Below are 144,179 nucleotides of genomic sequence, written 5' to 3'. Positions count from 1 at the left end.
TGCCCATCGAGAAAGTTAGCTGTAGTCTGGTTCTGTGCTCTTTTTGATATCCCATCTGGTGTCAATTGTTTGACCAAACCTTAAATTTCAAATGTATGTTTGATAACCTATAAACCAAATTGTTAACCCAACCATTTTTCAGTAATAACCCATTAGCATTTATGTACAACCCTTTATGTATTTAAGTGGGCTCTATTTATTTTATTCATTTATTTCCTTAGGGCTCATTCTTCCACACTATAACACAGTAGTTATTTACCCTACACTCAAAGGATACACTTAAACCCCCCTTAACAGCCCGCAGAGACTGCCTAAGGGAAACTCTCTCCCTGCCTGCCAGATGCAAGTTCACATTTCTCTCACTCACACACACTCTGCAGCTGCATACATACACACTCAAACACAAATTATTAAATAATTACACAATCGTTAATCCACTTCCCCGACATAACGACTTTTGAGTGTCCTTTTTTACATTAACCAATTAAACAATCATTACTGCACTTCCCCGACGTAATGATTTAAACTTTTAATTTCAAATTAAACCAAATTAAACCTCTACGTCATTCACTTCCTCGACAGACGTAGACATATGCACCCTTGCATACAAACTCTTATCCGTTCTCTTAACTTAAACCTTTACGTCATCCTTTTCCCCGATAGACGCAGCATATGCAACCTTGCATACAAAACTCTTACGCGTTCTCTTTTACTTAAACCTCTACGTCATCCTTTTCCCCGATAGACGCAGCATATGCAACCTTGCATACAAAACTCTTACGCGTTCTCTTTTACTTAAACCTCTACGTCATCCTTTTCCCCGATAGACGCAGCATATGCAACCTTGCATACAAAACTCTTACGCGTTCTCTTTTACTTAAACCTCTACGTCATCCTTTTCCCCGATAGACGCAGCATATGCAACCTTGCATACAAAACTCTTACGCGTTCTCTTTTACTTAAACCTCTACGTCATCCTTTTCCCCGATAGACGCAGCATATGCAACCTTGCATACAAAACTCTTACGCGTTCTCTTTTACTTAAACCTCTACGTCATCCTTTTCCCCGATAGACGCAGCATATGCAACCTTGCATACAAAACTCTTACGCGTTCTCTTTTACTTAAACCTCTACGTCATCCTTTTCCCCGATAGACGCAGCATATGCAACCTTGCATACAAAACTCTTACGCGTTCTCTTTTACTTAAAATCTGTTTCAATTCACCATGATCATCAAAGCCAAAGTAATTAACACAGATTCATGCATGCATGCCTTAATTAGATTGTACCCTTGAAATCAAAACCCAGTTCACCTATATGGTTCTTAAATTTAGAAGAGCTTAAATTTCTCACCACATTGAGCAAAGTCTGGCCAACAACACAAACCTAATAAATAAGCAAAAAGTGCTTACCTTGTATATGGCCATACACTGTTTGTGTTGCTCGTCAGGTTCGCCCATGTGGTGTGACTGTCCAGCTCCTGTCTATCCCGGGTTTCGGCACCAAATGTTGTGGTTTTCATTTTCCTCCAATGAAACAATCTTCAGTCTTAGGTTTTGATTTCAAGAGATAGACTTTTATTATCCGGACAAATAAAAAGCCGAGACTCCCCTGGTGAATCCCCCCCAGAACCAGCGTCCTGGGAGGATTCCCCAAATCAGTCTGCTCCTCTGAGCCAGGCTTGGTAAATATATATGGTCTTTGTCCCTCCCCTCCATATGGTTTAACAATATGTTTCTGTTCAGGCTTGTAACTTGAAGAATCACATGACAGTCCCCAGACCAGACCAGTGTCTCCTTTCCTTGACCTATTTGACCCTTGGCTATTTGCTAATACTAAAATCCTTTGTGCCCTGAAACATGACTACACACAGCTGTTCTTAAATCCACACAGATGGCTTATCTGACCCACACAACATAACACATGACCTGCATAACTTCATAGTAAACAAATTGCGTGTGATTATAATGGTAAACTCATATTCATCATATTCATGTAGATTGGGATTAAAATAAAACTTCTTCAAGGACTCTTGGCGTGCTTAGATTAACCTAAAAGTTGGCACACACATCAGAGTTGTCGGCTGTTAAGTGTGCACAAAAAGGTCAGACATAGGCGTGTCTATTAAGTGGCTCACTAGTGCCCCCGTTTGTCTAAAATGTGGGTTTTCTTTTAGCTACAGTCCCCAAATGGCTCAGTAACAACATTAAATAGCCCACTGATATTTACCCACTTGATGCCCTTGCCCACCGTGCATCGTTTTCTCGGACGCAACGTGTAGCGGTAAAAAAACGTGCGAGGGCCCGCCATTGCTGCTTGCAGCTATATTTTTTTTTTTTTTTTTTTTTTTACGTTTCGGGGCAATTTGGGGGCCTTAACATACTCAAAAACTCTTGAAAATTGGCAGAGATGTCAGAGTCGTCGGCCATTAGGACCCGTTAAAGGCTGGAACTCGGGCGTGGCAAGGGAGCTCTGTAGCGCCCCCTGTAATGCAAAAACAAACATAGTTGCACAGATCGGGCAAACATGTACGCACATGTACGAGAGTTGGTACGCATATAGATCTCATCAACCCGAACAACTTTCGCCCTCTAACATTTAAGCTCCGCCCAACAGGAAGTCGGCTATTTTGGATTGTTTAAAAAATGCATGCGGTGAACTTTTAAATACTCCTCCTAGGGGATTCATGCAAATGACACCAAACGTGGTGATCATGATGTCGAGACATTGGACTTGCTAAATTGCGAAGGGATTTTTGATATCTCGAACGGTTCTGCCATGGCGAGCCGACAAATTTATGGCGACATCAGAGAAACAGGAAGTGTCTAATATCTAAGGCAAAAAATATCTTATTGTGATGCCATGCGGGGTGTTTGTTCGTCTGAAGATTCCGATCGCATCGATGTGCCTATTGTGACTCCCGGGTATAGCGCCACCACCAGGCGCCAGGAAGTGTGTCAGTCACAAAGCTGGATTTTTTTGACAGTTCCATGCGATGTTCTTTTAAATACTCCTTCTAGGATTTCATGCGATTGACACAAGAAATGGTCAACATGATGCCGAGACATTGTAGATGATAAATTGCGAAGGGATTTTTGATATCTCGAACGCTGTTCCCATGGCAACCTGTCAAACTTTACTTTCATTTTAAAGGCATATTTAAGCCTTACAGTTCCATGCGATGCTCTTTTAAATACTCCTTCTAGGATTTTCATGCGATTGACTCAAGAAGTTGTCAACATGATGCTGAGACATTGTAGATGATAAATTGATTTTTGATATCTCAAACGTTGTTCCCATGGCAACGAGTCAAACTTTGCTTTCATTTTCCAGCATATTTAAGGCTGACAGTTACATGCTGTGAACTTTTGAATACTCCTCGTATGGGATTCATGCGATTGACACCAGAAGTGGTCAACATGATGCTGAGACATTGAAGACGTTAAATTGCAAAGGAATTTTTGACACATCGAAAGCTGTTCCCATGGCAACGCGTCAAACTTACTTTTATTTCAGGCATATTTCAGGCTCTTGGCAGCGTAGATTAAGTTTAAATTTGGCACACACATCTGATTTGTCGGCTGTTAAGTGTTGACAGCAACGTCAGATAAAGGCGTGTCTATTTAGTGACTGACTAGCGCCCCCGTTTGTCTAAAATATGGGGTTTCTTTTACCTACTGTACCTAAATGGGTCAGTAGCAACATGAAATAGTACACTGATATATACCCACTTGATGCACATGCCCACCGTGCATCGTTTTCTCGGAGGCACCGTGTAGCGGTAAACAAACGTGCGAGGGCCCGCCATCGCTGCTTGCAGCTATATTTTTTTTATTTTTTTTATTATTTTTAACACTTTTGGGCATTTTGGGTGCCTTAACATACTCGAAAACTCTTAAAATTTGGCACAGCCGTCAGAGTCGTCCGTCATTGCGAACGGGCAAAGGCTGGAACACGGGCGTGGCACGGGGGCTCGGTAGCGCCCCCTGTAATGCAAGAAAAAACATTGGTGCACAGATCGTGCAAACATGTACGCACATGTACGAGAGTTGGTATGCATATAGATCTCATCGACCCGAACAACTTTCGCCCTCTAACATTTAAGCTCCGCCCAACAGGAAGTCGGCTATTTTGGATTGTTTAAAAAATGCATGCGTTGAACTTTTAAATACTCCTCCTAGAGGATTCATGGGATTGACACCAAACGTGGTGAACATGATGTCGAGACATTGGACTTGCTAAATTGCGAAGGGATTTTTGATATCTCGAACGGTTCTGCCATGGCGAGGCGACAAAGTCATGGCGAATTCAGAGAAACAGGAAGTGTCTAATATCTAAGGCAAAAAAGTCTTATTGTGATGACACGCGGGGCGTTTGTTCGTCTGAAGATTCCGATCGCATCGATGTGCCTATTGTGACTCCCGGGTATAGCGCCACCACCAGGCGCCAGGAAGTGTGTAAGTCACAAAGGTGGTTTTTTTTGACAGTTCCATGCGATGTTCTTTTAAATACTCCTACTAGGATTTTCATGCGATTGACACGAGAAGTGGTCAACATAATGCTGAGACATTGTAGATGATAAATTGCGAAGGGATTTTTGATATCTCAAACGCTGTTCCCATGGCAACGCATCAGACTTTACTTTAATTTAAAAGGCATATTTAAGCCTTTCAATTGACGCCGATGTTCTTTTAAATACTCCTTCTAGAATATTCATGCGATTGACTCCAGAAGTGGTCAACATGATGTTGAGGCATAGTAGATGATAAATTGCGAAGGAATTTTTGACATCTCAAACACTGTTCCCATGGCAGCGTGTCAAACTTTACTTTAAGTTTAGGCATGTTTAAGGCTCTTGGCGTGCTTAGTTGAACTTTAAATGTGGCACACACATCAGAGTTGTCGGCTGTTAAGTGTGCACAAACAGGTCAGACATAGGCGTGTCTCTTAAGTGGCTCACTAGTGCCCCCGTTTGTCTAAAATGTGGAGTTTCTTTTACCTACAGTCCCCAAATTGCTCAGTAACAACATTAAATAGCCCACTGATATTTACCCACTTGATGCCCTTGCCCACCGTGCATCATTTTCTCGGACGCACCGTGTAGCGGTAAAAAAACGTGCGAGGGCCCGCCATTGCTGCTTGCAGCTATATTTATTTTTATTTTTTTTACGTTTCGGGCCAATTTGGGGGCCTTAACATACTCAAAAACTCTTGAAAACTGGCAGAGATGTCAGAGTCGTCGGCCATTAGGACCCGGCAAAGGCTGGAACTCGGGCGTGGCAAGGGAGCTCTGTAGCGCCCCCTGTAATGCAAAAATGATGTCGAGACATTGTACTTGCTAAATTGCGAAGGGATTTTTGATATCTCGAACGGTTCTGCCATGGCGAGGCGACAAAGTTGTGGCGAAATCAGAGAAACAGGAAGTGTTTAATATCTAAGATAAAAAATGTCTTATTGTGATGCCATGCGGGGTGTTTGTTCGTCTGAAGATTCCGATCGCATCGATGTTCCTATTGTGACTCCCGGGTATAGCGCCACCACCAGGTGCCAGGAAGTGTGTCAGTCACAAAGGTGGATTTTTTTGACAGTTCCAACTGATGTTCTTTTGAATACTCCTTCTAGGATATTCATGCGATTGACACCAGAAATGGTCAACATGATGCTGAGACATTGTAGATGATAAATTGCGAATGGATTTTTGAAATCTCGAACGTTGTTCCTATGGCAACGCGTCAAATTTTACTTTCATTTTAAAGGTTTATTTAAGCCTGACAGTTGCATGCGATGTTCTTTTAAATACTCCTTCTAGGGAAATAATTTGATTCACACCAGAAGTGGTCAACATGATGCCGAGACATTGTAGATGCTAAATTGCGAAGGAATTTTTGACATCTCGAACGCTGTTCCCATGGCAACGCCGCAAACTTTACTTTTATTTCAGGCATATTTAAGGCTCTTGACGTGCTTAGATTAACCTTAAAGTTGGCACACACATCAGAGTTGTCGGCTGTTAAATGTGCACAAAAAGGTCAGACATAGAAGTGTCTCTTAAGTGGCTCACTAGTGCCCCCGTTTGTCTAAAATGTGGGGTTTCTTCTAGCTACAGTCCCCAAATGGCTCAGTAACAACATTAAATAGCCCACTGATATTTACCCACTTGATGCCCTTGACATGTGGCATAGGCGCCAGAAGCGGGCGTGTAGAAATGGCTCGATAGCGCCACCTGCAAAATTTAAAAAAGCCCCGCCACTACGAAAAACCTACAGATACGAAATTTGGTAGGGTCATTGATCACCTCAAGATCTACAAAAAATTCTCTTGGAGCAAAGCTCTAAACCCCACAGGAAGTCGGCCATTTTAAATTTTTGCTGTGATTTCTGTGCAAATTTGGTCATTTCCAGGCTTCGTACTTTAACAAACTCCTCCTAGAGATTTTGTCAGATCGTCATCATATTTGGTCACTCTCATCTAAAGGCCTTTGCGATGTTAAAAGGTTTTGTTGCGGAGGTTTTGAATTTTCGTTGGAAGGTGTGTTCGTGGCGGCCTGACAAATGTCAGCGTTTTCGCCATGAAACAGGAAGTTGTTATAACTAAGGCATACAATGTCCAATCTTCCCCACACTTCACAAGTTTGATAAGTGTCCTTGCCTGAACACATCAACATGGCAATATTCAGTTAAAATTATAGCGCCATCTGCTGGAAGCAGGAAATGACATGTTTTACACTGTGATTTTCTGATCATAGAAATGTATTCAGATCATCATCATATTTGGCCAGTATGAACGTAAGGACTTTACAATGAAAAATTGTGAAGATCTTGACATTTCGTTAAAGGGGCGTGTCCGTGGTGGCCTGGCAAAGTTTGATGTTTTACCATGAGAAAGCTGTTGTAACTCAGGCATGCAATGTCCGACCTGTCACAGACATCATACGTTTGACAAGGGTCCTGGCCTCAACACATCAATGTTACAACAATCAATTACAATCATAGCGCCACCTGCTGCACAAAGGAAGTGTGGCACATCAAAGTTCCTTTGATTACCCACCTATATTTACCCACTGAAATTTCAATCCCCCTGGTTCATTGCTTTACTAAGGCCATAGAGTGGCGGTGCACATTCGTGCGAGGGCCCTTCCATCACTGCTTGCAGTTTTAATTTTAGTATAGTTATTTTATTTCAGTATAGTTTCAGTTCTTTTAAGTGGTGCATAAATAGTTTTGATTTCGTTTCTATTTTTCAAAAATCATTACTTTTTAGTTTTTATTTAGTTTTAGTATAGTTTTAGTCTTTAGCATAATATCATGGTTGTGTACATACACCTTGCCAAATCTGGTAATGTTGAAAATAAGATAAGATTTTTTTAAATAAGTTTTTTAATTTAGTCCTGTCAATCAAAGGGCAGGACAAATACCACACCAACCAACACTCTAAATTCTGTTAGGTTATTTAAGCTGGGTATATATATAATATAAATATATAAATATACATGTTTGGTTATAAATAATCATATGCTGGGTTGTTGTTAACCCAAACATGAGTTAAAACAACCCAGCGTTGCATTGAAACAACCCAGCATATGTTTATTTATAACCTAACGTGTGTTTTGTCCAATATTTTCCCAGCATTGGGTTATAAACATCCCAGATAATATAGATTGAATCAGCACATCTTACTTGTACAAACATATGTCTGTGCACAACAACTGAAAATCAATGCACTAACAATTATTTGTTGACTTAATATTTATATATAATATTATTTGTTGATTATCCGCAAAAGCATATAAAATTTCAGATAAGTTCATCGGACATTCTTTATCATAGCAACCAAAAAGCGTCAGCGTTTTTAGCCATGTTTAACATTTAAATGCTTCCGTGTACAGTACATTGATATAATTAAACCTTCTTCAGTTATTGTAATGGTTTGCCAGCAGAAAACAGGTTGTCTTAATAGACTAGCCGTCATACACATTATGTGACGCTGCTGTGCAGGTCAGGAGTTCTAATAGACATTAGTCTGCCACCTATTGGTCATTAATAATTCAGCAACATCTGCTGAACATTTGCTTATGATCCGGTAATATTGACTCCGTGTTCAACTGCTGATCCAATAACCCGGCTCTATTGTGGTAACTTTATTGAGCATCCGGTTTGTGACGTCACGCTGAACAGATCGTGCATCGTAGCTCCGTCGAGTTCATCATCTTAAAGCTTTTTTTTACCATCTTATTCCTATTTATATAACTTATTAGTTTTACATAGGAATACTTTACCGTGACGATTATTGAGCAGTACTACCACGTGAAACTATTTATCACTAATAAACACCCAGTGTTAGCATATGGTGGAGGCTGAAGCTAGCATTTTCCGATCTAATGGCGGATTCATCTGATATATGCTTTTCTGACCTATCCTCACCTGAGCGGGAAGCTGTGGAGGAGTTGTTTCCCGGTTTTAGCAGATCTAAGGCGAGGTACAGCGCCCACTTCACCCTGTCTTCCGACGTCCACAAGCGAGCAACAAACATGCATTCCACGCGATGCAGCTTCACGGACCGTGAACGACATGAAAGCGATCGGGAAGCTGTGGAGGAACCGCTGCCCGGCCTTCGCAGATTCAGCAAGCCAAACATCACCCTGGCCCCAGACGTTCGCAGGCGACCGAGGCGTGTCACAACCGAACACCCCACGCGATGCAGCTCCGGGGACCGCGTTCGGGTAAACGAAGACGCCATCGCCCAGCATGAAAGCGGTAAGACTCCGCTTGTTATTGTAACATGTACTACTTGCCACATGTATAGTTTAGCTTCTGCTGTTAGCATAGAGGGGTTTACATGCACTAAGTGTATTGAAGTATTAAGGTTAACTAAGAAGGTTGCTGAACTAGAATTGCGCATCCGAACGCTAGTTGAGGATAGCAAAACCGCTAATGTTACTGTCGCAAATAATCTATCGAGCGAAAAGACTAATGGCTCGGTTCCGACATCAGATGCTAATATAAATATTACAAATACTGTATCGAGCGCGCATAGTGTTTATCAAAATACACATGGCTCGGTTCCGTCATCAGAGTCAAGTCGGCGGTCAAACTGGGTGACTGTTAGGCGGCATAGTCATATGGCGTCCTTCTAAGACCCATAACGTAACGACAATTTCTAACAGATTCGATCCCCTAAGGAGTATACCAGCTGAAACACCTTTTAAAAGTGCCCTGGTCATTGGAGATTCTATACTCAGGAACACTAACATTGAGGCACCAAACACCATAGTCGACTGTATACCGGGAGCCAGAACGTCTGACATTAGATCCAAACTTAAAGTGCTGGGTAATGCTAAGCGGAAGTTTTCTAAGATTGTTATTCACACCGGCACGAATGACACTAGGCTCCGCCAGTCGGAAATCACCAAAGATAATATTAAGGAGATGTGTGAAATTGCAAAAACAATGTCAGACAATGTAATATGCTCTGGTCCCCTCCCCGCCTACCGGGGAGATGAAACACATAGTAGATTAGTGTCTCTCAATGGATGGATGTCAAAGTGGTGCCCTCAGCATAACGTAGGGTTTATAGACAATTGGAAGCATTTCTGGGGAAGACCATTTCTCCTAACCCGAGATGGCCTTCATCCGTCATCGGAAGGAAGTGCTATACTCACTAAAAATCTGATCAATAGTCTTAATTCTGATATAGTCTGACTATCCAGGGCCCAGGTCAGGAAACAGACGGATCGGCTTAACCGTCCATCTGTTAGCTGCCGTGATATGTCAAGACCACTTATATCCCAGCACTTCGAGTCAATCTTACCGAAATATCAGCACATTTCAACTGTATCTGTTCCCCGAACAAATAAATACAGGGCACCGCTTGTTACATCTGGTACAAATCTGATTAAAATAAAATTAGAAAACAATACATTAACAGATGAATCTCGAATGTTAAAATTCGGCCTTCTTAACATTAGATCGCTTACCAATAAAGAACCTATTGTCAATGAAATAATTACAGACCAAAACTTAGATGTACTCTGTTTAACAGAAACCTGGCTTAAAGCAGACGACTACATTAGTTTAAATGAATCCACCCCACAAGACTATTATTATAAACACGAACCTCGATTAAAGGGGAGAGGGGGTGGTGTAGCTACAATATACAACACAATGTTTAAAGTAAACCAAAAATCTGAGCTAAAATTTAAATCATTTGAAGTAATGTTGTTAAATATGGAAATAACTGATCGTAACCACAAACAGCTTTCTTTTGCTTTAGCGACAATCTATAGACCACCGGGCCACCATGCATATTTCCTTAATGAAATAGCAGATTTCCTATCTGAGCTTGTAGTCACTGTAGATAAAGCTCTTATTGTTGGTGATTTTAATGTCCATGTGGACAACCCAAAAGACTCATTAGGACGTGCGTTTATAGATGTTCTAAATTCTCTCAATATTAGACAAAACGTGACAGGGCCAACGCATACTCGTAATCACACATTAGACTTAATTCTGTCACTCGGACTCAATATTAATGACGTCGAAATATCACCTCAGAGTGATGCAGTTTCTGACCATTACCTTGTGTCATACACTGTACTTCTAGATAGGATCACTCAATCTACAATATGCTACCGACTAGCCAGAACAATAATTTCCACCACTAAAGATAGCTTTATTAGCACTCTTCCAGACCTGTCCCAAATGAAACATGTAGCAGATAACTGTGACGATCTAGATATTGAAATAGAAAACCTAAACAATGTCTGTTCTAACACATTGGATGCCGTTGCTCCCATTCGAAAAAAGAGATTCAAAGAAAAACCGCCAGCTCCATGGTATGACCATCACACAGCAGCCCTTAAAAAGGCAGCTAGAAAAATGGAAAGAAATTATAGAAGCACAAAGTTAGAAGTATGGCGCGCAGCATGGAAACAGAGTGTTAAACACTACAGACAGGCTATTAAAACCGCCAGATCTACATATCTTAGCAAGCTTATAAATGAGAATCATAATAACCCTCGTTTCCTCTTTAGCACAGTTGCGAAACTGACTAGAAACAAAGAACAAACAGAAACCAATAGTAAACTTCAACACAATAGTAACGACTTCATGAACTTCTTTTCTAACAAAATTTCGGCTATTAGGGAAAACATCGTAGCTACCCAGGCAGCCACCACTCTACCCATTAGTTCACTTAACACTAGACTACTATACAAAAATCTTGATTCATTTAAACCTACTACAATAGATGAGCTCTCTAAACTAGTCACATCATCCAAATCATCGTCCTGTATATTAGACCCCGTTCCCACAAAACTACTTAAAGAAGTATTCCCTGTAGTGTCAACCCCGGTTCTAAATATCTTTAACTCATCGCTAGAAATAGGATACGTTCCAACAGCTTTCAAACTAGCAGTTATTAAACCGCTGATTAAAAAAACCACAGCTTGACCAAGGAGAACTTAATAACTTTAGACCAATCTCAAATCTCCCTTTTCTTTCGAAAATATTAGAAAAGGTAGTGGCAGACCAGTTACGCACATTCTTGACAAATCATAGTACATATGAAAAGTTCCAATCAGGATTCAGGCCCCACCATAGCACAGAGACAGCGTTGCTTAGAGTTACAAATGACCTCCTATTAACATCCGATCGTGGTGAAATCTCAATTCTTATATTACTAGACCTTAGTGCAGCCTTCGACACAATAGATCACAGAATCCTACTCAATAGACTAGAAAACTATGTTGGTATCAGTGGTCAGGCGCTAGCCTGGTTTAGGTCATATCTAACCAATCGCTATCACTTTGTTTATGTAAATGAGGAAGAGTCATATCACTCCCTGGTTAAATACGGTGTACCGCAGGGATCAGTTTTAGGTCCTATCCTGTTCTCGTTATACATGTTACCCCTAGGAGACATTATCAGGAAACATAACATAAGTTTTCACTGCTATGCGGATGATACCCAGCTTTACATCTCCTCGCATCCCAGCGAAACACACACGTTTTCTAAGCTAACAGACTGCATTAGCGATGTTAGTGACTGGATGGCACATAACTTTCTTAAGCTCAACTCCAATAAGACAGAGGTACTTATTATTGAACCAAATCGCTACAAACATAATATGTCAGATTACAAATTGCACATAGATGGCTGTACTGTGGTGCCATCTTCCACGGTTAGGAACTTAGGTGTGATGTTCGACAGCAACTTATCCTTTGATAGTCATATCGCCAACGTCTGCCGCACAGCATTCTTCCATCTTAGAAATATCTCAAAAATACGCCATATACTGTCTACATCTGACGCAGAGAAGCTTATTCATGCTTTTATGACCTCTAGAATAGACTATTGTAACTCGCTACTCGGGGGATGCCATTCAAATCAGGTCAACAAGCTTCAGCTAGTTCAAAACGCTTCTGCAAGGGTACTTACTCGATCTAAGAAGTATGACCACATAAGCCCAATTCTGGCATCTTTACACTGGCTACCAGTTAAATATCGCATCCAATTTAAAATATCACTAATCACCTACAAAGCTTTAAATGGCTTAGCACCCTCATATCTTAGAGAATTACTATCAGAATACAATCCATCACGCACACTACGGTCGCAAAATTCTGGCCTATTGATTATCCCTAGACTATCAAAAGTGTCTAAAAGTGGAAGATCCTTTTCCTACTTAGCCCCTAAGCTCTGGAATGATTTACCAACCGATGTCCGAGAATCAGACACAGTCGATCATTTTAAATCTAGACTTAAAACTTTTCTCTTCAACAAAGCATTCGCATAATTTGTCTAGTAAAGGTTCTTAACTCGCAATAGTTATTTTCACGGAACAAAGCACTCACGTTCATAACACAGACCAACCAAATAAATAAATAAAAACCTTTTCTGCATGAACACTTAAAATGAATTGCATTAAATAGTTTGCCACCGTTTGCCACTGAACCTGCATTAACGACGACAGTGGGGCTTCCGGCCTTATTCTACTTCCTGCTTCGCTACTGTTCGGACGCTTTTACTTGCGCTCTGTGCTTTGCGCTTTTGCTTTTTCGCTTTTATCTTTTGATTCAACTACCAGCAGTTCAGCACAGTGCTCAAACTAAACAATTGGGCACTCACACTAAAACTACAAATTCCTGGAACTATATTGATATTTGGAACATTCAACAACTTGGGGAATTTGTCAAAGCGGTCTACCAATCTGCTATTGCCGGCAGCTGACAATCCTAAAACAGGACAACACAGCTGCCCACACTCAAACAGAAGAAAAGAAGAAAGAATGCCTTCTTCTGGATCTAAATCCACCTGCTGCTCAAATTGCCACAGACTTTTACAAAAGATTGCAGTTCTCGAAACAAAGTTACTTGTGGCGCTGCCGACCCTGCCAGAACATACAGCGGAGCTTCATCGTGGTCCTTCTCAACATAAAGCTGGTGAGTCCTGTGAACCTAATGCTTTTAAACAGGTCATAGTGAGCTCAGAGAAACCTAAAGAAATTGAGGACACAAACCGATGGCATAAACAGGGTGCGAGACCCAAAAGTGCTCAAGACATTAGACTGTCACGAGTGTCACAAATTGCTGCATTAGCATCATCTACCCCAGATATGGGTACAACTCGAGTAGCCAATATTGGTATTCTACCACCCCCTGTACCGCTTGAAAATAGATTTGAAGCACTAATGAGTTTGGGTGAAGAATCCCCAAATGTTAATGGACACAGATCACGTCAGCCAGTAGCTTACAGAGCTAACAGACGCTCAACATCATATAGGCAGCGGTGCTCCGCTCAGACAGCAGCCGAGCCAAACACGCTGATAGTGGGTGACAATATTATCAGAAACTTTGAAAGCAAGGCTACCCGTACATACTGTTTTCCTCGGGCAACGGTTTCTGATGTTAACAAGGAACTTTGCAACATTCTGATGAAACATAAGTCTGTCAGTCGGATTGTCATACATGTGGGAAAGAATGATATTCGGAAAGAGCAGTCTGAGCTCCTTAAGGGGGATTTCAATGAACTTTTTGAAACACTTGCAAAACTGAAAGTTCAATTTTTCATCAGTGGACCTCTTCCAGCCCGAGGAACAAATATGTTTTCTCGTCTACTAAGCTTAAATTCATGGCTGCAAAAAACCTGCACCATGAGAGGACTGAATTACATTGACAACTTCAATATCTTCTGGAGTCAAAGACAACTTTTTAACACAGATGGTATCCACCCAAACAAACTAGGTGCTAGGTTGCTTAAAGACAATATATTTTTCTCCATGCATCATCCATCAGCTGAGTGTGTCAGTCCACTACTGAACAGCGGAAATGACCACAGGATTTTACACCAGCACCTGGATGGACATTCAGATGACAAGGATAAAACTCTGCAGTCACAACTACTGTTCACAGACACAGCTCAGGCTGAGCCCTGCCCACAGACCTCGCTACAGCTGGATTGTGAATCAACACCCAAGGACGTTTCTGTTGATAATGACCAGAGGAATGATAACACTCCCTCCCAGCCTTCAGGAACACCAGAATCACAGCTGATGTCGTCACACTCTCTCTCCCTCTCTCCAACATCACCACTTCTGGGCTTTTCAGAGAAAATGGAGAAACTGGTATCTGTTGGAACAAAGCTCTCCCACTCTATTGCTGCGAGTCCCCAAATATCAACCAAGAAACAGCGGGCTCCTCAACCACCAAAGCCTTCGGGCCCAGCCCGCCCTCCCCCTCCATCTCAGAGAGCACTCCGACCTCTGCCTCAACGTCAGGGATCACACCAGCCCTCATCTGCAAACAGCACTGGTAACTGATGTGTGTTGGGTTCCCGCTACGTCAGCAGTAACAATCATAAATATTTTAAGAACAAGCGGGCGCCCGATGTCCCTTTAGCTTTCCCTATCTCTGTCCTGACATGTGATAGAAAGATGAAGGCCGTCTCCAGCCGCACAGCAATTCTATCTAATCTACTGCCTATTATACGTCATTCTAGTAGTAGTTTATTTTTTTTCTCCAGTCATTCAAACACAATAACAAACACAAACGGAATCCTACAGTACAACAATGACTGAAGGGGTTTAGGCTGAAGTGAAACACTTATTGATGCCTAACCCTATTTCCAACCACTTTTAAATACCCAACATGTGGCAACAAACAGAAAACAGCAAAGTAAACATAGAAATAAGAATATTACCAGCTCATACAGAAAAGATATTAGTAAAAATCATTGTAATGCGATATAAAAGGATATTAGTGAAAATCATTGTAATGCGATATAACTATCAATCACTTTTAATTTAAATTTCTTTTTAAACACCTTTATTGATATAGATTGTTTTATTTTGTCATCCAGACTATTCCATAGATTGACCCCTCTAACTGAGAAACACCTTGCTTTAGTATTGGTCCTAACTTTATTTTTTTGATAAACCCAGATTCCTCTCAAATTATATTGAGTCTCTCTTGGCTTAAACCTCTCCTGAATACAAACTGGAAGCTTAAAATTATGGACCTTATACATCATTACAGCTGTGCTTAGATCAACCAAATCCTGTAATTTCAGTGCATTTATTTTAATAAACAATGGGTTAGTTGGGGCATGATAATCAACTCTGTTAACAACTCTAATAGCCTTCTTCTGCAACATAAAGATAGGTTTAATACTAGTTTTATAATTATTCCCCCATATTTCCACACAATAGTTTAAGTACGGAAGAATGAGCGAATTGTATAATAAATATAATGAATTTTGATTTATCAATGATTTAATTTTACACATTATACCAATAATTTTAGATATTTTTGTTCTTAAATAATTTATGTGTAACTTCCAATTTAGTTTATCATCAACATAAATACCCAAAAATTTTGTATTACAGACTCTCTCAATTTCTATATCATTAATTTTAATTTTAATTGGTTCCTCAATTTTTCTATTTCCAAAAATAATATATTTGGTTTTATTCAAATTCATTGATAATTTATTATGATCAAACCAAGATTTTAATTTGGAGAGCTCTTTTTCCACAATCTTCAAAAGAAAATCTAAATTTTGTCCAGAGCAATAGAGACTAGTATCATCGGCGAACAAGATACAATTTAACTTTGTTAATACCTTCGGAATATCATTTATGTACATTATGAACAGCTTTGGCCCCAGTATAGAGCCCTGCGGCACTCCATGCGTAATGTTTGTTCTTTCTGAGTCAAAGCTGTTAATATGAACATATTGATCTCTGCCAGTAAGATAATCTCTCAACCAATCATGGGCAATGCCTCTTATACCATATCGTTCTACTTTAGCCAACAGGTGATTGTGATCAATGGTATCAAATGCCTTGCTCAAATCAATAAAGACACCGACAGTGTACTCGCCATTATCAAACGCTGTAGATATCTCCTCAACCAGTTCAATGACTGCCATTGAGGTAGCTCTATTTGCCCTGAACCCAAATTGATAATCTGAAATAAGGTTAAATTTATTGAGATAATCATTAAGTCTTGTAACATATAACTTTTCTAAAATTTTGGAAAATTGTGAAAGTAGTGAAATTGGCCTGTAGTTTGTAAATAGATGTTTATCTCCACTTTTATAAATGGGTACGACCTTGGCCGTTTTCATTTTAGACGGAAAAATGCCCGTAAGAAAAGATTGATTACAAATGTATGTAAGTGGAGCTACAATACTATGTATAATTTCTTTTACTACAATCATGTCAAATTCAAAACAGTCTGTTGACCTCTTATTCTTAAATTTATTCACAATTTGAAGAATTTCATTTTCATCCACACTCCTCAAAAACAAGGAGCTCACATTTCCTTTAATAATATTTTTATCTATTTCCTTTACCTCTGATGGTTGAGGGATTTCATTAGCTAGAGTGGATCCAACATTTACAAAAAAATTGTTAAACGCCATTGATATTTCCTTATTTCCATTTAAGATTTGGCCATCTTTCACAAAGTAATTTGGATAATCATTTTTATTACTTTGCTTCTTAATAATACTATTTAATAATTTCCAAGTACTATGGATGTTATTTTTATGCTGTTCCAAAATATTATCATAATAAACTTTTCTATTAGATCTTATTATGTTAATTAACTTATTTTTGTATGATTTATATTTCTCCTCTGCTTCTTTAGTTCTATGTTTTATAAATAATTTGTGGAGGTATTTTTTCTTTTTGCAAGCGTCAGATATGCCCTTTGTTATCCATGGTTTCTCTAGGTTGGTTCTGTCTTTAATAGAATATTCCTTTAGTGGGCAATGTTTATCATAAAGACTTGATAGTATAGACAAAAAAGTGTCATAGGCCTTATTTGGATCAGAGGTGGCATAGACCTTGTCCCATGTCTGGTTAAACAAATCAATTTTTAAAGCAAACATGGTTTCAGGGGTTCTATTACGTATAATTTTAATCTGATCTACTTTGAACACAGTAGCCTTATATAGAAGTTTGTGAAAAATACTAAAAACTGGAAGATGATCAGTAATATCATTTATAAGCAATCCAGCAGTTATTTGGGTTTCAAGTCTATTCGTAAATATATTATCTATTAAAGTTGCAGTATCGGCTGTGATTCTTGTGGGTTTAGTGATAAGTGGAAATAAACTATTACTATACATAGTTGTAATGAAGTCACTTGTTTTCATGTTATTTTGGGGATTTAAAAGATTTATATTAAAATCACCACACACAATATGCATCTTACTAACATTTCCAAACAAATGATCAACTGTTTTATTAAATAAATCTAAACATGATCCTGGTGTTCTATAAAGACAACTAACAATGATGTTTTTAGATTTAAGAACTGCAATTTCAACAGATATACACTCTAAGACTCCCTCAATGGTAGTTGTCAAGCTATCGACAATTTTACAACTTAGATCATTTTCCACATATAATGCTACTCCCCCACCTTTTTTATTAATCCTATTCTTAGTAAAGAGCTTATATCCCTCCAATTCCACTTCACAAGCCTTATCCCCATCCAGCCAAGTCTCAGACACTGCAATAACACTAAATTTGTTAATTTTACTGAGGCATTCTTTAATATCGTCAAAATGTTTAGACAGGCTTCTACTATTGAAATGAATCAAGCCAAAAGCTCCTTCCATATTAATACCGTTACTTTGCTCTTCAGTATAGTATTTACATTTATTTATTATATTATTATAAAAATTATTATCTGGATCTATATCTTCCCCAAACTCATTTGTTTTATGAAAATGCATGATTTTCTAAGCTATGTTCAATCAGTTCACTTCTATACCAATATTTCCTCTTTTTTTTTCCATCTTTATCTCTATTTACTACTGATAAATCATAATCACACTCAATCATTTTGTGTTAAAATTAATCACAAAAAAAAAAAAAAAAACCCTCCAATATCCATAATCCACCACTTTCTAAGCCTAATATTTAGTCCAATACATGAAAAGATTGTCCAACAATAATCAATGTAAAGTGGGTCCATGATAATCCACTCTCCAACACGCTGAAAATTTGTCCGCACATTTGCATAGCTCCAACAGAATGCAAAGAGATCCATTTGAACCCGATCTAATTGAAACGAACGTATTCTCACCCATAGCATAAAATAATAGTCATCAACATGCACCATGTCTCTTTTTTTTAATGTGTTTGATCATTTGTTGTGTTCAATCAACATTTCTAAACTGGTCAAGGTCTTTAAGTTGTCTTACCAGTATTACCCTGGCTTGTTCCGGAGTAGATGCCTTTAGCTGAATGAAGATCTTACAATTTCGAGTCCATGTCGCCTTTATCTTATCATTTCTTCTTAGAATACGGGCTTCTCGGGCGATCTCAGCATTTCTTTTTGTAAGATGCTCGTTTAAATAAACATTTGTTCCTTTCAACTTCCTTCCTTGTCGCAGTAAGTCAATTTTCTGAGATTGATACAGTTCCAAAACCAGTTACTGTTAAGTTAGCACTTCTGAATATCCGTTCACTAAAGAACAAATCCTTTTTAGTTAATGATCTTATCACCACTAACAACCTGGACTTTATGTTTCTAAATGAAACTTGGTTAGATGACAGCTGCAGTGCTACAGTCCTCAATGAATCAGCCCCACCCAACTTTACCTTTATAAGTGTATGTAGAGCTGTTAGAAGGGGTGGAGGAATAGCTGCTTTATTCAAAGATGCCTTTCAATGCAAGCAAGTGTTACTTGGTGATTACCAGTCTTTTGAATATTTGTGTATTGCTCTAAAAGGTACACCACGCATTCTGTTTACAATTATTTATAGACCTCCCAAATACACCTCAGCATTTGTTGATGAATTCACAGAACTTTTGTCAACAATTTCCTCTGAATTTGATTATTTTGTTATTGCTGGAGATTTCAATATTCATATAGACAATTCAGAAAACAATACTGCGATTGAACTGTTAAATGTTTTAAACACTTTTGATCTGACCCAGCACGTGCAAGGTCCTACACACAATCGGGGACACACTCTTGATCTGCTCATTAGCAAGGGTCTAAACATTTCATCCACTGTTATCAAGGATGAAGCGCTATCTGACCATTTCTGTGTTTACTTTGATTTATTGATCTGTCCTGCCACTGATGCTAGATCTGTCTATATCAAAAAAAGGTTCATAAATGAGAACACCAGTGAGGTATTTATGAATGCTATGTCAATGTTGCCAAACATATCCGCAGACTCTGTTGATGTTCTCCTTGAAAACTTTAACATAAAAGTTAAAGATGCTATTGATGATATAGCTCCAGTAAAGGTCAGGGTGATCACTGGCAGACGTAAAGCACCCTGGAGAAACACAACAGCAGTACAGCACATGAAAAGAACATGCAGAAAAGCTGAACGTATGTGGCGGAAAACAAAACTTGAAGTACATTATAGCATCTATAAGGACAGTCTTCGTGCTTTCAATGTAGAACTAGGCACAGCTAGACAGACCTTATTCTCCAATATTATAAATAACAACATAAACCACACTCGCACTCTTTTTGCTACTGTAGAGAAACTAACAAACCCCCCAAATCAAGTTCCTAGTGAAATGCTCTCTGACAACAAATGCAATGAGTTTGCTAAGTTTTTCTCTGAGAAGATCAGTAATATCAGAATGGCAATCAATACGACCTCAAATTGTACTGTGGTCAGTCAGATATCATTGCAACAACCTCAGGAATTAGCCATTCTCTCAGAATTTGACATAATTGATATAAAAACCTTGGAAGAAACAGTAAAACATCTTAAAGCATCAACTTGCAGCCTTGACACTATCCCCACATCTTTTCTCAAAAAGGTGCTTAACTGCTTAGAAACTGTCACGGTGCGAATACACCGAATAAGGAAAAACTAAAGAGAACCCAAACGCAGACACGAAATACAAAAATATAACTATGATTTATTTAATACAAAACAGAAACACCCACGTGGGGGTAAAACAGATGATGAAACTAAAGACTGTGGAAAAACACAAACCAAAACACAGGAACAACAGGAACAGACCTTAAACACGAAACACATGAACTCAGGTCTATACAACAATATCCACAATGCACGCGCACACGACAGAGAACACGAGGGCATTATAAAGACACCACATCAATGGGGAACAGGTGAACATAATTAATCACGTAAGACACGAGTACATAAGGGAGTAGGGTGAAAGTGACAAGACACTGGGAACACGTGTTAAACATACATGATGTAAAAACACACGTATTCCCACATAGAACACAATGCTGCCATAATCTTGCCCTCTGAGATAAAACCTGAATCTACACCAAGGTCTGGCAAGACCATGACAGCGACAAGACACTGGGAACATGTGGAAGCCACCCAAACAATGTGATTCCACATGTCCCCACACAGAACATAATACTGTCACGGTCCTGTCAGATGCACTCAGACCAACATCTAGCACGGATGTCTGACAAGACCGTGACAGTACCCCCCTCTTTAATGACGGATACTAGACGTCACAAAAACAACACATTAAACACGAGGAACGAGATACTGCACAACCAAAGACAACCATGACAAAATTACAATAACTAACAATGGTAAACACACATAAGTGACAAACGGGTTGGGGTGATTTAACAGAAACAGTACATGATGAAGGGGTGGTGGGGCAAAAACAGGGGGAACAAAAAGTCCAGGGTGCAGAAAATGAGTCCCACCACTCTGCTGAAAAGCAGAGGGTTGACGTGGTCCGGGTTGCGCAGTAGGCTGCGCAGGCGGCTGCGCCGGCGGGTGACGTGTCTCCGGTTGCGCCGGCGGGTGACGTGTCTCCGGCTGCGCCGGCGGGTGACGTGTCTCCGGCTGCGCCGGCGGGTGACGTGTCTCCGGCTGCGCCGGCGGGTGACGTGTCTCCGGCTGCGCCGGCGGGTGACGTGTCTCCGGCTGCGCCGGCGGGTGACGTGTCTCCGGCTGCGCCGGCGGGTGACGTGTCTCCGGCTGCGCCGGCGGGTGACGTGTCTCCGGCTGCGCCGGCGGGTGACGTGTCTCCGGCTGCGCCGGCGGGTGACGTGTCTCCGGCTGCGCCGGCGTGTGACGAGTCTCCGGCTGCGCCGGCCTGTGACGAGTCTCCGGTTGTGCCGGTTCCGAAGCCCTCTTCGTCCTATTCCTCCTCCGTCTGGAGACTGGGCGGACCTCTGGTGAAGGCGTGGTCTCCGGTGCCGGAGAGATGGGAGGCGACCTCCCCAGTCTGACAGCCCCGGTCAAGATGGCTCTCGGGTTAGATGCGGGTGCACTGGATACGACCGTCTCGGCCGATCTCTGTGGTTGCTGTCGGCGGTCGAGACGGTCAACCAAGTCCCAATACGACAATTGCAGAAGGTCCACTCGCTCCCGAATCGGTGGAGGGTCGTTCATCCCGGCCACCAGGTAAGCGCTGGCGAGAACCTCCGGGTAACACCCCTTATTACTCTCCACCGCCCGGGCATAGTCCCTGAATGGAAGTTCTCTCTGCGGTGGAAAAGGACTTCCGCCAGAAAGGGTCTGTCTAGAAATAGAAGTCCACCACTCCGGGTCCGACGCACACTGCATAGTGATAGTCCGCTGGGTTCAGTTAGGCGCGTGCGTTCTGTCACGGTGCGAATACACCGAATAAGGAAAAACTAAAGAGAACCCAAACGCAGACACGAAATACAAAAATATAACTATGATTTATTTAATACAAAACAGAAACACCCACGTGGGGGTAAAACAGATGATGAAACTAAAGACTGTGGAAAAACACAAACCAAAACACAGGAACAACAGGAACAGACCTTAACTCTTTCCCCGCCATTGACGAGATTTCTCGTCAATTAAGAGAAAACGCTTCCCCGCCAATGACGAGATATTCCGTCTTTCCGCAATACCGCTATTATCCACCAGGTGGCGCCCTTCCGCAACTTTTTAAAACCGGAAGTATTTCCCTATGCCAAGCTGCTGCATGTCCGTGTCTGTTTTAAAGATCGCTCTGAATCGGATCTCTATGAAAAGTCCGTCATAAAAATGGAATTATTTCTGCTTTTTGCTCAAAATATGGTGTTTTTGCAAAAACCTACCCATATTCAAAAGCTGATTGCAAAAGAACCACTAAAGGTAGGATGAAACGGTTTTTTTTGTTTGAAAGCAGAGGGTCTGTTCTTTCATTTGGTATATTGTATGTTTATATATTTAAAGAAGAACATTTTCTGGAAGGCATTAAACTTTGGTGAAAATCATGAAAAACGCTGGCGCTGGCTGGCAACTTTTTTTTAAAACGCTGGCGGTGAAAGAGTTAAACACGAAACACATGAACTCAGGTCTATACAACAATATCCACAACGCACGCGCACACGACAGAGAACACGAGGGCATTATAAAGACACCACATCAATGGGGAACAGGTGAACATAATTAATCACGTAAGACACGAGTACATAAGGGAGTAGGGTGAAAGTGACAAGACACTGGGAACACGTGTTAAACATACATGATGTAAAAACACACGTATTCCCACATAGAACACAATGCTGCCATAATCTTGCCCTCTGAGATAAGACCTGAATCTACACCAAGGTCTGGCAAGACCATGACAGCGACAAGACACTGGGAACATGTGGAAGCCACCCAAACAATGTGATTCCACATGTCCCCACACAGAACATAATACTGTCACGGTCCTGTCAGATGCACTCAGACCAACATCTAGCACGGATGTCTGACAAGACCGTGACAGAAACTGACCTCTTAAAAATAGTAAACACCTCTCTGATCACAGGCACTTTTCCAGAGTCATTAAAAACAGCAGTTGTTAAGCCTCTTCTAAAAAAGAGTAACCTAGACAAAACCATACTTAGCAACTACAGACCAATCTCAAATCTTCCGTTTATAAGCAAGATCGTTGAAAAGGTTGTTTTCAATCAGCTGAACAAATTCTTAAACTCAAATGGCTATCTGGACAACTTTCAATCTGGTTTCCGTCAGCATCACAGCACAGAGACAGTGCTCATAAAGATAATAAATGATATTCGCTTAAACTCTGATTCAGGTAAAATATCAGTGCTGGTGCTACTAGATCTTAGTGCTGCCTTTGACACAGTAGATCACACCATACTCTTACATAGACTGGAAAACTGGGTAGGGCTCTCTGGGATGGTTCTCAAATGGTTTAAAACATACCTACAAGGAAGAGGTTACTATGTGAACATAGGTAACCATAAATCTGAGTGGACATCCATGACATGTGGAGTCCCACAGGGTTCAATTCTTGCACCGCTTCTGTTTAATTTATATATGCTCCCACTTGGTCAAATAATGAAAAAGAACCAAATTGCTTACCACAGCTATGCAGATGACACCCAGATATACTTAGCCCTGTCACCCAATGACTACAGCCCCATTGACTCTCTATGTAAATGCATTGATGAAATTAACTGTTGGATGCGTCAAAACTTCCTCCAGTTAAACAAAGACAAAACCGAAGTCATTGTATTTGGAAATAAAGATGAAACTCTCAAAGTTAACACATACCTTGACTCTAGGGGTCTAAAGACACAAAATAAAGTCAGAAATCTTGGTGTAATTTTAGAGTCTGACCTTAATTTCAGTAGTCATGTGAAAGCGATAAGCAAATCAGCTTACTACCATCTCAGAAATATTGCCAGAATTAGATGTTTTGTCTCAAGACAGGACTTAGAGAAACTTGTTCATGCTTTCATCACCAGCAGGGTGGATTACTGCAATGGACTCCTTACTGGGATCCCCAAAAAGACCATTAGACAGCTGCAGCTCATACAGAACGCTGCTGCCAGAATTCTGACCAGAACCAAAAAATCTGAGCACATCACTCCAGTCCTCAGGTCCTTACACTGGCTTCCTGTTACATTTAGAATAGACTTTAAAGTATTGTTACTCGTTTATAAATCACTTCATGGCTTAGGACCCAAATACATGACAGATATGCTAACTGAATATAAACCTAACAGATTACTCAGATCATTAGGATCCGGTCAGTTAGAAATACCAAGGGTTCACTCAAAACAAGGTGCGTCAGCATTTAGCTTTTATGCCACCTCTAGCTGGAATCAACTTCCAGAAGAGATCAGATGTGCTTCAACAGTAAACACTTTTAAATCTAGATTAAAAACACATCTGTTTAACTCTGCATTTACTGAATGAGCACTGTGCTGCTTCACACTGACTGCACCTTTAACTCAAGTCACTTTTACTCCTGTTTTATTCTTTTTAACATTTTAAACTGTTTTATTAAAATCACATTTATTTTCTTTAATTGTTATTTTAAATTCTCATGTATCTTTGTCTTTATTGTGATCTTATCGTGTAAATCTTATTTTTACATTTTCTTTTTCTTTTTTATATATTGTTTTCTCATTTCTGTGTAAAGCACTTTGAATGACCTCTGTGTATGAAATGTGCTATACAAATAAACTTGCCTTGCCTTGCCTTGCCTAGTCAAACGGTTTGGCACGTATGGTCGGGTTGCGATTTTGGTGCTTTCGTGTGTCTTGTGAATAGTATGCCATACAGACCCGTTTGCCACTGAACCTGCATTAACGACGACAGTGGGGCCTCCAGCCTTAGTCAAACGGGTTGGTATGTATGGTCGGGTTGCGTTTTTCGCGCTTTCGTGTGTCTTGTGAATAGTATGCCATACATACCCGTTTGCCACTGAACCTGCATTAACGACGACAGTGGGGCCTCCAGCCTTAGTCAAACGGGTTGGCACGTATGGTCGGGTTGCGATTTTGGCGCTATCGTAAGTCTTATGAATAGTATGCCATACAGACCCGTTTGCCACTGAACCTGCATTATCGACGACAGTGGGGCCTCCAGCCTTAGTCAAACGGGTTGGTATGTATGGTCGGGTTGCGTTTTTCGCGCTTTCGTGTGTCTTGTGAATAGTATGCCATACAGACCCGTTTCCACTGAACCTGCATTAACGACGACAGTGGGGCCTCCAGCCTTAGTCAAACGGGTTGGCAAGTATGGTCGGGTTGCGATTTTGGCGCTATCGTAAGTCTTATGAATAGTATGCCATACAGACCCGTTTGCCACTGAACCTGCATTAACGACGACAGTGGGGCTTCCGGCCTTAGTCAAACGGGTTAACACGTATGGTCGGGTTGCGATGTTTTTGGCGTTTTCTCCTGGTCCTGTAAATGGTATACAATATAGACCCGTTTGCCACTGAACCTGCATTAACGACGACAGTGGGGCTTTAGGCCTTAGTCAAACGGGTCGTCAGGTTTCATTTTCTCTTAAAGATCGGAAGGTGACCCTTATTTACCATATATACCCTCGCATTGGGCCCCCAATTTGCTAAATCCTCAACTGTGGATAACATAATTATGCCGCAATATTTAGTCTGTCTGGAACTAAGCTGAGTTAAACCACATCACTGTGTGACACTTCAATACATATGAACGGCCGCTACGCTAATACGATTTTGTTTTTCTCTCCCTGTCTCGTCCTCGACCCGAGGACGAGACAAACAGACCCAGTCCCGGTAGATGTGAAAGTCGGCACACCTCTGATCTACTGGCTGTCCTTCAACGTTATGCCCAGCTGATACCTGACCAACGATCACCGGCAGAACCGCTTAATCTCCGCTAAATCTCCATTTCCGTTCTCCCAAGGGTTTTTCCCTCCTAGGACTTATTTTTCCTCGGATAAAAGCCCAGGGTTTTTTTTTCTCCTAGGGGGTTTTTCACCCCGGGGAGGCAGCCTTTTTGGGCTTTACCTAGCTTCCTCTTCTATACGTTGCTTTAGTAATACGTGCAATTATAATATTGAGTCATAGCCGCAGCAAATTTAACTGCTCATGCTATCATGTATTTTGTTGTGCTATCTGTCGTTTTCTGTGCTTTTCACTGCTTCTATTTATGTAAAGCTGCTTTGAAACAATTGACTTTTGTAAAAAGCGCTATATAAATAAAATTGAATTGAATTGAATTGAATTGAATGGCAGAACCGTTCGAGATATCAAAAATCCCTTCGCAATTTAGCAAGTCCAATGTCTCGACATCATGTTCACCACGTTTGGTGTCAATCCCATGAATCCTCTAGGAGGAGTATTTAAAAGTTCAATGCATGCATTTTTTAAACAATCCAAAATAGCCGACTTCCTGTTGGGCGGAGCTTAAATGTTAGAGGGCGAAAGTTGTTTGGGTCGATGAGATCTATATGCGTACCAACTCTCGTACATGTGCGTGAATTTTTGCCCGATCTGTGCCCCAATGTTTGTTTTTGCATTACAGGGGGCGCTACAGAGCCCCCTTACCACGCCCGAGTTCCAGCCTTTGCTGGGTCCTAATGGCCAACGACTCTGACATCTCTGCCAATTTTCAAGAGTTTTTGAGTATGTTAAGGCCCCCAAATTGGCCCGAAACGTAAAAAAAAAAAAAAATAAATAAAATAAAATAATAAATCCGAGCAAAAACAATAGGGCTTCGCACCTTTCGGTGCAGGCCATTCTGGCCTGCTCCTCGGTGCTCGGGCCCTAAATATAGCTGCAAGCAGCAATGGCGGGCCCTCGCACGTTTTTTTTACCGCTACACGGTGCATCCGAGAAAACGATGCACGGTGGGAAAGGGCATCAAGTGGGTAAATATCAGTGGGCTATTTAATGTTGTTACTGAGCCATTTGGGGACTGTAGCTAAAAGAAAACCCACATTTTAGACAAACGGGGGCACTAGTGAGCCACTTAATAGACACGACTTTATCTGACCTTTTTGTGCACACTTAACAGCCGACAACTCTGATGTGTGTGCCAACTTTAAGGTTAATCTAAGCACGTCAAGAGCCTTAAATATGCCTGAAATAAAAGTAAAGTTTGCAGCGTTGCCATGGGAACAGCGTTCGAGATATCAAAAATCCCTTGGCAATTTATCATCTACAATGTCTCGGCATCATGTTGACAACTTCTGGAGTCAACCGCATGAATATCCTAGAAGGAGTATTTAAAAGAACATCGCATGCAACTGTCAGGTTTAAATAAGCCTTTAAAATGAAAGTAAAATTTGAGGCGTTGACATGGGAACAGCGTTTGAGATATCAAAAATCCCTTCGCAATTTATCATCTACAATGTCTCGGCTTCATGTTCACCACTTTTGGTGTCAATTGCATGATTTTTCTAGAAGGAGTATTTAAAAGAACATAGCATGGATCTGTCAAAAAAAATCCAGCTTTGTGACTGACACACTTCCTGGCACCTGGTGGTGGCGCTTTAACCGGGAGTCACAATAGGCACATCGATGCGATCAGAATCTTCAGACGAACAAACACCCCGCATGGCATCACAATAAGATATTTTTTGCCTTAGAAATTAGACACTTCCTGTTTCTCTAAATTCGCCATAAATTCGTCGCCTCGCCATGGCAGAACCGTTCGAGATATCAAAAATCCCTTCGCAATTTAGCAAGTACAATGTCTCGACATCATGATCACCACGTTTGGTGTCAATCCCATGAATCCACTAGGAGGAGTATTTAAAAGTTCAACGAATGCATTTTTTAAACGATCCAAAATAGCCGACTTCCTGTTGGGCGGAGCTTAAATGTTAGAGGGCGAAAGTTGTTCGGGTCGATGAGATCTATAAACGTACCAAGTCTCGTACATGTGCGTACATTTTTGCCCGATCTGTGCATCAATGTTTTTTTTTGCATTACAGGGGGCGCTACAGAGCCCCTGTGCCACGCCCGTGTTCCAGCCTTTGGATTTTTGCGATGACGGACGACTCTGACGTCTGTGCCCATTTTCAAAAGTTTTCGAGTATGTTAAGGCCCCCAAAATGTCCAAAAGTGTTAAAAAAAAATAATATAAATAATAATAATAATAATAAATATAGCTGCAAGCAGCGATGGCGGGCCCTCGCACGTTTTTTTACCGCTACACGGTGCCTCCAAGAAAACGATGCACAGTGGGCACGTGCATCAAGTGGGTAAATATCAGTGGACTATTTCATGTTGCTACTGACCCATTTAGGTACTGTAGGTAAAAGAAACCCAACATTTTAGACAAACGGGGGCGCTAGTGAGCCACTAAATAGACACGCCTTTATCTGACCTTTTTGTCAACACTTAACAGCCGACAACTCTCATGTGTGTGCCAAATTTAAAGTTAATCTAAGCAGGCGAAGAGCCATAAATATGCCTGAAATTAAAGTAAAGTTTGAAGCGTTGCCATGGCAACAGCGTTCGAGATGTCAAAAATTCCTTCGCAATTTAGCATCTACAATGTCTCAGCATCATGTTGACCACTTTTGGTGTCAATCGCATAAACATTCTAGGAGGAGTATTTAAAAGAACATCACATGGAACTGTCAAAAAAATCAACCTTTGTGACTGCAACACTTCCTGGCGTCTGGTGGTGGCGCTATACACGAGACTCACAATAGGTACATCGATGCAATCAGAATCTTCAGACGAACCAACACCCAGTGTGTCATCACAATAAGACACTTTTTACCTTAGATATTAGACACTTCCTGTTTCTCTGATTTCGCCATGAATTTGTCGCCTCACCATGGCAGAACCGTTCGAGATATCAAAAATCCCTTCGCAATTTAGCAAGAACAATGTCTCGGCATCATGATCACCACGTTTGGTGTCAATCCCATGAATCCTCTGGAAGGAGTATTCAAAAGTTCACCGTATGCATTTTTGAAACAATCCAAAATGGCCGACTTCCTGTTGGGCGGAGCTAATAGGTTTGATTGTGAATGTTGTTCGGGTCGATAGGATCTATATACTTACCAACTCTCGTACATGTGCGTACATGTTTGCCCGATTTGTGCACCAATATTTTGTTTGCATTATAATCTCATGAACATCCTAGGAGGAGTATTTAAAAGAACACCGCATGGAACTGTCAAGAAATCCACCTTTTGTGACTGCAACACTTCCTGGCGTCTGGTGGTGGCGCTATACCCGAGACTCACAATAGGCACATCGATGCGATTGGAATCCTTGGCCGAACATACACAATGCGTTTCATCCCAATAAGACATTTTTTGCTTTAGATATTAGACACTTCCTGTTTCTCTGAATTCGCCATAAATTGTCGCCTCACCATGGCAGAACCGTTCGAGATATCAAAAATCCCTTCGCAATTTAGCAAGTCCAATGTCTCAGCATCATGTTCACCACGATTGGTGTCAATCGTATGAATTCCCTAGGAGAAGTATTTAAAAGTTCATGACTGACACACTTCCTGGCGCCTGGTGGTGGCGCTATACCCGGGAGTCACAATAGGCACATCGATGCGATCGGAATCTTCAGAAGAACAAACACACTGCATGGCATCACAATAAGACTTTTTTTGCCTTAGATATTAGACACTTCCTGTTTTTCTGAATTTGCCATGACTTTGTCGCCTCGCCATGGCAGAACTGTTCGAGATATCAAAAATCCCTTCGCAATTTAGCAAGTTCAATGTCTTGACATCATGATCACCCCGTTTGGTGTCAATCCCATGAATCCCCTAGAAGGAGTATTTAAAAGTTCACTGCATGCATTTTTAAAACAATCCAAAATGGCTGACTTCCTGTTGGGCGGAGCTAAAATGTTAGAGGGCGAAAGTTGTTCGGGTCGATGAGATCTATATGCATACCAACTCTCGTACATGTGCGTACATGTTTGCACGATTTGTGCACCAATGTTTTTTCTTGCATTATAGGGTCGCTACAGAGCCCCTGTGCCACGCCCGTGTTCCAGCCTTTGCCCTTTCGCAATGACGGACGACTCTGACGGCTGTGCCAAAATTCAAGAGTTTTCGAGTGAGTATGTTAAGGCACCCAAAATGCCCAAAAGTGTTAAAAAAAAAATAACAATAATAAAAAAAATAATAATAATAAATATAGCTGTAAGCAGCAATGGCGGGCCCTCGCACGTTATTTTACCGCTACACGGTGCGTCCGAGAAAACGATCCACGGTGGGCAAGGGCACCAAGTGGGTAAATATCAGTGGGCTATTTAATGTTGTGACTGAGCCATTTGGGGACTGTAGCTAAAGGAAACCCCACATTTTAGACAAACGGGGGCACTAGTGAGCCACTTAAGAGTCACGCCTTTATCTGACCTTTATATGCACACTTAACAGCCGACAACTCTGATGTGTGTGCCAACTTTAAGGTTAATCTAAGCACGTCAAGAGCCTTAAATATGCCTGAAAAAAAAGTAAAGTTTGCAGCATTGCCATGGGAACAGCGTTCGAGATATCAAAAATCCCTTGGCAATTTATCATGTACAATGTCTCGGCATCATGTTGACCACTTCTGGAGTCAACCGCATAAATATCCTAGAAGGAGTATTTAAAAGAACATCGGCGTCAACTGAAAGGCTTAAATATGCTTTTAAAATAAAAGTAAAGTTTGAGGCGTTGCCATGGGAACAGCGTTTGAGATATCAAGAATTCTTTCGCAATTTAGCATCTACAATGTTGCGGCATCATGTTGACCACTTCTGGTGTGAATCACATTATTTCCCTAGAAGTAGTATATAAAAGAACATTGCATGCAATTGTCAGGTTTAAATAAGATTTAAAATGAAAGTCAAATTTGACGCGTTGCCATAGAAACAACGTTCGAGATATCAAAAATCCCTTCGCAATTTATCATCTGCAATGTCTCAGCATCATGTTGACCACTTTTGGTGTCAATCCCATAAACATTCTAGGAGGAGTATTCAAAAGAACATCGTTGGAACTGTCAAAAAAATCCACCTTTGTGACTGACACACTTCCTGGCGCCTGGTGGTGGCGCTATACCCGAGACTCACAATAGGCACATCAATGCGATCGGAATTTTCAGATGAACAAACACCTTGCTTGGCATCACAATAAGAATTTTTTTGCCTTAGATATTAGACACTTCCTGTTTCTCTGAATTCGCCACAACTTTGTCGACTCGCCACGGCAGCACCGTTCGAGATATCAAAAATCCCTTCGCAATTTAGCAAGTACAATGTCTCGACATCACGTTCACCACGTTTGGTGTCAATCCCGTGAATCCTCTAGGAGGAGTATTTAAAAGTTCACCACATGCATTTTTGAAACAATACAAAATAGCCGACTTCCTGTTGGGCGGAGCTAAAATGTTTGAGTGCGAAAGTTGTTCGGGTCGATGAGATCTATATGCATACCAACTCTCGTACATGTGCGTACATGTTTGCTCGATCTGTGCCCCAATGTTTGTTTTTGCATTACAGGGGGCGCTACAGAGCTCCCTTGCCACACCCATATTCCAGCCTTTGCATGAGCCTAGTGGCACGTGACTTTGACATCTGTGCCAAATTTCCGTTGTTTTCGAGCATGTTAAGGCACCCAAAGTGCACGCCAAGTGCTTAAATATGCCTGAAAATGAAAGTAAAGTTTGACGCGTTGCCATGGAAACAGCGTTCGAGATATCAAAAATCCCTTCGCAATTTATCATCTACAATGTCTCGACATCATGTTGACCACTTTTGGTGTCAATCCCATAAACATTCTAGGAGGAGTATTTAAAAGAACATCGAATGGAACTGTCAAAAAAATCCACCTTTGTGACTGACACACTTCCTGGCGCCTGGTGGTGGCGCTACACCCGGGAGTCACAATAGGCACATCGATGCGATCGGAATCTTCAGACGAACAAACTACCCGCGTGTCATCACAATAAGACATTTTTTGCTTTAGATATTAGACACTTCCTGTTTCTCTGATTTCGCCATAAATTTGTCGCCTCGCCATGGCAGAACCGTTCGAGATATCAAAAATCCCTTCGCAATTTAGCAAGTCCAATGTTTCGAAATCATGTTCACCACGTTTGGTGTCAATCCCATGAATCCTCTAGGAGGAGTATTTAAAAGTTCAACGCATGCATTTTTTAAATAATCCAAAATAGCCGACTTCCTGTTGGGCGGAGCTTAAATGTTAGAGGGCGAAAGTTGTTTGGGTCGATGAGATCTATATGCGTACCAACTCTCGTACATGTGTGTAAATTTTTGCCCGATCTGTGCCCCAATGTTTGTTTTTGCATTACAGGGGGCGCTACAGAGCCCCCTTGCCACGCCCGAGTTCCAGCCTTTGCCGGGTCCTAATGGCGGACGACTCTGACATCTCTGCCAATTTTCAAGAGTTTTTGAGTATGTTAAGGCCCCCAAATTGGCCCGAAACGTAAAAAAAAATAAAAATAAAAAATAAATAAATAATAAATCCGAGCAAAAACAATAGGGCTTCGCACCTTTCGGTGCAGGCCATTCTGGCCTGCTCCTCGGTGCTCGGGCCCTAATAATTCTAGCAAAACCAATAAGGCTTCGCACCTTTCGGTGCAGGCCATTCTGGCCTGCTCCTCGGTGCTCGAGCCCTAATAAATCCGAGCAAAAACAATAGGCCTGCTCCTCGGTGCTCGGGCCCTAATTAAAACTGCAAGCAATGATGGAAGGGCCCTCGCACGCATGTGCACAGCCACTCTATGGCCTTAGTAAAGCAATGAACCAAGGGGATTGAAATTTCAGTGGGTAAATATAGGCGGATATTCAAAGGAACTTTGAAGTGCCACACCTCCTTTGTGCAGCAGATGGCGCTATGATTGTGATTGATTGTTGTAACATTGATGTGTTGAGGCCAGGACCCTTGTCAAACGTATGATGTCTGTGACAGGTCGGACATTGCATGCCTGAGTTACAACAGCTTTCTCATGGCGAAACATCACTCTTTGCGAGGCCGCCACGGACACGCCCTTCAACGAAAAGTCAAGATCTTCGCAATTTATCATCGCAAAGGGCTTAAGATCAGTCTCACCTGATATGATAATGATTTGATTAAATCTCTGAGAACAGTGAATCACAGCGTAAAACAAGGCATTTCCTGCTACCTCTAGGTGGCGCTAGGACTGAAGCTGAATATTGGCATTGAAATGTGTTCAGGCCAAGACTCTTATCAAACGTGTGAAGTGTGGGACAGATTGGACATTGTATGCCTTAGTTATAACAACTTCCTGTTTCATGGCGAAAACTCTGAACTTTGTCAGGCTGCCACGGACACACCTTCCAACGAAAAGTCAAAAGCTCCGCAATTTAACATCGCAAAGGCCTTTAGATGAGATTGACCAAATATGATGACGATCTAACAAAATCTCTAGGAGGAGTTCGTTAAAGTACGAAGCCTGGAAATGACAAAATTTGCACAGAAATCACAGCAAAAATTCAAAATGGCTGACTTCCTGTGAGGTTTAGAGCTTCACTCCAAGATACTTTTTTGTAGGTCTTGGGGTGACATATGACCCTACCAAATTTCGTATCTGTAGGATTTTCGTAGCGGCGGGGCTGTTTCGTAGAACCATTTCTGCACGCCCACTTCTGGCGCCTATGCCACATGTAAATTTTTGCCACTTCTGACGTGTGTGCAACGTTTTATGACTTTTTGAGCTTGTTTAGCCTGTCAAAATATGATTCATTTAGCGATACTTTGCCAGGCCGCCACGGACACGCCCTTTAATGAAAAGTCAAGGTCGTTGCTTTTTATCATCACACAAGGTCTTGAGATTACACTGGTGAAATATGATGTTGATATGGTTAAATACCTAAGAGCAGTAAGTCACAGCATCAAACATGGTATTTCCTGCTGCCTCTAGGTGGCGCTATGAGTGTTACTGAATTATGCCATGTTGATGTGTTCAGGCCTGGACCCTTATCAAACGTGTGAAGTCAGGGGCGGATCGGACAATGTATGCCTGAATTACATCAGCTTCCTGTTTCATGGCGAAACATTACACTTTGCCAGGCCGCCACGGACACGCCCTCCAATGAAAAGTCAAAAGCTCCGCAATTTAGCATCGCAAAGGCCTTCAGATGATTCTGACCAAATATGATGATCGGATTAAATCTCTAGGAGGAGTTCGTTAAAGTACGACGCTTGGAAATGTCAAAAAATGACAGAAAAAATTCAAAATGGCTGACTTCCTGAGGGGTTTAGAGCTTAGCTCCGGAGACTTTTTTGTAGGTCTTGGAGTAATAGATGACCCTACCAAATTTCGTGTCTGTACGTTTTTCGTAGTAGGGGGGCTGTTCTCTTGAAATTTTGCAGGTGGCGCTATTGAGCCATTTCTACACGCCCACTTCTGACGCCTCTACTACATGTAAATTTTCGCCACTTCTGACGCGTGTGCAAATTTTCATGAGTTTTCGGGTATGTTTAGGCCCTCAAAAATGCGATCCATTTCGGAGAAGAAGAAGAAGAAGAAGAAGAAGAAGAATAAACGGAGCAAAAACAATAGGGTCCTCACACCCTGGTGTGCTCGGGCCCTAATAAATATAGCTGCAAGCAGCAATGGCGGGCCCTCGCACGTTTTTTTACCGCTACACGGTGCGTCCGAGAAAACGATGCATGGTGGGCAAGTGAATCAAGTGGGTAAATATCAGTGGGCTATTTAATGTTGTTACTGAGCCATTTGGGGACTGTAGGTAAAAGAAACCCCACATTTTAGACAAACAGGGGCGCTAGTGAGCCACTTAAGAGACATGCCTATATCTGACCTTTTTGTGCACACTTAACAGCCGACAAATCTGATGTGTGTGCCAACTTTAAGGTTAATCTGATCACGCCAAGAGCCTTAAATATGCCTGAAATAAAAGTAAAGTTTGCGGCATTGCCATGGGAACAGCATTCGAGATATCAAAAATCCCTTCGCAATTTATCATCTACAATGTCTCGGCATCATGTTGACCACTTATGGAGTCAATCGCATGAATATGCTAGAAGGAGTATTTAAAAGAACATCGGCGTCAACTGAAAGGCTTAAATATTCCTTTAAAATGAAAGAAAAGTTTGACGCGTTGCCATGGGAACAGCGTTTGAGATATTAAAAATCCCTTCGCAATTTATCATCTACAATGTCTCGGCATCATGTTGACCACTTCTCGTCTCAATCGCATGAAAATGCTAGAAGGAGTATTTAAAAGAACATCGCATGGAACTGACAAAAAAATTCACCTTTGTGACCTACACACTTCCTGGCGCCTGGTGGTGGCGCAATTCCCGGGAGTCACAATAGGCACATCGCTGCGATCGGAATCTTCAGATGAACAAACACCCCGCGTGTCATCACAATAAGACATTTTGTGCCTTAGATATTAGACACTTCCTGTTTCTCTGAATTCGCCATAAATTTGTCGCCTCACCATGGCAGAACCGTTCGAGATATCAAAAATCCCTTCGCAATTTATCATCTACAAGGTCTCGGCATCATGTTCACCACGTTAGGTGTCATTTGCATGAATCCTCTAGGAGGAGTATTTAAAAGTTCACCGCATGCATTTTTGAAACAATCCAAAATAGCCGACTTCCTGTTGGGCGGAGCTAAAATGTTTGAGTGCGAAAGTTGTTTGGGTCGATGAGATCTATATGCATACCAACTCTCGTACATGTGCGTACATGTTTGCTCGATCTGTGCCCCAATGTTTGTTTTTGCATTACAGGGGGCGCTACAGAGCTCCCTTGCCACGCCCATATTCCAGCCTTTGCATGAGCCTAGTGGCACGTGACTTTTACATCTGTGCCAAATTTCTGTTGTTTTCGAGCATGTTAAGGCACCCAAAGTGCACGCCAAGAGCTTAAATATGCCTGAAAATGAAAGTAAAGTTTGACATGTAGCCATGGGAACAGCGTTAGAGATATCAAAAATCCCTTCGCAATTTATCATCTACAATGTCTCAGCATCAGGTTGACCACTTTTGGTGTCAATCGCATGAAAATCCTAGGAGGAGTATTTAAAAGTTCACCACATGCAACTGTCAGGAAATCCACCTTTTGTGACTGCCACACTTCCTGGTGCCTGTTGGTGGCGCTATACCCGAGACTCAAAATAGGCACATCGATGCGATCGGAATCCTTGGCCGAACATACACACTGCGTTTCATCCCAATAAGACATTTTTTGCTTTAGATATTAGACACTTCCTGTTTCATTGAATTCGCCATAAATTTGTCGCCTCGCCATGGCAACACCGTTTGAGATATCAAAAATCCCTTCGCAATTTAGCAAGTCCAATGTCTCAGCATCATGTTCACCACGTTTGGTGTCAACCGTATGAATTCCCTAGGAGAAGTATTTAAAAGTTCATGACTGACATACTTCCTGGCGCCTGGTGGTGGCGCTATACCCGGGAGTCACAATAGGCACATCGATGCGATCGGAATCTTCAGACGAACAAACTACCCACATGACATCACAATAAGATATTTCTTGCCTTAGATATTAGACACTTCCTGTTTCTCTGATTTCGCCATAAATTTGTTGCCTCGCCATGGCAGAACCGTTCGAGATATCAAAAATCCCTTCGCAATTTAGCAAGTCCAATGTCTCAGCATCAGGTTGACCACTTTTGGTGTCAATCGCATGAAAATCCTAGGAGGAGTATTTAAAAGTTCACCACATGCAACTGTCAGGAAATCCACCTTTTGTGACTGCCACACTTCCTGGTGCCTGTTGGTGGCGCTATACCCGAGACTCAAAATAGGCACATCGATGCGATCGGAATCCTTGGCCGAACATACACACTGCGTTTCATCCCAATAAGACATTTTTTGCTTTAGATATTAGACACTTCCTGTTTCATTGAATTCGCCATAAATTTGTCGCCTCGCCATGGCAACACCGTTTGAGATATCAAAAAAATCCCTTCGCAATTTAGCAAGTCCAATGTCTCAGCATCATGTTCACCACGTTTGGTGTCAACCGTATGAATTCCCTAGGAGAAGTATTTAAAAGTTCATGACTGACATACTTCCTGGCGCCTGGTGGTGGCGCTATACCCGGGAGTCACAATGGGCACACTGATGCGATCGGAATCTTCAGACAAACAAACACCCCGCATGGCATCCCAATAAGACATTTATTGCCTTAGATATTAGACACTTTCTGTTTCTCTGATTTTACCATAAATTTGTCGCCTCACCATGGCAGAACCGTTCGATATATCAAAAATCCCTTCGCAATTTAGCATCTCCATTGTCTCGGCATCATGATCACCACGTTTGGTGTCAATCGCATAAATCCCCTAGGAGGAGTATTTAAAAGTTCATCACATGCGTTTTTAAAAAATCAAAAATGGCTGACTTCCTGTTGGGCGGAGCTAATAGGTTGGGGGGGGGCGAAAGTTGTTCGGGTCGGTAAGATCTATAAGCATACCAACTTTCATACATGTGCGTACATGTTTGCCCGATTTGTGCACCAATGTTTTTTTTTGCATTACAGGGGGCGCTACAGAGCTCCCTTGCCACGCCCGTGTTCCAGCCTTTGCCCGGTCGCGGGGACGGATTACTTTGACGTCTGTGACAAATTTCAAGAGTTTTTGAATATGTTTAGGCACCCAAAATGCCCAAAAGTGTTAAAAAAAATAAAAATAAAAAAATAATAATAATAAATCCGAGCAAAAACAATAGGGCCTTGCACCATTCGGTGCAGGCCATTCTGGCCTGCTCCTCGGTGCTCGGGCCCTAAATATAGCTGCAAGCAGCAATGGTGGGCCCTCGCACGTTTTTTTTATCGCTACACGGTGCGTCCGAGAAAACGATGCACGGTGGGCAAGGGCAACAAGTGGGTAAATATCATTGGGCTATTTAATGTTGTTACTGACCCATTTGGGGACTTTAGGTAAAAGAAACCCCACATTTTAAACAAACGGGGGCACTAGTGAGCCACTTAAGAGACACGCCTATGTCTGACCTTTTTGTGCACACTTAACAGCCGACATCTCTGATGTGTGTGCCAACTTTTAGGTTAATCTAAGCACGTCAAGAACCTTAAATATGCCAGAAATTAAAGTAAAGTTTGCGGTATTGCCATGGGAACAGCGTTTGAGATATCAAAAATCCCTTCGCAATTTATCATCTACAATGTCTCGGCATCATGTTGAACACTTTTGGTGTCAATTGCATGATTATTCTAGGAGGAGTATTTAAAAGTTAACTGCATACAACTGTAAGGCTTAAATATGCCTTCAAAATGAAAGTAAAGTTTGGGGCGTTGCCATGGGAACAGCGTTTGAGATATCAAATAATCCCTTCGCAATTTATCATCTACAATGTCTCGGCATCATGTTGACCACTTCTGGTGTCAATCTCATGAATATTCTAGGAGTATTTGAAAGAACATCGGCGTCAACTGAAAGGCTTAAATATGCCTTAAAATTGAAAGTAAAGTTTGACGCGTTGCCATGGTAACAGCGTTCGAGATATCAAAAATCCCTTCGCAATTTATCATCTACAATGTCTCAGCATTATGTTGACCACTTCTGGAGTCAATCACATTATTTCCTCAGGAGGAGTATTTAAAAGTTTACCGCATGCAGCTGTAAGGTTTAAATATGCCTTAAAAATGAAAGTAAAGTTTGACAGGTTGCCATGGGAACAGCTTTCGAGATATCAAAAATCCCTTCGCAATTTATCATCTACAATGTCTTGGCATCATGTTGACCTCTTTTGGTGTCAATCGCATAAACATTCTAGGAGGAGTATTTAAAAGAACATCGCATGGAACTGTCAAAAAAAATCCACCTTTGTGACTGACACACTTCCTGGCGCCTGGTGGTGGCGCTATACACGGTAGTCACAATAGGCACATCGATGCGATCAGAATCTTCAGACGAACAAACACACCGCGTGTCATCACAATTAGACATTTTTTGCCTTTGATATTAGACACTTCCTGTTTCTCTGATGTCGCCATAAATTTGTCGCCTCGCCATGGCAGAACCGTTCGAGATATCAAAAATTCCTTCGCAATTTAGCAAGTCCAATGTCTCGACATCATGTTCACCACGTTTGGTGTCAATCGCATGCATCCTCTAGGAGGAGTATTTAAAAGTTCAACACATGCATTTTTTAAACAATCCAAAATAGCCGACTTCCTGTTGGGCGGAGCTTAAATGTTAGAGTGCGAAAGTTGTTCGGGTCGATGAGATCTATAAGTGTACCAATTCTCGTACATGTGCGTACATTTTTGCCCGATCTGTGCATCAAGGTTTTTTTTGCATTACAGGGGGCGCTACAGAGCCCCCTGCCACACCCGAGTTCCAGCCTTTGCCAGGTCCTAATGGCCGACGACTCTGACGTCTGTGCCAAATTCCAAGAGTTTTCGAGTATGTTAAGGCACCCAAAATGCCCCAAAATGTAAAAAAAATAAAAAATAAAAAATAATAATAATAATAAATCCGAGCAAAAACAATAGGGCTTCGCACCTTTCGGTGCAGGCCATTCTGGCCTGCTCCTCGGTGCTCGGGCCCTAATTAAAGCTGCAAGCAGCGATGGAAGGGCCCTCGCACGCATGTGCACCGCTACCCTATGGCATTGGTAAAGCAGTGAACCAGGGGGATAAGAATTAAAGTCGGTAAATATAGGTGGATATTCAAAGGAAAATTGATGTGCCACAACGCCTGTGTGCAGTAGGTGGCGCTATGACTGTACCTGATTATTGTTATATTGACATGTTCCGGCCGGGACCCCTAACAAACGTGTGAAGTCTGGGGCAGATCGAACAATGTATGACTGAATTACAACAGCTTCCTGTTTCATGGCGAAACATCACACTTTGCCAGGCTGCCACGGACACGCCCTTACACGAAAAGTCAAGATCTTCGCTAATTATCATCGCAAAGGGCTTAAGATCAGTGTGACCAGATATGATGATGATTTCATTAAATCTCTAAGAGCAGTAAATCACAGCGTAAAACAAGGCATTTCCTGCTACGTCTAGGTGGCGCTAGGACTGAAGCTGAATATTGGCATTGAAATGTGTTCAGGCCAAGACTCTTATCAAACATGTGAAGTGTGGGGCAGATTGGACATTGTATGCCTTAGTTATAACAACTTCCTGTTTCATGGCGAAAATGCTGAACTTTGTCAGGCTGCCACGGACACACCTTCCAACGAAAAGTCAAAAGCTCCGCAATTTAACATCGCAAAGGCCTTTAGATGAGATTGACCAAATATGATGACGATCTGACAATATCTATAGGAGGAGTTCGTTAAAGTACGAAGCCTGGAAATGACAAAATTTGCACAGAAATCACAGCGAAAAATCAAAATGGCCGACTTCCTGTGGGGTTTAGAGCTTCGCTCCAAGAGACTTTTTTGTAGGTCTTGGGGTGATAGATGACCCTATCAAATTTCGTATCTGTAGGTTTTTCTTAGTGGCAGGGCTGTTCTCTTGAAATTTTGCAGGTGGCGCTATTGAGCCATTTCTACACGCCCACTTATGGCGCCTATGCCACATTTAAATTTTTGCCACCTTTGACATGTGTGCAACGTTTCATGACTTTTTGAGCTCGTTTAGGCTGTCAAAAATGCGATTCATTTAACAATATTTTGCGAGGCCGCCACAGACACGCCCTTTAACGAAAAGTCAAGGTCTTCGCTATTTATCATCACACAAGGTCTTGAGATTAGACTGATGAAATATGATGTTGATATAATCAAATCTCCAAGACTTCAACTTCAACTTCAGCTTTATTTATATAGCATATTTCTTAACAGCCACATGGCTGACCAAAGTGCTTTACAGTGCATCTGACACACACACACATAGACACAGTAATAAGAATAATAGCAGCAAGGATAAAAAATAAAAGTAGATAGACTGTTAAAAAAACACGGACAGAAAAATATAATAAAATACACAATTTAAAAAAGAAATAATAGACCATAAAATGAACAAACATGAACCCCTGGGTAATCATAAAATAGCTAGAGAGAAAAGATGGGTCTTTAACCGGGACTTGAAACTAGAGACGGTGGGTGCCATCCTAATTTCTAAAGGCTTCGCAATTTAGCAAGTCCAATGTCTCGACATCACGTTCACCACGTTTGGCGTCAATCGCATGCATCCTCTAGGAGGAGTATTCAAAAGTTCACCACATGCATTTTTTAAACAATCCAAAATAGCCGACTTCCTGTTGGGCGGAGCTTAAATGTTAGAGGGCGAAAGTTGTTCGGGTTGATGTTCGGCGTAAATTTTTGCCCGATCTGTGCCCCAATGTTTGTTTTTGCATTACAGGGGGCGCTACAGAGCTCCATTTCCACGCCCGAATTCCAGCCTTTGCCGGGTCCTAATGGCCGACGACCCTGACATCTCTGCCAATTTTCAAGAGTTTTTGAGTATGTTAAGGCCCCCAAATTGCCCTGAAACGTAAAAAAAAATAAAAAAATTATAATAAAAATAAATCCGAGCAAAAACAATAGGGCTTCGCACCTTTCGGTGCAGGCCATTCTGGCCTGCTCCTCGGTGCTCGGGCCCTAATAATAAATCCGAGCAAAAACAATAGGGCTTCGCACCTTTCGGTGCAGGCCATTCTGGCCTGCTCCTCGGTGTTCGGGCCCTAAAAAAAATAATAATAAATTCGAGCAAAAACAATAGGGCTTCGCACCTTTCGGTGCAGGCCATTCTGGCCTGCTCCTCGGTGCTCGGGCCCTAATAAATCCGAGCAAAAACAATAGGGCTTCGCACCTTTCGGTGCAGGCCATTCTGGCCTGCTCCTCGGTGCTCGGGCCCTAATAATAATCCGAGCAAAAACAATAGGGCTTCGCACCTACGGTGCAGGCCATTCTGGCCTGCTCCTCAGTGCTCGAGCCCTAATAATAAATCCGAGCAAAAACAATAGGGCTTCGCACCATTCGGTGCAGGCCATTCTGGCCTGCTCCTCGGTGCTCGGGCCCTAATAAATAAATAAATCCGAGCAAAAACAATAGGGCTTCGCACCTTTCGGTGCAGGCCATTCTGGCCTGCTCCTTGGTGCTCGGGCCCTAATAATCTGAGCAAAAACAATAGGGCTTCGCACCTATGGTGGAGGCCATTCTGGCCTGCTCCTCGGTGCTCGGGCCCTAATAATAAACGGAGCAAAAACAATAGGGTCCTCACACTCTGGTGTGCTCGGGCCCTAATAAACGGAGCAAAAACAATAGGGTCCTCACACTGGTGTGCTCGGGCCCTAACTAAATAAGAATAAAAACTATATTTATATTTTTTTGAAAACTATAATTACCCTGCTAATAACAGCCCCCCTCCTTCACAGTTCATTTCTATGGAACGCCTTCCAAAACTCGTGCACGAGTATTTGAACACGAGTGTTTGTTTACCACCAGCATATGCTGTGTCGCGTCAGTGGATTCATTATGTGAAATGATATGATAAAAAACACATAAGACATAACGTTACATCAGTCGACGCTACTCCCATTTCAACTAGCAGACTGGTCACTGCCTTCAACTACAGTACAAGAACAACGTCAATATTCCTGAATAACAGTACAACAGCAATTATTCCACAAAGAAAGAATAATCACTGTTACCTGTCGAGGAGAATTTTTGCGAACTGCGCGTCTGTCTTGACAACTCTCTGTTCCTTCATTGCTCTCCAGCGTTGAAATGTTTCTTCAGTAACGACTCTGGTTAGATTACGTTCTTCTGACAATTTCCTCCTCTTCTCAGTGACTTAAAAAAAAGTCTTTCTTTGCGTCGTTGTTCGCGTTTCTTCTCTTCAATGATGCAAATTCGAGAAAGAAAGCAGGATCGACAGTGAAAACAAAGCAAAACTTACGACGGAGATTCATCGCATCAGCGATTGGCTGAGGTTTGTAAGGCCCTATCTTGTGCACAGATGACGTATATTAATACTATTACTTTCAGTGCACCTAATAAATAGTCTTTTATCAGTTAGTAAAGACAGTTTCAAGTATATTGCAAAAATGTATAAAACAAACATCCTCTTTAGTACCTATAAGGCATTGCAGCGCAAATTTAAGTTGTGTTTAAGTACATTTTGTGCATACACTAAAAGTATACTTTGAAAAAGTACATATTAAATACTCTTTAAATAAAGCACAACAAGTAGAAGCATACTTGTTTTATACTTTATGTACTTCAATCATATTTCTAATACAATACTACTCTTTTTCCTGAGCTTTGCCAACCACAAGTTCCTCCTCTGAAATTTTCTTGCAATCCTTTCCTTGGTTTTTAATAACTTTTGAAAGTCGATAATATTCAAAATGTTTTTCTCGATCTGTCCTATTGGTACATCCTCAAACACGGCAATGATTAACAATTTTCCTTGACGACGTTCAGGATATACATCAGTGCCTGTGCTCTGTTGTGATGCGGAGTGCCTCCAATATGGCATCTTCCGCTCTGATGACGCGTCGTGAAAACCCTCTATAAAACACATATCTATCGTGGACAATTGCATACTCATGCCGAAAGTGCTGAAAATTATTTGCATGCGTTTTAAAGTTTTGCGCGTTTAAGCAAACTTTATTCAACCAGGAGAAATCATATTGAGACTATAGTCTCTTTTTCAAATTTAAACTTTCTGCTCTTGACTAAGAAAACTGTTATACTCCATATGAATGCGTGTATATTTAATTTTATACGATAAAGACTGTGAAGTGTTTAATTTTCATTACTTTTAAGAGATCTTTTTAAAAGTGATATTAAATATCTCTTTGCAGAAGAAATATTTGTTGTGCTTATTTATTTGATTCTCTATTAAAACAATAATATACTTAAATACTGCAAGTAATATAACAAAGACAATATCTGTGGTATTAATTTATCTAGAAACATTTTTAAAAGTTACAGTCATCAAAGAGCTTGCATATTAGCTAAAAAAAAAAAGAAAACCGGAATTGGTATCAGCCGATCACAAAGATAACAAATCGGTATTGGCTGCAAAAATCCTGATCGGAGCATCCCTAGGGAAAACCTTACTTCAGCATGACACAATAAGAATCAGAATTCACATCCTATATTACACAAACACATTGGCCCTCATTTATCATTCTTGCGTAGAAACGGCCATTTATGTTGGCGTAAGATTATGCTTACACTCCTCTCACCGCCTGATTTATGAAACTATGCGTACCTTTGAAATTCAGGTGTACGCAATACCTGCCCTTCATAAATGCCGCGGCTGAAAACGATCGTCATTATAATAACACTCCCATAGGGGTGGGCGGAATGACCAAAAATCTATTTCACGGAATGAGTCATTTTTTTTCACGGACCGGAATATTTCACGGTATACATGTTTTTCAGTTTAAATTGTTTTTTGATGATAAAAATGTACAGAAATACACCACTCACTATAGCTTTTAACTAAATGCTCACCACAGTTTTTAAATATGAGCAATTTAAAGTTAATAATGTTAAAGTGAAAATGCCCAGAAGATAACAACAGATAAGTCTTGATTAGACAGAATCTTGTTTTTAATAGAGTTATTAATTTTGTATAGACTATTAAAGCTATGAGTATGGCTTCATTGTATTTTGTATTTATGCATACATTACATTAAACATATGCAATATGTAAAATGAACAGGTATAAATATATGCAAAAAGGATAAATACCTGTATATGAGAGAAGAAGCTCTAGATATTATAAATGTGACAGGTGCTATGATGTGATAATCATAAAGTTTGTTTTAAGGTCTTGACGCCCTTTACTTTCTATTAGACCTTAACATTTTCATCTCTTTCTCGTCTTTCCGATCAAATATGTTTGTATAAGCAAATGGCGCACCAAACTATATCGCTCCAGCAGCGCACGTGTCACTGATAACTGGGGTTACAAAAGTCTGAAAAAACCAAGAGACTTCCAAGAGAACTATCATGTACCTCTAGCATGACCACAAAGATCTTTTGGACACAGACATTGATGGCCTGTGGCATCCCAGCAATAGTAACAGCTCTCTCAGTGGAGTTCGGCAGCATATCAACATCCACCTGTACATGGGCTCCAGATGACTACACACACAGACAGAAGAGCGTAAAGAAACTTGAACTTTCACTTTTAACATGAAGTGTTGAGGCCAAGACTATATCCACGCTTACCTTCATGATCTCTCTGATCTTACAGCCGCCCTTGCCGATAATAAAGCCACACTGGCTGGATGGGACGACAATCCGCAGTGTGACCGGGGGCTTAGATTTCGCCGTACTTTCCAAAACGACCCTGTTGATGTACTGATGAAAAACAGATGTGCCATAAAACTGTGTATTTACTCTAGACAAATCATGTCAAATCTTGAACCGTATCTGAGCGTGACTCTCAAGCGCCCTGAATCCCCTGCACTGAACATTATGCTCCAGACCTGAACACAATTATCCAAAGTAAAAACTCGGGATGCTCCGATCGATCGACCGTCGATCGGTATCGGACGAAAAATGGCATTAAATGACTCGATCGGTACTCGCTAAATTTGCAAATCTCATAAACCGATCTTTTGGTTTACTTTTGTCATCATAGGGATCCTGAACGCACCTACAATTGGAGACAATATTTTACGTAGTGCGAGCATTTGTTCAACCCGTTGCTCATGTGCAACATGCAGATTTGGATTTCTCTCTCTGCCTTTACAGAGATATGTGTCTCTTTTCTATGAGGACGCGCTCCAGTCAACAGCGCAACACGTATTTACATCCCCATCAAACACCGTATAAAACACATATCTATCGTTGACAATTGCATCCTTATGCCGAAAGTGTATTATTTGCATGCGTTTTCAAGTTTTGAGCGTTTTAGCAAACTTTATTTAACCAGGAGAAATGATATTGAGACTATAGTCTCTCTTTCAAATTTAAACTTTCATTTTCCTCACAGCTGCTCTTGTCTGCGTACACTGTTGGACTTTAAGGCGTCCATTGCGTGTTCATAATTTAGAGGAAAGGCACAAGATACGAATATCTAAGTTCAATATTTATTGATCAGATATGAAAAAGTTTAACAGCGCTGGGTCCTCTCAAGTAGCGAACAACCAGCTCAGGAAGTAACATGCTTATTTATAAAATGTGACGTCGATCTTTCTTCAGAAAATCTCCACCCACAAAGGCCGTTCCCCTCGTCCATCTGACTCCGTCACCACACCCAATTTCAGCCTGTAGGCAAAGATGGACACACATAGACAAAGAAAAACAAACTGTTCTCCTCTCATCCCTGGGAGCCCTGCAGTTCCTCTCCAGTACTCCTCCACTTTGAATAGCATGTTATAATGCTTTCTTAAAAACAAATCATTAATAAAACATTCATTTATAAAAAACATAAGCTGTAAGATGAAAGTGATTATTATGTAAAACATATTTCAATATCATGACATCATTTCATTATTTGTAAAATTGGTTATATGAATAAGGCACACATTAACTTCTTTAGATAGATAAACACATATTAAATCTTTTACTGCAATACTACTTCTAAGCAAACACTTTAATCATTATTAAAAACCATCTGTTAGGAAAGAAAACACACACACACACACACACACACACACACACACAGGAGATTCTGTTTCTTCAAGGTTCAGCTGCCCTGCCCCCATTAAGTTATTCTGTATGCAACCTTCATTTCATTGGTTAATACAAATTTATCAAAGACAACATCTTATATTTATTACATCAATTATTCAATGATTAATACTGATTAAGTAAGAAATACATTGCACATTTTATCCTGTGAACATTAAAGCATTAGTTAATGACATATTTGCCTGTTTGCTTTCCCCCTCAGGCCTCTCTCTTATCTTGATCTATACCAGGCGTAAATTCCTCGCTAATCCTCCTTACAGCACACACACAAAAACTGGTACCTTTCCACTCTCAAACACAAACACCTCATTTCTGCATAATAGCTCAGTGCATATATGAAACACACAATGTTTATAGAATAAAATGATAAATTAAAGAAATATAAAAATGGAACAAAATCAATTTCCACAGTCCTTATTTGGACATCTTTGTAACTTTAACACTTTTAGCAATCAGCATGAAATGTAGGCAGTAAATATGTAAAACATAATTATTCAACAACACAACAGTACTCCATTGTTCATGAATTGGTTAAATGCATTCATTAGTTAAACATACTAATTTTCACTTTCTCTAAATATAACATAGTTATAAAGCAAACAACTTGTTTATTGAAACCATCTGTTCTGCGTGTTTTCTCTTCAGGGCTTTGTTCCTACCCCCAACTGGAACAGCCTTTCAACTTTACACACAGACATTTACTCACATATCTCAGCACAGAAAGCATAATGGCACATATCAATTATAACATGACATACTGATTAATAAAACAACATAAAAATCCCACAATTCCCTCTCTTGACCTCTGAAAGAGGTCACACATTTTCTTCCTCCTCCTCATCCAGGTTCTGTAGGCCTAATAGGGGCATGCTATATGGGGGTGGACTATTCTCTTTTTTCTCTATTGCAGACACTATCAGTCTGTTACACAGGGATCTCCATTGTTTATGCCAAATATTATGGTGACTATAATTGCAGTTATAACTCCTACGGCCCACAGAACCTTCCAATTTGCATATAGCTTCATCTCTGTGGAAAAAATACACTTATGCCTATTGGCTAATACTCAAATAACAATCGTAAATTCAAAAAGGAAAAGAAAAATTAAATATGAAATTAATACTGTAGAATTGTATAAGAAACTTAAGAAATTCAAAGATCAAAATTCAAAGGTCAATATGGTATGTAGTTACCCAGGTTATAATGAATATATGGTAATTGTGATATTCAGGTCTCTAAACACTTCTGTCAGGATTTCCAGCACTTTGTGGAAATCCAATTTATCTAAGCCACACCCCAGCCGGGGAGTGGATACACTTGTTATGTTTTCTTTCTCACACCACTCTCTCATACGTCTGAGGCTGTGGGTAAAATTCTCATATGTTGGTAAATCAGTACAATTTTGTTTTATTATTAAATGAAAAATCAATCTGCGGTCGTCCTCGTGGGTAACTGCACATTCACCTGTGTGTTTGTTCTGTCTTACAACCTTTTGTGTACCGTACTTCGCTTTGAATTGTACGGCTATACCTGCTCCGTAGGCACAATCTGTGCTCACACAGTGTGCTAGGGGTTCTGTTGCTGGGCTAGAAAAAATGTCACCTTTTTTATGCACAATTTTACAGAGTGTTTGTTGACTTTGTTGTTGGTGTTGTGTGAGTGTTACCACTGATGTGTTACCACTTCCTGTTTGTCCTCTCTGTATTCCAGCTGATTCACTTTCACTTTCAACACTTTCCCTCTCTTGGACCTGAGTCCTCAGGTCCACACCTGTGTCTGTTAGAAACCCAATCATCATTTTTAACAGCTGGGTCGTTCTCACAATTTCGTTGTGTGGTAGCCTGTCAGGAAAAATGTTCAATCATAGCAGTTAGTTTGTCAGATGAAACGTCATGTGTTAGAGGCAGGATGGGATCCTGCACCACGTCATGCCTTGGACCTGGAAACTGTCGACCTGTAAGCAATTCAAAGGGTGTGAAACCAGAAATCCTGTTAACAGAAGAGCGAATAGACATTAATGCAATTGGTAATGCGTCAAGCCATGTTATTTTTGTCTGTGCACATAGTTTGTCAAGTCAAGTTTTAATGTCAAAGTCAGGTTCATTATTTCATCTTTGCTCTAACATTGGGGTGATAAGCAGCCCCGAAACTATATGTCAATTCCAGTGCGTGTTTGTCAATTTTGTCAGATCTAACTTTGTCTTGGGAAACCATGGTTGGGGATATAAGTGGTTTATTAGGCAGTTGACAACAGCCACGTCATTAGGTACCTTCACAGCCTGTAGTATGTGTCAGGCTTTGCTAGCATTTACTATAGGCCGGCCTTTCCTGGTTTCAAACCCACCTATCTGCCATATGGCAGTTCCATATATACTGCACCAATCACATATGCAGATTCACTATAAACAATCACCCTCTCTTCACCAGTGTAGTGCAAGGCTTTGATAACAGCTGTCATTTCAGCTCTCTGTGCTGACCGTTTACCTTTCAATCTACCACTCAGTCGTGTTACAAAATCACCCACAACTTGCTCAACCACAGCAAAGCCTGCCTTCAATGTGTCATCTGCTGCTCTGAAACAACAACCATCTGTAAACAGTGTGATTAACGGTGGGGTAGTTGTCAGTGGTACCGCGAACAAACCATCTCTCAATTTATTTGCTTTTTCAGTCAATGGTATAACAATTATAATTAATTACAATAATAATAATTTGTATATCAGTCAATGGTATCCAATCATTTGGCTCACCCTCAGTGATTAGATCTGCCATGTGAACACCTTCATGCACATATATGATGTCTGGGCTGGCAATTTCCTTAAATACAAAGTTTGTTACAATAATCAGTTATTTTTCTATTGTCACAGCTTTTCTTGTTTACCTTTTATAGTGTTCTATGGTGTTCTTTTTTCTTTTTCAATTTATTTCTTTTATCTATTTTAATTTCCTTTCTGCCATAGCTGTTCTATGCCATATATATTTGCTTTTTAGCTCAGTACCATCAGTGGAATTCTGACTTCCTCTGTAGATACCAAATTCAACTATGCATTTCTTCCTGTCAGATTAATAGGAGTCTGATTTGATTTCAGAACAGGTAGTCACACCTAACAACAAAGTTCTTGATCAGCCTTTAAATGTGTCTAGCTGATTTTCTCATAAAGATTGTCTGTGTCCCTATAGTAACAAGGTCTTTACTAAACATTGAACGGCTGTTTACTCTTTCCCCTTTTTCACTCAAAGGCCCGTATGAAGATGAAAAAGTTCAGTGTCCAGTAAAATATTGTCCAGTTTCTCTTGCCTCCAAGAACATTATTATCTTTATGAGTCTTTCTGGATTCCACTCAGTCTTTTTGGTGTTTCATCCTTGTAATTGTCTCTGACCATATGCAGTGCCCCCTTCACCGCTTGAGTTCAAGTATAGTCCCATTCAAATAGAATGTGCTTTCAGTCCAGTTTATGAGTTACTCCTCTCTTTGCAACTCCAACACTTTGATGTCACACACAGTTTTTCATTGTCTGTTTCTTGCCAGCTTTTTAGTCACTTTCTTGAATGTCAAAGGATGAGAGCTTTCAGCCTTTCAAGGTTTAACTTAACCCATTGCAAAATATTGCCTTTCAATTTAAAATAAAATTTATCTTGTGACCACCTTCCACCATCAGATGAAGACTCCTCTTCATTTTGTTAAATCTTTTTGTCCTTTATACAATTTATCTGTGTCATTCACCTTTTAACAATTTTCTGTGCTTTTTCAATTGTTCATCTTCATTTCCACATTTAATAACTTGGTCTCTACTCTTTTCTGTAATTTGTTATTTTTCTTTCAAAGCTTCGCCTCTGTCTTTCTGCTAGATTTTGCTTAATCCCATTTATGGTTTTAACAGACTCAATATATCACAGACACACTACATTTTCACACAAATAAAATCTACATCTACATTCAATTCACCGCTATTGATTTGAAAAACAGGCTGTTTCATTGGGGCTTTGGCTTTCTCATAAGGAGGAGGTGTGTGCAAGGAGGGGTAGATCGATTTCACTGGGGGTGGAGCTGGAGGAGGAGCCGTAGGTGTCACACTTGAGTCTGGCTGACTGTTTCCTTGTTTAACTTCCTTTGGCTTTGCAGCTGCACCACTGTCAACTTCCCCTAACTAATGCAACCTCTTTCTGTCTTTTCTTAACATCTTTAGGATCAGTTTGGGCCATCATTAATTGAATTATTTTTAGCCATGGCACATACACCGGTGAACACACATAGTCATCACACTCTTTCTGAAATTCAGCCATAATATATATCAACGTTCAATACACGGTACAAATACTATTACAATACAATTTCTCAGACAAAACCACAACAATAACAGTAAGACGTCAATTTTCTTTTCCAGTATTCGTAGGCCTTACACTTCACGGGCTGCTGTACACCCCCTACGGCTACAACCGAGTCGGTATTTTATAACACCTAATGTATTAAAGGAATCCTCAACCTTATATTTAATTCTGTTAACTTACACCGCCATTAACAGTATTCGTAGGAATTTCACCTAACGGGCCTTTCACCCAAATTGGTACTTTATAGCGCCTAATGCACTAATGGCCTCCAACCATAAATTACAATATGTAACCCTTAAATTTAATGCTGTACTGAATTAGATGGTTCCTGGGCCCTCCACCCATTGGTTTCTCAACCCCCTACGGGCTTCAACCCGAGTTGGTATTTTATAACGCCTAATGCGTTAAAGGAATCCTCAACCTTTTATTTAACAAAAAAATTCAAAGATTTCAAAAAGTTTTTCACTCTGATCAATTCTTATTGTTTAAATAATTAATTTCAGTTCGGAGCTCCTTATCAACACAATTAATTTGGTATATCCAAATAGCAGAATTCGATACAACAGGTTTCTGCTTACCTTTATTTTAGAAGACCGGTCTTTTGTGTTGAAATGGAGCCCTCCCTTACTCTGGTTTCTTCAATGTGAAACCCTCCTTCCTCTCACTCTCTCCTTTCCCTCCACAAAACGTCGGTGGTCACCAATTGTTGGACTTTAAGGCGTCCATTGCGTGTTCATTATTTAGAGGAAAGGCACAAGATACGAATATCTAAGTTCAAATATTTATTGATCAGATATGAAACAGTTTAACAGCGCTGGGTCCTCTCAAGTAGCGAACAACCAGCTCAGGAAGTAACATGCTTATTTATAAAATATGTGACGTCGATCTTTCTTCAGAAAATCTTCACCCACAAAGGCCGTTCCCCTCGTCCATCTGACTCCATCACCACACCCAATTTTAGCCTGTAGGCAAAGATGGACACACATAGAGAAAGAAAAACAAACTGTTCTCCTCTCATCCCTGGGAGCCCTGCAGTTCCTCTCCAGTACTCCTCCACTCCACATAGCATGTTATAATGCTTTCTTAAAAACAAATCATTAATAAAACATTCATTTATAAAAAACATAAGCTGTAAGATGAAAGTGATTATTATGTAAAACATATTTCAATATCATGACATCATTTCATTATTTGTAAAATTGGTTATATGAATAAGGCACACATTAACTTCTTTAGATAGATAAACACATATTAAATCTTTTACTGCAATACTACTTCTAAGCAAACACTTTAATCATTATTAAAAACCATCTTTTAGGAAAGAAACACACACACACACACACACACACACACACACACACACACACACACACACACACACACACACACACACACACACACACACACACACACACACACACACACAGGAGACTCTGTTTCTTCAAGGTTGAGCTGCCCTGCCCCCATTAGGTTATTCTATATGCAACCTTCATTTCATTGGTTAATACAAATTTATCAAAGACAACATCTTATATTTATTACATCAATTATTCAATGATTAATACTGATTAAGTAAGAAATACATTGCACATTTTATCCTGTGAACATTAAAGCATTAGTTAATGAAATAGTTGCCTGTTTGCTTTCCCCCTCAGGCCTCTCTCTTATCTTGATCTATACCAGGCGTAAATTCCTCGCTAATCCTCCTTACAGCACACACACAAAAACTGGTAACTCTCCACTCTCAAACATAAACACCTCATTTCTACATAATAGCTCAGTGCATATATGAAACACACAATGTTTATAGAATAAAATGATCAATTAACTCTTTCCCCGCCATTGACGAGATATCTCGTCAATTAAGAGAAAACGCTTCCCCGCCAATGACGAGATTTTCCGTCTTTCCGCAATACCGCTATTATCCACCAGGTGGCGCCCTTCCGCAACTTTTTAAAACCGGAAGTATTGCCCTATGGCAAGCTGCTGCATGTCCGTGTCTGTTTTAAAGATCGCTCTGAATCGGATCTATATGAAAAATCCGTCATAAAAATGGAATTATCTCTGCTTTTTGCTCAAAATATGGTGTTTTTGCAAAAACCTACCCATATTCAAAAGCTGATTGCAAAAGAACCACTAAAGGTAGGATGAAACGGTTTTTTTTGTTTGAAAGCAGAGGGTCTGTTCTTTCATTTGGTATATTGTATGTTTATATATTTAAAGAAGAACATTTTCTGGAAGGCATTAAACTTTGGTGAAAATCATGAAAAACGCTGGCGCTGGCTGGCAACTTTTTTTAAAAAATGCTGGCGGTGAAAGAGTTAAAGAAATATAAAAATGGAACAAAATCAATTTCCACAGTCCTTATTTGGACATCTTTGTAACTTTAACACTTTTAGCAATCAGCATGAAATGTAGGCAGTAAATATGTAAAACATAATTATTCAACAACACAACAGTACTCCGTTGTTCATGAATTGGTTAAATGCATTCATTAGTTAAACATACTAATTTTCACTTTCTCTAAATATAACATAGTTATAAAGCAAACAACTTGTTTATTGAAACCATCTGTTCTGCGTGTTTTCTCTTCAGGGCTTTGTTCCTACCCCCAACTGGAACAGCCTTTCAACTTTACACACAGACATTTACTCACATATCTCAGCACAGAAAGCATAATGGCACATATCAATTATAACATGACATACTGATTAATAAAACAACATAAAAATCCCACAGGTACACATAACCAAACACAATAGAGCTAGAGCCCACTATAATGCTACCTATAGACTAATAACATCATGGCAAGACACGCAACCTCTTTTCATTTCTATTCTTTAATTCACTTTTAAATCAGATTCACAGCAGAAACCTGGCATGCACTGGGTTGAATGAATGAATGTATATAGGTTCCCATACAAAGGTTGGTAAAAACTTTTAACATTGATGTTTAAAAGTCTACACTAATTTTACGTTGTAGTTTTGGTTGCTGTTTGTAATAAAACTGTAGATAGCATAGCAATGGCCTAGCAATCTATTATGTATCTGGACTGTAACCATAGCAACGTTAGCTTACCTTGTCATTGCTGGTGTGATATGGATTTTACTGGCAAGCTTTTTAAAAGTCTCTATATTCTGGGGTTCAAGCAGCATGGGAGACCGATAGAAAGAACTTTCTGTTGCTTTTACTTAATGCTCTCATTCGCAGAATTATGCGTGTGCGACGCTACCGGACCTGATTGCGACCACTTTAGTCAATGTTATACAGCCACGGACTTCCCAGAAGAAACGCTCTTATAAGAAACGCGTCTATATTTGACTTCACCGATTCCAAATCGCAGTTCCAATACAAAATTAAAGTAAAAATTAACATGCTGCATACAGCACCCCGAAACAGACATACAAAACTTTACCCGCAGCTTTTTCCTGTGTGGATGCTGGTCGCGCGCATTGGTGAAAAATAAAAATAACACGGTCCATTTTTGAAATGCATTGTCGTGACGCGCACGTTACTAATGCATCACTTCTTCTGTACGGAAAACGAGCAATTTTAATTACCCAATCCGAAGACTGCAGCCTCCGGAGGTCGCATTTTTACGCTGCCTACGTCATCAACACTGTCTTATTTCAAAATATCAACAATTATAAAGTTTATTCTTATTATAAGTTAATCGCTTGCGAATGTAATGCTCAGTTAACTTAAATAAACCAGGCTTGATGACGTTTGCAGCCTGCATATGCAACCTCCACAGGTTGCAACCCCTCTGTGTATTGTAGCAACGAGCGAGCACAAGACTGTGCTGTTATGAAACCAATCGGAAAATGGATCTCGTGTATTGTTTATATATTTTGTGTGTGTGTATGTCTTTATGTGATAGAATTATTATTTGATTGCAAATAATTCTAGCCGGCTCAGCCAAACTTTATCAGCTGGCGGCTCAATTTGGCTTAGGAAATTATTGGCTGATGGCGGCTGAACTTCTAAATGGCGCAAATGGCGGCGCCTGGCGGCGGCTTCGGGGTCTAACCTGTCTCAGTCATTTCTAATGGAATTAGATACCTACCTAGCTCCCTGTCCAATATACTTCTGGTCTAATTAAAGGGGTTAGTTCCTGTCTAGTTATTTTGGTTGGACACTGCAATCAGTGTCGGCGCCAGAGAATACAGAATGAGGGGGCCTCCTGTTTCACTGGGGGGGCACCAGGTTCATCTTATTATTATTTTATTATTATTATTATTACTACATGGCACTGTAAAATGCTTGGTACTGAGTGGCCAGTCGCAACATTTAAAGGTATTTTATTCCTTGAACAACCGCCTGAAACACAGCCTCACCTGGGTACTGCGAGCGAGTCACGTTAACAGGGACAGTTTAATATCTACAAATTAATACAGAATAAATATGCATAATTAATAACGTATATGAGATTGTATTTAGAATGATTAAACCGAATGTTCGTATTTTGACTTTTAACTTGTTTTAACGCGTCTGGCTTTTAGCCATTGGTTTGTATTTCTTAAAAATAAGCTAATAAAAGACATCAAATCAAAATGTTATGTCTATATATTTACTCATATAGCAACCGTGAAATTAGCGGGATTGCTACAGCCAGCCAAGTTGTTGTCACAAATAAATCCCTCACTACAGTAAAAACATAACTTATAATGACGGTAAAGTGCAAGACTGGATAACTCACCCAAATCATAAAGACCAGTACATAACCAAATAACAGCAAAAGAAAACAATGTTACTGACATTATCTAACACCAGAATGAACTATGCATTTTACCTTAAGAAGAGCTGCAGGCGACGAGAGGACTTTTTAAATCTTTTTAAGAAGGTCCTTTTATTTGTCGCGAAATTTCTTCGTCTTGCTCAAATGCCAAGAATTACAAGTGTACATTATTTAGACAGATTGAGTTCTCACGCATGGCGATTGAGACCCCGACATGACAGTAACTTTCAGTGCAGACAAAACACTGGGGATAGCTTTAAGAATTTGTGTTGTTCAAATGTAGTGGCTGCCTGTATGTAACTGGCTGACTATATGTTAGCATTGCATTGTGGGTTAGTATTTTAATTATTATGTTTTTATTAATTATACTCCGAATTTTAATCAGTATTCATTGTATAACCAAATGTATTTGCAGCACATTTTTTTAAAATATTAAGTTCATTATTATTTTGAGAAGTAAGGGGGCACAGTGACTCAAGTGGCCGGGCCATGCCCCCTAGGGCCCGCTCGTGGCGCCGACACTGACTGCAATGTTAATCCCTATGGTGTGGTTTTGATAGTAGCATCTCATTTACACAAAATGTCCCTTCCAATTAATTTGATTGGAACCTGAGGTGCCATCAGAAATGGATTTTCCTTTTTCTTTCTATCTGAACCATAATTGGTCTGATACACATTTCCATAGGTTTTCCAGAAAATCCCATTGTTCTAACAGATGATTGTGATGCAACAACCCCAGGTACCAATTTTGGATCAATTGAGCTACATTTAGCCCCAGTGTCAATTAAACATTCAATTTTCACTACATTAATTGTGCATGTTAATTTAGGTTCTTCCCAATCATTTTCGGATAATGCTACCTGTTGGTTAATGGGACCCTCCGAACACCCCTATTGCTTCCATGGGTTTGTTGGACAGTCACGCCTAGCATGAGTATTCTCCCCACATCCCCAGCAAACATTGTTTTGCCCAAAATATGGACCCAGATCAGCGGATGCCCTGTTCTGAAAATATCCCCTTCCTCTACCTCTTCACCATTTTCGAACACTAAATCCTCTACTCTGTCCATTAGGTGCCATCACATTCACAACTACTGGCTGAGACGGTGCTGCGCCATGGGGATGCTGCCATGGGTTCCGATTTTGGGTTTGATCCGCAGCTTGTTTTGGCAGATCAGCTACCTGTTCAGACTTGTTAGGAGGGTATGTTGCAACCTTTTCGTCCTGAGAGTGGCTCGCTCACTCATATCACCCTGCCCATCCCACTACATAGGTTCCCCTGGGGGCCTTACTGATATCTTTTCTTTTCCTCCAGACTAACTTGAGCCAGCTTTCGTTCAGTCTCTTTAGCTTGTTGCTCTAAGTCTCTTTCGTGTTTCTGGTGTTTGGAAGCATGGTGTTTCAGGGTCTCCACCCACTGGCTGTGTGGCATTGCATCTAGCCCTGGGGTGTCACTCAGTTTGTTTTGCACAGACACTGGCAGTGCGTCCAGCAGTTCCTTTCTGAAAAGTCTGGTTTCAAAGTCTCTTGGGTCAGTGGGATTCTTTCTCAGCCCCTGCCCTCTCCAAGTTTGCATGTTTTTAGCAATCCACAGTGCACAGTCCTCCAGACCCAATGCAGCGGGGGTCAGTTTGGTGCTGTCAAACTTGACAGGAAACTCAGTTCTCAAGGCACCCCAAAGTCTGCCTCTGTAACAGTCAATAGCCTGGCCGTCAAAATCAGATGAAACCACACTCTGTCCCAGGGGCGTCACTAGGCTCATTTTAGGGGGGCTTCACCCTAAAAAAATATTTGATTCATTAATTTGTGATCGCTTCAGTCCCCTATAAAAACTCTTTAGAAAAGGCGGAATGCTGCGTCAAGTTTCGGCTCCTCCCCTGATCTGAGTCAGAATGGATTTAGCGCGTTTTTCAATCCGCAGGGGACCGAGCAGAGCGAACATCAGTAGTACAGGGCGGACTGGCCATCTTGACCTGGCGGCTGTTCTAACCTGCCGTGCAGTCAGCTCAGGTTGACATGTGAAATAATATGATATGAATGAATGACGGACCTCTTAAAATCTACGAGTCAGTCAATCGCGGTGAGAAAATGCCACCACATGACCAAACGGCGGCAACCCACTGCTTTTTGGCTTTATCTAACAAATATGCAGCGCAAAGGAGACGCAGAGAGAGACAGACGCAGCGAGATGCTGCAAAATCAATCACAGAAATATTCGCCAAGAAGGGAGCAGGTCAGTCAAGTTACCAGTAAAAGCACGCATCTATATTGCTTATTAACATTACAGGTTTTTAACTCAGGTGCTGGCGTGATGCATTGCTTTACAGTTGTTGTACTGAACGCATCAGGCAGATCATTTCATGCAGCGAAATACCAGATTATTGTGAAGTGTATCCTTTTATAAAACTAGTTTTTTTTTTGTGGAAAAACTGGATCAAATGTGCAAATCGAGCTTTTAATTGGCATTTCACCTTATATTTGCAGTAAAATAACTTTTTTAAAATCTAACAATATAAGTAAAGTATAGCTTATTAAATATGTTTGTTTCATTTCATTTAAAATATTAATATTTCAACATTTGAACTCCTGAAAACCTTTTAAAACGTGTAAGGCACCTGTGTATTTGTCTTTGGCATTGTGTATTCCTAGTAAGTTTTTGAGGGTTCAATGTGGTATTTTTAATATTAGCTTGGCTTGGTTTACCTATCTTAACATTTTAAACAATACTTAACCGTATCAACATGTAAAAGAAAATAGTTTTGATTAAACTATATCAGAAAGTAAGTACCCATCCAGATAGTTTTATCCATTGTGGTAGCCCTTGCTTATAAAAAGGTTGGAGACCCCTGACCTACAGTATAGACATAGGGGCTGTTTCCCAAACAGGGCTTAAGTCTAGTTCAAGACTAAAATGCCTGTTTGAGTTTTAGTTCTTAACTAAAAGTAGCTTGCACTAACATATCTTAAAATACATCAGTCACATTGTTTTGTCTCAAGATGCACACCTGTAATATTTTTGTAAGGTATGCTTGTAAAAACTACATAAACATTCTAATCTAACTAAGGGCCTAAGGCCTTGTCCTGGCTTAATCTAAACCCTGTCCTGAAAACCACATGATACTGCATCTTGACAACTCAGTATTAAGGTAGATCACTTGTTGGTCAGTCCCCTTTTCTATATTTCAGATCTGTATAATTCCCAGATTAACACAGTGGCTATCAACTAATAATATTAACCTATAAGATTAGCAAATCTGGTTTATGTTTACATTTATGTTAATTCAATTCAATTCAATTCAATTTTATTTATATAGCGCTTTTCACAATTGTTAATTGTTGCAAAGCAGCTTTACATGAGTAGATGTAGAGGAGAACATTGAAAATCAATACATAGTATAAGAAGTAGAATATAGCGGCTAAGGATAAAAAACCGTGTAAGCGAGCATATTAATAATGTAACGTATACAGTAAAGTGCTAAGTTAAGCCAAAGTTGGCTGATTCTCCCTGGGACTAAAAAACCCCCTAGGAGAAAACCCAATGGGAAAAAATCCTAGAAGGACAAAAAACCCTAGGGAGAGATTAATATTTATATTTATAATATATAGACACGGTAGGGATAGGAAGCGTGTAAGCGGATTAAACTGGTTCAGCCGGTGGCCGTTGGTCGCGCATCAGTTGGGCGTCACGTTGAAGGACAGCCAGTTGATTAGTGGTGCGATGACCTTCACAGCAACAGGAACTGGGTCTGTTTGTCTCATTGTCCTCAGAGTCGAGGACGAGACAGGGAGACAAAAACAGAATTCTATTAGCGTAGGGGCCGTTCGCATGTAATGCAAGTGTCATACATTATAGTGGTTTAATTCAGCTCGGTTCCAGACAGGCTAACTATTGCGGCAAGAGTAAATTACCCGTATGAGGTATGTGAGTGCTTTGTTCTAGACAAAATAACTACTGCGGGAAAAGTACATTTACTGGACATTCTATGTGAATGCTTTGTTAAAGAAGAATGTCTTAAGTTTAGATTTAAATTGATCGACTGTGTCTGATACTCGAACATTATTTGGTAAATCATTCCAGAGCTTAGGGGCTAAGTAGGAAAAGGATCTACCACCTTTAGACACTTTTGATATTCTAGGGATAATTAAGTAACCCGAATTTTGTGATCGCAGTTTACGTGGTGGATTGTATTCTGATAGTAGTTCTTTTATATACGAGGGCGCTAGGCCATTTAAGGCTTTGTAGGTGATTAGTAATATTTTAAATTGTATGCGATATTTAACTGGTAGCCAGTGTAAAGATGCCAGAATTGGACTAATGTGGTCATACTTTTTAGATCGAGTAAGCACTCTTGCGGCGGCGTTTTGAACCAGCTGTAGCTTGTTTACCTGATTTGCATGGCATCCCCCGAGTAACGAGTTACAATAGTCTAATCTAGAGGTCATAAAAGCATGGATAAGCTTTTCTGCATCTGATGCAGACAGCATATGGCGTATTTTTGAGATATTTCTAAGATGGAAAAATGCTGTGCGGCAGACGTTGGAGATATGACTATCGAAAGATAGATTGCTGTCAAACATTACGCCTAAATTCTTAACCGTGGAAGATGGCACCACCGTGCAGCCATCTATGGGCAACTTGTAATCTGACATATTATGTTTGGAGCGATTTGGTTCAATAATAAGTATCTCTGTCTTATTGGAGTTTAGCATAAGAAAGTTATGTGCCATCCAGTCCCTAATATCACTAATGCAGTCTGTTAGCTTAGCAAACTGGTGGGTTTCGCTAGGATGTGACGAGATGTAAAGCTGGGTATCATCCGCATAGCAGTGAAAACTTATGTTATGTTTCCTGATAATGTCTCCTAGAGGTAACATATATAACGAGAATAGGATAGGGCCTAGAACTGATCCCTGAGGTACGCCGTATTTAACGGGGGAGTGATGTGACTCTTCCTCATTTACATAAACAAAGTGATATCGATTGGTTAGATACGATCTAAACCAGGCTAACGCCTGACCACTGATGCCAACATAGTTTTCTAGTCTATTGAGTAGGATTCTGTGATCTATTGTGTCAAAGGCTGCACTAAGGTCTAGTAATATAAGGATTGAGATTTCACCACGATCGGATGTTAATAGGAGGTCATTTGTAACTCTAAGCAGCGCTGTCTCTGTGCTATGGTGGGGCCTGAATCCTGATTGGAACTTTTCATATGTATTATTATTCGCTATGAATGTGCGTAGCTGGCTTGCCACTATTTTTTCTAATATTTTAGAAAGAAAAGGTAGATTTGAGATTGGTCTAAAGTTATTAAGATCTCCCTGGTCAAGGTTTGGTTTTTTAATGAGCGGTCTAATAACTGCTAGTTTGAAAGCTGTTGGAACGTATCCTAATTCTAGCGATGAGTTAAAGATATTTAGTACCGAGTCGGACACTACATGAAATACCTCTTTTAGTAATTTTGTGGGAACGGGGTCTAATATACAGGAAGATGATTTAGATGACGTTACTAATTTAGAGAGCTCTTCTATTGTAGTAGGTTTAAATGACTCAAGATGTTCGTATGATAATCTAGTGGTAAATGTACTATTGGGTTGAGTGGTGGCTGCTTGCGTAGTTTCTATGTTTTCCCTAATAGAAATAATTTTGTTAGTAAAGAAGTTCATGAAGTCGTTACTATTGTGTTGGAATTTACTATTGGTTTCTGTTTGTTCTTTGTTTCTAGTCAGTTTCGCAACTGTGCTAAAGAGGAAACGAGGGTTGTTATGATTTTCTTTAATAAGCGTACTGAGATAGGTAGATCTGGCGGTTTTAATAGCCTGTCTGTAGTGTTGAACACTCTCTTTCCATGCTGAACGCCATACTTCTAACTTTGTGTTTCGGTAGTTTCTTTCCATTTTTCTAGCTACTTTTTTAAGGGCTGCAGTATGATGGTCATACCATGGAGCTGGCGTTTTTCCTTTGATTCTCTTTTTTCGTATGGGAGCAACGGCATCCATCGTGCTAGAGCAAACGTTGTTCAGGTTTTCTATTATAATATCCAGATCTTCACGGTTATCTGCTACATGTTTCATTTGAGACAGGTCTGGAAGAGTGCTAATAAAGCTATCTTTAGTGGTGGAAATTATTGTTCTGGCTAATCTGTAGCATGTTGTAGACTGAGCGGTCCTATCTAGAAGTATTGTGTATGACACAAGGCAATGGTCTGAAACGGCATCGCTCTGGGGTGATATTTCGATGTCATTAATATTGAGTCCGAGTGACAGAATTAAGTCTAATGTGTGCTTACGAGTATGCGTGGGTCCAGACACGTTTTGTTTAATACCGAGAGAATTTAGAACATCCATAAACGCACGTCCTAATGCATCTTTTGAGTTATCCACATGGATGTTAAAATCACCAACGATAAGAGCTTTGTCTACAGTGACTGTAAGCTCAGATAGGAAGTCTGCTATTTCTTTAAGAAAATCTGTGTGGTGGCCCGGAGGCCTATATATGGTAGCTAAAATGAACGAAAGCTGTTTGTTGTTACGATCAGTTATTTCCATGTTTAACAGTATTATTTCAAACGAATTAAATTTTAGTTCTGATTTATGGTTTACTTTGAACATTTTGTTGTATATTGTAGCTACACCACCCCCTCTCCCTTTTAGGCGAGGAACGTGTTTATAATAATAGTCTTGTGGGGTGGATTCGTTTAAACTGATGTAATCGTCTGCTTTAAGCCAGGTCTCTGTTAAACAGAGCGCATCTAAGTTTTGGTCAGTAATTATTTCATTGATAATAGGTTCTTTATTGGTAAGCGATCTAATGTTAAGAAGGCCGAATTTTAACATTTGAGTTTCATCTTTTAGTGTATTGTGTTCTAATTTTATGTTAATAAGATTTGTACGAGACGAGGTAGACGGTGCTCTGTATTTATTTGTTCGAGGAACAGACACAGTCGAGATGTGTTGGTACTCTGGTAAAAAAGGCTCTATGTGCTGGGATATATGTGATCTTGACATGTCAAGGCAGCTAACAGACTGATGGGTAAGCCGATCTGTCTGTTTCCTGTCTGTTTTAACACACACATTTATCTTATTTTCTGGTTAAAAGTTTATTTTGTCAAAAAAATCCTTGGCTAAGGTTTCTATGTGAGCATAGAAATGCAAACAGTAAAATGATGTGTTTGTACTGGAAATGTTTATGTGTATTTGCACAGTGAATAATGAATCAGGAAGTCTTCATTGTAAAAAAATCTCCATTCCCAAATGAAAATTTTCTAGTCCCATATGTGACACACAGGGAATACAATGGAATAGTGGATTGCAATAAGGTTAGTAGTATACAACCTAATAGTTAAATAATATTTTTTGATCATACCCTTACTGGGGGCTGAGCCCTCCTAAAATGAAAATCCTAGAATCGCCCCTGCTCTGTCCCATACCTGCTAACCACAACACATCCTCCATTTCTCTTAAACTAGTAATTTTTGCCAGTAATGCTTTTATGTCACCCACCGCCAATCTTATACCTTGTGTCTCTTTCTCCAACGCAGCAATCCAGGGACCAGCACCGTCTCTTAAACTTGGCAACAAATTTATTATAGTCTCTAAATCCCTATGAGCCCATGGAACATACACAGCGGTTTTTCCTCCAATACGCAATGGAAATACACTTACACCTGGCTCATTCATTCCACCTCTAGGGGTACTTTTCAATAATGGGGATCTGTCCTCCATTGGGTCAAAGTCTAAAGCTAATGTGTCCCTATACTCAAATCTCTGTTTCTCTCCTCTACCAAGATCTTAGCTCTGTAAGTTCTTTATCCTTCAGGTCCTGACATTTTTGTCATATCTATACCACCTTTAGAGGCTGGGTACTCTTGTGTCATTTTCATATTTAGCCATTCTTCAGTTTCTCGCTTTCTCTGTTCCATAGCATGCACTGCCCTAACCTTTTGTTGTTTAAGCACCCTTTCTTTTGCTCTCTCCCTCTATCCTGCCTTTCTTGCTCCAAAATCATCCTTTCTTCCTCTTGTAATCTTTTACCCAGCTCTCTGTCCTGCGATAGCCCTGCTAAACCCAAATACTTCACATCTTTAGTTCATTCTGTTATTTCCTTTGCTCTCTGTTCAATTAGTCGATCCAGATGTTCTAGCTGAGTCCTGGTATACTGACTGGCTCCTCCTGCTGCCTGACTTTGTTCACTGATTGATTCTTCCTTTCCTCTATTCATCTCATCATACAGTTCCAAATTTCCCTCAACTTCTAATTCCCCTTTAAGCTGCATAGTTCCTTTAATAATTGGATACAGTGTGCTAGCATTTGGTGAAGCAACAGGGGTGGTTGGGGCTGGAGTGAGAGCAGTGAAGGAAGGGTGACTTTCAGAGAGAGTGGTGAAGGGAGGGGTGATTGTGTGCGTGTTAGAGGGAGGGCATGGATTGAGGGGGGCCTGGGCAGTGGGCGGTGCATAGGGCGGTGGCTTAACTGTTGTAGTTATCACAGGTAATTGGTTTGCAGTGTCTAATGGCTGTTCTAGCAATCTTGTCTTTTCTATTCTTTCATTTTGCTTTGCCAGCTCTTGAGCTCTGACCTCTTCTCTATCAGCCATCACTCTTTCAGCTTCCTTACTCCAGCAACCTCTAGCTTTTTCCCACAATTCCATTCCATCTGACAAAGCTTTTCTTTTCTTTTCTCTTTCTTTCCATCCTTTTTCGCTTTCAACTCCTGATTAGCTATGTAATGATTCATCCAAATTTTCATACTCTTTATTTTTTCTTTATTCCACGTTCCCTGTTCTGGCCAGTGAAAGGGAGGCTGCTCTCCTTTCTTATATTTGTTACTTCTGGTATACCATTTTAGATCATTACACCACTCAGCCAATGCTGTACCATCAAACCCTTTATCTTGTAAGTTACACCATTCTACCGGGGCCACAGTGATAGCACGCCCTAATTCTTTTGTTGCTACTTCCATGTTACACTGATCTCCTTTTCACCAATCACTTTATATTTCACACAACCACTTTTAAGATTTGATTCAAATTTATACTTAGCACTTCCACTGTCAGTTCTTTATATCCCACAATTTTTTTTGGACACATAAATTTTACAACTGAAAAAACTTTTTATCTCAGGCCAACTAAAACGATCCCTCTGATTAATTGGGCTATTTTAAATGCAGACGTAACTGTATTGATCTCAGATTCTTCTGTTTTAATTATTAACCTTCCTTCTGTTAATTTATCTTTTGTTAAATCAAATACACTCAATAATTACTTTTCAATATTAGATCAAGATTTCAGGTTCCACCAAAATTCAATGTTTTCAGTAACAACTGACATTCAATCACGGACAATATTTTTCACACAGGATAACTGGTCCGTGTACTTGGCGGCCAATGGATTTTCCTTTTGAAATCAGAAAAACAAAATAGGTAATCGAACTGTTTCCCGACTATCATTTAGAAATAGGAGAACAAAAATCGGGAAATTACTTGTTTCCGGGTTTTTGTATTGATTATTGAAAAAGAAAAACGAAAAAATTACCCGTTGTCCGATTTTTAAAAATGTGTTTATAATTGGAAATCGGGAATTAAAACACACGTGTGAAAATCTTATTTCTTAATTTTGTGCAGATTGTATGTAGTGACCCGGAAGCTACTGAGTATGACCAAAGATCCTTTAATTAGGGAGATACCAACCTTTCGGCATTCTACCACTGGGAGACCTGTAACATCTGTTGCGGGGGTGACGGTCAATTACAGTTACATTTGAGAGTTTTTGCAGGAATTTAAGATTACATTTAATCTGTTAATCAACAAACTCTTCCACTGCATACTGTAGCAGTACGCATTTTTATGCTAAGCTTGCAGGCTTCCCTAAAGGGTATTTGCTATAAGGGACTTGCATAAACTGTTCTGTTCATGTCAATGGAACATGTCTTTGCACGACTATGCAGATTTTATTGCAGAAAATAAAAAAAATGGACTGAGTTGTGGTGATATTGCCGCTGCATTATGTACCCAGTTTGGCACAACACGGGGTTTTTCGGAGAGAAATGTGCGGAGATGGTGTGCTGAGCAAGGGCTTGTCAGAGACTTGCCCTGACAGCCAACTCGAAGTGGAAGTCGCCGATGGTATTGCTGAGGTAGGTTTTTAAACATAGCTAACAAATTAATTCTAGACTTTTCAATTAAACTAAATAATTAAGTTTTTTGTATGTAATTCAACTAAACATATACCCCCCCCCATATATACCGAGTATATATTTTTGTGTTTTGTGTGTGTGTGTATCGTTACAGCCCGGTTGCCACACATTTAGGCATTTCTGTGTAGTTTGACTAATACTTATGAAGGAAACATGAGGAGCTTAACCTAAAGAGAAGCCAAACTATTTGTGGTACTAAGTTATAGGCTTGTTCGACTTCATTCGGCGCCGCAAGAACCAACAGACGGATGACGTCAACGTACCGCGAGAGCGATTTGAAAGCAGAGTCCTCCGTACGATTTCGCGAATCGCTCTCGCGGTTCTTTGACGTCATCCGGGTGTCGATTCTTGCGGCGCCGCATGAAGTTAAACAAGCCTTACAGCTTCTTTTACTGCTCACTCAACCTGCTTGCAAATACGTTTCCCCGCGTACTCATGTAATGTAAAATGGTCAAAATATCTAAAACATAATTTGGCTTAGTTGTTGCTTGTTTTGTGTAACTACGGTAAACATACTACGTAAAAAGTCATTATCATGTTATTATGATGAACACGAGCAAAGCAAGCTAACGTTAGCTCATCTTGTGCAGCTGTCAATCAAAGAACGATATAATCTACTGTCAATCATCTCGCCTCAAGACCCGCCCCCATTCAGAACGTTCATAATTATGTAATTATGCAGTGCATTTTTCTTTCAGTGATTTGATGACGTATTAAATCACCGTTACTGTAGCAGTTAAAAGTTTAAATTTTATATGAAGTTAGTACATTTTATGGCACCACAATCAACTACATATATGTGATGAAATATAGTGTGGAAGCATATTGTTTTAGGCTGGGGTTCTGCTTTAATGGACATCTGCCAGCAAATCAGAAAATAGTATTTATAATTGATATTTGATATATATGTAGAGAAAGATTGAGAGATCATTTATCTAGCTATTTATCTAACCTCCACCCCCTAGACTGGATCGTCATTTGGCCGGAAAATGATGACTGGATATCTATCTGCAAAAGGGGTTAAAGCATCTGAGGGCAGAGTGGGTAAAGTGTTGAGAGGGATTCATCAACCCTACCACACTGCAAGACTACAGGTAAGGTTAAATAGCTTTGTATTTTCTGTATTTATTTTCAAAAGAACATTGGTGATTCAGAATCTAATCATCAAAATTAATGAATATTGAGTTTCTATAATAATGTGTTTATTATATTTTAGGGTGCCCGAAATCTGAACCCCATACCCTACAGTGCAGAATACATGGGTCACAAGCTGCATGTAGATCAAAATGAGAAGCTTGTTATGTTTGGAGTGACCCATGTAATGGCTATTGACGGTTTCAGCAAGAAGGTGGTCGGTCACTCCACCATGCCAGTAAAGAATAATATAATCATTTATGAGGAAGTTTACAGGTAAGATAACTTTACTAGTACTAATAATTAATTTTTTAGGGCAGAGTTGTGACTTGACAGTAGATTATTAAAAATGTGGTTCTAACCTAGATTTGTAATGTAATAATTTGGCAAATACTTTGAAACCTTTCTGTTGTAAAATATGTTTTTTAACTTTAACTTTTTTTAACTGGGGTTTATTAAGGTGCACTCACCTTTAACCTAAAAGGGCCGAACCTTTGGAGCCGCTCACTCCCCCAGAAGCATGCACTCACACTTTTTTTGATCGGAGCTCAAACATGTTGTAACATGTAACAAAGGTATTGCGGAGAATTGTCTTTTTCCGGGTGGATCATCAAGACTATTGGTCCTCCTAGTTGTCAATCAGGAGTGTTGCGCAATTGCATTTTTTTAAAAAGTGGAGAAGGCGGGTGTTATGGTGTAAGGGGGTGTGGTTTTTTTGTGTTTTTGTTTTCTCTTGTGATTTCTTCTAGGTGCTGGCGTAATGAACAACACCTGTTATAGATCGGGACGTACGAATAAAAGTGCCTCTGAGACATGGGTCGTGGCACATGGGAAGTGACATCATCCCATGCTGCCACATGATCGCGCGTTGTTTGTGGATCTGTCGTCAGTAATTAAATTAATGTGCTAATTTTAAATGTTAACCCCTAGAATTATGTAATAAAAGATATTCTTCATTATACGTTTTTGGTTTGGATCGTCATTTTTGTTGCAGTTTTGAGCTGACCGTAACAAAATGGGAGCTCGTCCTTTTCTGTTTTTTAAGAGGAAAATATTATTATATTATTTCTCCCAGTTTTTGTTTTCCTCTCATACTTATGTTTTTCCAGTTTTTGTCATTCGCATAGACGAGTTAAATCAGCTGTGCGTTTGTTTGCATTTGTGTTGTAAAGCACGCTAGTAATTGGAAACACCTGTTTTGCGTTATCAGCAGTTAAGCTGTTTGCACGCGAAGCTGCCGACAGATCGTTGTGTAGTTTGATGCTTTTGCCAGTTTGTGAAGTTTTTCGTCTTTTCTTCCACTTTTAATGGAAAAGGATATGGCGATGGGTGAGTAAACACTTTAACATTTATTTGGAAACTGATTTGTGCTGTTGAAGTGTTTTGCTCAAGAGTTTTAGTCTGGTATCAGCAGTTGATATTTGTAAGTTCCACGAGGACTTTGTGAAAAGCGCAAGGTTAAGTGTTAGGTTACTTCTCACATTTGTGACTTTTCCTGGTTAGGCTGAAGCAACGCTTGCGTTGACCCTTTATTATTTTAGTTTGTTATTTTTGTGCCGACGCTGGGCTGAGGGCACTGCCGCAGATGTTGTCTCTCTTTGGTTTGTCCGAGAGAGGTTGGCGCTGACGGTATTAGAGGGCTTAAAGTCACTTAGCTCTTGGCTGAAGTACGAAGTCTAGGGTTGAGGTAGTATTGTTAGGTAGGTGGGAAACGTCACTAAATGTGAGAAGTTTGAGTTTGTAAATATTGTTAGTTTTTTTTCTGTCTCACAATGAGTGTAGAATTGACAGATTTTTTTGAACATCCTTCCGAGGAGGGCTTTAGTAAGCTTTCTAAAAAACAGCTATTAGAGGTTGCAGACAAATTTAAAATTCCCCTTACCACTAAAGATAAAAGTCTAAAGGAAGGACTGGGGCTGGTCATTAAGGCTGCTCTGGTAAAATTAGGCATTTTGACATGTGAACTAGGAAGCCCTTTACCTCTTATAGATGATCAGGAACAGACTAAAACGAAATTTCCTGAAGGGACTGTTACATCACTTACATTTGAACAACAGAAACAGTTGCTGCTCTTGGAGATGGAAAAGAATAAAATGAGTCAGGAAGTTGAATTGCGTAGGTTGGATGTGGAGGCTCAGAGGTTTGCTCTGATTAGAGAGGGTAGATTGGGAAACTACAATTCAACTCCAAAAGCTTTTGATGTGGCTTGTGCTCTTAAATTGATGCCAAAATTTGATGATAATGATTTGGATACTTTTTTTAATTTATTTGAGCGGTTGGCAGGTCTTATGGGGTGGGAAGATTCTGAGCAGACGCTTCTGTTACAATGTGTGTTTTATGGTAAAGCTCAAAGAGCGTATTCCACTCTTACTGTTAGGGACAGTCAGATTTATAGTAAAGTGAAAGAAACCGTGCTAAAAGCCTATGAGTTGGTTCCAGAGGCCTATAGGCAACGATTTCGAGCTTTAAGAAAAGGGGCACAACAAACATTTACTGAGTTTGCAAGGGAGCTAAGGATTCAATTTGATCGTTGGCGCTCAGTCTCACAGGTAGAGGATTTTAATTATCTTTGTGAGTTGTTGTTGTTGGAACAGTTTAGAAATACTTTGCCAGAAAATTTGTCTGTTTATTTAACAGAGCGAAACGTTCAGAGTGCAGAGGCTGCTGCTGTTTTAGCCGATGAATATGTGTTGACCCATAAAGATGTAAAAAGAACTAATTGGCGTCGTCCAAATAGCTCTGTGGACAATGTTTCAGTGGAGGTTCCATTTTTGCCTGCTAATGTGAAAGCTGAGAAAAAGTTAAGAGCTTTTGGTGACAAGAGTGATCAGTGTGCTTATTGCTTAAATAAGGGACATTGGAAAAAAGATTGTCCAGCCCTTAAGGCAAAAATGAACCGTTCTAAATCTGATCTAAAACCTGCTCTTGCTGCTTCCTCGGTTACTTAAGTAGTTGAGGGGGTTGATGTAAATACTGCTCAAGGTAATTTGGTGTTGTGTAGTGATGAAAAGTTGAGTTATGCTCCTTTTATTACTGATGGTTTTGTGTCTCTGGTTGGGAGTAATGAGAAAATTCCAGTTAAGATCCTTAGGGATACTGGTGCTTCAGAGACATTTATTTTGGAGACCGTGTTACCATTTTCAGAGAGTTCCAGTACTGGGAGTGAGGTATTGATAAAAGGAATTGGGTTACAAGTTTTGTCTGTACCTTTGCACACTATGGTACTTGAATCTGAATTGATTACTGGTCAAGTTGTAGTAGGTGTGCGACCCTCTTTACCAGTGGAGGGCATTGCTGTAATCTTGGGAAATAATTTGGCTGGAGGTCATGTATGGAGGGATGTACCACCCCCACCTATTGTAACAGATTCTCCTTCTTTACTTGAACAGGCGGATGGTGATAAACAGTTTCCTGATGTGTTCTTAACGTGTGCTGTTACTCGGGCAATGAGTAAAAATGTTGTCGAAAATCAGGATAAGGAACCTAGACAGATTAGGGATAGAAGGAAAATGTTTCCTAATCTTTCTCTTCTTTTCCCTACAGTCTCTCGTCAGGAGTTGGTGGTGGCACAAAGGGAGGACCCCAGTCTGAAAGAAATGTTTTCTGAAGTGCTAGCTCCGGAAGAGGTAGAGAGTGCAATGAGTGGTTGTTTTGTTGAGGATGGCCTCCTGTTAAGAAAATGGCTATCTGGTAGGGAAGTACCCATAGGTGAGCCTTATGAACAGGTTGTTGTGCCAATATCTCTTCGAGATACTGTGTTGCGTTGGGCACATGGAGATGTTGTGGGGCATCTTGGGGTTAATAAAACGTACAACCATTTGTTGCGTTATTTTTATTGGCCACAGTTAAAGAAAGATGTAAGGAGGTTTATTAAAACCTGTTCAACCTGTCAGCTTACGGGGAAGCCAAATCAGTGCCTTAAACCTGCACCGTTATATCCCATACCTGTAATTGATACACCGTTTCAACATCTGATTATAGACTGTGTGGGTCCATTACCTCCATCTAAGTCAGGAAGTGCATATCTTCTTACTGTAATGTGCCAGAACACTAGATATCCAGCTGCCTATCCGCTTCGTTCAATCACTACCCGTGCTATTGTTAAAGCTATGACACAGTTTATTTCTGTGTTTGGGATTCCAAGAGTTATTCAAAGTGACCAGGGATCCAATTTTACTTCGCATATGTTTAAGGAAGTGTTGCAGCAACTTGGTGTGAAGCAAAATCAGTCTAGTGCTTACCATCCACAAAGTCAAGGGGCTTTGGAACGCTTCCACCAAACTTTGAAGTCGTTGCTGCGGGCTTATTGTGTGGAGTTAAAGGGTGATTGGGAGGAGGGGTTGCCCTGGTTAATGTTGGCAGCTCGTGAGGTGGTTCAGGATAGTCTGGGTTTTAGTCCCAATCAGTTAGTCTTTGGTCATAAAGTGCGTGGACCATTGGCTTTACTTCATGATGGATTAAAGGAAGTATCTGACCCACCTCAGGGTTTGCTACAATATGTAGAGGGTTTCAGGCGTCGGTTATTTTTGGCTGGTCAAATGGCTAAAGAAAATTTGCTGAATAAGCAAAAGAAGATGAAGCGGTTGTTTGATAGGAACACAGAGTCTCGTGTGTTTTGTCCAGGTGACCAGGTGTTGGCTCTGTTGCCTCTTCCTACCTCTCCATTTTGTGCAAAGTTTCTGGGTCCCTATACAGTTGTACGTCAAGTTTCAGAGCAGAATTATTTGATTTCAACTCCTGAGCGGAAGCGACATTCACAGCTGTGCCATGTAAATTTGTTAAAACCTTTTTACTCTCGTTTCAGTGAGTCCGAGAAAGCTCCAGCTGCTGTGGCCATAGCATCTTCTGTGACTGAAATGGCTGAGGATGTTAAGGTACCCGAGGATGGTATTTTACAGCCTCGGCTTAAAAATTCTGAAACCTTAAAGAAACTGGATGAGTTTGTTAAACACTTGCCTCTTAAGCAGAGAGATGAATTGTCTTCTTTAATTTCAGATTTTCCTATGTTGTTTTCAGATTCTCCTTCGCGTACTAATGTGATAGAGCATGATATAGATGTTGGTGACGCCAAGCCAATACGCCAGCATTTTTATCGTGTTTCTTTGGAAAAACAACGCCATCTTGAGTCTGAAATAAAATACATGATTGAGAATAACATCGCTAAACCTTCCTTTTCAAGTTGGGCATCACCTTGTTTATTGGTGGGAAAGCCCGATGGTACGTACCGATTCTGTACTGACTATCGGAAGCTTAACAATATTACAAAACCAGATTCGTTCCCTTTGCCCAGGATGGAAGATTGTGTAGATGCGGTTGGTTCTGCTCTGTATGTTAGTAAATTTGATTTACTCAAAGGATATTGGCAAGTGCCTTTAACCACTCGTGCACAGGATATTGCTTCATTTATTACTCCTTCTGGACTATATTCTTATTCAGTAATGAGTTTTGGTCTTAGAAATGCACCAGCTACTTTCCAACGCTTAATGAACCGTGTAACTTCTGGTTTGGATGGATGTGCTGTTTACTTGGATGATGTGGTTGTGTACAGTGATTCATGGGAACAACACATTGTACGTATTCAAGCACTTTTTGAGCGATTAGCTGAAGCTAAGCTCACAGTCAACTTGGCCAAGTGTGAGTTGGCCAAGGCGACTGTGACTTATTTGGGGAAAGTAGTTGGGCAGGGAAATGTACGTCCTGTGCGAGCTAAGGTACTGGCAATAGATAATTTTCCGCCACCAAATACAAAACGAGAGCTTATGCGGTTTTTGGGAATGGTGGGCTATTACAGAAGTTTTTGTTCAAATTTTTCTTCTGTGGTAGCCCCCTGACCGATTTATTGAAGAAGAGAGTGAAATTTGAGTGGTCCTTGCAATGTAAACAAGCATTTGACAATGTCAAACTGTTGCTTAGTACGGCACCTGTTTTGGCTGCGCCTCGGATTGGATACCCGTTCCAAATTCAGGTTGATGCCAGTCAAGTTGGTGCCGGAGCTGTCTTATTACAAACTGATGAACGTGGAATAGAAAGACCAGTTTGTTATTTCTCCAGGAAGTTTAAGGCTCACCAGTTGCATTATTCTACTATTGAAAAGGAGGCATTGGCATTGATCTGGGCTTTGCAGTTTTTTGAAGTTTATTTGACAAGTGGCACTTTTCCGATTGTGGTGTTTTCAGACCACAATCCACTTACCTTTTTGCATTCTTTGCAGAGCCCAAATCAGCGCCTTATACGCTGGTCTCTTTTTCTGCAGCCTTATACATTAGAGATTCGACACATAAGGGGTGTCGAGAATGTGTTGGCCGATGCCTTGTCTCGGGCTCCATGTGAGAATCTGGATTCCTGATTTAAAAACTTATGACTGTGACTGACTTGTTTTCGTAGGTGCCGAGAGTTGCCGTGGTTCCAGTTACAAGTGAGACCATTTTGAGAAAATCTGGTAAATTGTAACCCTTATTTTTCTGATTAATATAGGTCCTTTACAAGGATCCTCTATCTTAAAGGGGGAGGTGTTATGGTGTAAGGGGGTGTGGTTTTTTTGTGTTTTTGTTTTCTCTTGTGATTTCTTCTAGGTGCTGGCGTAATGAACAACACCTGTTATAGATCGGGACGTACGAATAAAAGTGCCTCTGAGACATGGGTCATGGCACATGGGAAGTGACATCATCACATGCTGCCACTTGATCGCGCGTTGTTTGTGGATCTGTCGTCAGTAATTAAATTAATGTGCTAATTTTAAATGTTAACCCCTAGAATTATGTAATAAAAGATATTCTTCATTATACGTTTTTGGTTTGGATCGTCATTTTTGTTGCAGTTTTGAGCTGACCGTAACAGCGGGTTTTTTCTAAAATTTTAGAAAATCCTCCGCTACACCTTTAAGTCTGTGTGTTTGATTCTGAGTCAGACCTGCTGTGCTTTCCTATGGACTATGGGACCAGGTCAGAGTTGACTGTGGAAAAGAGTTTTATCTGACATTATTCATCCAAGAAAAGCTGGCGCAACACAGACACAATACTCAAAGGCAGCCATACATTCAGACACCTTCTACAAGGGTGAGATAAATGTGTTGTTGAAAATAAATTCTGTTTTCTTGCAATTAAGGCATTTTGTGAGGCAAAACTGCAAGCATACTAACACCATCGTTAAAACATGCACAGAACCATGTGAGAGAGAGAATGTGGTCAGAGGTCAATGCCAGAGTCAACTACCCTTTGAAGTCAGCTTTGGTACATCTGGTGAACCAGGAGGAACTGGACATGGAGGACAACACATCCAAATATTGTGTATCAAACCTGACATGCCAAATGGCTAGGATTGGCATCACAAATGTAATAGAGGCATGGAATGCACACAGGATCCCAGGTATAATTCATTTAGTTTGACTGGCTGCATTAAAAGCATGTTTTGTTAATTAAGCAGTTTAAATTACAGGATGAGAATTTAAATTTCACTCTGAATTTGATTGACAAATTTCTAGTTCAAATCACAAACAAAATTCCAGTATTAAAATTATATTCTGTTTTGACATCTCTGTTCCTGTGAGAGACAAACTAAAATAAATTCCCCTGCAAAAATAAACCATGGTTTTACCACAGTTAAAAAAAAAAACACTATGGTTACGGTAGTAAAACCATGGTTACCACAAAATAACCATGGTTCTGAAAAGTTAATAATAGTCCATAACTTCTTAAATCTAACTACTCACTCTCCCATCCTAAAGGAAAGGGGATACCAAATGAACTGGCTAAAGGAGGGTGTCCTGCAAAACTTCAAGAGGACCATCTGCCTGTTGGTACTGTTGCTGCTGACCTTTATCAGCAGAAACTGGGATCAGCTTTGAAAAGGGAATCCATTTTTGGATGTAATCCTTTCCCATCTGAAGAAGCCCAACAATGGACTAAAATGGAGTTTGGTTCTCACTTTGATTTGTTATCACTACATCAAAATGTAATTAACCATAACTATGGGCCTTTTGAACAATGTATGTATCTTATTGATATCACCAGATGCTGTGTGTGACCTGTTACAAGTGACCTGCAATGATCAATGAAACAGTTTACTGTAAAAAAACATTTTTTACGGAAACTGTAAAACCCGCTTCAATACATAACAATTGCACTTTATCCCAAATACGTTCCGCTTTTACAAGTCTTTCTCAGTCGAGTCTTTTTTTTAGTGGTCTTGTAAACAAACTGAGCTTTTGTCTAAAACTAAGCTCATCAGATTGAATGAAGATACTGTAACATTAGCATCCTTAAACCTAATTGCATTTACCAACTAGTGTTCTAATATAAACATTAAACAGGATGTTGCAGCTTATACAACATTACAGTACAACTTTGAGAACTGAATTTAACAGCAGTTTGCTTGAAATACAAACTTTGCAGCCTCTGTAGCTTTCTGGTAAGTTTAACTTCCTTAAACTTAATTGCATTTACAAACTAGTGTTCTACTCATAAACATTATGTTGCAGCATATCATACCAACATTACAGAACAAATTTGAGAACTGAATTTAACAGCAGTTTGCTTGAAATACAAACTTTGCAGCCTCTGTAGCTTTCTGGTAACACGTATGCCCATCCTTACTAAAACAATGATGCATAACTAACAATCTCATTGTTAGATCTCATTGAAGAAAGAAAGAACATCCAAGAGACCCCTAACCTGATGGACCTTGGAGTTGAACTCTTCTTTTCTGCATTTTAGACAGCTGTCTGCAGTTAACAGCCACTGCTCCACACATGTTCGGCATCCAACCAGAGACTGGCAACATGTGGCAAACATGGGCTCTGACAATAGAGCTGTAAGGTTTTAAACAAAGAAATGATTGATGCTTAAAGGGATATGTAGCACTTATGTCACTGCAATCGTAATAACTATGCTACTGGACCAGTTCTAGGTTCGTTGAGTGGTGTATGTTATATTAGAAAAGACACATGAGACATGAAAACTTATATAAATTAATTAGCAGTTTACTGAACAGGAATAAAAAATGGAATAGGTAAGTTAGTAAGATGAATAGAATAATTAAATAAATATATCGATATAAATTATTCAATAAATGTATTGATAAATATTTACCCCACAAAATGTAGATCAATAAATAATCAATAAATATTTATAGTAAAAGATGTATGTCAATAAATAATCAATAAATATTTACAGTACGATATGTATAATAAATAATTTTAAATCCTTTATATTTAATCTTTTCTTATTTAAATAAGTTTAAATGGATTTAACTGGTTTAAGTATGGGTTTATTCTGGTTAGTTTTGTTCTTAGACCGGTCTATTAAATTTTAATCAGCTCTTTTAGAACAGTTGCTTTAACTATTTTTAAGATATTTGTTTCTAGTTTTCTTTTGAGTTAACTCTTCTTTCTTTAAGGGAACAGGTAAGTATTTTAGTGTGCTTATGTTAGTGTGATTGTTTCACTTTACAGGGTCTAACTCTTCTTTTGCAGGTAAGATGTAAGGAATTTAAATGTTTCTTTTGTTTTGTGCAATTGCTACACTTTGGAGTCTCACTTTAACAGAAAAACATAAAAGGAAAAAAAACAATACATCAACCAATTTTCATACATTCACCCATTCACAAATTTCTCCATTCAATAAATTTAAATTATTGCGTTGCAATTTCAGAGTCCAATTCGATGTGTTCAAAAGTCAATATCCTATGTGATCAAAAGAATATAGGTCAGTGGTTCACTTTTTTCAGGTCAAACCGTATAAGCGATCAAAGTGCGGTGTTTCAGTTCTTGCAGGTTAGAGATCCTTGGGTTGGCTCGCCATCTAGTATCCAGTTGAAATATCTGTTCGTTCGTATGCTGTCTCGCAATACGCTGATTATTCAAAGGTCCGATCTGTCGTCGAGCTGTCCACAAACTTTTCCGTGTATGGGGAAAAAAAACTGGCCTGCTGTAAAATGTCAAATAAATAAATAAAATAAATTATCTCAACAGTAACAACTGCTTATTCTCATGTTTAACACTGATAACGAAGGATTGCGATTCCTCTCGCTACTGACTGTCACCATGGTAACATCAACAAACTTGTAAAACCGTTTCTCAAAACACAAATAAATCAATAAACTCTCAAAGTGTAAGGGAATAATCTTAATATTACATACATTTTCCCTTTTTTACATTAAACATTCATAAGCTGATACACATAGATTGTACACCGATAACTTGTTACACTGTAATATATTGAACTCAATACACATTAAAACACAGTGAAACTCACCAAAACCGTCTTCAAAACACTCCTCAAAACCACCGCTAAGATATTATAGGGATGACTCTTGATGAAAAAAATATTAAAAGTGTTAAATAAGCTTAATTTTGAAGTTTAGTTTAAGGTGTCTGGATTCCGTGTGTATCTTATCGATTTTACGTTAGCGTCTGCCGTTTATGTTAAAAAAACAAAACAAAACAAAACAGCTCGTGCATAACTGTGAAAGTGTCTTAAAGGGACAGTGACATTAAACTAAAGGGATGGTTCAACATCATTAAAAGAATTGAAACCTTTACAAAATCAAAATATTTTAATATATTGTGTTGTTTCTAAATAACTTATGTATTTATTGCTATTTATTTATTATATTATATATTATTATATATATTATTTATATCACTAATATTATTTATGGTTCTATTTGAACTGTGGGTTACAGATAGTTTACCCAAAAATTCTGTCATTTACTCACTCTCATGTTGTTACAAACCTGTATAAATATCATTGTTCTGATGAACACAGAGGAATATATTTTGAGAAATGTTTGTAACCAATGTTCGTGGACCCCATTAACTTCTATAGTATTATTTTTTCCTACTATGCAAGTGAATAGGGCTCACGAACAGTTTGGTTACAAACATTTCTCAAAATATCTTCCTTTGTGTTCATCAGAACAAAGAAATGTACACAGGTTTGTAACAATATGAGGGTGAGTAAATGACAATTCATTTTTGGGTGAACTATCACTTTAAAATTACGGTTACTTTCCATATGAAAAAAATTTACTGAACTTTACACATACCTTTACAAATAAGACAGGTGAATGCCTCCTTAATTTGGCGCCGAGAGGCATTAGACATTATGGCTGTGGTTTGAGTTTTTGCAAGCTCAGACAACTGGTTTATAGTTGAAGTGATGTCTTGGAGGCCCTCGGCAGCTTGTTTTAGTTGATCAATTTTAGCAACAACCTCCTGTAGGCTCGAACCGTCGTCAGTCCTTCGACTTAATGTCAGGAACAGTAAAGAAAGGATGGTCAAAAACAACAAAAATAAAAAGACTATCAAATGAAGTTCAAATAATAATTATGAATAAGAACTGACATTTGAAAAGCATTAAAAGTCACTAGCATGTAGCCTAAATATGGACATTTTTTATTCACAGGGTATATGATTTAACCTTCAAAATGTTGTATGTTGTATTACCTAACTTTAGCTCTTCTTCCATTTTGAAACTCCACAAATTCTTGTTCTGAGATGGCAAAGATTTTTCTGGAGTTCTGTTTCCAGTATTGGGAACCTAGGAGTAAGAGGACATGCATTTTGTTTCTGTATTTAAAATCAACATTCGTGTTAATTAGAGGTTTTGGGGGTCATACAACTCACTTCTTGTGGCCTCGGAGTCAGATATTTCATTTCCATGGCTGTCTGTGAGGGTTAGTGGCTCATGACAGCTTAAGGCATCCTTCACCTTTGACGTTATTCCTTCAACAGTTGCATCAGCTTCCAAAAAGCGAATGACCACTGTCCGTGAAGTACTTAACTTTTCATTAACTACTTCAGCAATATGGATTGACCTGGGGATTAATCAGACAGTTTAAAAATCACACACGATAAAAATAATATGAATATATCATAGGATCAACTTTTAGTAGCAGAGATGAGTTGCATAATTTACAACTAACCTTTGGAACGATCTTGCTGGGAACAGCCCACCAGCTCGTGGAGTTCCAGGCGAAGCTCCTGGTGTGTCAGTGGAAGCAGAAAATGAAGGTCGGCGCATTAAGGCAAAAGGAACGCTTGCAGTGTTTAGGGCCCTATTTGCAGGGGGCTGACTTTGATCTGGATCTCCGTGGACCTCGTAATGGGCGCGATGTGTGAGACTGTAGGTGCAAAATAGTCCTGTTGGGTCTGGGAATACTGCAGTGTTTGCATCATCTGTAATGTACAGACTACTTGCCTGGACCTGTTTAATTGGATTTAATGATACATAATTTTTTTTACATTATAAACGCCATAAAAGTTGGAAGAACACCAAAGAAACAGTAAAAAGACTTAAGTCTCTCACATATTCAGTTATAGCATAAACAACATCATTAATATTATTGGACATATATATTACGTCCGTTTTCTAACTCGTGGCTAACGTTACTTAAGCTACATTTCGCTATGAAACAGGACAACTAGGGATAAATAAAGTAATCAAAAAGTACAACAATGTACCTGAAAAATCCTGCATATCTTGTCCACAGACATGTCATCGTCTTTCATGGTAACGCGTTTGCCTCCACGAAAGAGAACGAAACTTTCCATGCTGCCGTTTTGAATGATGATGATGAATGACAGGCGCGTGGATGTTCATACTCGATAGCTACCGGGTCAAAAAATATCTTCCGGGTTCCACTACAAACAATCTGCACAAAAAGAATTTCATAAAAATCATCGGAACATTGAAACTTAATGCATTAATACAGTGCTATTAAGGATCAAATTCACACCCTATGGGTCAGTCCTGCCCAGAATTTCATTAAAAAAAAACATTGGGACATTAACGTGAGCTAACGCATTGTTACAGTGTTATATAGGCCATAAGGGTCCAATTCACCTTATGGGTCTTATACAGTTTTATTAATTCCTGCCAGGAATAATAATAAAAAAAACATCGGAATATTAACATTTTACAACTGTTTATGTAGTATGACTCATTAATAAGGTATAGTAAACTTGATCTTTAAATAGCACTGTATTAATGCGTTAAGCGTCATGTTAATGTTCCAATATTTTTTTTAATTCTGGGCAGGAATTAATAAAACTATGTAGTATGACTAGGGTTGCCACCCATGTCTGATAAAAAACCTGGACATATCGATGACCCGGCCAATTGGTTTGCTCACAAGCCCCCCCCCCATAGCATAATATTTCTATAGGCCTATGCAATTATTGGCAACACTTTACAATTCTCTTTTTTTTCAATTCTTATTTGTTAACATTAGTTAATGTATTAACTAACATGAACTAACCGTGAGCAGTAAATTTGTTACTGTATTTGTTAATCTTTGATAACGTTAGTAAATAAAAATACAGCTGTTCATGGTTTATTCATGTTAGTTCACAGTACATTAACTAATGTTAACAAGATTTAAATAAATGTATTAATAACATTAACAAAGATAAAAAATTGCTTTATGCTATTAGTGCAGTTTATTATTAGTGCATGTGTTAACTAATGAACCTTATTGTAAAGTGTTACACAATTATTTGTTCATTATGTTAAAATATGTAAATCAGTTTTACAATTTATTAAAGCTGCTTATACTATTTATGTAAACTGTTTTTATTTATATTCCATTGCACCTTTAAACAGGTCTAAATAGCAACTAGCAAATATGCACATGAAATTAAACTTGTTGAACTCACCTCAACATGTATTTTACAATCATTTAACCCGCCATGGGTTAAGCTGAAGTCACTGTTACAAACTGTACACCATGCAAGATTTTAACTCTTTTAAGACAGGGATACACTTTCGTGTAGTCTGGTGTAAAATGTGTCTTATATTTTCGCTTTTGGGGCACTCTCCCTCTGCCATGGCGCTCCTGTTTCTAGATACACTGATAGTTTGGTTCGGGAGAAGAGATAAAAGCCCGCCCACACTGACAAGTGATTGGTTGATGTTCTGAAACAGGCCAATCAGGATGCTCTCTGTCTTACATGCGCTAAATGAGGCAAACACACACACAGACGCAAGGTCTCCCTCTCTGCCGTGCGCGCGCTAAATTTCATATTCACATAGCTTTTCGAAAACCGGGACATTCAGTGTCCCGGGAGAGTTGATACATAACCCGGGACAGGTTATTAAAAAGAAGGACAATCCCGGTAAAACCGGGACAGGTGGCAACCCTAAGTATGACATATACGGTATATAGTAAACTTGTTCTTTTAATAGCAGTGTATTAATGCGTTAAGCATGACTTTTATGAAATTCTTGTTTATGCAAGTCCCTTATACCAAATACCCTTTAGGGAAGCCTGCAATAATGCATACCGCTACAGTACGCAGGGAAAGAGTTTGTTAATGAACAGATTAAGTGTAATCTTAAATTCCTGCAAAAACTGTCAAATGTAACTGTAATTGACTGTCACCCCCGCAACAGATGTTACAGGTCTTCCAGTGGTAGAATACCGAAAGGTTGGTATCTCCCTAATTAAAGGATCTTTGGTCATACTCAGTAGCTTCCGGGTCACTACATACAATCTGCACAAAATTAAGAAATAAGATTTTCACACGTGTGTTTTAATTCCCGATTTCCATTTATAAACACATTTTTAAAAATCGGACAATGGGTAATTTTTTCGTTTTTCTTTTTCAATAATCAATACAAAAACCCGGAAACAAGTAATTTCCCGATTTTTGTTCTCCTATTTCTAAATGATAGTCGGGAAACAATTCGATTACCTATTTTGTTTTTCTGATTTCAAAAGGAAAATCCGTTGGCCGCCAAGTACACGGACCATAACTCTTACCCCTAACTTTCAAAATCAAAATTTTCATATGAGTTGAATACGATGCAGAAATGCTTTTTTGGGACGTTTTTAAAACTATTAACTTATGGTAAGTCCTTACCATGCAACAATTAATAAACACATTCTTAACTTTAAGTTGGACAGAAGCTTTTCCCTTGTCTCTCCCGAGTTTATTTGATAGAGTAACTTATAGTATCATAGTTCATCGATAAATTACCCTTAAACACAGTGTCCATATCAGTGAGCTCTCTATAGTATCACAGTTCATCGATAGAGGCACTCATAAACACTCAAGCAACCCACTGGTTTTTCCCGCACTCCAGACTCTCTCGCTCACCCTCGTTTGCACGTTCTAAGCACCTTGCTACCCAAACTATGCAAACTCTTCATATTTGTTTCATAGAGCAATTTATAGTATCAAAGTTCATCGATAAATTACTCTCAAATACTCATTTAAGCAACCCACTGGTTCTCCCTCAACAAAAATCTCTCTCTTATCTCACTTTTGTTTCGTAACTTAACCAGTTACATCAAAAAACAACTAACAATCAAACCCACTGGTATTCTTTCCTTTAAAAAGATATATCCGTACTCATCTCAGATAATCTATTTAATCAGCCCACTGGCTTTACAAAATTTAGTTTCAAAATTAATGTTTTAGTTTGAGTCCATAAAATCAGCAAAATTTTGTATAATTAAATGCCCTCTTGGCTATGTTAATATTAATTTCCATCAACTGTTTCACAGCTGGGTCCTCTTGACCCTCAGATAAGAGTACACCTACTCGGAAGACCAGGTTTCCCTATTAGAGATAATTTATCTTGTAATATCATCCACAAGTCCCTTCTTATTAATCGCAATACTAGTAAGTTTATGTGTTACAGAGAGAATTCAGGAATTCAAATGAAAACGCTGGGCTGTCTGTGTTTTCCAAATAGAGTCAAAAATCTCATCAATGCAGGTGAAAAATGCTATAACGCTTTGCTTACCTTAATTTAAGAAGCAAGCAGCTGGCCAGCCTTAGCAGTTTAACACCCACAAAGAAGAAACAATTGACTCAGGATGGAGAACATCTCCCCCCGACCGTGAACGGCCTCTGAACGATCCCACTCGGTTGTCCAATGTTCTCTCTTGTAACCCTGCTCCGCAGCGCCAATAATGTCATGGATTTTTTCAGGAGAATCAGAGACGGTTGAGATGTAAAATTCTCTTCAAAGTATTTTATTAAAGAATTGTGTCAGACAGCTTGAAACACAATACTGGTCATAGGATGTACATCTGGTAAAATGATAATGACAATGACCCCGTTCAGAGTTTTTCAGTATATTATATAGTGGTCAAATAGTGGTCCAGTAGCCCTGCCTTTCTTTCACTCTGTACTGTCCCAATGCCCAGCAGACTCCTACCTTCAGGCCCCTTAGCTCCTTCTCATAACTCATGACAACTTGGTGATGCTGTGGCTTTATCTCTATAACATTCCAAGCTGGTACATAAATCCTCCAATGGGTGGTAAAACTCAGTGTCTTTGTTCTCTAACACATCATACAACTATTTGCTATCCTTACCATGGACACCCTTATCTCCTCCAGGCCCAGCTGTGGAACAACACATTCATATGTAAACAACAGAGAGACAACTTAAAACTTTAATTCATGTAGACCGTAACCATGAAACTCATTAAAAGCATACCATATAAAACATTTATACTAATCTGTAAGATAAAACACTCAAAATTTCACGAGAAAATGAGAAACAAAGTTTTTTTTCAAAATTTGTGATTTTCGTTTTATTGCAGAATCTGTTAGTTGAGATCACGAAGAAGCCTCTCCATGTTTGAGACAGCAGTTTTTGTATATTTAAAAGCGTACATTTTGCGGTTAAAATAGGCTTGTTTTTCCGGAGATTCTAGCGTGCAGCGGGGGGCGTCATTGTCTGTGTGTATATTTACATACTGTGTAAGCTTTTGTTTTCGCCTCCGCCCCCAAAGGGAACAGCGTGACTACTAAATAAGGATAGTTCACCCAAAAATGAAAATAATGTAATTAATGACTCACCCTTATGTCGTTCTAAACTCGGAAGACCTCCGTTCATCTTCGGAACACAGTTTAAGATGTTTTATCGTTAGATTTAGTCCGAGAGCTATCTATTCCCTTCATTGAAAATCTATGTATGGTTTCCATGTCCAGAAAGGTAATAAAACATCATCAAAGTAGTCCATGTGACATCAGTGGGTCAGTAAGATTGTGTTGATGCATCGAAAATACAGTTTGGTCCAAAAATAGCAGAATTACGACTTTATTCAGCATTGTCTTCTCTTCCGGCTCGAGCGTGAAGTCACGTGACTGTAGTGCCCTGTTCCTCAGACATGTTTGCTAAGTTTTTTTTTTTTTTAAACTTATAGCGTGCGTCTCCCCAGACTGTAAAGCTCGGGAGCACAAAACAAAAGAAAAATAAAAGAAGCTGGGGCGGAACAAATAACAGTCAGCCGCATCGTATGTCAGCCGCGTCACTGACTTTATGCGGCGCCGCAATCGGATGACGTCAAAGTACCGCGAGAGCTCTTCAAGAAATCTTACGGAGTAGTTTAATTTCGACTCGCTCTCGCGGTACTTTGACGTCATCTCAATGTCAGTTCTTGCAACGCAGCATGAGTCCAAACACACAGAAGTTACACAGATATCGTATTCTTCATATAATTGGCTACATGTTTTGTCTATCAATATTTTCCATGAAGTCATTGGCTGATGGAGGAACGAGCGAGCCATTGGTAACATCTCTAAAGGATGTCACGTTTTCGACGGCGCTGTTTGGATGATCTATTATACTACTTCCCTATTTTAAATACAAACTTTGAAGGCGGGTTCATGTGTTTAACGGAGTGTAAGCTCATATACCCTTACATGTTACGATTTAAATAGTCTTCAGATTATATATTATATTGTATTACCAGACATTCGTGCGAAATCTGATGTAAACAATCTATATTTCACAGATTATACGCATTTGTGGACAAATATGGTCATTGGATAATCTGAAACCGACTGGATTCGACTTGTGATCCCCACAAAGGTAAAAGAGTCATGTTTATTTTTGCGGGTTGTCATTTGGTCATAAAATACTACATATGATGCTAGAACATCTCAAAAAGGGTTTTACAGGGGGTATGGCTTAGCTAAATGAGATTTAAATGAGCCCTATTGTCTCCCCCAGCTGAAAAGAAGAGTCCCTTTCGTCTCGATTTTCTCGGTTTGAGTATTTCTGAGTTCCTATATTCAAATGGCCACAACTTCTCCAAATCTTATCAGATTTCCATGTGTTACACATCGTTGGAAAGCTTAGAAACTGCACTTTCAGAAGCTGTGAATAACTCAAAATGCCCAGATCCGACTTGTGTCCCTACTTTCCGTGACTGGTCACTTATATTTAAGCCTCTAATGAATCTATTCAACAGTTTGGAAGATGAATTTGCCATTGTATCCGGGAGAGATTTGTCTAGCGTAGGATTTAAGACAGCATTAAAGTCACCTCCCACCACTAAAGGGCAGTCAACCTGCTCAAGTAGGATATTGGAAATATTTGCAAATTGTGTCTCGTTTGGGCAATAAATGGAAACCAATGCTAATCTGTCATTGTGTATATTACAACGGAAAAAAACAAATCTACCCTCGTTGTCATTCCCAATGTGTTCAATAGTTAAATTGAGTTTTCTGTTGACTAATATAAGTACCCCTTTAGTTTTATTAAGGGCACAGGAGGAAGCAACCAATTTGTAATGTTTGTTTTGAAAGCGCGTCACATCGCACTGTTTTAAATGTGTCTCCTGTATAAGGGCACATGATACCGCATGGTGATGTAGATATTCAAGAACAGGGGTGCACTTAACAGCCGAGTTTAGGCCATTCACATTTAGTGATAAGATATTTAAAGTCTGCATTGTATATTTATAAAGCTGGAAATGTACGTAGTTGGCAAGGAAATAAAAATAGTTTCATTAAGTAACACAGGCATATTGACATGTGTTCCAAGTGACAGTTCGTTTGAAAAAAATGTCCTTTTCACAGTATATAGATGAAAAAGTCATTAGTGTCTGTTGCCAGGGGTGTAACCAAAAATGTAAGAAACAAGAAAAATTAATAATATTAACAGTTATAATAGTAACTATATACAACAAACAGAGCAGACCGCACAGTAATACACATGCAAACATGTAGGTCTGCCAAAAAACAAAACAAATATTGAAGCGTGGCCGGTCAACTTCAATGCAAGCCATAACCCCACGCAGGCCCACTGAGCCAAACTTAGTTATCAATTATCAAACATACTCTCCAAAACCCCGGTAATATCATCGGTCTTACCAGTCAACAGGTTATTGCGCGTAGGTTCATTAAAGTGAGAGATTCATAAGTATCCATGTCTCCTTTATTACTGCTGTCATCGCCTGGGCTATTTAGATCGCCGGCATCCCGGTCTTCGGGGTTCTTTTGCTGAGCCCCAGAGGTAACGTTAGAGGATGTCGATTCTGTGTTCCCATTGCTCTGTAAGGCTGCTGCATAAGTCTTTGTCTGTGGCAACGCAGTGACGAAATCCTCCGTTTTTAGGGGAGAGTCGAACATTAGCACTTCACCCTTGTGTTGTAGCTTGATCGTTGCCGGATAGATGAGAAAAGGCTGTAGACCCAGTGCTGTCATTTTCTTCAGGATAGGATTGAAGCTCTTTCTCTTCGCCGTTGTAATCGGACTAAAGTCAGGAAAAAAGAGTAAAGTGACATTGTCCTGTGAGAATTTTACCAGATGCGCCTGCCGAGCTCCCTTTAGAATCGCTGACCTATCCTGCCACCTCAGGAGACGGAAAATGAGAGTTTGCGGGCGCCCGGAGTTGTCTCCTTTTCCACCATACACTCGATGAGCTCGATCAATCTTAATATCTCGGCCCTTCAATGATGGGATCCATTTGGAGAGGTTAGCTCTAAGGAAACCAGCTTCATCAGAGCCCTTCACTCTTTCCGGTAGGCCTACCAGTCAAACATTGTTTCTCCTGCTTCTGTCCTCGATGTCCGTCATCTTATCCGTGAGTTGTTCTAGTTGTGTTTTCAAGTTTGTGACAGATCGTCTATCGTCACGTACAGCCGCCTGAATGGAGTCTACCCGATCCCGGGTCTGTTTTTCGGTGGTAACTTACTTTCCAAGTTCTTCTCTCATCACTTCGACAGATTGATTTGTCAGTTGCATCTCTGCATTTAGATCGCGTAATGCAGTGATTAAGATCGAGTCTACCGCGTCTTTTACCGCCGTGGTCACAACTGAATCCAGTGTACGTTGTTGTTCCTCCAGCGCCTGCTTAATGCCATTAGCAATGGCGGCCTCGAGATCGTCCCTGGAGATGATAGAATCTTTGAATTTTTTCTTGATTGGCGTTTGCTCAATCTCTCGCTTTCGCGTGTCCTTGACTGTTGAAGTATTCATGACGGGTTTGGTAAAGGTTAGTTCGAAATTTACTGACAGGATTAAAGTAAATTCGGCAAAGTGAGCAGAGCGAAAAACTATGCGTGCATTGCTGCCGAAGGGTCATGTGATCCTTCTCAATAATACTTAAGATCATTCCTAAACTCTGAAAAACCGAGTCGCTTCTCCCCGATAACATGATAATCCGCTCCAGCGTGCCAGTTGAAATAGTAATAAGAGCACCGCTCTGCAAAGACAATGAAATCACAGATAAACAGTTTTACACAGACCAAGAGTTTCAATCATCACTGAAAAGCAAAAAGGATTGATGAGGGATCTCACCTGCTCACGCAACTTTTTAATGGTTTCTCCTTTCTGCAAGATAGAAGTGCATTTAAATAAGCTGGACACATGTATGGAATAAATTTCCCGCCAAATGTATTGAGGTCATGGTTTAAAAAATAATATGCGTGAATAAAAAAATAATAATCGCAAATCAAAACTTTAAACACGATTAAAATAACATTGCACAAATTAGAAACATAAATGCAAAGTTATCCGTTTCACAATAAAAATTATGTTTTCCTTGGTTATTTTACTCGTTTTTTTGTGTCATCTTAGATTTTCTGCTCATATTTTCAGTTTTTTTACGGGTATGCGGTTTTCGTGCACGCTCTTGAGTCAACGTCTTTCACTTGCTTTTCTAAATATTGCAGTTTGAGTTTCATGTTAATTAGGGTGGGATTTAGCCTCACCATTGGTCCACTAGTTCTAAATTGACAGCTCCTCCTCTAGCCAATCAGTCGAAGAGGGGTGTTGACGTCATACTGAAGCGACTCGTGCAGGCTTGCTCGTGTTGTGAACATGGATAGGCGTCAGGTGGCAAATCCCGGACAATCACAGGTAATTAAACAGAATTTTGATGTTACTGCGTCACAAATACACTTCTTATTTCTTAAGTATTGTCTGTTAAATGTACAAAAATAAGGTTTTCCCGAGCATTATTTAGTCTGTTAACACATGCACGTGGTCTGTAGGCTATTCCTATATTAAATAATATAATGGTGTAAATGAATGCACGGTGCATGATTTTGCTTGCTGTAACAGTCTAGTCTTAAATTCAAAACAGTCTAGACTTAAATTTGGACGTATACATCATGTTTCATATGACGATATTGAACGCGACCGTAACGATCGCATTCAATATCGTCATATGAAACGTATGTCAATAAAACATATGTTCATAGTGTTAGTTAGCGTTGACTTTTTGTGTTGAGACATTCTAAGTGCCAACTAAATACCTTAACTTAAATGTAAATAATGCATGTAAATAGTCAGACTCATTTTTATCGACATTAGTCCACATTCATCTCAAGTTTATCAAAGTTGTTCTAAGACAAGAATGGGTATTGTTCAAAATCCAAAGAAAACTTTTGATCCACTTAAAATGTTGACTAGTGTACATTTGTTACAGACTTAAAGTCAGTTAGATTATTTAGTTATTTAGATTTAAGTATTTTTTTGTCAATCTGTTAAGTAAATATAAATCCCTGGTAATTCACCTTACCTTAAGTATTCAGATCTTTCAATTGTGCATAAACACAGATATTTGTTATTATATATGCATGCTAATGTTAATTTTGTGTTTAGCAGACAGAATTCACGGACGTGGTTACTGCAGCACAGAGTCTCATCTCTGTGCTAACACAGACTCTTTATCAGAGTCCTGCTGTAACACCATGTCCACAACAAGTTCAAGTGCAGGGTCAGGGGCAGCAGTGTTGGACTTTAAGGCGTCCATTGCGTGTTCATAATTTAGAGGAAAGGCAAAAGATACAAATATCTAAGTTCAAATATTTATTGATCAGATATGAAAAAGTTTAACAGCGCTGGGTCCTCTCAAGTAGCGAACAACCAGCTCAGGAAGTAACATGCTTATTTATAAAATATGTGACGTCGATCTTTCTTCAGAAAATCTCCACCCACAAAGGCCGTTCCCCTCGTCCATCTGACTCCGTCACCACACCCAATTTTAGCCTGTAGGCAAAGATGGACACACATAGACAAAGAAAAACAAACTGTTCTCCTCTCATCCCTGGGAGCCCTGCAGTTCCTCTCCAGTACTCCTCCACTTTGAATAGCATGTTATAATGCTTTCTTAAAAACAAATCATTAATAAAACATTCATTTATAAAAAACATAAGCTGTAAGATGAAAGTGATTATTATGTAAAACATATTTCAATATCATGACATCATTTCATTATTTGTAAAATTGGTTATATGAATAAGGCACACATTAACTTCTTTAGATAGATAAACACATATTAAATCTTTTACTGCAATACTACTTCTAAGCAAACACTTTAATCATTATTAAAAACCATCTGTTAGGAAAGAAAACACACACACACAGACACACACACACACACACACACACACACGCACACACACACACGCACACACACACACACACACACACACACACACACACACACACACACACACACACACACACACAGGAGACTCTGTTTCTTCAAGGTTGAGCTGCCCTGCCCCCATTAGGTTATTCTATATGCAACCTTCATTTCATTGGTTAATACAAATTTATCAAAGACAACATCTTATATTTATTACATCAATTATTCAATGATTAATACGGATTAAGTAAGAAATACATTGCACATTTTATCCTGTGAACATTAAAGCATTAGTTAATGAAATAGTTGCCTGTTTGCTTTCCCCCTCAGGCCTCTCTCTTATCTTGATCTATACCAGGCGTAAATTCCTCGCTAATCCTCCTTACAGCACACACACAAAAACTGGTAACTCTCCACTCTCAAACATAAACACCTCATTTCTACATAATAGCTCAGTGCATATATGAAACACACAATGTTTTTAGAATAAAATGATCAATTAAAGAAATATAAAAATGGAACAAAATCAATTTCCACAGTCCTTATTTGGACATCTTTGTAACTTTAACACTTTTAGCAATCAGCATGAAATGTAGGCAGTAAATATGTAAAACATAATTATTCAACAACACAACAGTACTCCATTGTTCATGAATTGGTTAAATGCATTCATTAGTTAAACATACTAATTTTCACTTTCTCTAAATATAACATAGTTATAAAGCAAACAACTTGTTTATTGAAACCATCTGTTCTGCGTGTTTTCTCTTCAGGGCTTTGTTCCTACCCCCAACTGGAACAGCTTTTCAACTTTACACACAGACATTTACTCACATATCTCAGCACAGAAAGCATAATGGCACATATCAATTATAACATGACATACTGATTAATAAAACAACATAAAAATCCCACAATTCCCTCTCTTGACCTCTGAAAGAGGTCACACATTTTCTTCTTCCTCCTCATCCAGGTTCTGTAGGCCTAATAGCGGCATGCTGTATTTGGGTGGATTTTCTTTTTTCTCTATTGCAGACACTATCAGTCTGTTACACAGGGATCTCCATTGTTTATGCCAAATATTATGGTGATTATAATTGCAGTTATAACTCCTAGGGCCCACAGAACCTTCCAATTTCCATATAGCTTCATCTCTGTGGAAAAAATACACTTATGCCTATAGGCTAATACTCAAATAACAATCGTAAATTCAAAAAGGAAAAGAAAAAAAAGGAAAAGAAAAAATGAAATATGAAATTAATACTGTAGAATTGTATAAGAAACTTAAGAAATTCAAAGGTCAAAATTCAAAGGTCAATATGGTATGTAGTTACCCAGGTTATAATGAATATATGGTAATTGTGATATTCAGGTCCCTAAACACTTCTGTCAGGATTTCCAGCACTTTGTGGAAATCCAATTTATCCAGGCCACACCCCAGGCGGGGAGTGGATACACTTGTTATGTTTTCTTTCTCACACCACTCTCTCATACATCTGAGGCTGTAGGTAAAATTCTCATATGTTGGTAAATCAGTACAATTTTGTTTTATTATTAAATGAAAAATCAATCTGCCGTCGTCCTCATGGGTAACTGCACATTCACCTGTGCGTTTGTTCTGTCTTACAACCTTTTGTGTACCAAACTTCACTTTGAATTGTACGGCTATACCTGCTCCGTAGGCACAATCTGTGCTCACACAGTGTGCTAGGGGTTCTGTTACTGGGCTGGAAAAAATGTCACCTTTTTTATGCACAATTTTACAGTGTTTGTTGACTTTGTTGTTGGTGTTGTGTGAGTGTTACCACTAATGTGTTACCACTTCCTGTTTGTCCTCTCTGTATTCCAGCTGATTCACTTTCACTTTCAACACTCTCCCTCTCTTGGACCTGAGTCCTCAGGTCCACACCTGTGTCTATTAGAAACCCAATCATCATATATAACTGCTGGGTTGTTCCCACAATTTCGTTTTGTGGTAGCCTGTCACGAAAAATTTTCAATCATAGCAGTTAGTTTGTAGAAATAAACAGCATTAGTTAGTGGCAGGATTGGATCCTACACCAAGGCGTTCCTTGGGCCTGGAAACTGTCGACCTGTAAGCAATTCAAAGGTTGTGAAACCAGTGATCCTGTTAACAGAAAAGTGAATAGACATTAATGCAATTGGTAATGCGTCAAGCCATGTTATTTTTGTCTGTGCACATAGTTTGTCAAGTCAAGTTTTAATGTCAAAGTCAGGTTCATTATTTCAGCTTTGCTCTAACATTTGGGTGATAAGCAGCCCCGAAACTATATGTCAATTCCATTAGGTGTTTGTCAGTTTGTCAGATCTAACTTTGTCTTTGGAAACCATGGTTGGGGATATAAGTGGTTTATTAGGCGGTTGACAACAGCCACTTCATTAGGTACCTTCACAGCCTGTAGTATGTGTCAGGCTTTGCTAGCATTTACTATAGGCCGGCCTTTCCTGGTTTCAAACCCACCTATCTGCCATATGGCAGTTCCATATATACTGCACCAATCACATATGCAGAGTCACTATAAATAATCACCCTCTCTTCACCAGTGTAGTGCAAGGCTTTGATAACAGCTACCATTTCAGCTCTCTGTGCTGACTGCTTACCCTCCAATTTACCACTCACTCTAGTCACAAAATCACCCTCAACCTGTTCAACCACAGCAAAGCCTGCCTTGAATGTGTCATCTGCTGCTCTGAAACAACAACCATCTGTAAACAGTGTGATTAACGGTGGGTTAGTTGTCAGTGGTACCGCGAACAAACCATCTCTCAATTTATTTGCTTTTTCAGTCAATGGTATAACAATTATAATTAATTACAATAATAATAATTTTTATATCAGTCAATGGTATACAATCCTGCGGCTCACCCTCAGTGATTAGATCTGCCATGTGAACACCTTCATGCACATATATGATGTCTGGGCTGGCGATTTCCTTAAATACAAAGTTTGTTACAATAATCAGTTATATTTCTATTCTCACAGCTTTACTTGTTCACCTTTTATAGTGTTCTATGGTGTTCTTTTTTTCTTTTTCAATTTATTTCTTTTATCTATTTTAATTTCCTTTCTGCCATAGCTGTTCTATGCCATATATATTTGCTTTTTAGCTTAATACCATCATTGGAGTTCTGACTTCCTCTGTAGATACCAAATTCAATTATGCATTTCTTCCTGTCAGATTAATAGGAGTCTGATTTGATTTCAGAACAGGTAGTCACACCTAACAACAAAGTTCTTTATCAGCCTTTAAATTTGTCTAGCTGATTTTCTCATAAAGATTGTCTGTGTCCCTATAGTAACAAGGTCTTTACTAAACATTGAACGGCTGTTTACTCTTTCCCCTTTTTCACTCAAAGGCTCGTATGAAGATGAAAAAGTTCAGTGTCCAGTGAAGTATTGTCCAGTTTCTCTTGCCTCCAAGAACATTATTGTCTTTGTTAGTCTCTTTCTGGATTCCACTCAGTCTTTTTGGTGTTTCATCCTTGTAATTGTCTTTGACCATATGCAGTGCCCCCTTCACTGCTTGAGTTCAAGTATAGTCCCATTCAAATAGAATGTGTTCTCAGTCCAGTTTATGAGTTACTTCTCTCTTTGCAACTCCAGCACTTTGATGTCACACACAGTTTTTCATTGTCTGTTTCTTGCCAGCTTTTTAGTCCATTCTTGAATGTCAAAGGATGAGAGCTTTCAGCCTTTCAAGGTTTAACTTAACCCATTGCAAAATATTGCCTTTCAATTTAAAATAAAATTTATTTTGTGACCACATTCCATCATCAGATGAAGACTCCTCTTCATTTTGTTATAATTTATCTTTGTATAATTTATCTATGTCATTCACCGTTTAATAATTTTTCTGTCCTTTTTTATTTTTTATCTTTATATCCACCTTTAATAACTTGGTTTCTACTCTTTTTCTCTAATTTGTTGTTTTTCTTTCAAAGCGTCGCTTCGGTCTTTCTGCTAGGTTTTGCTTAATCCCATTTATGGTTGTAACAGACTCATTATATCACAGACACACTACATTTTCACACAAATAAAATCTACATCTACATTTAATTCACTGCTATTGATTTGAAAAACAGGCTGTTGCATTGGGGCTTTGGCTTTCTCATAAGGAGGAGGTGTGTTCAAGTAGGGGTAGATCGATTTCACTGGGGGTGGAGCTGGAGGAGGAGCCGTAGGTGTCACACTTGAGTCTGGCTGACTGTTTCCTTGTTTAACTTCCTGTTGCTTTCCAGCTTCACCACTGTAAACTTCCCCTTTTCTATTTGATTCAATAGCCTGCATGGCAGCAGCAACCAGAGCCAATCTTGTCCAAATTCTCAACTCTTTCTCTGAGTCTTTTACAGTTGGTCCCTTTTCAAACTATTATCATTTTTTCCATGGCACATACACCGGTGAACACACATATTCATCACACTCTTTCTGAAATTCAACCATTCTTTATACAACTGTAAATACAATTCCTCTATATATATACAATGTCAAAATGAAATATACCCAAATACAACTGCAGAATCAAGTGCACAATGGAATTTCCTGGGCCTGTAACCCAAAGGTTTCCACACCCTTAATTTAATACTGTACTCAATTAGATGATTTCTAGGACTTTCACCTAAAGGTCTCTCAACCCATAAATTTAATACTGTACTCAATTAGATAATTCCTAGGCCTTTCACCTAAAGGTCTCTCAACCCTTAAATTTAATACTGTACTCAATTAGATTATTCCTAGGACTTTCACCTAAAGGTTTCTCAACCCTTAAATTTAATACTGTACTCAATTAGATGGTTCCTGGGCCCTCCACCCATTGGTTTCCCAACCCCCTACGGGCTTCAACCCGAGTTGGTATTTTATAACGCCTAATGCGTTAAAGGACTCCTCAACCTTTTATTTAATAACAAAATTCAAATATTTCAAAAAGTTTTTCACTCTGATCAATTCCTATTGTTTAAATAATTAATTTCAGTTCGGAGCTCCTTATCAACACAAGTAATTTGGTATATCCAAATAGCAGAATTCGATACAACAGGTTTCTGCTTACCTTGTCTTAGTAGAGCGCTCTTTTTGTGTTGAAATGGAGCCCTCCCTTACTCTGGTTTCTTCAATGTGAAACCCTCCTTCCTCTCACTCTCTCCTTTCCCTCCACAAAACGTCGGCGGTCACCAATTGTTGGACTTTAAGGCGTCCATTGCATGTTCATAATTTAGAGGAAAGGCACAAGATACAAATATCTAAGTTCAAATATTTATTGATCAGATTGAAAAAGTTTAACAGCGCTGGGTCCTCTCAAGTAGCGAACAACCAGCTCAGGAAGTAACATGCTTATTTATAAAATATGTGACGTCGATCTTTCTTCAGAAAATCTCCACCCACAAAGGCTGCTCTTCCTCGTGAATCTGACTCCCTTACCACACCCAATTTCAGCCTGTAGGCAAAGATGGACACACACACTGTAAAATGTAATTTGTTGACTTTACTTAAAAAAACTTAGGAAACCGATTGCCTCAAATTTTTAAAGTAAAGTTGACAATCAATTTTTAAGTTGTTGTAGCTGAGAAGAAATGTGTAAGGACAACTCATATCATGGTAGTACACTTGAGTACAGTTAACGCAAAATCATTAGTTATGATGACAAATTTTTTTTTAGTACAGACAACTCATGTCATGGTAGTAAAGTGAACTTAAAAATCATTAGCTCCCGTCACTAAGGAAATGTCAGTTCAGACAACTGAGTTATGTTCAGTTAGCAGTACTCATTAAGGCAAGTTATCCTTACAAGGCTAAGTGTTCACAATACTAAGGAAATCTTAGGAAACCGATTGCCTTAAAATATTCAAGTAAACTTTACTCAAAAGTTTTAAGTTGTTGAAACAAAGAGAGACAACAGTTTGAATGAATCAATGAAACACTTTATTTGATTGAAACAGATCAATACAGTGAACTGCACATCCAATAAGAGAGAATTTGAATTTTGAAAAAAGACATAAAAACCCAACAAATCACACATTCACCATTACACAAAACCAAGACCAAATGACAAAAAAATATATATTTCCATCAATAATGTAGATACACCATAAATGTATGTGTGTGTGTGTGTGTGTGTGTGTGTGTGTGTGTGTGTGTGTGTGTGTGTGTGTGTGTGTGTGTGTGTTTGTAAAACAAAGAACTTCACTACTCACTGCACAGTAGATTTTTGAGTGATTGAATTTTGGGCCTTAAAGGAACACGCAGACATTTTGGGTTTTTACCTTATTCACCGTATCCCCCAGAGTTAGATAAGTCCATACATACCTTTTTCATCTCTGTGTGTCCTGTAACTCTGTCTGACGTACCCACCGCTAGCTTGGCTTAGCAAAAAGACTGGAAGTAAATGGCTCCAGCTAGCATACTGCTCCAAAAAAGTGACAAATTAACGCGAACATTTTCCTATTTATATGTTGCGATTTGTATAGTCACAGTGTGTACAAATAACAAGGTCATACGAGACAGACATCTTTTAACAGTATACATACAGGAAACTATATTCTCAGATGAAGCACTGATACTTGGGCGGAGTGATTAGCACAACTCTCTCCTCACCAGGGGGCTTCTCTGGTGCTGCGAGCAAATCACTCCACCCAAGTAGCAGTGCTTCTATAGTTCCCTGTATGTATACTGTTAGAAGATGGCTGTGTCTCATATGACCTTGTTATTTGTACACGCTGTGACTATACAAATCACAACATATAAATAGGAAAATGTTTGCGTTATTTTGTCACTTATAGGGAGCAGTATGCTAGCTGAAGCCATTTACTTACAATCTTTGTGCTAAGCTAAGCTAGCGGTGGGTGCGTCAGACAAAGTTACAGGACACACAGAGATAAAAATGGTATGTATGGACTTATCTAACTCTGGGGAATACAGTGAATAAGCTAAAAACCCAAAATGTTGGTGTGTTCCTTGAGGTGGGATACCTTCAGGGATTACTGTTAGGATCTCAATGGAGGTGTTGGCCAGTTCCGGTTCATCACAGTCCTAAAAACACAATTACATGAGATATTATTACACAATTCCACATTGATATACAACCTTGCATTTAGGTAGAAAACACAAAGCAGCCACTTTAGAAAGAAGGTTGATAGGTAGTCTTGATCAGGACCAATTGAGGGTATCTCACATCTGCTCATATTTACATCTGAAGAGGCATTAGCTGATGACAACAGTTAGCTATTCTACAATGTGATAACACAAACCTTGCACTCTATTGATAGTTCCGTAAAATGGATAAGCCATATTCAACAGGGAAACAACATATGAGAAGAAAAAATACCTACAATTCTAACAAGGCTTTGCTGTTGTCCCAGAGGACAGTTGACATTTTTGTACATAATCATTTCACTCTTACACTGGTCATTTGTGAGATTAGTAGAACCCTCTCATTAACACCTGAAGATGTGTACCATTAAACAAGCATGCAAACTGGTCAAGGGTTAAAAAAAGGTGAGAAGGGTATGCGAGGATGGTGGGGGAGTGGGTCATATGACGGATTCTTTTATGCTTGCTGCTAACAAAGCATCCTACCCTAATGGAAGCTTATGAAATGTACCCTCCGGCTAGTTTGACACATTAGCCTTATTGAGTTAGCCCTACCATTTGTTCCAAAAACGTGATAGAACAACACCTCCAATGTTTTTGTTGTAGCAAGATATTTTAAGACAACCTTTTTACTAGTAAGTCACCATTGTTTGTTTGACCCATAATGCATTATGGACCGTGACGTAGACCGGTCCAAGCACCGCTACAAACAAAAGGCAAATAAACTATAACATTATCAAGTAAAGCGATTACCTCAATTAGCGAGCGAAATGTCTGCCATTCAAGCCTTTCCAATTTGAGCCTCAACATGCCGTAAACACGGAGGAAGGTATATTTCGCTCGCTAACTGAGGTAATAGCTTATCTTGATAACGTTATTGTTTATTTGCCTTGTGTTTGTAGCAGCGCTTGGAGCCATCTACATCAGTCCAGAATGCATTATGGGTAAACATTTCTTAAAATATCGCTACAACGAAAACATTGGAGTGTTCTTCTATCACGTTTGTGGGGCAAAACGTTAGGGCTAACCCAAAAAGGCTAATTTGTTAAACTAGCCAGAGGTCCTTTTAACTTAAATTTCCAATAAGCATAACCTATGCATTACACATTGTACTGAGCAGTAGGGCTGGGCGAGAAATCGACTGCGATTCTCATGCGCATTTCATCAGTAAAGCTGGCTCCGTGATTAATAGTAAATCACCATCACCTGCTTTCAGGTGGAGCAGCATTTACTACACAGAGCCGTATTTCACAGAGAAGCTCGGCAAAATCTCATGCATTATAAGAGGTGAAATTTCACGATTACGAACACGATTTTGCCTAGCTTCTCAGTAAAATACGGCTCTGTGTAGTAAATGCTGCTGCATTTGAAAGCAGGTAATGGCGACTTATTACTAATCATGAAACCAGCTTTACTGATAAGATACGCATGAGAATTGCAGTCAATTTATGGCCCAGCTCTACTCTACTACTGTGCAGTTTGCATTGCATGTCGAAATTGCATATGGCATATATGAAAATAATAGGCCACTTTTATGACACTGTTGTTTCCAAATCTGGAGGTGCTGTGGCATTTGCAATGCATGTGTTGTGACCCCTCTCGGCCATAGGGTTGCTGCAGTGACAGAATTTTCCCACCGGTTAATCGGTGCGTGACAACCCCGATGATACCGGTTTCACAGGGTGGGAGGGGCTTACTTTTTTAATTTGAATTAGATGCAACTGTTTAAATGCAGCGCTTGCGTAGGCTGTCTTAAAGGAATAGTCTACTCATTTTCAATATTAAACTATGTTATTACCTTAACTAAGAAGAGTTGATACATCCCTCTATCATCTGTGTGCGTGCACGTTAGCGCTGGAGCGCGCTGCGACACTTCGATAGCATTTAGCTTAGCCCCATTCATTCAGTGGTACCACTCAGAGATAAAGTTAGAAGTGACCAAACACATCAACGTTTTTCCTATTTAAGACGAGTAGTTATACGAGCAAGTTTGGTGGTACAAAATAAAACGTACCGCTTTTCAAAGCGGATTTAAAAGAGGAACTATATTTTAATGCGGAATAGCACTTTTGAGAGTACTTCGACTCGGCGCAGTAACACCCTCCCTCTCCCATTATGAGAGGGAGAAGGGGAGCGGACTTTTCAGGCGAGTTGAAGTACTCACAAAAGTGCTATTACGCCATAAAATATAGTTCCTCTTTTAAATCCGCTTAGAAAAGCGCTACGTTTTATTTTGTACCACCAAACTTGCTCATATAACTACTCATCTTAAAAAGGAAAAACGTTGATGTGTTTGGTCACTTCTAACTTTATCTCTGATTGGTACCATTGAATGAATGGGGCTAAGCTAAATGCTATCGAAGTGTCGCAGCGCGCTCCACCGCTTACGTGCAAGCACACAGATGATAGCGGGATATAGTTAGTTAAGGCAATAACATAGTTTAATATTGAAAATGAGTAGACTATTCCTTTAAATCTCATATGAATTTGCATGCAATGCGAGCGCAACAGCTGGTTTAATTAAGTGCTTGAGTCAATGTGCACAGGTACTTCAGAACCTGCCAGTCCCAAGGAGAGCATCCGGCTACTCCTCTATAAAGTGCTGCTTGAATGATGGGTTTATTATTATTTGTAATGAAAAACGCAACAACAAAACGATCTCGCTTACATTAAACATCATATATGTATATTATAACAAAAATGAGTAAGCATACGGCTTCTGCCATCGTCTGGTCAGTCGCTCACCTCACACACTCTGACAGGAATAAATGAAATCTGACACCGGCTGCTCTGTGATGATGCGCGTTCAGCTCTGCTGAATTCAGGCAGAAGACACATTCATGTTTGCTGTCTCTAACGAAACTAAATGATTTAATTACAAAAAAATATCAAAACGACGGTGAAAGACGGTGTCGCGGTGGGCAAGTGATCTAACCGGTAAGAGGCTGACACACTGGTAATCACTGTTACACCGACTATCGCGACAAGCCTACTCGGCCACTGTAAATTAGCACCTGAAACTACTTACAAAGTATGTCTTGAAGAAGTCTTTGTTCTCATCTCCAAGGAGGATGGGAGGGCCACGGAGGACTGCTGTTCACTTAGCAGTAACATCTGTATTCTGAAAGATAATTTCATACATAGCACCCATAAATGGTCAAGGACCATCAATTAACAGCTCTGAAAATACAATGTGGTTACACTATTTTGCTGACACCATTAAATCATTAATGTGCATGAGAAACTTACCCCCAGTGCGATTTGATGATGCAAATACTGGCCGGTACATCCACCCTTGGACTTGAAAATGTCAAGACAGCGAGGAGTGTATTTGTCCAGTTCTTTGAAAAACTCGATTTTGAGGTTTTTGCTGGTTAACCGAAAGAACTCTGACAGAACCTAAAGAAACAGACAAATGAGCATTTAATGAAGTCATTTTGGATGCGTTTTAATAACAAATCACTAGGTCACACTGGCCAGAAAACTAGTATTACACAAACCTCGAAAATGAATATATTACTGCAACTTGTGCATCCAATCAGCTCTAATGAACGCTTTCTTTGTAAGGCATAAAGGATACATGTATGTATATTGCCCTGCTACTCATTCCATTACAACAGGCTATCTGAATATAACAAATTGTATATGTATGTATTTTATGCTTAGAATTAGTCAAGGGGGTTGTATGGTTATTTGGTTCATATCATAACTTTCTATTCAGAAAGTTTCATTAATTGTGCATAATGACATTTGCAGCAACTGCATAGGTTTAGTATCTAGTATTTTTCAGTAATGCAGTTATTTTGGGAAAATGTTAAATAATTGCAGGCTGAGTTGAGGTGCCCTTAATTTTCTGCTTGGGCCAAAATGTTAAATAAATAACCTCAATTATTTTAAAATCACAAAAATACCAAATGCCCTTTCAATAGAAAAATATATCCCACCTTTAATATCGGAGCACATTAACAGTAAGTTACAAACCTTGAGCGGGAGCGTGAAGTGCACTTCCTGCTTGGCAGTCTCTGCATTAATGCTAATGTTAAAAACAGAAAAAATATTCGAATCTCAAAATTAAAAATCGAATGAATATATGAATATTCTGATACAGACCTCCTGCTTAACAGCTGAGCTAGCAGATAAGTTAAAGTTTTACTGTGCCATCGCCAGTTATAGCCGATGCACGCAACAGTTAACAAGCACATTGCATTTGGCGATATGAATTCATATTTACAGTTTAAGAAATTTGAGATTTACAAGGTGGGACAATGACAAGGTGGTTAGCTAGCTTTAGCTTAAACCTTACCTCACAAACAAAACTCAGCTCAGAACATTAACAGAACATAGTCCTGACTTTACTAGATTGTAGAAATACATTTAACCTACAAACAGACTGAAGTATTACATACATGGCCTCTCCAAATTAACATTTTGCATGCTCTTACCTTCAAACCAAATCCAGACAAACGTTCTTTTGCCGCGTGATGGTTCAAATCCAACGTATCAGGAGGAACTGCGCATGTGCAATCTCTTCTTCGTTGATTTGTATTGGCGGTTGGCATCCAGCATGGTGCATTACCGCCACCAACTGTTGGGAGTGTGTGGAGACACTCATACTTCTCAAGTAAAGGTTACTGAAGTATGATAAGTTTAATTACTCTCCTCACCAAAATGCTGTGTCAACTTATTGTAAGCTAGTAGAGTCAACAAATTATGGAGCAACTAGTTATGATCACTATTTATTTTTAAGTAAAGTTAGCTATTACATTTTACAGTGCATAGACAAAGAAAAACAAACTGTTCTCCTCTCATCCCTGGGAGCCCTGCAGTTCTTCTCTAGTACTCCTCCACTTGACATAGCATGTTATAATGCTTTCTTAAAAACAAATCATTAATAAAACATTCATTTATAAAAAACATAAGCTGTAAGATGAAAGTGATTATTATGTAAAACATATTTCAATATCATGACATCATTTCATTATTTGTAAAATTGGTTATATGAATAAGGCACACATTAACTTCTTTAGATAGATAAACACATATTAAATCTTTTACTGCAATACTACTTCTAAGCAAACACTTTAATCATTATTAAAAACCATCTGTTAGGAAAGAAAACACACACACACACACACACACACACACACACACACACACACACACACACACACACACACACACACACACACACACACACACACACACAGGAGACTCTGTTTCTTCAAGGTTGAGCTGCCCTGCCCCCATTAAGTTATTCTGTATGCAACCTTCATTTCATTGGTTAATACACATTTATCAAAGACAACATCTTATATTTATTACATCAATTATTCAATGATTAATACTGATTAAGTAAGAAATACATTGCATATTTTATCCTGTGAACATTAAAGCATTAGTTAATGACATATTTGCCTGTTTGCTTTCCCCCTCAGGCCTCTCTCTTATCTTGATCTATACCAGGCGTAAATTCCTCGCTAATCCTCCTTACAGCACACACACAAAAACTGTTAACTCTCCACTCTCAAACATAAACACCTCATTTCTACATAATAGCTCAGTGCATATATGAAACACACAATGTTTATAGAATAAAATGATTAATTAAAGAAATATAACATGAAACAAAATCAATTTCCACAGTCCTTATTTGGACATCTTTGTAACTTTAACACTTTTAGCAATCAGCATGAAATGTAGGCAGTAAATATGTAAAACATAATTATTCAACAACACAACAGTACTCCATTGTTCATGAATTGGTTAAATGCATTCATTAGTTAAACATACTAATTTTCACTTTCTCTAAATATAACATAGTTATAAAGCAAACAACTTGTTTATTGAAACCATCTGTTCTGTGTGTTTTCTCTTCAGGGGTTTGTTCCTACCCCCAACTGAAACAGCCTTTCCACTCACACAGACAATCTCTCACATATCTCAGCACAAAAAGCATAATGGCACATATCAATTATAACATGACATACTGATTAATAAAACAACATAAAAATCCCACACATCCAAGGATACCGGTTGTTTATATGGTCCCCACAAGGGACTGTTTTGTTATCTCTCACAGATCATATAGCTAACTCTCTTGAAAGGAGCCTATTAACATACGGCTATAAGCTATATACATTCACATAACCTTACAGGCCAATGGTTGTAGTGGTCCTTTAATTAATGTATACTACTATTATTATGGATAGGGTCTATGGGCCCCTAATTATACATATAGGATTGGCACTAAACCCAAGGTAGGGCTAACATATTATTAATATAATAGATATTTATGGGCACCATCCATTCAAACGTTTGACATTGGGAATGACAAATATATGTTGACCTTTTGCCCTTACTTTCTCCCTATAGAGATCATTGGTTAAATTGTCATGTTAGGTCGTACATGCTGGTATTTATGTTGAGTTATGGTCTGGTTTCCCTGGAGGATGTTCAGGTTTTTGTTTATTTTTTATTTTATTTTATTTTTTATTTTTTATTTATTATTTGTTTCATTAATTTTTTACAGATTGTGTTTCTCCACCTTGAAACCTGTTCCATATATATGGAGATGAATGGAGGGAGAGTGAGCTTTGTTGTTCCTGGTGTGTTGGTTGGGAGCTGGGGGTGGCCAGTTGGGTGATGGCCAGCACATAACCGGGCCTGGATTTTCTGGACCCTGGTCTATCCTCTTCCTAACCTAACCCCTAACCCTAACCCTAACCTAACCTAACCCTAACCCTAACCCCTACTCCTAAACCCAACACCAGAATAATGTATATTTTTAGTTTTATATTTTATTCTTTTAATCTTATTTTAAAGTAATTTGATTTCAAGTGATGTATTGTTTAGATGAGTTTTAATTATATTCTGTTTACCCATATTTTTTTTTTTTTTTTTTTTTTTTTTTTTTTTTCTAAAATACAATCAGTCTAGTTTAATGGGAAAAAGAAAAATATTAAACCTGTGCCAGTGCATTCTCTATGTTTAAGGACATGGAGCTTCAATCCCCTAACCTAACCTAGCCAGAGCCTGGTTTTGTTATTTTTCTTCCTTATTAAAAACGTTTTTTTAAAATAATTGTTTTTGCTTGTGTCTGCTAAGGCTGTTTAAAATGGTGTCAAGATATTATAAAGATGTTAAAAACAATTGTTTTTTTAAAGGAGTACAAACTGAAAGTGAAGTATAAGCTCCGCCCAACTATTTCCTTTTCCTGTCACCTCCATTTTCTATAAAGAGCATGGCTTTAGCAGCAAACAGGTTTACCTCTGATGAAGCCAAAGTGTTGGCGAAACGTTAGGCCATTTTTTATTGTTTTTAATTTTTGATTGTATTGTTTTCATGTACTTTTAAAAGTTTTTTTTAACAAGATCAAAGTACATAGATTTATATTTTTTATAAATATTTTTTTGGGGGGGGTTCTTTTAATTGGGGAGACTCAAGGGACTGGTTCATCATGGGTGGAATACAAACTCTTCACCTTCTTCATGAGGCACCTTTAGAAAGAAACGGATCTTAAATCTCAATCAACAAGGGCAGTAAGTGAATTCACTTCTGAAACTCTATGTGGAAAGCTTTCCATACGCTTATAAGGGTGTGCACACCGAAGAAAAACAAGTGGAGTTCGAAGTTGTAATCAACGCTATGAAGATTTGCTAACTGGCTTACCATGAATCCAAACTGTCTTAACTTGAAGCCTTTTGGTTGTTTGGGAATTTCATTGGCTAATATTTGTGATTGATTTTTGAGAGAATCTTTGAGAACCAACTATTGGATTGTTCCCGCAGGTGTCCTGTGTATTTAAAGAAGGTTGCTACATAGTTTGTCCACTAGATGTCACCAAGACTGAATCGACATTTGAGAGGGTAGTATTACCTTTTTATCTTAAGGAACATTTCAGACCTTTGTTATTTGTTTCCTCAATTGATTGAAGTGTTTATATATATTTTTTTGTTTATGGTTTTAAATCTTTTAATTATTTTTTTTTATGGGTAAGGAGTATTTGTTTATTCACATGTGTATATATTTCTGCCTCTGTAGTGTATGTTTTTAGGAGTAAAGCTCCATATCTCAAGATGTCAATTACTACTAGGAATCGATTTGAGATATTGGCAGAGTCAAACGATATAGGTGAGTTGGTGAGTAGTCCACACAATGGAAGGAAACAATTTATTAAATCAGATCCAATCTTAACCAAAAAGTATTTTAAATTGCTGCAGGCAATACACCACTCTGAGATCTTAGCCCGTACTTCACCTTCTAGGCCCTATCCAAGAGGGATGTTGAAACAGGTGATTAAGTTGACCAATTTCATTAAACCCTCTTCGCCAGACGAAATCGTCCTAGAACAGGTAAAACGGAATACATTAGATTGGATGAGTAGGAACATGACCATTTTGAAGGAACATAATGATAGAGTTTTAGCAAGATTATTATCTGAAGTGGGGCAATTTGAGATGGAAGCATTTAATAGAGCAGTGATGTGGGCAAAGATGAGGTATAGAAAGAAATTTACAAACACCTCGGTAGAGACATTGAGGGAGATGCTACTTCCTGAATCTGGGACACAATGGGAGGGTGGGACAAAGAAAGGCGGCATAGACCAGGTTGCTCTAACTCCAGGAGGAACAGTAACTAGATCAGGGAGAAAGACTTATGCAACGGTAGTCAAGAGTAAGGAGGAGAAACTGGAACCAGAACTGACATCTAAACTAGAGAGGAACACACCAAATGAACAGACTGTTGAAATTGCCCAAATTCCCAACTTAGACTTGGATAAACAGGTAATTCTAGAGATTCAATCAGGCCCTCGTGAACAGAGAACAAACCGATGTAGTCTTAAATTACGTAATCGTAAACAAAGTAATGTGGCATGTGTAAAAACAGACCTGATAGTTCCCTCTCCTCTTCCTACAGAATCGACTCCCAACACGGTGGCTGGCGACGCCTCTCTCATGTCCTTAAACCCTGCGCAGGGGAGTAATGATGACAGGCAGAGGCGGTCTTACCATAGAGGCATAGGTAGGCGGCCGCCTGGGGCCCCCCACCAGCGGTCAAATTAGGGGGGCCCCCAACCAACCTAATAAATAGCCTACATAAATAAATAAAACCCTTATCATCACGAACACTTCAAAAGCATTGTAAATTGTATTAATATTCTTAAGAAATACGTTGAAACTTTGAAATAGTAGTTAAAATGTCCAGTTCATGTTCTTTCACTAAACACTTACACCCCCTTCTTTCACAATGAAATGGACTAGTCCATAACGGTGCGTGCTGCGGCGCGAAAGATAAACACAAAGTGACACGGGGACTGGGAAAGTAAATGAACAGAGACTTTAAGACAAATATAAACGCGAAAATGGGGCTTTGGTAAGTCAACCGGCTAATAATAGCCCTACATTGATAAAAATTATTTTGTGGTGAAGTAAATAATGTTACTACAGAAAAAAAACTAATGTAACCCTACAGGGCTCCAGACTGCCAGTAAATAGTCGCATTTTGCGAGTATTTTCCCTGCCTATGACTATTTTTTATTAAATGTCGCACTGGCTGGACTGTGAAATTTAAATACAATTATATTAATATAATGCGCAGGCGATTACGTCTGCGACGCATTCAGTCACTCATCCTGTTGTTGCCCGCTCCCCCGCCTTTCTATCAGCTCAGGTGCATATCACCTCTCAAAACCCGTCTCTTTTGTCCACTTTCGACCGCTTCTGCCCTGATTGTTTTGAGGGGTGGTCTATGGAGACTGCGGGCGAGAGCCTCTGCTTTCGTTTTCGGGAGAAATGACGGTTTTAAAATAACGCGAACTAATATTATTTGATGTCAGAGTCCGGGGTTGTAATTAACGATGCTGCACAGTGTTTTTTTATGTGTATGTAATAGCTTTCTCTGATATTTCAGCGCAGTTGATGAAATAATCTCCCCACAACCTCCACACGCTCGCAAAATGACACTAATAAAAGAGGCGGAGATCAGCTGCTTTAGATTAATCAATGAAAGCCTAAAAATAGCGCTGTACACTGCGTATTCACGCTAGAAGTCAGAAAAAACGTAATACATTGTGCTCAGTACCTTAGATTACAAGTCCTGGCCAAATGATATCTTCAGAGTGCATGGAGACATTTTGTAGTGATTACAGCACAAGAATGTGATTTCTTTACTCAAGTCTGTGTTAAAGTAGCCTAAAGCTTTTACAACAAAGTAATAAAAAGTTGATTGTAAGTTTAATGGTTTACAATAAGGCAAATATATGTTAAAAATAATAAGTATGGTAAAGTAAAAAAAAAAAAATTAATGTATATAAAGTATACAATTATTTGTATTTGTATTTAATTTGTTAATGCATTAAACTTGTTTGGACTTAGTTTTAGTGTTTATTTTTTGTTTTTACACCACCCAGTGACTGGTGCCACCAAATTGAGGCAAGTGCAACCTCTCTCAAATGTTAGTCTGGAGCCCTGCTGATGTTATGTTGGGGATGTTTTCGTCCACTATGGGGTGCTGTTGAGTCTTAATTTGGCCACAACTTTCAGCATATGGAATGATTTTTGGTGAAAAATCTTATGTTGACACATATTTTGGGAAAATGCTTTGAACATTTTTCAAAAACTCAACAATACACTGTGGTAAAATTCACAACCCTTTTGTTATGTTTGTGAAGAAAACATCAAAGAAAACATAGTTTTAATATAAAGTGATTGTAGACTGGATTTTTTTAAACCTTTTTAACACAGTCTTGGGTATGTGAAAGATTAGTAACAACATTGGCTTTGATGCATTGCTAGTTTTTGTGCAGCATCAGATTTAAATTATTTCTCCCTCATTTACTGTTCGTGGCTGTTTTTGTCCCATTGACTTATTCTCTATTGGTTTGTGTAGTGCTGCACTTTGTGTGACCTCTGCTTTCCATCTTCATTTTGGAGTAAAAAATACCTTCGCCTAGGGCCCCCAATTTGCTAAATCCGCCACTGATGACAGGATAGTGGGTGGCATAATAGAAACAGATCTATTACTGAGCGACGCCCAAACGGAATCTCCCCCTTTACTTACCAGCGCGGGCGATGAGGTACGGGTAGGAAGAGCGGAGCTGGCTGACCATCGGGAACCGTTGAGACATCCTAGGTCGAGCAGAAAGATAATTGAGTGGTCGATAGATATTGTGAAAAACACCCTTATTGTAGGAGATTCAAATTTGGCTCGAATTCCAAACTTCCTTGATGAAAACTTACAGATAGATAGTTTCCTGGGCGCTTCGTTTTACCATATCCGAGGGGTGTTGGAAAAAGTGGATCCTTGTCCCACAGTGCAGACAGTCATTCTGTCGGTGGGCCTTAACAATTGTTTGGGCAAACAGACACCACTGACCACATTGAAACAACTCCAACGTTTACTTAGAATTTCTGAAATAAAATTTCCGAATGCACAAATTTATGTACCTTTGATTAATTTTTCAGACAGATTGGAGGGAGAGGTTAAAACACTTATCCAAAAACTCAACCAGACGATAGTGGAAAAATGTAACTTCTTACCCGAATTAAGTAAATTACGATTTCGTACCGAACAGCATGACCCAGTCCATTGGCAGGCGGACACGGCCCAAGAAATCTTGACCTTTTGGCTCGACCAGATAAACATGTAGGGGGGGAGAGGGAATTTATAACAACCACCCCCCATGTTTCAAATATCACTAATTTGTCCAATTTTAATTTGAGTGTAATAGAGAAAGAGGTACTTGAGAAGGGACTTACTTTTATTCCAACGCCAGAAAGAGTTGACCGCTCTGAACTCTATAGGGATTTACATTACTATCACCGGCGTTTGAAATGTTTGGATTATTTTGATTTTGAGACAGATTAGGTTAGATTACCATTTGTCGCGAACTCTACGTGGGAACCACCTCTCGAGATGGTCTCTGGAGAAATCCGAACCTTAATTAAGCAGGATTATAAAACCTTGCAGAAATTTAGGTACAACAAACAGAAAAGGTGTAATTTGAGTCCTCGACACAAAGTTGCTATAGAGTCACTACGTCGAAATTACAGAATAGTAATTAAACCAGCCGACAAAGGCTCACAGGTGGTAATTATGAATCGCACAGATTATATACAAGAGGCAGAAAGACAATTGAGTAACCGGCAACACTATCAGCCCTTAGATGAGCCTATGCAACTGGATACACGTAAACAAATCTGTAATATTTTAATAAAACTTAAGAGGACCAAATGCATCAATCAGAAACAATTCTCTTACCTTATGGGTCCGGATGAACCTAGGATGAGACGATTTTATCTCCTACCGAAGATCCATAAATCTCCTGAAAAGTGGTCCGTTCCCTTCAGAGTTCCTAGCGGTCGATCTATTGTTAGTGACTGTAGTTCTGAGTCTTACCGAGTGGCAGAGTATATTGATTATTTTATCAATCCCCTTTCCCAAAAACACAAGAGCTATTTACAAGACACATATGATTTTATTTCAAAAATAAAGGATATTTTGGTACCTGAACATGCCTTCCTCTTCTCTATTGATGTTAATTCTCTATACACAAACATTGACACAGAAATGGGTTTAGGAGCAGTAGCAAAAACATTTGAGGAATATCCAGATCCGAGAGGACCAGATACAGAGATCTTACAACTGTTAAAAATTAGCTTGTGTAGGAACGATTTTGAGTTTAATGATAAACTCTACCTGCAAATCCATGGAACAGCTATGGGAAAGAAGTTTGCACCCGCTTATGCCAACCTTTATATGAGGGTATGGGAGGAATCTGCGTTTGAAAGTGTAAACGACTTCCCCTAGTGTATTTTAGATTCCTGGACGATATCTTTGGTATCTGGACAAATTCAGAGGATGAATTCCTGAGCTTCATAGAGGTTTTAAACACACATCATTCTAGTATAACAATCACATATAACATTCAGAAGGAAAAATTAGAGTTTTTGGACACACAAGTCTTCTTTAGAAAACCTTCCAAGAGTTACAAGGGCCTAGCCACTAAAGTATTCTTCAAAGAAACTGACAGACATGCTCTGCTACACAAAAACAGTTATCACCCAAAACACACTTTTAAGGGTATTGTTAAGTCACAATTAATAAGATTTCACAGAATATGTACTTACCCGGACGACGTCGAAGAAGCCACGCGGACCCTATTTAGAGCTCTTAGAACCAGGGGATACTCGGCCAGATTCCTGAGGGGAATTAAGAGTGAGGTAAATCAGATTTTCAGTGATAAAACACAAGGTGTTGTTAATCGAGAACAATTAATACATCCTAAATCGAATACTGAAATCGTTCCCTTAGTTCTTACCTTCTCTAATCAGTTGGGTAAGTTTACAAGAAAGATTAAAACAAACTTTCAAAGAACCCAAAAGACCGTGAGACCGTTGGCTCAACATAAAATCATTTCGGCGTATAGGAAAAATAAGAACTTGAAGGATATTTTGGTTTCTTCGAGCCTAAGAGGGAGAAAGGGAAATGGGAAAGGTACAAATACAGAACATCAAACGTTGAGAAAATTTATAAAAAACCCATACTCAAAGGTAGGAGTTCCAGTACGGCAATGTGTTGATTTTAATAAAACAAATGTGGTTTACATGATTCAGTGTACAGAGTGCAGAAAAATATACATAGGTGAAACTAAAAATTCCTTAAAGGAAAGGTATAAACAACATGTCTATCAAATACAAAAAGGGAAAAAGGATACAATTTTATATAATCATTTTAAAGAACATGGTGTAAAAAAATTTAAAATTCAAGGGGTTGAAAGTAATAGGGGGTGGAACAGACAACAAAGACTTACAACTGAAAGAAGATGGATACGATTGTTAGACACCCGTGATCCAAGGGGTCTAAATGAAAAATACTCTTGATGAGATCCACTTTGAGTAATAAAATGTCTGGGTCTTGTTCTGTGGGTGGGAGTTTTTGTCTTTTAAGGGGTATGAGTATAGGGATAGTAGTATGATTGAAGAGATGTTAACATGTGTGTGTGGTGATGATTTGCACTTTTATTGTGAAATACTTTAATACTTATGAGTTAAGTATTGTCTAGCACTTATTATTTATAATATTTTTTTTCTTCCTTTTTGGTGTGTTTGTACTTATGGCTTTATTTTATAAAAATTGTTTTGGTCTTTTTTCATCTCTTCTTTAGTATAACATCTCATTCTATTGCCCTGACCTGCCCCTTATCCCTAACCCCAACCCCAGAAGACCAATGCGAATCCCAACCCTATAATTTATAACCCTAGTTATTTTACTTTCACTCTATTTCCCTGACCTAATCCCTGCTCTTAACCCCAACCCCAGAAGACCAATGTGAATTCCACACTATATTTTATAACTCTAGGTATTTTATTTTTATTTTATTGCCCTGCCCCAACCCCTACTCCTAAACCCAACACCAGAATAATGTATATTTTTAGTTTTATATTTTATTCTTTTAATCTTATTTTAAAGTAATTTACTGGTCCTCCTTTTGATTTCAAGTGATGTATTGTTTAGATGAGTTTTAATTATATTCTGTTTACCCATATTTTTTTTTTTTTTTTTTTTTTTTTTTCTAAAATACAATCAGTCTAGTTTAATGGGAAAAAGAAAAATATTAAACCTGTGCCAGTGCATTCTCTATGTTTAAGGACATGGAGCTTCAATCCCTTAACCTAACCTAACCCTAACCCTAACGGCTATAAGCTATATACATTACATAACCTTACAGGCCAATGGTTGTAGTGGTCCTTTAATTAATGTATACTACTATTATTATGGATAGGGTCTATGGACCCCTAATTATACATATAGGATTGGCACTAAACCCAAGGTAGGGCTAACATATTATTAATATAATAGATATTTATGGGCACCATCCATTTAAACGTTTGACATTGGGTATGACAAATATATGTTGACCTGTTGCCCTTACTTTCTCCCTATAGAGATCAATATTAGGTCGTACATGCTGGTGTTTATGTTGGGTTATGGTCTGGTTTCCCTGGAGGATGTTCAGATTTTTGTTTATTTTTTATTTATTATTTATTATTATTTTTCATTAATTTTTTACAGATTGTGTTTCTCCACTTTGAAACATGTTCCATATATATGGAGATGAATGGAGGGAGGGTGAGCTTTGCTGTTCCTGGTGTGTTGGTTGGGAGCTGGGGGTGGCCAGTTGGGTGATGGCCAGCACATAACCGGGCCTGGATTTTCTGGACCCTGGTCTATCCTCTTCCTAACCTAACCCTACCCTTTTATCTATAAGGCAATAATCTGGTATTTATGTTTCAGACTCCAACCTCACCAATTGAGAGTCTGATCACTTGTATAGTAATTGGCTACAAGACACACGCTCGGGATTGATCACCCGGGCGGGGCACATCTCGATGAAGGTGTATAGTGCTGAAAGCCCGAAACACCTGATGACTCGAGATGAAAGCACTACTGACGAGGTGTCTTGAAATTTTGCCTCGCATTGGTGAGGAATGCCTCTGGAGGGATAGGATTCAAAATGAAAAACCCCTTTAAACCAAAAGTTTTTGAGAACTACAGCAAGAAACGCTTTAAACGCTGAGACGGCTAAGGTAAAATCCCCTGAAGTACTCTGACAACTACAGTATAAATCAGAGCTTAAACGCATATGCAAAATGCCCGATGTAGCGTAACTATACGGAAAACTAGATGGTACGCACAACACGAGCCGGTGAGACTTTTCAAAACCGAGACGGTCAAAATTCAAACTCTAAAGAGTCGGGATCTAAAATACAAATCCCTAAACCCAAGGTCAGTACTTCTTAAACATTAAAACCAACTACCACTTACCTTAACTTGCCCTAACCCCAAAGTCAGGCACCATCGGGACAAATAGTAATCACTACACTTAACCTAAACCTGCCCCTAAACCTAAGGTCAGGAACCCTAGACTTCTTTAAAATATACCTGTATCTTGGCTAATTCTAAAGTCAAGCATCATAGACATAGTATCTGAACAAAAAGCTTTATACAAGATTTACCTTAAATCCTTCCTAGATACAAAACAAAGCAATATACAAACATTACAACAAACTACAGTCTAAGTTATAAAGAAAAGACAAAAACAAATAATGTAGATCTGAAGCAAAAACAGGATTCCTCAGAAATACACAAAAACAAATTATCTACGTGGCCTGAAGCCGATAAAGGCACTGCTCCTAGACGGGAGACGATCACAGGCGACATGGTATAGTCTAACATGCGTCGGCCCGTGCACCCACCTCATTCTCCCTATTCCAAACCTTTTCGGACGAGCTCCGAATAGGGGGGAGATGTTGTAACTTTCCGAAAAACCTAACCCTAACCTAACCCTAACCCTAACCCAAAAATTTTATTTCACGTTGGGAAGAAGAAAGAAAATTAGGAGAGAAGCCACGCCCTTCTCAGATATATAAAGAGCTATAAAAATAGACACTGAGACAGAGGAAAAGTGCATGTAAAATTATTAAAGGGGTTTTACATTTAAAATAAAATGTTAAACACACAATAAAAAAATATTTATGTGTGGTATATAAACTCCACCGCATAGAGTGTTGAGAACTCATTTAAAATCAGCCTCCACTGGTATCAAAACTAGTAAGAAGGTTTCTCAACACGAGGATGGACATGGAGCATTCATTTTAGATCTGGTTTCCACTGAGAAATAGACATTAAAGACCACCCTAGAAATCTCCTATCAGCCCGAAATGTGGAAAGTAAGTATAGGATGGATGTATAAAAGGGTATCTCACGTCTCAAATAAGATGGAGGCACACTTAGGGTCGGTGTGTTATGGTCTTATGTCAGAAAAACAGTGTAGAGTACAGGTCTCGTATCAGTCTCTGTCATTGGACGATGTTGAAGGTCCTTCTGAAGCTTTTGAACAGTGTAGAGCCTCATTTTAAATCAGTCTCCACCAGAAGAACGGTGTTGAGTCCTCTTTAATACATTAAAAAATTAAGCCTCGCTTGAAGAAGACACAAAAAGCTGTCGAAACGTCGCGTGACAGGCTAACAAACCAAAGCCTTCTCTCGAACACCAACATAACACCATCTGGAGTCCTTTATTGTTGATGGTGATTGAAGTAGATCCATACAGATCCTCTCACCTGAACACAAACTCAAACCCCAACGTCACATGAGCCCTGCAAAAAGCAGCCCTAAGCTCACTAACCACCAATGTGGATTTATTTTCCAAAATGTAGGATATCGTGAGTGCTTGTGTGTACTATTTTGGGCCTTTGGTATGATCGCCCCCCAGGTCAACTTGGACACTTCTTGGAGGAGTTAGACGTACTTCTGTCTTCATTCCCTGAGGATGGTACTCCTTTAGTAGTACTTGGTGACTTCAATATCCACCTGGAGAAACCACAGGCAGCTGACTTCAACACCCTGACTGCGTCGTTTGACCTCAAGCGAGTCCCTACTTCACCAACACACAGGTCTGGTAATTTTTTAGATCTTATCTACACACGCTGTTGTTCCACCTACCACACCCAGGTCACCCCACTTCACACATCTGATCACTTCCTAATTACTCTCGACCTCGACCTGACTCCCCCTGTCGCTACATACGATCCCCCATTGGTCACGTTCAGGCGCAACCTGCGCACGCTCTCTCCCTCCCGCTTATCCTCTGCAATTGTTTCCACGCTGCCCGCTCCCAGCCAACTCTCTCTGTTAGATACTGACAATGCCACTGACACACTTTGTTCCACTCTTACATCCTGCTTAGACACATTATGCCCTCTGACATCTGGACCGGCCCGGGTCACACCTTCTGCTCCTTGGCTAACTGAGGTTCTCCGTGAGCATCGCTCCACACTCAGGGCTACAGAGAGGAAGTGGCGCAGATCGAATGATCCTTCTGATCTCTGCCTCTATCAGTCTCTTCTTGCCTCCTTCTCCAAGGATGTCTCCTCTGCAAAGACCCTATACTACCATTCAAAGATTAACAACTCACCTGACTCTCACACTCTCTTCAAGACCTTCTCTACCCTTCTTTGTCCCCCTGCCCCTCCACCTTCATCCGACCTAATGGCTGATGATTTTGCTTCCTTCTTTGTGAAGAAAAAGAAAACTATTAGCAGTCAGTTCTCCGAGCCGCCGCTTCTTGCGCATTCTCAAATCCCTGAGACATGCTCCCTTCCCTCCTTCTCTCTCCTATCCGAAGCAGATGTTTCCAAGGTCTTGGCTTCTAATCATCCGACTACCTGCCCGCTAGATCCCATACCCACCCATCTCCTCCAGGCCATCTCTCCGTCTGTTATCCCTGCTCTCACTCACATTATCAATTCATCCCTTTCCACTGGCACCTTCCCTGTAGCATTTAAAGAGGCCCGGATAACCCCGTTGCTGAAGAAACCCACTCTCAATCCTGCTATGCTAGAGAACTACAGACCCGTTTCTCTTCTTCCCTTCATTTCCAAGACTCTTGAACGCATTGTGTTCAACCAGCTCTCCACTTTCTTCACACAAAATAACCTCCTGGATAGCAATCAGTCTGGATTCAAAAGTGGTCACTCCACTGAGACTGCGCTGCTATCAGTCATTGAGGCCCTAAGGCAGGCAAGGGCAGCCTCCAAATCATCTGTGCTGATCTTACTGGATCTATCTGCAGCTTTTGACACCGTCAATCACCGCATCCTCCTGTCGACTCTCATGTCTATGGGTGTCACTGACACAGCGCTTTTATGGTTCAAGTCGTACCTCTCAGATAGGTCATTTCGGGTATCCTGGAGAGGTAGCGTCTCCGAACCCCAACGTCTAGATACCGGGGTCCCTCAAGGCTCTGTGCTTGGACCGCTGCTCTTTTCGATATACATGACATCCCTGGGCTCTGTCATTCGGAAACATGGCTTTTCCTACCACTGCTATGCAGACGACACTCAACTCCACTTGTCGTTCCACCCTGATGATCCTACGGTTTCTGCCCGCATCTCGGCATGCCTGAGGGACATCTCACTCTGGATGAAGGATCACCATCTCCAGCTTAACCTTGCGAAGACAGAACTGCTTGTCATATCATCCGAACCAAAGATTCAGCACAACTTTTCCATTCAGCTAGGTTCCTCGACCATCACGCCTTCCAAGACGGCCAAAAACCTGGGAGTGGTCATTGATGATCGGCTTAGCTTCACGGAGCATGTTGCCAGCACCGCTCGCTCTTGTAGATTCATCCTCTACAATATTAGGAAAATTAGACCTTTCCTAGATGAGCATGCTACGCAGGTCCTGGTCCAAGCTCTTGTCCTGTCCAGGCTGGACTACTGCAATGCGCTACTGGCAGGACTTCCAGCCTGCACGACCAAACCCTTACAGATGATTCAGAACGCAGCGGCAAGAGTGGTCTTCAATGAGCCAAAGAGGGCGCACGTCACTCCTCTCTTTGTCAAGTTACACTGGCTTCCTATAGCAGCCCGCATCAAATTTAAGGCTCTGCTCTTGGCCTTTAAAACCACCACTGGGTCAGCACCCCCTTACCTTCGCTTGCTTATAGAGCCTTATGTACCCTCTCGATCACTGCGCTCTGCCACCGAGCGACGACTTGTGGTGCCATCTCAAAAAGGGAAGAAAACACTAACGCGTACCTTCTCAGGAACTGTCCCACAACTGTGGAATGATCTGCCGGTCGTGACACGATCAGCTGACACTGTAGCTGTCTTTAAGACTCGGCTAAAAACCCATCTCTTCCACCATTACCTAACTTCCTAATTACAGATTTACTATCTTTATTTAGTTACCCTTCTCTTTATCTCTTTCTCTATCTACCTTCCTCTTTATCTAAAAAAAAAAAAAAAAAAAAAAAAAAAAAAAAAAAAAAAACTACTAACATACCCTTGGCTATGTATATTGTGTTGGACTTGATGAGACTATTTCCAGTGCACTTATGTATTGCTGTCTTATGTTGCCATAATTGCTTCTATTGTTTACCTCACTTGTAAGTCGCTTTGGACAAAAGCGTCTGCTAAATGACTAAATGTAAATGTAAATGTAATGGAGACTTACCTGAGGCGGCCAGTTGAACGATGGCCAGTGCTTCCGAGTTAGACCTTTGGTCTGGCTTTGGCCTGGCTTTTAGTCCAGTTCCTAACCTAACCTAACCTAACCCTAACCCACATACACTGATAGAAGCCCCAACCTACCCCTTTTCTAACCCCAAGGTCACAAAACCTTAGGCTTATCCTTATATTGACAAACAGCTTCTAACCCTGTAGGCCACAACCCTTTAAAATTGAAACACTATATAATCACAACCCTTATATTACAATACATTGAATTCATTCTTACTATACAAAATTATAGTAGCATAATACACATAATTTTTCACACACAGTATAAATATAAAAATTAAAAATACCCTAAAAGAGGTACACATTATATAATATATACACACATACACTCAAAGTTATTAAAATAAAGAATTACAGTCATAAGACACTGATTACATTAAAAACTATTACATGATCAAGGAATTGTTCACCTGTTGATTGGGGATGTGGAACTCACAGTCTCTCTACGTACATGATTACCTCAGGTATGTTCCTCTACTTTCTCATACCTCTTGAGCATATATATTGAACAACACACTACACATACTTTACAGGACTGTGAAATGGGGGCCTTTCTGTTCCTGGGGGTGCTGATGGGATTACTCGGAGTGGTCAGTGGACTGATGGCCCATGCAAACCGAGTCTGGACTTGTCCAGTCTCTGGACTAACCTGAACTCCTAACCCTTCTCAGATATATAAAGAGCTATAAAGATAGACACTGAGACAGAGGAAAAGTGCATGTAAAATTATTAAAGGGGTTTTACATTTAAAATAAAATGTTAAACACACAATAAAAAAATATTTATGTGTGGTATATAAACTCCACCGCATAGAGTGTTGAGAACTCATTTAAAATCAGTCTCCACTGGTATCAGAACTAGTAAGAAGGTTTCTCAACACGAGGATGGACATGGAGCATTCATTTTAGATCTGGTTTCCACTGAGAAATAGACATTAAAGACCACCCTAAAAATCTCCTATCAGCCCGAAATGTGGAAAGTAAGTATAGGATGGATGTATAAAAGGGTATCTCACGTATCAAATAAGATGGAGGCACACTTACGGTCGGTGTGTTATGGTCTTATGTCAGAAGAACAGTGTAGAGTACCGGTCTCGTATCAGTCTCAGTCATTGGACGATGTTGAAGGTCCTTCTGAAGCTTTTGGACAGTGTAGAGCCTCATTTTAAATCAGTCTCCACCAGAAGAACGGTGTTGAGTCCTCTTTAATAAATTAGAAAATTAAGCCTCGCCTGAAGAAGACACAAAAAGCTGTCGAAACGTCGCGTGACAGGCTAACAAACCAAAGCCTTCTCTCGAACACCAGCATAACACCATCTGGAGTCCTTTATTGTTGATGGTGATTGAAGTAGATCCATACAGATCCTCTCACCTGAACACAAACTCTAACCCCAACGTCACATGAGCCCTGCAAAAAGCAGCCCTAAGCTCACTAACCACCAATGTGGATTTATTTTCCAAAATGTAGGATATCGTGAGTGCTTGTGTATACTATTTTGGGCCTTTGGTATGATAATGGAGACTTACCTGAGGCGGCCAGTTGAACGATGGCCAGTGCATCCGAGTTAGACCTTTGGTCTGGCTTTGGCCTGGCTTTCAGTCCAGTTCCTAACCAAAAAACACAAAAATTGGATGAACAATAATCATTATTCAAACTCATGAAATTATGGACTTAAGTATCCTCTGTACCAATAGTATAAGTATTGTCACGTTTTTTATCTCTGTCAACTTATCACAGTTGTCTATATGTGTGTTTGTATCTGTATGTGTATCTGTTACCGAAAAAAAAAATAAAAAAAAAAATAAAGGGTTACACATATATTCAAAAAGACCGCATAAGCATTATTAACATCATCTACAAAAACTTTACTCCAATCTTGATAAATCAAGTATTTCCTAAATGAGCCTATTTCCTTCTTCGTCCGACTTCCAGTATATATAACTTTATCCACATCTCCAGGTTTTTTTTTTACCAGTTTTTAAATAATTTGCCAGTTTTCATCATTTGTGATCACTGTTATCACATAACAGCAGACCACTATAAAAAGTTGTGCAATGTTGTTAATAAAAATATTTTTAATCAGTGTTGAAGTTTTCCGTGTCACTCTACTAGGTTTTGATATTACTGGAAACATTCCTTTACTGTACATTTCATTTAAAAAAATCGTAAGTTGCTGTTTGGCCTTGTGGATTCATTAAATCAACATTAACATCACCACATAACCACATGGTCTTATTGGACATTGAGTAATCCACAAGTGCAGTAAGTTTTTCTTTAAATACCTCTACATTTGAGCCTTGTGCTCTATACACACAAACTATAATTATTTTTTGCTTTGTTTCTAACTCAATCTCCACCACCACACATTCAAGAAGACCTTCTATAACCACAGACATTCTTTCAACAATCTTACTTATATATTTCCTTGACAAACAATGGCAGACCTCCTCCTCATTTTCCCGGTCTATCAACATGATACAAACTATATCCAGCAATCCCCAATTCATAACCTTTAGCTGCATTTAACCATGTTTCTGATAAAGCGATTATACAAACCTTAATAAAATTACGGATTATTTAAATACATTGAAAAGCCAGTTTCCTATAAAGACTTCTGCAATTAAAATGGATAAAATAGTCAATAATTTTCACTTAACATTTAAGTTGAATTCATCCTCACTATAGTTCTTGCACGGGATTAAATTATGGGTACGCACATGCCTTTCTGAATCCAATTCTACATCCAAATCATATATTTTATATTCCCCATTTTCTCTCATTTCTAATGGGTTAATTTGTTCAGCCATTCGGCTTTAATTAAATATTCTAACATAAACAACCAAGAACAAAACTCATTGCTCAACAGTTCCAATTTTTTTTTTGATGAACCTGCACCTTTAAAATAAAACTTAAAGTCAGTATCTTGAGCACGCAGTCCCTTCTTAATATCATTATCCCATCCATAATCTTGGTCCGTTGAGGCACGCTTGTTGTTTTGATTATATTGTTAACTTCTTAATAAACCACAAACAAACATGTATATATTTATTTTGTCCTCACTTTCTTTACTGTAGTTCCCTCTCACATTCCTGCAAAAAGGCTCATTATGCAAGTCTTTTGTTTGCTGAGCTGTCAATCAATCCTTCTCACATACGGCCCATCTAAACAAAAAAGTGTTATACAATTTCTAAATCAGTGTTTTATGTGAATGAGTATGCAGAATGATTTTCACATCGTTTTAAATAACTCAATACTTTTCTAAACACAATCTAGTAGTCTAGTTAAAACATGTTTAGTATGGGATTTGTGGACTTGTATTTACATGTTTGTATTTTTGAAAGAAAAATGTTTATGCATGGTTTTTAAAAAGCAACATTTTGAAGTCACTGATACATGTTGATCATATAATATTGTAGCCCAGTTTGTGCTGAACACAGTGTTATGAGACACTTGCCATTAATACGTTTAAAGCATCTGAAAAAAAGACCAAATGTACGATCATGTCAGAACCTCTGCCAGTGTCCTAAAATGATCCGACCCCAGAGGGTTAAAGGGATAGTTCACCAAAAAATGAAAATTCTGTCATCATTTACTTACTCTCATGTTGTTAGAAACATGTATAAATTTCTTTGTTCTGATTAACAGAAAGGAAGATATTTTGAGAAATGTTTGTAACCAAACCGTTCATGGACCCCACTGACTTCCATAGTAGGAAAAAAGAATACTATGGAAGTAAATGGGGTCTACGAATGGTTTGGTTACAAACATTTCTCAAAATATCTTGCTTTCTGTTCATCAGAAGAAAGAAATGTATACAGGTTTGTAACATGAGATTGAGTAAATGACAGAATTTTCATTTTTGGGTGAACTAACTCTTTAAGCAAAGAACATTGTATAGAAGAAGTGTAAGGTTTTCAAAAGTGTAGGAAAAAAAATAGGTAGTAGACCTTTGTCTAACAACGCCCCTGCTCAGTCCCTTAATTCTAACTTTATCTAAAATTTCCCTTTTCAGTGAGAGACCTGCAGTTCTTTAAAAGTTAAAATTCTCTGTTTTTTGTTTTATGTACAACAACAAAAAAGTTGCTGAAATTGTTAATATTATAAAAATGTATCTGAAATTTAAATAAGTTTTTATTTGCTTTAAAAATGTGATGTGAATTATATAGTGAACCCAGCATCGAGATACAGATCAAACTGTGAGATTAATGTATTGTTACACCCCTACAACACAATATTATAAATTCATGTTTTATAACAGAAAAAAAACTCCTTAAGATGCATAAATGTTATGTTTATTTGTTGAACTGAAGGTTGGATTAAACATGAAACGCACGTGATCGTTGTCTTCAGTGAGGCAACCAATCACGAAGAGCTGTGTCGTCATCAGAAGCTAGCCGGCTACTCTCAAAACGCCCTTGCGTTACTTGAAAACCATATGACAGTGTCACGTGCCTTCAGCGCCAGCTCAAGTCAGAGAAAATTACTAACCGGCATGCACTGCTTCAAAAGGAAAATCACTTTTATAAAAAGATCAATTATATTAATTTATATAATAAAAAACAGGTAGAGAAACAGTATCAAGTTAATATAAAACTAATCAATACTGCTACTTTGTTCTTTTCGATTTTATATGCTTGTAATTTCTTGATTTGTTCTTTTTTTCCCACATCACCTTTTTGCTTATCTGAAAATTATTCAACCCATGACTCAAAAACCATAATTTTACAATATAGTACTGGTTAAATTACATTAAGTCATTTTAAATTAGATGTAGGCCTTCAGGTCCACCCTATTCCAAGGCAAACTTAAAATTGTATGGCTTTGCGACTGATGATCAGATTATGGCAAAATAAAATTATTGCAGATGTAAAAAATTAAGGGAATGCTACTTATTACAGCTTTCCACATTTATCAACCCATTTAATTAAACATGGTTTTGGTTACTAGTCAAATGTTTACAGAGGCCACAACGCCCCTCGAGCACCCTTCTCACCTTTTTCACCCCTGACCAGTTTTCATGCCTGTTAAAAACATGTTAAATTTCATATATAAATCACACCTGAATAAATGTCGCAGGGCCAGCCAAACAAATGAAAACAATGTGAGACTTATAGTCTAGGAAATATATTTTATTTTGCACCTCGGAGTTTCATCTGAAATCACAAAAGATTTCACAGTTAATATCTGCCATTCATATAAACACGCTTCAGAAATGTCAACGCATAACACAAAACTTAATTTGTTATTGTGGGATTTTTATGTTGTTTTATTAATCAGTATGTTATGTTATAATCCATATGTGCCATTATGCTTTTTGTGCTGAGATATGTGAGAGATTGTTTGTGTGAGTGGAAAGGCTGTTTCAGTTGGGGGTAGGAACAAACCCCTGAAGAGAAAACACACAGAACAGATGGTTTCAATAAACAAGTTGTTTGCTTTATAACTATGTTATATTTAGAGAAAGTGAAAATTAGTATGTTTAACTAATGAATGCATTTAACCAATTCATGAACAATGGAGTACTGTTGTGTTGTTGAATAATTATGTTTTACATATTTACTGCCTACATTTCATGCTGATTGCTAAAAGTGTTAAAGTTACAAAGATGTCCAAATAAGGACTGTGGAAATTGATTTTGTTCCATGTTATATTTCTTTAATTAATCATTTTATTCTATAAACATTGTGTTTCATATATGCACTGAGCTATTATGTAGAAATGAGGTGTTTATGTTTGAGAGTGGAGAGTTACCAGTTTTTGTGTGTGTGCTGTAAGGAGGATTAGCGAGGAATTTACGCCTGGTATAGATCAAGATAAGAGAGAGGCCTGAGGGGGAAAGCAAACAGGCAAATATGTCATTAACTAATGCTTTAATGTTCACAGGATAAAATATGCCATGTATTTCTTACTTAATCAGTATTAATCATTGAATAATTGATGTAATAAATATAAGATGTTGTCTTTGATAAATGTGTATTAACCAATGAAATAAAGGTTGCATACAGAATAACTTAATGGGGGCAGGGCAGCTCAACCTTGAAGAACAGAATCTCCTGTGTGTCTGTCTGTGTGTGTGTGTGTGTTTTCTTTCCTAACAGATGGTTTTTAATAATGATTAAAGTGTTTGCTTAGAAGTAGTATTGCAGTAAAAGATTTAATATGTGTTTATCTATCTAAAGAAGTTAATGTGTGCCTTATTCATATAACCAATTTTACAAATAATGAAATGATGTCATGATATTGAAATATGTTTTACATAATAATCACTTTCATCTTACAGCTTATGTTTTTTATAAATGAATGTTTTATTAATGATTTGTTTTTAAGAAAGCATTATAACATGCTATTCAAAGTGGAGGAGTACTGGAGAGGAACTGCAGGGCTCCCAGGGATGAGAGGAGAACAGTTTGTTTTTCTTTGTCTATGTGTGTCCATCTTTGCCTACAGGCTAAAATTGGGTGTGGTGATGGAGTCAGATGGACGAGGGGAACGGCCTTTGTGGGTGGAGATTTTCTGAAGAAAGATCGACGTCACATAATTTATAAATAAGCATGTTACTTCCTGAGCTGGTTGTTCGCTACTTGAGAGGACCCAGCGCTGTTAAACTTTTTCAATCTGATCAATAAATATTTGAACTTAGATATTTGTATCTTTTGCCTTTCCTCTAAATTATGAACACGCAATGGACGCCTTAAAGTCCAACATTATGTACTTGACAAAGATGAGAGGAGGAGCATTACCTCTGTCTTTATAATGTGATTGGCTATACTGATGCTGGCGGGTGAACCATTTATGGTCACCCGCTGGGACTCAGTCGACCCCTTGACCTGGTCCGAAACGCCAATTTCTGCCCCCCGAGGCCTGCCGGATTTCTTTAATTTTTGCTATGAATTGGGGGGGGGGACAAAACACTCAATATAGCCACTAAAGCAAAAAAGTCGTGCCTTCTATTACCAATCAGCAATCACTAAAGAAGAATGACACTATGTGTAAGTCAAGTCTGATGTCATCTCAAAACAATTATATGCATTTACTTACCCAGGAGCCAGCCATCACAAACGGCACCTGCTCAAAGTCTATTTCCTACACTGCTGTGCACTAGAATAAGAGAGTCATGTGTAGAACCAGGCCATCGTGCCGCGACATTATATATAATTTGCACATTTATTGAATGCACATGTTTGCGATTCACATAAATGAATTCATCTACATATGGAGCCCTTATAGCAATATGAGTGCAGTCAATTGCACCGATTACATTGGGGAAACCGGACATTGCTGCAAATTGCCTTTTAATATTGGCCTGTTCTCCGACAGTGTAAGGAATTATGGCAGTAGGGATGGCTGTAAAATCCCAGACCTATGACAAATGAATAGGAATGTCAAAATCAATAAGGTTTGCCTTATAAAAAGTACAGTTAGTTACTTGTCACCTATTTACTGCTGGTATGTCCCAGTTGCAAAAAATCCTAAAACTGAAAGGACTTGGGTTGGTACCGGGATGGCACGGTTCCGTCTTGTTGGCCTTTAATTGATTTATTACTAGTAAAAATACACATTAAAGATATGTGTAATTGCAGAGCTCTGTAACTTAGAGAGCTCTGTAATTCAATTGTTACTAGTAAAAATTCAATTGTAGAGCTCTTTAATTTCATTCTTACTAGTAAAAATATAATTACGATGAGTAATGTGCTGGCTACATTAAAAGATAATTTGGCTTCCCATATCGTGTGTAAATCAGCACCCCCCACAAGCGCAGGAGCAATGAAGACAAGTCCATAGGCAACAAAAAACAAAAGTCAATTTCAACCGTTACTCTGAAGAGGGTTTTAGTCTCCATTTCTCTCAATATTGAGTAAAAGCTCAGCATTCAAGTAATTTATTCCCCAAATTTCTCTGGAATCCCTTATCTACATCTGCTCTCTTTCTGTCGCACGTGCAGACTACCCGACTCTCACGTGTGTGAGAGGAACCCGGAAGCAAGCGATGTGTTTTGAATGCTGTTTGGTGCATCATTGGTCGAACGCAACTTTCTTCTCATTGGCTGATTCATTGACCATTAAATAACTATATAATTCTTTTTCATACTGAAGCCCTAAATAATTTAATAACTTTTGTAACTGGAGTTACAAAAGTCTGAAAAAAAACAAGAGACTTCCTAGAGAACTATCATGTACCTCCATGACCACACAAATCTGTTGGAAACACGCGTGGATGGCCGGTGAAGTCCCAGCAAATGGTTACAGCTCTCTCAGTAGAGTTGGGCAGCATATGTACATCCACCTCAATGTGAGCTCCAGATAACTACACACACAGACAGAAGAGCGCAATGAAACTTGAACTTTCACTTCTTACATGAAGTGTTGAGTCTAAGACTATATGCACGCTTACCTTCATGATCTCTTTAATTTTACAACCCCCCTTGCCGATTATATAGCCACACTGACTGGATGGCACCACAATCCGCAGTGTGGCCGGGGGCTTCCATTTGGCCGTACTGTTGTGCATGACCCTGTAGATGTTCTGATGAAAAACAGATGTGCCATAAAACCGTGTATTCACACTAGACAAATCATGTCAAATCTTGAACCGTATCTGAGTGTGACTCTCAAGCGCCCTGAATCCTCTGCATTTAAGCTGAATGTTATACTCCAGATCTGAGCACAATTATCCAAAGTAAAAAATAGGAATGCTCCGATCGATCGGCCGTCGATCAGTATCGGACGAAAAATGGCATTAAATGACTCGATCGGTACTCGCTAAATTTGCAGATCTCATAAACCGATCTTTCTGTTTACTTTTGTCATCATTGGGATCCTGAATGCTGCTACAATTGGAGACAATATTTTACGTAGTGCAAGCATTTTTTCAACCTGTTGCTCATGTGCGACATGCAGATTTGGATTTCTCTCTCTGCCTTTACAGAGATGTGTGTCTATTTTCTATGAAGACACGCTACGGTCAACAGCGCAACGCGTTTAATAAATGTGACTGTAACGGTACCTTCTCAATCTGATCAATAATTATTCCCACAGCTTCAAAGACTGCGTCGTTGCGGCCACTTATTGTCACAACGCGCTCCGGGCAGCCTACCGAAATATTAAAAGGAGCACCGCTCTGCAAAATAGAAGTGCATTAAAATAAGCTGGACACATGAACTCATCACTAACACAACACTGCTGAATGCTTCATTCTGATTGGCTGAGAGACATTGTGCAAGTGGACGAGAATGATTTTATAATTATGCAATTTTATACACAAAGTCATTAAATAGTGAGGCTGACACTGCAAAACATTAAAACTCAATGCTACGAGTGAGCGAGCTGCCTGTGGTAAGATGGCCACCAAATGCTGACATTCGACTCCGTTGGCCAGCAACACAGACGAGACATCTAGCCATTCTATCTATATATATAACAAATGTTCTACGAGCTGTGAAGAAGATTTTTTAATTCAGAACTATATCTTTGGTGAACATGGTATTCAGATTCAAATGTGGTTTGCAAGTATGTATGTCTCATGCTTGTAAGCTGAAGACTAGCAGTCTTAAAGACTGCAATGTATGCAGGGTTTAAAATATGGTAACTGAGAGCAGAGCTAAAAATGCATAGGCTGACATTTGGAAGGAATGAAGTCACAACACCTGTCAAACATAAAAAGCATGCTAAAAACAACTACATGGGAGGAGTTTCAACTTTTAGAGAACTGTATATTAGGTTGAATTCTGAAAAAGACTCTTTAGTTGCCTGGCCACCAACTCGGCCTTATTGTTGTATGCAATAAAGTCATCTTTTGGCAATGGAACCCTCTGCTGAAAATAATTTTTCATAATCACTACAAAAATCCACAACAGCTGCCCAGTGGAAAATACCGGATGAGGGGGTGTTCATGTGCATTTTCCGCGTCGGCTTTGGTCATAATTACCATAGCACGTGAAGGCTCCATGTGTGTCTAATCATAGGTGTGATTGGCAAGGGACAAAAAAGCAGGAAAATATATGGCACACCTACCATGACGTGGCGACATACATACGCACGCACTCACACACACACACACACACACACACACACACACACACACACACACACACACACACACACACACACACACACACACATATATATAATGAAATACAGTTGAAATATAATTTGAGCTCAAAATTAATCAATCTGAGTGGCCAATCGTCAATCAGCATGGGCAAGTGCCACCCTAACCATTATGTAGCCTTGCCACTGCATCAGACTGAACAAAATCATTTTTGTCCTTTAAAGGTAAATACATCAGTGCTGTGCATTTTGAGAGTACAAATAAGTGACTAGATCTATGAGGATTTTTATGTTCTTGTAAACAAATTTGTGCCCTTTTAGTAAAATCTTTGGTTGCATATGATAATAATAGGAGTGACCCCGAATAGTCGAAGATTCGATGCATGGATTGGAGAAGCCTGATTCGACTACCAATCTCACAGTCGAATCGTCGCAGATGTGTTATGAAATGAGGATCATTCAATTTTGGCTGTATATGGGTGCACACATTATTTGATTTCACATATAACAGCTTTCTCACAATATATTAATATAGTGCATATTATGATAATGCTGCAAATAATATGTGAAGTAGCAGCTTTCAATAAATATTTTTAAAATGCGTTTATAAATCCAAGAACCCCTGTGTCCAGGCTACACGTGCATAAGAGGTTTCTATGTTAATAAACCATTGCCTCTTTGTTTCCACATTTAAAAGACAAAGCTGGCAAATTATATTATGCCTTTCGTTCTTTTAATAATTTCTATATTTTATTTTATTTATGAATGACTTTGGGTTATCTGATTTAACTATTTGGCTTGTGTTTTGTTTCCGTGCACTTGAGGCATTTTGCATATTTGTTCTGCACTTTGTTACTTCTAACCTTATTTTATTTAAAAAAAATTATTTATTATAAACGTAAATTCTGATCTAATTTAAGTATGTAAATTTTGGATAGCTTTTCGTTGTATGGATGTTGCGCTGTTGCGTGCTGGATATGCTTGCGCATGTAATTTAGCCGAACGGGCTAGGTGCTCTGCATGCGTCTCATATTTAGGAGTTCATCAAACTAAACATTAAAAACGCATGTTTTTCGACGAGTATAAGTTTTTAAAATGTATTTAAAACAAAGGTGTTATCTTGTCAAAAGTTAAACTACAAAACAGGTAAGCCGTTTTTTTAAATTTCGGTGATGAAATGGAAACTATCTGCACGACTGCACCGAACCTATTTCTGCCTGACACGAATGTCTTTCTTGTGATTTAATATTATGGTCGGGCGGTGTTCACTTTCAAATGATAGCAAAGAGATTCCTTAAATAAATAATATCATCCGGTCTTTCTGTATCTAAAGTTAATACAGAGATGATCAAAGTCAAAGCAAGGAAGCAGGTATTTCTGTGATAAATAATAACGCGTAGTGTCTATAAAATCATTAATTTCAGTGTTTTTCTTGTTATAAATTAACGTTTAATGAATTGTATATAAAGATTAGTTTTTATCATTTACAGTCACAATCACAAATTATTTGTAATTTCTCATTTGTCGGGTTTTTTTGGTCATGACTGCTTTGACGCGAGTCTTTGACTTTGATCTCCAAATTAAATAAAAACACTGAATTAGCCGAGGTTTCCAAGGCAGAATCACCTTTGTTATTTTTTTTTTAGGTTTAGTTATCAAAATTTATTTTTGTGTGATGTTCTGTAGATCGTGGCTTTAAAATGTTATGAGGAATAATTAAACAAATGTTGCCTTACATTTTACCTTAAAAAAATATAAATGCATCGTCAGTTTTGTCTTCGTTTATTACTTGAAAGACAGTTTTGGTCACTTTATCAGAAAGTTGTTTATGTGTGCTGCTTGTGAAAGAAAATAAAAGTTACCAATTTGTACCTGGTCTGGCCCCCTCCCAACCCATGCACACAAACATAGATGATTCGACTATCGGTCGACTATGGAAAGATTCGACAATTCTGATTCGAATATGTAAATCCTTAGTCGAGGACACCCCTAGATGATAATAATAATAATAATAATAATAAGGCACACAAACCACATACACAACATGATAAATGAGATTTGCCATTGGTCAAAACATGTTTAATGTTTATAGATTAATTAGAGGGGACATTTAATACAGATTAATTATTGATTACAACATTTGAACGCTGAATTTAAAGTGGATACTGTAACATTAAAGTTACTTAATTCAAATGTTTTGACTTTCTGGAAAGGCAGTCAAGTGCATTTGTCTTTTGCATAGTTCTTTTGTCACAGTCGAGCTACGCGTTTCACACGCACATGCGCGCGCACACACAGGGAAACCAGATCCATGAATGTGTGTGTTTGTCATTATATTATTCTGTAATCGCAAGCATTACTGCCAGATTCACAAACCATTAAGAGGAGCAAATACAGGCGTGTGTTCGTCAGGATGACGTTGGATGTGATTCGCGTAACTTATATGCGTGCGTTAACATGAGTGATTACAGAATAATAATGCAAGCAAACATTTTGACACAAACGCAACTTTATATTGATATTGCGAGACAGCATTTCACCTCGACGAGAAATCTGATATTTACATTACTGGCATATACGTTAGCGGTCTAATTTGAAACGGACAGTTTTGTAAAAGCAGCAAACACCTGGCAGGTTCTCTTAATTTCTTACTACTAAAATGCTGTTTGTCTCTGCCTATTCCTTCTATCCATGCCCAGCGCCACTGATTTAAGTCCTTTATCAATTAGGTCGTCTTACCTAGCCTAGGCTTCATATACATACTCTTCATCCTGCTGACAACGTTAACTTATGACATCTCCGCGGCCGCGTGGCATCTGCAGCTGGATCTCAGCCACACCTCAAAGACCCCTCCCCATTCTACTTCTGATTGGCTAGTTTGCTAGTTTGGTTGAGAGTGAAAGATGTGTTCCTCTCATTCTATTTGTAGGCAAACGCATGATTTTTTTATTCGCAGCCAAGACCACACGCCGGATCTGACTGCAAGCTCTTTGGTGAGCTCTGCTTTAAATTGAAGTTCGATCGTGACAAATAAATAGACTACTTGCGGAGTGATATGCGGTCATTTATAACGGTGCCTTGCAAACCCCCCCCCCCACACACAAACACACACCTAAACACAAAAAAATGGATTTGCATGATTCACGAAAGCCTCATTTTCAGGTCGTAAAAGCCGGAATTCCGGATTTTTCCGGAAGAATCACACCCCTGCTAATAAACTGACTACACAGACAACATGTTGGGCACTACAGAGAAACCCCGTCTATGGGGCTTTAGGAACAGTGAGTGTGAGTCCTTCCATGTTCACGTGCAGTATCTAACATACACACACGTAAAAAACACACAGAACTACTGACATTGTTTAAATATTCAAACCCACCTTCCTAATGATGCTGCCCACTTCTTTCCCATGCATCAGTAATTTAAGAGAGATTGTGAGTCCCTCCATGTAGCCTACAAACACATAAAACACACAGAACTACTGACAGTGTTTAAATATTCAAACCCACCTTCCCAATGATGCAGCCCACTTCTTTTCCATGCACGAGCAATTTAATAGTAATTGTGAGTCCTTCCATGTTCTCATGCAGTATCTAACATACAAACACTTGAAATACACAGAATTACTGACATTTATTTTTTGCATTGGCATTTATTACCAAAATTACAAATCTGCTTTACAAGACCCTGGTATTCCCCAGCTTTGTTACACACACACACCACATCTCATATTTAAATGGTAAAATAAGCTATTGACCGTTCACACAAGTTTAACACTGTAAAGTCTCATCGTGTAAGGGGACATTCCATGAAAATCAGACTTTTTCCATGTTTAAGTGCTATAATCGGGTCCCCAGTGCTTCTACCAACCCAGAAAACATGAAAAATAGCAACCCTGTAACTTTGTTTTGGTAAGGCGCTCTCTGCAAGCATGTGAATAAATAGGTCATTCGGATTTCGCTCCCCTCATGACGTAGGTAAGGGATCTTATTACAAATATAGCTGCAAGCAGCAATACTGGGGTCAAGCCGAAAAGGGCACAAAAGGATGCAAAATTGAGATTGGCTCCATGTGTGTCTGAGGAGGGGGACAAAGTTGGTAGCCTACACCGCTCTCACGCAATAAATTAATCGCGGCGCAGAGAGGAGACTGACAACACGCCGACAGACAGGACAGATCAGCATGGGCGGAGCGTGTCTAAGGCTGGGGAAGCGATAGCCTTCCTCTGGCCACAGACTAAGTGATTAAGATTTGATTAAGATTTTTTCCACTTACATCACTATCTGAAAGCAGGGCTCTACAGTGCAAGTATTTCACTCGCATTTGCGCCTAAAAATAGTTATGTGCAAACTTGTAAAATAATTTAGGAGCACAGTGCACGAGTGACGGATTGTTCTCAATACACTGAACAGCAGCATGATGAAGCGAACATAACATCCATTTCACATGAAAAGCATGCAAAAGGACGGGGTCGCAATGTTTCATATGGAAAGCAAGGAAAAGGGTCGCGATGTGAACATAACAAAGTTACTTCATTTAAATGAGAGCGACGATACGCAACCAATGAGCCAATCACTGAAATAGTGTGGGAATGTCCGGGAGCTGCTGCTGGATTTTAAGTAAGAGAGTAGGCCTGCACGATTAATCGTTTTTAAACCGAAATCACGATTTGATTGGATGCGACTTTTGAATCGCAAGAGCTGCGATTATTTCGATTCAGAACTATCAAATATGACAATCATCTAGTATGCAGTTTTTGACAGCTCGCTTCATCCGCATTTTACATTTGATGCAGTTTAAACCGATAGAGGGCATTAACACTGAGGTGCTGACTGAACATCAAATAACGCCATTTGGAAAACATGAGCGCGAGCAGCAGTTCAACTCCCCAACAAAGTGTACGGCCATATGATTTCTGCGATGCGGAAAACACGGACGGAATCACGAAATCCAAGCATATAAATGGAATTAACTGCACAGCGCGGAATGTCATTAAAACACAGCAGACGAAAGAGGTACAGTATACTTGCATGCGCACATCCGCACCGGCACCGCTTTAAAAGTATATTTGCAGGCAGGAGGGTTCATGAAGCGCGCACACAGCGAGTAGTCAGCACACGCGTGATCACTAAACTAAGTTTCTTTCTTGTCTAAGTGAACATAAGCAGCTGGATGTTTATCATTATATTGAAGCAGAGCAGTTTTAAAGCCGTCTTGGGTCTTAAACTGGCAGTAACCTGGGGCCTCATTTATCAAACGTGCGTACGCATAGAAGTGTGCGTAAAGTGTGCGTAGGAACAGTTTTACGCAAAGTGTGGAATTTATGAAATTGCACTTATACGTAGAAATGTGTGTAAATATACGCACACCTCTGAGTATGCGTACGCACAGCATCTAGTGGTAGAATAGCGATACTACATAGGACCCTGTTCCAGTGAGTAAAGAAGTGTCTATTTTTTATCCACAAGCAGGTGTTAAAAATTATCAATGTCAGTATGGTAACAGCAAATAAGTATAATGATTTATTTGTGATATGTATCTGTATCTGTGAAAGCTCTACATGTGATTTGTATAAATTAAGTCTCCGACAAATGCTTGACACAGCGCAATGGATTATCTTGCGTTATTGGAAGACTTGGCAAATAATCCATTCCGCCGGTAGCGCGTTTTCAAAGATCGCGGCAATGATGCTGGTTATATATGCTGCTGTCCAAGGTGGAAAGTTGTCTGTCCTCCTCCAGTTGCACTCGTTTCACGTCGGTGTGCTGTGACGCGGTTTTTTTTTTTTGCTGTTAATTTAATGTCAAACCACTTTTTTTATTTCTGGAAGTGTTCTCTCCTCATATTCAACGGAATTAAACTCACTGGTAACATGTTCACATGTAGATTTGTTTTCTTTTGTTAGTCATTCCTCCCGCACTAACTAAACCAAACAGGATGTGTTATTAGGATTTAACCTCATCCACCAGTAACTCAATTTCTGTGGGAAAAAGCACAACCACATGACTTATAACGGGAGGTGTTGTCACCATATATGGTTCATTGGAGGCGTTTCGGAATGCAAATGACCATGAACGTGCACGAGCATGGTGCTTAAGAACAAGTGGGATTTATCATCAAGGATTACTTACTGATGTGCGTACAAACCCGGTGCGCACGTTTGATAAATCCCGATTTTTTTGTACTTAGGCACATTCTAAATTTCATTCGTAGGTACAAATATAGAAAATTTTCTACGCACTGTTGATAAATGAGGCCCCTGGTGCTTTCTCTGTTAGAAATGTTCATTACACACCAAAAATTAAAATCACTCCTTACTCTTAACTGAACAAACTTCTGCAGCTCCACATTTAAAATCGTACAGTGAGGAATGTGCAGTGTTTTATTTGTATTTTTGCTAATGTTAAATCATAGATTCTAATAACTAATATATTTATATTTATTACAGATGCCTGAAAAGTAAAACAAGGTGAGTATAGTCTTATGATTAAAAGAAAAAAACTATACATTTGCTTGTCAGAAGCATTGTTGTAGTGACAGCCAAAATACATTGGCCTATAGCCTTATATGTTATTTTAAATAAAACCTTCAATAAATTGTTGTTAAATTGGATTCTTTTAATGTTCTTTGATTAAAAAAGTGTGTCTGCAGAAGAGCAAAGTCCATCAGACACCTTGGTACAATGTTTAAGAGGTTTTAAATAAACAGTAGAACAGCATCTTTCTTTGGTGCTGTTAAAACCACCACAACAAACCTGGATTTAGCTCTTTTATTATATACTAATAAATCACACTTTAAATCATGAATCGCAATTTGGATCAGAAAAATCACAATTAGATTTTTTCTCCAAATCGTGCAGCCCTAGTGACAGTGCTAAAAATGTTATAGCCAGATATGATGACGCTACTCCAACACGCCTCAAGACAGATGAGTGATCAATTTATCAAGCCAACACGCAAAACTGGCGCATATGAAAGTGAAAGTAATAGTGCTGTGACAGATCGCAGTTGATCCGTGATCGGTACGCATCATGACCCACAGTTCGGTTCGCATGCGATTCGCGAATTAATATGCTAATTTAACTCATTCACCGCCATTGACGAGTTATCTCGTCAATTATGAGTTAATATTTAACTAATAAATATGCCTTTCTGGACGAATTTCAAAGTGAAAGTGTAATACCGCGCCAAACAGAATTGATCAAAAACGGAAGTTAAAAAGATTTAATGATTGATTTTAAATGCCTTTATGTTTGATAGTCATTCTGAGTCTGATCTCTAACATAAATTCCTTTACAAAAACGCAATTTTTTAAGCTTTTTGCTCAAAATGTTGTATTTTTGAAGAGAAATATCCATATTTCAGTGGTTAAATTAAGTGGAAAAAGTAAATATATAATGAAACGTTTTCCCCATTTTGTTTGTTTGTTTATTTGTTTATTGTTTGTTTGAAAGCAAAGGGTGTGTTCTTTAATTTGATATAATCTGTATGTTTATATATTTATAGAAGATAATTTTTCCTGCAAGGAATTTTGTGAAACTTTTGTTAAAATCACAAAAATGCAGGTGGGCAACTTTTCTCAAAAAGGCTGGCGGTGAATGAGTTAAATAGGGAACGTTGATCTTTTGCACGCGTTTCAAAGGCTTGAAAATGTTAACATTCAAGTGATTTTAAACAATATAACTGCAAAAAAGGGCTACAGTGAGCAGCTTTCTGTACACACAGACACGCATTCTGCTGAATATGTCCGGTCAAGCTTCAGTCCGACGTGACGTGATCAACCCTAACTGCCCTTCAAAGATCAGAACTCCTAATGTGTAAACTATAGCGAGAGTTGCGCTACTGTGTCTCATACTGTAGTCGATTAAGATACATTTGGCGAATAGAACACTGAAAAACAACATGAAGTTGATGATTTTTCCCACAATCGAGCAGCCCTAATGCAAACAGGGAAAGTGAAAAAATTTTACCTCAATAAGGTCATTCCTATTGTATTTGTGTACATTTTAATCATTAACGGCACACTCTTTATGACTAAAATAACAGTAAAGGGTAAAAAAGTAATTGCCAAAACTGAAAACAGAATTTGGGAAAAAATCTAAATGGATTTTATAGGGCTCTACTTATTTTTAATCAGAAATTTGATTGTTTGTGTAGGGCTATGTACTCTTTTATTGTTCATGGGCAACACATATACCTTCTCAATTAAATCTTTGTACAATGAAAGGTATGAAATGAAAAGTATGAAAACAATTTAAACCAGTAAAATTTCACAAAAATAAGATGATACTTTGAAACATTTCGTACAGCTTTAAACACATTAACTAAACATTAGGTTGTTTCAACCCAACCAAAAAGTTATTTCTACCTAACAGATGGGTTAAAAAAAATCAACCCAAAGAGTTAAAAACCCAGCGTTGGGCTGGTCCATATTTAACCCAACGTTGGGTTAATTTTAACCCAACGTTTTTTAGCGTGTCATCGCTTACCTATAACCCATTTTTGTACAATATATTTCATAGAATAACAACCTGAAAAACTGTAAAAAGAATATGCAGAGTTTAACATTAGCCTCTTTCACACAGTAATTCTGTTTAATTACCATGAATTTACCAGAATGAATTTACCACACTCTAAAAATGGTTGGGTTAAAAACAACCCAATTGGCAACCCAGCGCTGGGTAAATATTGGACAGAACACATGCTGGGTTAAAGTAACCCAACACGTTGGGTAACACATTTTAACCCAGCAGGTTGGGTTGTTGAAAAAACCCAACGTGTAGTCATTTTAACCACTTATGAGATTAATATTCTGGGTTTGGGTTATTCTTGCTGGGTTATTTTTATCATGTGCTTTATTGTAAATCAAGACCATTGTGAACACCAAATAAATGTTTATTTGACTTCAAAATAACTACAAACTCTTAAATTTTTACAGTTGGCAGTTGCAAAATCATTTAAAGGACTGCTGCTTACTGACATCAAGTATAAATATATTTATTAAATATCAGAAATTATGCACATTGAAGTAACAATGTAACAGGTTAAATCAATTTGTTTGAATTTAAGACAGAATTTGTATATAAGTATATACAATATATAAATGAAATACTGAAATGTACATAAACAAAACTGCAGCAGTGTAAGAAAATAAACAATGTAATTGTTAAATTAAAAGTAAAATCATTTACAGATGTGTAAAGTTTTTTACAGAACAGATGTTCCAAGTTTCAGAGTATGGTATGTATTTGACTAAAAATACTTCATTTATTAAAGTTACTCCTCACGAACAAAGATGTACAAAGGAACCGAACAGCAGAGGATTCATCCATTTGGAAAATGACAGACTACAGTAGATGCACATTGCCTGGGGTATTTATTTTCAAGAACGTAAAATGCCTTTAAACCATAGACTGTAAAAAAATATGAAAGTAGTGTCCGTGATGTCACCCATTGGTTGTGAAGAGCATTTTTGAAGCCTAAAGTAGGCGGTGCGTGCCGTCGCCATCTTGGCCGAATTGCAGTTTAAGTCACTTCCGTATTGGCTCCATCAGAGAGACTGATAGAGAAAAAAGATTGAGAGATCTGTTGCATGTTTCCCATTGCCAGGAAATAAAGGAAAGGATTTCGAGGATTCTGTCCAGAGAAGAACTTCCACCACATTTGTTGCAATCTACAAAAGAGGAAAAAACTTTTAGTGGTCTGAACTAAATGATCAGATTTAAGTGTTCAGAAAACCATGTGGGCCAAGTGAATTATACATTTTATAAAAATTATAAGACTTTCTTTTGCATCCCTGGCCGCATTACCACCACGTGTGAGATTTTTTTCCCCAAAAATGCAATGGCCTGTCGTCGGTTTGCATAAGACTTTGGTGTTACACTCCTTTAACTGTTGTGCCAACAACAAAGGCTGCAAACCACACAGACTGACAAATAGGATGATCTGACTATAAAGAATAAAGTGCTGCAGAACTAAAATGCAGCAGATAATTAAGACATTCCCAATACATTTTAAATAGGAATGATTAAATGTTATACTTACTGGCTGTATGAAGGCCTTGCTAGCCTCATTAATGGATGGACATAAAAACTCTGCACACTCTAGAAAAAAAGAATGGGAAAACAACATCACATCTGATCTCTGCTAAAAACATAACATCTCTGATACAGTATCAGCCACAGATCAGAGGGTTGGTCAATATAAACTTGAAATCACAGGAGACAACCCAAGAATATTATAAAATTAATATAAAATAGTAACTAAATACGACTCAATAACACATCTTCATTCATATAACACATATAAATGTTTGTTAAACTGTACACGCAGTGACACGCAGTGCCTTGGTGACAAATGCGTTTATGTATTCAAGTTCATGTCCAAACACTTAACGTTAAATTATTGTTTCATTTTAAAAGAGAGGAACAAGCAATATACATATAAGACACCGGTTCTTGGAAACGCTGTTTCGTTTTCATTTATCGACGCGTTACCCGCCGTACCGACTGTGAAGTGAAAGTGCTGCTTGTCCCTGCCTCTCAGTGACAGAGTAGACGCCGGCTCCGCAATTCTCCGCCGCCGGTTAAGTTAACTTGTGCTCGCGCCTCACGGTCTGTCTTTCCATATCGAATGACAAGAAAGCAACTCGTTTGTCATCAACTTTAATTTAATAGTGTCGCTATTGCTAAGCTGGGAAAACTATGCGCGTGTGTGACACAAAAAGCCGAAACGTTGCGGAGGTCGGCTCGGTACCGGTTTTGACTCGCTTTGTTAAAGGCTTACAGAAATTGTCATGAGTTAACGTAATCAACCGTATGATGGGGATTTTGTAACATCGATTTTATTAATTTTATTAATATGCCATATTAAACATCTTAGAACGATTATTCGAGTCAATTTGTGTAAATGGCGATCTGAGGTAACAGTCGTCATTCCTCTAAATTACACCCGTCGTCTTAGTCTGTATAAATTAACACGTTGCTGTCTCGCAAAATGTTATAATCTTGTTTATATTCATGAAATGTTTACAAAAACATATAAACTTACCTTGAAACAACTGCTTCCAGTGACTCTGTCCTTTCACGACGACCGTTGCTGAGCACATTCAAACATCTAAGGCGCGAAGCACGTGAGCCTCTTCAAACAACCCAGTATAATAACCCAGCAGTTTTAACCCAACAACCAGAAAACTGAAACTACCCAAAAAGTGTTTAAAATGTAAAAAAATAACCCAGCAAAACAACCCAACAGACTCAACCCAGCATTTTGGGTTAAAAAATAACCCAGCCATTTTTAGAGTGTCGGTTTATCTGTACAAAAATGTACTTCACATAACATAACATGACATGCATACCAGTGTATATAGCATGAATTTCACCTTCACTGTTTGATGAAGACTAAACAAAACATTTGGTTTGACCTCAATCCTGGGATAACAGCATGTATCATGTTTGTGAACTGTTGCTCACAGATGCATCACACAAGCACAGTAACACATGCTTACCGGTCCTCCAGCAAAAACTGTGTGTGATCCTGTGGGTCTTGGACAAAAAGAAATGTTAACACCCTTAGGCGGACACTAAAATAAGAAAACAAGAAGAATGATGGGCAAAATAATCCTGAAGTTTTAAGTCATTTCAACATCAAAGTTCTAGTTTATATGTGCCTGACACACACTGACATGTTAAGTTAGCTTGTCACTGTAACTTTATTTTCCCCAAGGAGCAATTGTTTGTACAGCCAGCAGCATATATAAAAACAAGATACATAAGCTGACTAAAATCCACATTACTGTGTGACACTTGCTTTTTATGTGAACGGCCCCTACGCTAATAAGATTTTGTTTCTCTCTCCCTGTCTCGTCCTCGATCACGAGGACAATAAGACAAACAGATCCAGTTCCGGTAAATGTGAAAGTCGGCACACCACTGATCTACTGGCTGTTCTTCAACGTGATGTCCAGCTGATGCCTGACCAAAGACCACCGGCAGAACCCGCTTAATCTCCGCTTAATCTCCTTCCGTTTCAATGTGTATATATATATATCCCAAGGGTTTTTTCCTCCTAGGACTTTTTTTTTACTTCCCCGGAAAAAATTCCGGGGGTTTTTTCTCCTAGGGGGTTTTTCAACCCGGGGAGGCAGCCTTTTTGGGCTTAACTTCTATACGTTACATTAGTAATACGTTTGCTTATAATGTTGATTTATAGCCGCAGCAAATTTAGCTGCTTGTGCTATCGTGTATTATGTTATGCTATCCAGGGACGTGCACAGACATTTTGAGGGGCAGGGGCTCAAGTGAAATAAAGGGCACTTCTCATAATTATGTATAAAAAAGTATATATATATTGACGCAATTCTGACTTCCTTTTTAAAAAAATATTAAAAAAGTTAATTAATTTTATCTTCCTCAAACTCACGCAATTGTTTAATTTTCAAAAGATGTCTACAAAATAATCAGTTGTTCACACAGACACCATGGTCTCCTTAGTAGTCTAGGTTTATAGAGCAGCAAAGGAAGCCATTACACAATGTGCATGTTTTGAAAACATTAAATTACACATTAATTACAAATTTGTTAAAATGCTAAAAACAAAGTTGTGACTGCTGAGTTAGCGCTACATGCCAATAAATGCTAGATCATATGCTAGCGTTTAGCTGATTAGTTGTTACTCAATGTATTTTTGTCTGATAAGGGCTCACAATATAAGGTCTGTTTACTAATGTGAGCTTCTGGCATGAGCCTCAGAGCAGAGCAATCAGAGCAGAGCTCAACATTATTATTCATGACCCTTTCAAATAGGGCAAAAAAATGACAAATTCTAGGGTTGTAAATTGACATGTAAAAACGTTTCTGGATAATTTTTGCACTTAATAAAGCAACATACCTTCTATGTAATTGTCAAAGAACAATTTAACATATTATGACAACACATCCTATGGCACCTTTAATCTTAGGTTTCATATTTATTAGGGTTACAAATGTCAGAAACAACAAATATAGATTAGGCCTATTTTATTTGTATTTTATATTTTACTTTTTTGTGATGTCAGTGAAAATTCAGACTGGGCAAGTAAAATACTGAACCATCAGATTTCTTCCCAATCTACTCCAGCACTCCAGTATAACACATTATACTTATTTAACAGCCATTACAAAAAACGCAAACAAAAAAGCTTACTACTGTAGTTAGCAATTATATTATTGTTTGTGCTTTATTTTTTTATGAGCAGTCTATTTAAACTACATACACTACACTGTTACAAGTTTGCAACCCTTCAGGTTAATATGGGATTGCCATGGAAAGCAATATCCCTGAATCGTTATGTGTAACAACGTGTCCCATATTTTGTGCATAAAACTGTTAATATAAGAATGCGTTCTTCCTCACACACTTACCGGTAGCTGCCTGCATAATCATGCACATGATCGCGTCTCTTTCAGGACAGGCTGAGCTTTGGCGCTTGAAGCACGAATGATGCAGCAAGAGTGTACACAAACCAATCATAAAGCGAAGTAAGTTAGAGAGGCGGGACTAAGGAAAGGTAAAGCCAATCATATTAGCGATTTGAATTTTGGAGGCGGGACTCATGTTAACCGTCTGTGTGCCACAAATAGCGCTATTTTTCTTTATATAAGAGTTTAAATCTCATTTAAATGATTTCTGAATAAATTAATGTTAAATTAAATAAGCAACAAGTAAAAACCACAAGAAACAGACAGACATGAGTTGTTATATGAATAAAGATCTTTTTTTTTTTTTTTTAAATCACCCCAGAAAAAAAGGGCACTTTCTCTCCAGGAATAAAAAGGGCAGGTGCTCAAGCCCCCTTTGATGTCTATGTGTGCACGTGCCTGATGCTATCTGTCGATTTTCTGTGCTTTTCACTACATCTATTATGTAAAGCTGCTTTGATACAATTACCAAATTGTGAAAAGCGCTATATAAATAAAATTGAATTGAAGTGAATTGAATAAGAACAAGAACAACAACATAGCAAACATGAATATACATAATATCTAAAACACCACAGTAAATAAAATAAAAAATACATACATTTAACCCAATTAGGACAATTTATTTAAAATTGAAATAGACTTTGGGATAAAAGAATTTCTGAGTCTATTGGACCTGCATCTAGGCATAGAGTAGGGGAGAGTGGGGACAGTTGCAACGTGTGGCAGTTGCAACATTGTTGATTTCTCCAATCAGGAAAGAGCTAGAGTGATGGTTTTTATACTGCACATACTAAATCAGACCCTCCCTTATTCTGGAAGAAATCAGCCACATGTGCCAATTCCTTCCACACAAAACTCATTTTAAGGTCTAAAAGTAATTTTTTGTCACACCGTCTCATCAATTTGTTCAAGGAATTCTAAAGTAATATAATTTAAATATGTGGTTTCTCAGCTTCTAATTGGTATAACTATCATGTGTCTAAGATATTCTGTTAAGCTAGCATAGCAAGTTTTATCATGGCTGTCAGTGTAGGGACAGTTGCAACAGCATGTTGCAACTGTCCCTACACAGTCACTGATGTAAAAGCTCATCATCATAACGTAACAAACAGTAATATTATGCATTATTAAAGCATCCTTTCAAACAGTTCAATATCTCCATTTTTTTTATGAAATAGATTTTTTAAAATCAGGTTAGGCCATAATGTAGCCCACTTGTTTTGTTTTTTCTGGATGTCACCAGAGAGAAAGCATGTGACATAGGGGTATCCCTCTACCTCTTCTCAGATCAGCAGCAAATATACAAATACACACAATTCAGTTCAGTTCTCTCCATTTTATGAAATTTCAGCGTCTAGATTTTAAATAAAAAAACATTGTTAAAATGTGGGAATAATCAGGGTTTAAATTGGGCCGGGCCGTCCGGGGCTAAGCTCCGGCACATAGGCTGAAGGTCTCGCTCTGCTCGTGCTAGTGTACCCGCTGCGCTTGTGCGTGTGTACTCGCTGCGCTGGTGCGTGTGCACTGACGCGAAGGGAATAATGTGTTTCCATTTATTATGGGGCATACTCACCAACGCAAGTTCAACGATTTGCGCGAGTAAATTACATACAAAGTCAATGCAAAGGGCGATGCGAATTGGGCGGCGCAATTGCCGCGGAAACACGCGCTTTTCCTTTTAAACGCGTCTTCGCGCAAGTTATGCAACTCGAGCGAAAAAACTCAGGAACTTCAAGAACGCGCTTTCACACAGGATCATTTGACATTGTAGAGACAAGAGAGAGAGCGAGAGCAAGGTAATAATGGTGCCCACGTCGAGGAAACTTAATAGAAGACTAGAAAGGATTAAATGTTAAGGATTAAAGTATGTATGTCACTCATCTAATTACAGTATGTTAACTGGATAACACTTCATATAACTCATTGTATAGTTTAATACATTTATGTATTTTGATTACACAAATCAAACCTTACCATTGTTTTAGCTGCTGACCAGCATAGGGAATCTCTATTGCTAATTTATTAGACATGTTGATGATACAGTACTGTGTGCTGTACCTTTTCTTGTTAATTTAATCTTTTTGGGTAGCCTATCTTATAGAATTATTCAAAGAGGTTGATTCCTTTTACTTCATTTAAAGTTTGATCAATTGTGCATAATGACATGTGCAACAAATGGATATAGGGTGTCAAACTCATAGATTTGCATAATTTAAAATTCAGACACTCTTTATAAAATATTTGTGGTCAATCTCTGACACAGATTTAAAGTTGAAACTTATGAAATCCTATCAGAGGTCCAGAATGTCATTAAAACACGCCAGTGGCTTTGCTGTCATCAGTATTAAACATGTTACCCATTAAAGTACCCTCCCCGCAGAGCCCCCCCCCCCCCCCCCCACATAACAAATCCCAATTTAACCCCTGGGAAAAATTAATGTAAATATTGTTGATTAAAATGTTTCTGGTGTTACATTTGTAATGTGTTACTTTAACCTGCTGTGCACAAACAAAAACTGCAAAGATTAAATTAAAGACTGATTTTATTAAATTTTAATAAATGTTGCAACTGTCACCTATTTATAGACTTTGTCTATTCAAATATAAATTGTACATATATTATCATATATACACATGTTATAACAGTGTGGTTGAGTAGCTGACAGATGTGGGTTTATTGTATAAAATCTTGGCTTTCTAATGCAAACAGTCTCTGAGAAACATAAGGAAATGTAAAATGTTTTGCAACCGTCCCCACTCTCCCCTACCTACGGCCTGGGGGAAGCAACTTAGACTGTCAGGACAGGGGGTGGCTCGGCTCAGCTACAATGGATTGGGCCTTCTTTGCCACTCTGTTGGAATAAATGTGGGAGAGAGTCATCCTAACTATGCTCTCTAATCGTCCTAACTATGCTCTCTAATAATGTTTTATTTTTAATGGACAAAACCAGCAGATAAAACAGACAGACTCAATAAAGGAAGCATAACATGTCTCATAAAAAAGGGGTCAATGTTAAAATCCCTCCGTTTTCTGAAAAAGTACATACGCTGATGGGCTTTGGCACAAACTGCATCAGTGTGTGCTTCAAAACATACTTATATTCTTGTACTGTCTCAACAGGTTGGTCATCTATAATAGTGGGGGGAAGAAAAGGGGAGCACCGTTTCCTGAAGTCAATGATTAATTCTTTAATCTTAAACATATCCAATCACTAAAATCCTTCACAACTGGTCCATGATCAATCTCACTTTCATTAAGAAGAGACACAATGACAGAATCATCTGCAAATTTAAAAACCGGTCTTCCATCATATTGTGAACGGCATTCATTTTTATATAAAACAAAAAGAAGAGAGAGGACACATCCTTGGGGGGAACCAGTAGAAGATAAAAGATTGCCTTATAAAACACCATTTAACTTTGAACCTTTGGGATCTAGAGGTTGATACTGTGTTTCTAAAAGTCTTTCTGCTAAAATATGGGGCTGAATACAGTTGAAAGCTGATGAGAAATCAATAAATAGTAATCGTACTCAATGCTTTGCTCCTTCCAGATGGTTAAAAACTGTGTTGAGCAGGCTGCCTGTAGCATTCTCCACACCCCTTCCTGTCAAGTAGGCAAGCTTTTATAACAAGAGAAGTGA

The 144,179-nt window shown here is 39.0% G+C and overlaps 1 protein-coding gene, 1 long non-coding RNA gene and 1 pseudogene across 2 annotated transcripts; 1 reads left to right on the top strand and 2 right to left on the bottom strand.

Moving 5' to 3' along the window:
• Nucleotides 1–45,077: 45,077 nt before the first annotated feature.
• On the bottom strand, nt 45,078–130,655 carry LOC135757460 (poly(rC)-binding protein 2-like; annotated as a pseudogene).
• On the top strand, nt 66,227–76,035 carry LOC135757450 (uncharacterized). The gene is made up of 6 exons (XM_073812776.1): nt 66,227–67,183; nt 67,306–67,499; nt 74,131–74,278; nt 74,384–74,588; nt 74,947–75,087; nt 75,935–76,035. The coding sequence occupies exons 1-6, from the start codon at nt 67,079–67,081 to the stop codon at nt 76,033–76,035; spliced, it is 894 nt and encodes a 297-aa protein (XP_073668877.1). The 5' UTR covers nt 66,227–67,078.
• A 5,059-nt stretch (nt 130,656–135,714) lies between the features above and the next one.
• LOC141281069 (uncharacterized) lies at nt 135,715–138,359 on the bottom strand. The gene is made up of 3 exons (XR_012335483.1): nt 137,582–138,359; nt 137,121–137,179; nt 135,715–136,749 (listed from the first exon to the last, which is right to left on the bottom strand). It is a non-coding gene; the product is annotated as an uncharacterized lncRNA (long non-coding RNA).
• Between the last annotated feature and the right edge of the window lie 5,820 nt (nt 138,360–144,179).

Source organism: Paramisgurnus dabryanus, chromosome 19, assembly GCF_030506205.2.
Source record: "Paramisgurnus dabryanus chromosome 19, PD_genome_1.1, whole genome shotgun sequence".
Classification (NCBI taxonomy): domain Eukaryota; kingdom Metazoa; phylum Chordata; class Actinopteri; order Cypriniformes; family Cobitidae; genus Paramisgurnus; species Paramisgurnus dabryanus.
The sequence above is the reverse complement of the archived record's forward strand: the minus strand, read 5'-3'. Positions and strand labels throughout refer to the sequence as shown.

Excerpts from the sequence above, each read along its gene's own strand:
- LOC135757450 (XM_073812776.1), top strand. The coding sequence starts at position 67,079 with ATGATGACTGGATATCTATCTGCAAAAGGGGTTAAAGCATCTGAGGGC. Across the intron at positions 67,184-67,305 it reads ACCACACTGCAAGACTACAG|GGTGCCCGAAATCTGAACCC; the intron begins GTAAGGTTAAAT and ends ATTATATTTTAG. Across the intron at positions 75,088-75,934 it reads AAGGGAATCCATTTTTGGAT|ACAGCTGTCTGCAGTTAACA; the intron begins GTAATCCTTTCC and ends TCTGCATTTTAG.